The sequence below is a fragment of the Rhamphochromis longiceps genome, linkage group LG16 (assembly GCF_057381845.1).
Source record: "Rhamphochromis longiceps isolate RC_006_pf linkage group LG16, R_longiceps_female_GT1.1, whole genome shotgun sequence".
Taxonomy (NCBI): Eukaryota; Metazoa; Chordata; class Actinopteri; order Cichliformes; family Cichlidae; genus Rhamphochromis; species Rhamphochromis longiceps.
In genome coordinates this window covers 18,385,960-18,512,992 of record NC_140572.1, presented here as the reverse complement: position 1 = coordinate 18,512,992, position 127,033 = coordinate 18,385,960, and the positions used below count along the sequence as shown (strand labels likewise).

The window sequence follows — 127,033 nt, the reverse complement described above, 5'->3', positions numbered from 1 at the left end:
TTTTTCATAGATTTAACTAAAGAAATGGAAAGAAATTATGTGTTTTGCTTAGTTTTCTGTTATGTTTAGACAAAATTGGCTTATTCTTGATTCCAGTCACTTTTTTATTCTTAAAAATTACTAGAATGCTCCTTGAAGGAGGGTGGCTCCAGACTTTTTTACAGTACTAGTTACTCTAAAAAGTAGATGAGATTATGCCAATTCACCAACAAAACAGAAAGTACTCCAGCCTGACAGAAAATTGCATTCAACACTAATGTATCATCACTCAGCATGTGTATATCTGATCCCTAAATTATTCATTCATTGTTAACCTTCGCATATAAAAATTAAGTTGATATGTTTTCTTACACATATATTTTCACTCACGTCACAGTTTTCTGATTTTAATTGATATTTGCATTTTATTGCTCTTTCAGGCATATTTATGTGGTTTTAAACCTGCAGTCAATGAATCTAAAGCATTTAATCAGGCATGTGTCTGGCATGTGCAGCCAGTGTTTAATAAATTCAGATTTAATACATGTAAAGTGGTGCTACACGAGAGCCTGGAAATTGATTTGTTTTGAATGAGCTGTTTTCCATAGTGCTGAAAGAATTTTTTCACTTTCACTTGAGAATCACACTTCACCTCCAGACAGACAGACAGATAAAGTCATTATTTGTATTATAATAATAATACATTGTATCACTGGATCATCATTATAAGAAGATAAAAAGTACAAAGTAGCACAACGTAGAAATACCCTCTTATATTAAGTATTGTATTTGAGTAAATGCACTTTATATCATCATGTAAGCAGTGTCACTTATTATAATGTAAATTTCTATTGTCACCACAGAATTTGATCTTTGAGTGCTCATTGAGTCTGATAATGCATGTGTACCTTGGATGAAGCCTGTGTTTTTCTTATCAGAGCTTATTAAATATACAGAGCTGAGTAAACACTGACAACATTCAGTATAAAAATACACACAGTGGTGCTCATATGAGGCATGTGTTGGACTAATATAAACAGTTTCAGGGTTTGTGTGTCTTTCTGCTCCTTTTCCTTTGTGTAAAGTTATTTTGTGTTGTGTAGAATGATTTTGCTTGTTTGTGGATGTGTTTTGTCTCTATTTTTTTGTCATTCTCACTGTGAGTATTTCTTTACGTTAGAACAAAATGAAAGAAAAAAAAAGTGCAGACAAAACCATAACTGGATAACATTTGGTAATGTAATATAACAGTGTAAATGTTTTGTATACACTGGAGACTCACAAAGACAAAGGTACTTCATGTCCTCAGCAGGTACTGATAAAGAAGGAATTGAAAAATTAGCATGTAGTGAGCTTCAGAGTGAAGCCAGGAACATTTTTAAAGCTCTTTATTCATGAAGCTTTGTTTTTCACTGAATTTCAAGCACACTTGAATGAGCTGAGCTCAGCACTTGAGTCCACCTCAGGCACGCTTGTCTTCTGTTTTTACCATGAAGTCTGCAGTGGTGTACATCCTCAAAAGGAAAAGTAAACATCATTCAAAGAGCTCAAATGCTTCTACAACATGGCTCATCTGTGAACTTTACACTCTGGCTGCATGCCATAAATGATAAATGGAATGGAACTGACCTGCTTCTCCCTCACTCACTTTACACAGTATCCAAGCTTCCTTTTATACAGTGAGGGAAAACAGACTTAAAACTCCCATCATGGATCTTAACTTTAACATAAAGAATGCCTCCATCTAGGGTGTAAACTATAGTATAATGTAATACAATAAAGTATTGTATTGTATAAGGATACCATGAAGCAATCTGGCCATTCTCCTCTGACCTCTGACATCAACAGGGTATTTTCTCATCGAGAACTGCTGTTCACCAATATTTTATATCTCTGATAAACCTTAGAGATTGTGCAGGAAAATCCCAGTAGATCAACAGTTTCTGAAATACGTCCCGCATTCTGATACTTAGTTTGAACTTCGGCAGGTTGTCTTGACCTACATACCTAAATGCGCTGAGCGGCTGATTAGATATTTGCAACAGGTATAACTAAAAAAGTGGACAGGAAGTATATAACCACCATAATATGTAAACTGGGCCAATAGTTATAGCAAGTCACATATCCTAGTATTTTTTTTTTCTTTTCTCCTTTTCCTCTCTCTTACATTCATTTCTTAGGTGCTGGGTGATTTAGATATTATCACCATCATATATTCTCAATTATCCCCCACTCCAATTATTAGTAATATCAGAGGATAATCCACAGCTCAGTCAATAATGAATCAGTGATCATTACTGCATATGTAAACTTCTTTTTATGATGCTTTATATATTATATTATATGAAGTAGCATCCTAATGATTAGGATGATCAGCTGAGGTGAGTATAATTCAATTCAATTCAATTCAGTTTTATTTATACAGCACCAAATCACAACAACAGTCGCCTCAAGGTGCTTTATATTGTAAGGTAGGTACCCTACAATAATACGTACAGAGAAACACCCAAAAATCATATGACTTCCCATGAGCAAGCATTTTGGCAACAGTGGGAAGGAAAAACTCCCTTTTAACAGGAAGAAACCTCTGGCAGAACCAGGCTCAGGGAGGGGTGGGGCCATCTGCTGCGACCGGTTGGGGTTAGAGAAGGAAGGCGGGATAAAGGACATGCTGTGGAAGAGAGGCAGAGATTAATAAGTATGATTCGATGCAGAGATTGCAAACTGGAAGCCGGTTCCACAGAAGAGGGGCCTGAAAACTGAAGGCTGGCCCTCCCATTCTACTTTTAAATACTCCAGGAACAACAAGTAAGCCTGCAGTGCAAGAGTGAAGTGCTCTAATGGGGTCATATGGTACTATAAGGTCATTAAGATAGGATGGGGCCTGTGTGTGAGGAGCAGGATTTTGAATTCAATTCTGGATTTAACAGGAAGCCAATGAAGGGAAGCCAATATAGGAGAAATATGCTCTCTCTTTCTAGTCCCTGTCAGTACTCTTGCTGCAGCATTTTGGATAAACTGAAGGCTTTTTTGAGAGATTTTAGGACATTGTGATAATAATGAATTACAGTAGTGCAGCCTAGAAGTAATAAATGCATGAACTAGTTTTTCAGCATCACTCTCAGACAGGATATTTCTCATTTTAGAGATGTTGCGCAAATGGAAAAAAGCAGTCCTACATATTTGTTTAATATGTGCATTGAATGTCCTGGTCAAAAATGACTCCAAGGTCACTCACAGTGTTACTGGATGCCAAGGTAATGCCATCCAAAGTAAGAATCAGGTTAGATACCATGTTTCTAAGATTTTCAGGGCCGAGTACAATAACCTTAGCTTTATCTGAATTAAGGAGCAAAAAGTTAGCGGCCATCCAGGTCTTTATGTCTTTAAGACATTCCTAGCAGTGAAAATGTACAGTATGCTATGCCTTCTGACGATACTGCCTAAGGGAAGCATGTATAATGTAAGTAGAATTGGTCCTAGCACTGAACCCTGTGGAACTCCATAATTAACCTCAGTGTGTGAAGAGGAGTCTGTTAGATAGATATGATACAAACAACTGCAGAGCAGTACCTGTAATACTTACAGCGTGCTCTAATCGTTCTAATAGTATATTATGGTCAACAGTATTGAAAGCTGCACTGAGGTCTAGCAGGACAGAGATGAGTCCACTGTCAGAGGCCATAAGAAGATCATTTGTAACCTTCACTAAAGCTGTTTCTGTGCTGTGATGGGCTCTGAAACTTGACTGAAACTCTTCAAATAAGCCATTCCTCTGCAGATGATCTATGAGATCTTTGACAGCTACTCTTTCAAGAATTTTTGATATGAAACAAATGAAGATTGACCACTGGGTCAAGACATGGCCTTTTAAGCAACGGTTTAACTACAGCCAGCTTGAAAGCCCTTGGTATGTAGCTGATTATTAGAGATAGCTTGAAGCATTAATTAATGGCAGGACTTCTTTGAGCAGTCTTGTAGGAATGGTGTCTAAAAGACATGTTGATAGTTTGGAGGAAGTAATTACTGAAATTAACTCAGAAAGATCATTTGGAGAAAAAGACTCTAAATGAATGTCAGTGGTGCTGACAGTAGCTGCAGATAATATTACATCTGTGAGATGATTATGGGTAATTTTTTCTCTAATGGTTAAAATTTTATTTGTGAAGAAGTTAATGAAGTCATTACTAGTTAACATTAAAGAGTTGGCTCAACAGTGCTCTGACTTTTTGTCAGCCTGGCTACAGTGCTGAAGAGAAACCTAGGGTTGTTCTTATTTTCTTCAATTAATGATGAATAGTAAGATTTTTCTAGCTTTACGGAGTTCTTTCTTATAAAGCAGCAAACTGATTCTCTAGGCTAAAGGATGATTTTCTATATTTGCTCTAAATTTGCCCATTTCCTCTCCAGCTCTTCCTCTCCAGTTGTCTATGAGTTATCTGCTTTAAGCTATGTGTTTGAGAGTTATACCAGGGAGTCAAGTAGGGGAGACCGGGGATAGTTGTAACATTTTTGACATTTCTGTCTGTAAATTGAAGCTCTTTTAAGGTAGTGGATTCAAAATGTAATGCAAAGTATTTACATGTCTCTGCTATTAAATAGTGCAGCTATTTTCTCTGCAGCACAATTACCCATTGCCTGGTATGGCCTCAAACACAAAGAGTGAAATGTTACAATTAACCCAGTCTGGGTTAGTTGTAACAAATCCTGGGGTAAAATGTAACACAATGAAATAAGGGTACTAACAAAACATTAACATGTAATCTTTGTTTATTCAACACATGAATGCACTTAGAGCCATTTATGTAGCTATGTGTGTGTGTGACAGAATGCAGAAATCTAGCTTTTGAACATATTCCAACCCCCCAAAAAAGACAAATTATGGATGTTGCATCTTCAAAAAATAAAAATACAATAATTGAGCCTTACACCGGAGTATCGTTGCACTGGTTTACTGAACCTTTCTTTCAGGGCATGTACAGAACATGAGCATCCATTTTCTACTGCCTCCTACAGGACACACACTTCTTCCACTTCCTTACACATTAATGTAACACAGAACTAATACTGCCTCTCCTGGCATTACCATTGTAACAACACACTCATTCTGTTTCTTTCAGAAGAATAACAGGAACTTAGGATGTAGGTATCTATGAATAATAACTATTATGTATACTCATATATTTATATAACCACTTATTTCTTGCGATACCACAATGGAAATTTCTGCAACTGAATATTTCATTCATTTTGGTTGGTCTTCCTTGAGTTTGGCCTCATTGGCTCAGTGGGCATTATAACCTACAACTCTTGCACCAATTTTGAACATAACAATGAAGCTGAAAAAATGTAGTTGTTCACCAGCATCGCAATTCCATTACTTTTTATCATACCTTGGTGTGGTTTGCAAAGTGCTTCAGAAAGATGAGGAAATCTGTTTCTTGCACCCATCCTGACTTATTTCCACTACCAGTATTTCCTACTGGTCCATCTCTGACACAGTGGTCTGCATAATGTATGTGTGGTGTGGGAACGCAAACAGTGGAGGAATTGTGTTGCCAATGGCATTACCCGCATATACAAAAGCGACCAGTGAACCTCTCTCTGCTGATGTCGTTGCCCCAACTTGTTTAATATAAGTTAAAGTAATAGTGTGGTAAGTTGTAACATCTGCATTATTGTTACAACTAACCCAGACTGTTGCTGTTACAACTGACCCAGACTCCTATAGTCATGAACTAGCTAACATTACAGCCAACGGCTAAAACATTAGCACTAAAGACCTACACAGAATATATCCCCATAGACATACAAATAACATAATTTAAGTTTGATGAGTTTAACTGCAAAGCAGATAATGCTATTAGAAATTGAAATAAAGTAGAAAAACTTACTTTTTGGCATACAAATTACTTTTTTTCATGTTAAATTGTCTGTGTTTGACAAAATGTGCTGATTTTTCACATGTGATAGCAGAACTGAATTGGGCATGCACAGGATGAGTCACATCATTTGAAACTTAGCCCTGATTGGAGAAATTGGAAGTGTTACAACTGACCCACGTTACAACTATCCCCGGTCTCCCCTACTTCTGATTGAGGGACTATTTTTCACCTGAGCTATAGTATCCAGTGTCATAGAACGTATATTAAGCTTATCTCGGTATCGTCCTATTTCTTTCTTTCTCTTTCCTTGTTGCGGCACCTGCCAAAGGGGGCGGGGCCACTGATGTCACCTGGAGCAGTGTGGAGGAACGGGCCAGCGGGGAGGGGGGATGATTCGCCTCTTTACTGGAAGGTTGTCGGTTGTTACGTTGTAACTACGGTACTCGCCTCTCATCGCAAGCGAGCCGCACAGCCGAGCGGGCTGACGTTGTAGCTTAACTGAAGTCTCGTTAGTATGTGCAGCGGCGCGTGCGAGGCGGTTTCCTACAAACATTCCGGATTTTTGTGGATTTTCAGTCAGTAAAAGAAGTCGAGCTTCCGCGGGAGGATACAGAGCAGCAAGATGCGAAATATGATCCTGATGGCGCTTCTGCTGGTTCGCCTGCCAACAGGTGAGGCTTTAAAGGTTTCTCCAGCAAACGCACTTTCTTCCTCATACATGTCGCTCTAAATGGAGATGTGTGTCGACTAAAGCAAAAAAGTCGAAACTAGCAGTAATTTTTAAAAGTTAATTATTGGCAGGTGTAAACAGGACAAGGCCGACCTGTGGTCACGTGACCGCTCCACTACTTTTCCGTGGGGGGTTTGTTTAAGTTGCTGTAAACAAAAGAGGGCCAAAGCGACGTTTATGTTAACCCCTCTCTTTTGAGTTTTTATTGATTTTTAAAGGAAAGGAACTTTCAGCTAACAGTTTATTAATAATAATAATTTACTAACAGCGGTCATCTATAATTGAGGACTTATTTGGATTAATGAGTCAAAAATAACAGATACAGACCATTTTAAACTTTTAAAATCCGATTATTCTAACCTTAAACCACTGGTTCGCCTTTTTCTGTAGTGCCAAGATGTTCATATGGGCTAATAGACTGTGTTCAACAGGATCTATGAAGGGATTTTATCAATAGAATTTAAAAATTACCTGTTTGGCAAGAGTGCTTATGGCTGAAATTATATACCACACAGGGACCTGGAAAAACTTATCCATGCTTTTGTGACCTCCAGGTTAGATTATTGTAATTCTCTCTACTGTGGTCTCCAAGCCTTCTCTCTTCGAAGGCTGCAACTCGTTCAGAATGCTGCGGCTCGCCTTCTTACTGGCACTAGAAAATTTGACCCTATTACTCCGGCTCTTGTTGATCTAAACTGGTTACCAATCAAATATCGCATTGAGTTTAAAATCTTGCTACTCACTTTTAAAATCCTGAATAACATTGCGCCCAGCTACCTCACTGACCTCCTCAATTTGTACACTCCTTGTCGTGCATTAAGATCATCAGGTCAATTACTCCTGGCCCAACCTAAGTTTAGACTGAACACCAGAGGCGATCGTGCCTTTGCTTCAGCTGCACCCAACCTTTGGAATAGCCTCCCTGCTTCTATTCGAGCCTTAGACTCTATCCAGTCCTTTAAATCAAGATTAAAAGCATATCTATTTGACTTGGCTTTCCCGACCAGTTAATACCCTTTTAAATCTTTTAATTTTTAAACTTTTAAATCTTTTATTAGATTTTATTAAATGTATTATTTTTATTAATTTTACTGCTGTTTTTGTCTTCGTAGCATATTTTGTATTTATCTAACTCTCCTGGTCTGTTAGTGCCTCTATCCTGTCTGTGCTTGTGCCCGATTTGTACCCTGTTTTTGACTTATGTTGACTCTCCATATTACTGTGAAGCACTTTGGTGTGCCTTCGGGTTTTTAAATGTGCTATATAAATAAAATTGTATTGTATTGTAATTGTATAAAATAGCTTGATATCGTTCATGAAACAGGTTCCCATGATCACAGGTGTGGCTCAGTGTAATACTGTGCAATCTTTACACTGAATGTATCACATTATGTCAGCACACAGTAAAAATAATCTTTGTCAGATAAGTAGCACTGCAGCTGACTTAATTATCACGTATCATCTTTTTAACATGCTTTCCACTTGTATCACAGACTGGTTAATATACCCATCATGACTTCCTGTAACTGTCCAAAATGACAGTTAATCTAAACATGTTTTGTTTGATTTTTTTTTTAATGACACAAAGGGGAGCAGGAAATAATTGCAAATATTCTGTGGAGAACAGAACATGTGGAGAACACTCCACCGCTAGTGAAACTGTTTTTAAACTGTTGGTCAATGAAAACAAGTAATTTGAAGATGCCTTGTTTATTGGAACTGTAGTATTTTGTGCCATAGATTGTTAACGCAGCTATGATTTAAAGGAAAAAAGTACCAAATACTTTTAAGAGCTCAATGATCACAAACACTTTTCAGCTCAAACTTAATAAAAGAAGCAACTTCAACTATAAGTAGAAATATGAACATAGTCTCTGCTCCTAAGTATCTTCCTACTGGGTTTTGCTCATTTACACGTTAGCCTGACATGTGGGAACCAGAAAATCTACAACCTGTAATTCAGTATCATGTATTCAGTATTCATTATTTGCATAGTGTGTTGGCCAGAAGGGCCGATAGCGCGATATGGCAGCCTGGCTTCTGTCAGTCTGCCCCAGGGCAGCTGTGGCTACAACTGTAGCCTCCACCAGTGTGTGAATGTGAGAGTGAATGAATAGTGGAATTGTACAGCGCTTTGAGGTTCTCGAAAAGCGCTATATAAATGCAATCCATTATTATTATTATTATTATTATTATTATTATTATTATTATTATTATTATTATAGTGAGGAGATAAATTCATATTCATATTATTATTATTAGAAAGTGTCTTCTTCAGTTTAAAAATGGCTCTGTGATGAGAAGATATTAAGTTTTGGATTGAACAATCTCTAAAAAGAAGACTCGCAATATTAACTGCAGAAATGGTTTAAAGACATTTTTCACATAGTTCCTAACATTTAGTGCATCAACAAATTTTAGTTTATAACAAAGATAATGTTATCTTCCCCACCAGAGAGGTGTCACCTCTCTGGTGGGGAAGGAGCCTGAGTTAGTGCGTGAGGTTGAGAGGTACCGGCTAGATATAGTCGGGCTCACCTCTACACATGGCTTGGGCTCTGGAACCAGTCTCCTGGAGAGGGGCTGGACTCTGTCTCAGTCTGGAGTTGCCCCTGGTGAGAGGCGGCGGGCTGGGGTGGGTATCCTAATATCCCCTTGCTGCCGGTACGTTGGGGTTTTTCCCGGTGGATGAGAGGGTTTGTTCCCTGCGCCTTAGGGTCGGGGAACGGGTCCTGACTGTCATCTGCGCTTATGCGCCGAGTGGCAGTTCAGAGTACCCAGCCTTCTTAGAGTCCCTGGGGGGGGTGCTGGAGGGTGCTCCACCTGGAGACTCTGTTGTCCTGCTGGGAGACTTCAATGCTCACGTGGGTAACGACAGCGAGACCTGGAGGGGCGTGATTGGGAGGAACGGCCTCCCTGATCTGAACCCGAGCGGTGCCATGGCGGTTTGGCCATAACGAACACCCTGTTCAGCAGATCTGCGACCATATGTTCTGGACACTCGGGTAAAGAGAGGGGCTGAGCTGTCAACTGATCACCACCTGGTGGTGAGTTGGATCAGGTGGCGGGGGAGGACGCTGGACAGACCTGGTGCACCTAAACGCGTAGTGAGGGTGTGCTGGGAACGTCTAGCAGAGGCCCCAGTCCGCGAGATCTTCAACGCACACCTCCGGCAGAGCTTCAACAGCATTCCGAGGGAGACTGGGGACATTGAGTCCGAATGGACCATGTTCAGCGTCTCCATTGCCGAAGCTGCTGCATTGAGCTGCGGCCGCAAGGTGGTTGGTGCCTGCCGTGGTGGTAATCCCCGAACCAAAGGGTGGACACCAGAGGTGAAGGGAGCCACCAGGCTGAAGAAGGAGTCCTATTGGGCTTGGTTAGCCTGTGGGACTCCGGAGGCAGCCGACAGGTATCGACAGGCCAAGCGGAATGCGGCTCGGGCAGTGGCTGAAGCAAAAACTCGGGTGAGTTCGGAGAGGCGATGGAAAAAGACTTTCGGACTGCCTCGAAGAGATTCTGGCAAACCGTCAGACGTCTCAGGAGGGGAAAGCGGTGCTCTACATGCACTGTGTATAGTGCTGGCAGAGCGCTGCTGACGTCGACTGAGAAAATTGTCAGGCGGTGGAAGGAATACTTCGAGGACCTCCTTAATCCCACTAACACGTCTTCCGAGGAGGAAGCAGAGTCTGGGGATGAGGGGAATGACCCGCCAATTTCCGGGGGCGAGGTCACTGAGGCAGTTAAACAACTCCTTGGTGGCAGAGCCCCTGGTGTTGATGAGGTCCGCCCCGAGTTCCTGAAGGCTCTGGACGTTGTAGGGCTGTCCTGGTTGACACGCCTCTGCAATGTTGCGTGGAGATCAGGGGCAGTACCTGTGGACTGGCAGACCGGGGTGGTGGTCCCCATCTTTAAGAAAGGGGACCGGAGGGTGTGTTCCAACTACAGGGGGATCACACTCCTCAGCCTCCCTGGGAAAGTCTATGCCAGGGTGCTGGAAAGGAGAGTTCGTCCGTTAGTCGAACCTCGGATACAGGAGGAACAATGCGGTTTTCGTCCTGGTCGCGGAACACTGGACCAGCTCTTTATCCTCTCGAGGATACTTGAGGGTGCATGGGAGTTTGCCCAACCAGTCTACATGTGTTTTGTGGACTTGGAGAAGGCATTCGACCGTGTCCCTCGGGGTGTCCTGTGGGAGGTGTTGCGGGAATATGGGGTGTCTGGCCCATTGCTACGGGCCATTCGATCCTTATACAACCGTTGCAAGAGCTTGGTTCGCATTGCCGGCAATAAGTCGGACTCGTTCCTGGTGGGTGATGGGCTCCGCCAGGGCTGCCCTTTGTCTCCGGTTCTGTTCATAATTTTTATGGACAGGATTTCTAGGCGCAGCCAAGTGGCGGAGGGCTTTCGCTTTGGTGGCCTCAGAATCTCATCTCTGATTTTTGCAGATGATGTGGTTCTGTTGGCTTCATCGGGTGAGGGCCTCCAGCTCGCACTGGAACGGTTCGCAGCCGAGTGTGAAGCAGCGGGAATGAGGATCAGCACCTCCAAATCTGAGGCCATGGTTCTCAGCCGGAAAAGGGTGGAGTGCCCACTCCGGGTCGGGGATGAGTTCCTGCCCCAAGTGGAGGAGTTCAAGTATCTCGGGGTCTTGTTCGCGAGTGATGGGAGAAGGGAGCCGGAGATGGACAGACGGATTGGGGCTGCAGCTGCAGTAATGCGGACGCTGCACCGGTCCGTCGTGGTGAAGAGGGAGCTGAGTGTAAAAGCGAAGCTCTCAATTTACCGGTCGATCTACGTCCCTACCCTCACCTATGGCCACGAGCTGTGGGTAGTGACCGAAAGAACGAGATCGCGGATACAAGCGGCAGAAATGAGCTTCCTCCGAAGGGTGGCTGGCCTCTCCCTTAGAGATAGGGTGAGAAGTTCGGCCATCCGGGAGGGGCTCAGAGTAGAGCAGCTGCTGCTCCACATCGAAAGGAGCCAGCTGAGGTGGTTCGGGCATCTGACAAGGATGCCCCCTGGGAGCCTCCTGGGTGAGGTGTTCCAGGCATGTCCCACCGGGAGGAGGCCTCGGGGCAGACCCAGGACACGCTGGAGAGATTATATCTCTCGGCTGGCCTGGGAACGCCTTGGTATTCCCCCGGATAAGCTGGAGGAGGTGGCTGGGGAGAGGGAGGTCTGGGCCTCTTTGCTTAGGCTGCTGCCCCCGCGACCCGGCCCCGGACAAAGCGGATGAAGATGGATGGATGGATGGACGGAACAAAGATAATAAACTGTGGAAAATAACTGATTGGGGACTTGTATTTTGAGATATAAATCTACTGAGTAAAGCTGGCATCGTTCAAGGATAACTGAGGAGAAAGTTTTTACCTTTAACTTTAACTGATACATTTGTCCATCAGCAGATGTTTTTTGTCATCAGCTTGTTTTCCAAAACTTGCCATTATAGATCGTGACTGAAGGCTGTTATTACTTGTAATAATAGAGTACAATCTGCGCACAGTTAAGCATTTCAAGCGTAAACTGTTAACCAGTTTGGTCAGATTCTTTTCAATCCATCACTCAGCAGCCATCGCACGAGGTCTTTTTTTTGGCTGATGGAATATCAATTCCAATTGTGTGTGTGTCAAATCAGTTGTTGCTGTTTAAGTTTTTAAAGTCCAATCTCACCATTCTCCCTTCCTGTGTCAGAGCTGCTGTCCGTTACAGTGAATGTTCCAGAGACGGAGAGGAGGACGATGCTGTTTGCCTCTGTGATTCTGCGCTGTGACTACTCAACCTCAGCGAACCAGCAGGACGTCCTGGTCTCCTGGAAGTTCAAATCCTTCTGTAAAGACCCCGTACTGGATTACTACTCCACAGGTGAGGCTACAGGTGGAAGAAGAGGATGGTACGTTGTTGATACACGTACTTTAAAATGAGCAGATATTAACAGATTAGACTCTTTCTGTGCTTTGTTGGTGTGTTCATAGTTTGTAGTTTCATTTTGTCAGCATCCACGCCTGAAGCACTTTCCAGCTTTGTAATGGCCACAGCGTTTGTTTTATTAGAATCACCTTCAATCTTCAGTTAAAATACTTTTATAATTTTGTGTTGACAAAAACTGCAACGTGACTTGCTGGTGAAGGCGTATACCAGCGAGGCAGTAATTTCTGCTTTTACAGTTCTAGTCTTCAGCCCGACTGGATGAATGACTCCTGTGGATCACCTTGTTTAATATTTAACTGAAACTTTGACCCCTTTTTCTTTCCTTTTGTTGCTCAAATCTTTGCCGCACAGGATTCAGGATATGAGCTCCCTTTTCTGGTCTCAGAATCCTGTGTTTCTATTATTGTAGACCAAAGGATTCAAATATGCAAGTCTTTTATAAATTACCAAAAATGTATTCAATATTGACTTAGATCCTGATACAAACCAGTCTTAACAGCAAAGTAAATCAGTTGTAGCTATCTGTGCACAAAAAGGTAAGTCAATATTTCAAAATGTTATCAAACAGTATGTTTTCCTTATTTTCATATATATATATATATATATATATATATATATATATATATATATATATATATATATATATATATATATATATATATATACATATATATATATATATATAACATTTTCAATAATTAAAAACTAATCTGAGACAAGCCCGCTCTGCAAGTTAACTGACACTGAAATGAATTAAAAGCGAGTGAGTAATCAAAATGAAATAAAAATAAAAACTAATTAGAAAATATAAAAATGTAATAATTTTGATAAATAATATGTTTCTAATATTATTGTTTTCATCTTCCATTCAAAATTAGCTGCTCTGCTCCCGGTACCCATCAGTGGGGTTAGTCAGATGCTGCCACTTTCACGTCAGCAAGCAGGGGAAACGATGGGTTTACTTAGCGAGCTGATAACCAGATTCACTGAATGCTTATCCAGATTGCCAGTGTTAGTTTAAGTGACTCCAGATAACAGAAAGATAACTTAGGTATGTTGATCTTGCTTTGTAGTATAGGGCCCTGGTTGTGAGAGCCTTGAGCCCCGGGTGAGAGGTGGGGAGCACCCTGAACACGACACAAGTTATTCAAAAAGTTACTAATTAAAATTTAATTCAGCTGGACAACATTTCAAATAAGTCAACAGTAATTTTCAAAAATATTTTGACAAACAGAAAGATGCACAGTGGATCCAAACATTGCATATCTGAGTTTTAACTTTGGGCTAAGTATTACTACGGTTGTTAGTAAAGGACCCAAATGCAAAACCTAAGAAAACAAAAAACAACCTTTTTAGGTTCATGGTTAAATTCAAAGTACAAAATCCACAGCGAGATAACAAATGACATCCAAAGTTTCCAGGGAACAACCCCAGGGATACAGTGACAGCACAATAAAAGAAAAAGTGTAATCAGGATTATTTATACACAGAGGACTGATGGGGGATGGGACACAGATGAGAAGTGAGATGTGAAAACTAATCAACAAAAGGTGAAAGCAACCAGGGTATCAGGGGAGGACAGACAGGGAACAAAACTAATCTTCAAGTAAAACAGGAGTTAACCTCCAGCATGTGCTTAAGAAGCACAAAACAAGAAAACATAAAGAGACCAAGAAAATACAAATACAAATAGAGGGGAAACCATTATGAATATCAAAGAATACAAAAACAAAAAACCCACAACTCGACACCGCTGAAAATCCCAGGGTCCATACCAGAGATCATGACAAGCGTGCAGTGGTTCCATTGTGTTTGCCCTGTTTCAGTGTGGTGTGCATATAGACACACCCGATCCTTGCATTCCTTTTCACACCAACACATACAGAATTACAGACATGTCTAATTTCAGCCTGCAAGGCTCTGCATTATGCATATTTTCATAAAAATTTAAATAAAAATTGTATTTTTTTTTATTTTACACAGGTTTGAGGCATCAGCTGTGTGTTTTTAATCTTTGTGTGTACTGTTTAATTTTCCTTCATATTTTTAATTCCTATCAGACTGTTTTTCAGTGGTTTAAGCAGCATATGTACTTATATTCCTATTTAAATAATTTCCTTTTTTTCCTAAAGCCTATCAGGCATCTCTGCAGCTCGGTCAGGACCCCTCCAATGACTGCCCGGACCGCCAGCGCACCGTTCGTACTGTCATCCAGAAACGGGGCATCAATGAGCCCATCCTGGGTGCGGAATACAGGAACCGCAGAATTACAATTCGAAACAGTATGTTTGATTACATCATAACTATAATGCTGCAGTACAGTCTAAATGTATTTCAATTTCTTTCACATTTCAGACTAATGTGATGTTTTCTGACAACAGCTGCTGATCTGGTCATCACTGAGGTGATGTGGTGGGATAACGGTGTGTATTTTTGCACCATTGATGCTCCCGGTGACACAACAGGGGACTCGGATCGTGAAGTCAAGCTCATCGTTTTCCGTAAGTCCCCTCAGTCGCTTCAAGTCGAGTTATTTGAGGTAGTAAAATGTAAAATATACTGCTATATCAGTAATGTTGTCAGTAATTATGTTTTACTGTCACTTGCTCCAGACTGGCTGACGGTCCTGTTAATCATCATCGGTGGTCTCCTGCTCATCATGCTCTTTTGCATATGCTGCTGTCAGTGCTGCCCGCAGAATTGTTGCTGCTACGTCCGCTGCCCTTGTTGCCCTCGGACATGCTGCTGTCCAGAAAAAGGTAGAAGAAATGCTTTTTTTGATTGTACATTTTTAGCTGTAGCTCTACATGTGGAAGATTCACTTCACTAAATCATGAGAAAGAAACTTCTGTTGCCAGAAAAGTATTCAAACATGTAACTATGTGGCAAAGTAGAAATACTGCAGCTGAATAGGCTTCAGCTGGAAATCTACGTCATAGCTCATCAAGTACACTGCCGTTCCAATTGTAGAACGATCGCGCTGCGTTCTCGGGAAGTCCGGACTCCTGTGTGAACTTCCGAAGTCCAGACTAGCGAAAAGGCGAGTACAGACTTGCGTACTTGAGTATTTAGAAACGGCCTAACAGTCTGCAGTCTATGGACTAACCTCAGCCAACGCCAGCTAACAGTGTTAGCTTGGTGGCGAGTAGCCTTCATTAATAGTGATAAAAATCACACAACAATAGTACACCGAAGATACTGAAGTTTCACCCATCCCATTCTTGTTATGATGTGGTGTCCAAGTAAGAAATGCTGGCTCTGGGTCCATGTAACTGACGCCACCAACATTAACAGGACGCTTACATTAGAGCCTGTTATTGTGTGTTTTGTTTGGATTTCCAGCAATCAGAATCAGAGAAAATGTATTAATCCTGAATGGAAACTGAGAAAAAAAAGTCCGCAGGTTGCACTCAAACCCAGGCCGGCCTCTCTCAGCTATACGACATATGATTACATGCTCATCCAACTGAGCTAAACCTGCACCCAACTGTTTTTAATCACCTAAATTGGAGAAGGCATAGAGTGGGCATAGGCTAACATATGAAACAAGAAATGACCGCCGTGTATTCTATTTATTTCCACAAAGTAACTGTATTCTGATTACCACCTATTTAAACGGAAACTGTAACGGAATACAGTTACTCATATTTTTTATTTTAAATACGTAACGCTGGTACATGTATTCCGTTACTCCCCAACACTGTATATGAAACACTGGGATACGACTACATGGTAAATAACACATAGCCACTTAAAAGTATAAATGTGGGCAATGACGTCGGCGACTTACGTAGATCTCTGCAATGGCTCCCTGCAGAAGTCTAAATCAGGCATTAGTTAAAAGTTTAATGTTTCACAAGTTTTTAATAAACATGTATTTGTACCATCGGAGGAAACCACAGTGCATGGAGAGAACCCATACGCCGTATCTCATTATTACTGCATAAACCATTTTGCAATTTTAAACTGATTAATTATTTTTAAGTAAGCCTGTAGTCTAAGATAAAGAGAGTTATTATGAGTAGATATAGATCAAACAAATTTAAAATCCATAGAGAAAAATTTCTAAACGTTTGACGAGGACATGAATTGTAAATGGTATGCAGCACTGTTCTTTTGAAGGTCGCCGCAGCTGCCAGATGTGTCATTGTGTTTCATATAATCCTGTGTGTGTGCGCAGCCCTGTGTGCTCTCGAAAATATGTGAAATATGCACTCTGCAAACACATTGTAATTATGTGCCCTTCTCACGGCATGCTACAAAAGAGGAAATACATTAGTAAAGAAATGTAAGCTGAAATTCCCCTCAGTTTGTTTTAAGACAGAATATTTACTGAGATGGTCCAGTGTACTTTAAAAACAAGCAGTATTATTATTACCCTCTGCTGTAAATCAGTATCTGCTGGTTAAGTACCTATATCAGTCTTTTTGAACTGCTTGCTCCATGTGCTTTGACTTCAGCTGTGATGGAGCACAAGATGCTGAAAGAAGCTCGGAAAGCTATGTTACCCTGGATGAATGGTCAGCCCATTTATGCTCCCATCAGCTCCAATGCTTCCTCCCAGGGCGTTCCCATTCTGTATTCAGGTGAGTGAGGGAAAGCACAATAAGACTTGTCCTTAATCCTTTATTTGCAATGACGTAAAATAAACCCCCAAACAATGTGGAATTCTGAATATGGGCATCAGAGCTTTTATTCACTTCAGCTGGTGAAGGTAGCAGACCTGCAATAGAAACCTTTGAAGCAGGCTTGTATTGCAGTCATGCCCTTATTATTATTTATTTATTTTACCTCTGGTTGTAATGTGGTTTGTTTCCACCACGTGAACTCTTTTTTTGCAAGAAGCCTCAATTTTTGGAATCTGCTTATGCTGCCCTGTCTGTATCTGTGTTACTCTAACAGCGTTAAAACCATAGACTGTACATAAAAGACGATTCAAAGCTCCCTCATTGGTTTGTGCACTCTTGCTTTTTCACACCTGTTTGTATTTTTTTAAATCTGGTTTTGATATTAGTCAGAAACGGAGGGCACTGCATGTTCGTACAACATGCATCGTGATAATTTAGCACTGACCTGAAACATATTCTGCTTCATCTTCTCTTTTACTTTAAAGCTGATGATAAATCACAAAATAAACTTCATGTTGTATTCAGGAAGTGTTGAAACAAGTGATTGAGCACGTAAACAGAAAAATGTTTACTAAGGCAATAAAGCAAGAATAGTTATTCGGTAAAATTATATACAGTCTGATTTCTCTTTGCAGTCAGAGGAGTTGCCCCCTGCTGGCCAATAGAAAGAATACTGGTTTAAGAATCTTCTGTACTGGCTTTGTCTTTTTTATACAGTCTGTGTTTAATACTGGTTCAACACTTCATGTGAGCATTTCAGTGGTCACAATGCCTTTCATTGTAAAACGTTTACATGCAACACATATGCACCGGCCCTACAAGCACTGACAGCAGCCCATTCGTTCATTTTCATTACTGACACTGGATTGCTCAATCAAATCTCTTAATGTAATTGGGCCCACCCCTGCCTTCCCTGTGCACTCATGCACCTTGCAGAACAGACATCTCACGGCATGAGAATAGTTTCTTTCCCCAGGCTGTTGGACTATATGCTACAATAACAACCTTATTTAGTCAGCCTATAACAACATTGCACACCAGATTCAGTTAAAGCACTTAATCGTAGGCTTACTTATTTCTTATTTTCTAGTTGTACTCTGTATATCTGTATCTCTAGGTAGTTAGTATATATTCCTTTTCTGTGTTTTTGTAATATATATATATACATATACTGCAAATACCATATGTTCTATTTCTGTACCACTGTTTTTTCATCATGACACTGCGACAAATTCCTTGTTTGTGTACAAATTTGGCAATACTCCTCTAAACAATACTCCTCCCTTCAAATGTCCAGAGAATAACTTGAGTTCATGTAGGTTCAACAGTTGTTGTTTATCTTCTTAATCGCTGTCAGTTTGGTTTCAGATTCATACTCAGACTACCCAAACAAGCACAACTTTGCCATGGCTCCCATGCAGCTGTCACCCATGGGCCTACAGCAGCAGCCGCCACCTCCTCCTTTACACTATGGCAACAGCAGTGTGCGTGGCAGCATTCATGGTAACAACCAGGTGTTGGAATACTTCGAGAATCAAGTGAGAGGGCTTGATGTCATTGCACCAGGGATGGCTCCTCATGCTGTCCAGAATGTGCCTCCATTACAGGCTCAGCATGCTCCTCCACAAGTTTCCTACACACCAGGGCCTCCGAGTGTGTTGTCAGCACTGGATGAGATGGGGACGAGAGGGATGGAGAGAAGAGTGATCACCCTGCCTCCTATTATCCAGCGTGTACCCAGCTTTTCTTCACGCAGGGGCCCTGGTGGTGGAGATGGAGCTAGGGGGGCTCTCAGGATATCCAGCCAGTCCAGTGGGAGTACAAACCGCTCAGCAGGTGGTCTCCACCGCAACAGTCGTGGATCAAGAGACAGATACAGAAGTGCGTCTCCTCCCAGGCGGGGAATCCTGCGTGATTACATTGATGATTCGGATAGGGACAACAGGCGGGGAAGAGCATCTCACAGGAGTTCAAGGAATGAGAGAGGGAGTTCGTCCAGGCACCGTGCCCGAAGTCGCGATGACCTCATGGATGAGCTACAAAGCAGAGCTCCTCGTAGGCAGAGGAGCTACTCACCTCCCCTGCACCGCAACGGGTCCTGGAGCTCAGATGAAGAGGACAGTATGAGAAGAAAAGGAGGAAAAGGGAAGGACTGGTCAGAGTTGCCTCCCAGCTACCACTCCATCGACATTCAGCCTCCACGCAGTAACAACCAGAAGAACTACGACCGCCTTTCTGTAAGATCCACACACAGCTAGTGACACACTCTGACCCAGTGGTGTGTTGTTTTATTCTTCTTTTATCTTGCATGGCTTTTAATATCCCAGCCACACCTTTAGGTTGGCAGTATCAGTCAGTGCACCACTGTGATCCTACAACGACTCCAGAGTTATTGTATTTTAACTGAAATATGTTTAGAATCCTGACCGAGGACACAGAAAATGGATACATTTCATACACTGAAATGATTCAGTGTATGAAATGGTTTGAAGAGGTTTTATGCAAAACTATGAGAAAACTATAAAAGCGGGCAATTTCACAGAACTGCATTTAGGGGTTTTTAATTAATTGCAAATTAAGCAAAAGACTGATTTGTAAAGATTACAAATATACCTGAAGGTGTGGATGAAGTGCCATTCATTTAGTCTTAACTACTTTCATTTTTTATTTTCTTCTAATGTCTTGGTGCTTTTCTCTACCTGTGTGCGTAACCTCATCTTAAATTCTAATTTCACCTTTTTCACTTTTCTCTCGTAGGATCGAAGCTCCCATAGCAACACCACTGTAGTCATCTGAAACATTTCAGTCTTTTGATCTTTTCTTGAAAACGGTAAAAATGAAGATAAAGAAGTTGGTGCCTGTTTGGTCACCTGGAAGGAACAAAGATGTTGTTGATTCATTTAGTAGTGTAAATATACTGTATGAGTATAATTGTACCCTGTGGGTGATGGTGTATACTGCAGGTGATGTGCAGCTGCATGAAATCATATTATTGATTGTTATTAATATGATTGTATGTGATTCTTGTCCTAGTTCTCTTGAATTGTCTTACGTGTGGTGATGGATTTTTTGGGTTAAGTACATTTGTCGTTGTAAAAAGGTGCCTGTGCTGAAAAAGATCCAGGACTCGCAGAAGAGATCCCTACTTTCTAGTTTTACTTCCTGGTTAAGCATAAGTTTAATAAAGATACAGTGGTTATTTGTTTTTATTTTTGTTTTGCTGTCAAGTTTGTTTTTTTACAGTAATTTCTTTTTTGCCTTCCACTATTTAAAAATTGTTCATATATATATATATATATATATATATATATATATATATATATATATATATATATATATATATATATATATATATATATACATATACATATATATTTTTTAATCCATTGTACGTGGATAAAGCAGTAACGGTAGCAATGGAAACTACATTTGCGGGAAGATGGACTGTTTTTTATATCTGGATGCACCCACACCAAAATATAATTGTGACTGGATTTTTTTTAATAGAGATGTAGCTTTATTGTAAAGTATGTGTTTTTAATAAAATCTTTACAATACTGCCTGCATGACGTGGATTTTATTTCATTAGTCCTGTTGTAGTAGCCCATTACCTCAGGGATGAGTGGATTACGTGGACATTTGGAATACTAAAGTCACATATCAGTTTGCATTATGAACTAGTATAGTTTGCAGTGGCAATGTTTTAGTCACATTAGTCATTACAACAGCACAATCGAACTGCCTGAGAAAAGAGAGTAAAATATTAAACCATGTAGGAGGAAAGTAATTCAAGTTTTTAGTACATCTGATGAATGGCCGGATATAGCACCTATTTACAGTGACTGAGCACTGCAACCCTCATTCACCCAATCACACACAGATTCCTACAAGCAGGTTTTTCCTAACCCTTGTCTAACATTTGCACTCGCACTCTGATGGATGCATCGGGGGCAATTCGGGGTTCAGTATTTTCCCAGAGGATACTTCAGCATGCAGATAGGAGGAGCCAGGGATCAAACCACAAACCTTCAGATTTTTAGATGGCCCACTTTACCACCACAGTCTCCGCAAAGCTGAAGAAATGCCAGGTGCTTTGGATCTACAAAGGTGGCTAATGTTCAGTTTTTGAATTGTTAAAAGGGAAAAAAAGGAATATGAATGTATTCATCAAGAATTAAACAGTAATAAATAGAGATGTACCGATTCGATATTAAGTATCGGTATTGGTCAGATAAACTAAATTACTGGATCGGATATCGGAGAGAAATAAAAAATGTAATCCGATCCATTAAATATCAAAAAAGCACCTCACAAAACTTGCGACATGGCGCAACTCGGCTCATAACCGTAGCACGTCGGAGCAGTGTGCTCATGTGATAGAGCGGCTGTGTGTATTTGTAGCCTCGCTACCAAACCAGCATTTCATCTCTGAGGAAGTTATCCCAGAGAGAAGTAAAGCAAGTGTGTAAGTTCATCTCTGAATGTTTGTAAAGCATTCCAGCGTTAAGCTTAACAACCGATATATGGAGCGACTGGCTCTCTCTCCCCCTCCCTCTCCTGCTGCTACTTCAATCGTGAAACTGATCAATGATCAGCTGATCGGCTTTTCTGTCGCGAGTCCGTGTCTCTTGTTTGTTTATTGCCCACTTCGCGCCAGAAAGAGGAAACCAGCGGCTGAACAACAGCAGCACGTTTAAGCTTGATAAGCTGTTGTTAGAATTTATTTAATATTACTTTCTACACCAGGATCTTTTTCTACGTAGCTGACGGCTGGTAAGTCTGCAGGGGCGGATCTAGCAAAGTTTAGCCAAGGGGGGCCGATAGGGCATTTACAGGGAAAGGGGGGGGGGGGGGGCACAAAGACATACTCTTCTTTCTTATTCTCATTTAAAATGTCTAGTTTTTAATAATTAATTATCTGAATCTTACACCCAAAGTTTTAATATGATGTAAAATGTATAGAAGTCCATTACTGTATATAGTAACTATTAAGCCTAATATACACTAGTAAGCTATAGTACTTTTTCCTTTGGGAAGGTACCATCTGTGCAGTCTGCAATTCTGTTGAAGAAAGATGTTGAATCTATTTAATTATTCTTGAAAAATAATGGCTTTCTGTGCATTTTTTTCCACACTGCATCAAATTAATGTTGATTACGTCGATTAAGCATCATGAGGTGGAGGGTGGTTCCCTATTTTTTATTTTTTTTTAGTGGGAGTTTGCAACCCTATTAATTAGGTTGCTTATTCTTTAAAATACCAGAATAGGGAGGATGGAGTAGGTTTAAGTTTATTAGATTGATCAGTATTGCTGAACTATGAAATATTTTGGGTGCAGTGTATTTTTTGCATACAGGTATAACAGAATAGCTTTAGTGTTTGTTTGTTTTTTTAAAACTTGAATCTGAACTTATACAAAATGCAGCAAGATATTAAAAAAACAGTTTTAATTAAAAAACACACTATATCAGATTCATATCGGTATCGGACAATATTCAAATTTATGATATCGGTATCGGACATAAAAAGGTGGTATCGTGCCATCTCTAGTAATAAACAAACATGGCACCGTCTCTCTAATTCAAAGATATTGATTTTGTCAAACTATAGCTAGGAGTGATATTACTCTTTATACACATGGCTGAGACAATGACTGTGTAAAAGAAGGTTTCCTGGATGTGTCATTTGTCATAATTTTATTAACCCACAGGACCCCAAATCCACATTATAATCAACAGCTACATTCACCCTGGGAAAAAACGAGTGAGGGAGCCAAACTGGCTCTGGATGTCCCGGTTACTTCACAGTAAATAAGACACAAACACTCTTTAACTCACAATAGAAGTGAAGACCAATGACGTTACATCAGGTTTTATTTAACCTTGTCTTTGTTTAATCTTTGCTAAAGAACATGTGCTCTTTTGCTGGTGACTTCACTTGGTGTTAAAGACAGAAGCTGTACTCTAATATTAAAACAAGTAACTATATTCAGCATTTAGAGTGGACCTATAGGAGGTCTGAATCCAAGTAATGCAAAGAGAAAAGAATCATTTAAAGTTCATTCCTTCAAACGTGGAAGTCTGACTTCATGTTCTGAAGTTCTTACTTTTTTTTACTCTTTCAATCTGCTCTTCTGCTAACAAGTGACAGTGAACTGTTGTTACATCAGTTAATGTCCTATAATTATCTGGAGTCTAATGAATGCACAGGTGAGTTGTGTTGTTGTTGTGGGTGGCTGGCATGGTGCAGAACTGAATAGCAGACTGACGTGAGTGAGTCAGTTGTATTGTGAGTGCCTGGGCTGCAGGATGGTTAAGGTTGTGATTACCTTGGCAGTGAGTTTTATAATTATGATGATATTCAGGTGCCACACAGAGGACACATGACTGATGACTGGGAACAGAACTTTTGCAAAACTTACCTGGAAGAACACGCAACCTGACTGGGTTTGTGTGACGCAAAGAAAACTGTTTTGTGCCAGCAAACATAGCTGAGTCCTGTAGAAAAAGAAATGGCTTCTCCAGAGGCGTTATGTGGCAGCCAGATAACAGAGCCATGTGGGGATGAAAATCAAATCCAGGTAGAGCGGATTCTTTTTTTCCACTATAGATTCTCCATTAAAGCTGAAAATACCGGCATGATTGTCTGACAACCAGGTGCACAAGATTTTGGAGTAGAGTATTTATAACCTATAGCTAACAATACTTGTTGGCTTCTTTTTCATCTCCCACTTTAACTACAAGATTGTATCAGCATCAGTCGGGTTTGTTATTCCCTCCCTAATAATAATTTCCTTTAAATTGTTTAACCTTAAATTCAGAAAATGTATTGTCGTGACAGAGTTATACTTAAGGCCAGTCTGTGTGCTAAATATTTCAGAATGTAAAGCTCATTAAAAAAAAAAGTGTTACTCTGCGTTTCCCCAGACAACACTAATTTCACAGCTGAGCTGCTGTCTCCTGGGAGCCCAGTGCATTATGGGTTACATCCCAGTGTAAAAACTGTGACATCAGATAACCTTTTTCATACTCTGCAGTCTCCTGATGTCAAAGAGAAGTCCTGTACTTGTTCTTATTATTTGACGCTGCAATTATTACAAAATATATGGCTGTAAAAAGGATTGAAAGTATAAACTGCCTAATTGAAAAAAAATTCAAAAGTTGTTTTATACATTAAAACTTATGAACTCACAAATCTAGCCTCATTTATCTAGCAGACATTAGGAAGCCTAAATGTTCACACTGAGAATCTCTGATGCACAAACAAGGCTGACAGCGACGTCACCCACATAGTCCCAGGAGATGACTCACCTGTGTGGGTGTAGCATGGGCTAACATGAATTATTAACAATGGTACGGGGTTATTATAAGTCATGTTAACAGTGTAAGGCCATGAGAGGTCCTGAAAATGTCAGCTTTAATTGACTTTTTATTTTTTATTACTTTTAAATCACACCCATCTTTTTTAAAGTGTGAAAATAAGGTACCTGTTGATTTCAGACTTTTTAATAAAAAATACCATTTTTGAATCCATGTTTGCTGTAATGCTGTAGAGCTTAGTACAAGGTCTCAGATCTGGCCTGCAGGTGGGGCTGTGGACTAAGTTAGTGAAGAAGTAAACGTCCAGGAAACACCGGCAGACAAGAGGTTAATCTAACAGGTAGCTCGGGACATTTTTCAGCGTTGACTGTCGCTCTCCACATACTGTGTGTTATAAGAAGTTTATTTTTAGCAGTTTGATGGACAATTTCAGGAGATATTCAGGTGATACCAAGTGAATGACTATACTGCGATGTAATTTGACCATTTCGTTTTACTTGAAGTTTAAGTCATTCAATGACAACAACAAACTCGTCCTTACAAATTTATTATTTAACATAAACTTTTAAGAGCTGTGAAATGCTCAATCACATGAAATATTCGTCCTTAACTGAATAACAGCGATCATGATGAACTTTCAGAAGATATTCTGCTTCCCTCACTCTCAATTAAATAGGAGGATTAGGGCCACCGGGAAAAAAAAGTGGGCAAAAGTCAGAATTCTGACCTTAATGTGAGAATTCTGACTTTTTACTCAAAATTCTTTTACCTCAAAATTGTTACTTTACGGTCAGAATTCTGACGTTTTCCTCAGAATTCTGGAAAAGAAGAAAAAAAGACGTGCCCACTTTCTTTTTTCCAGTAGCCCTAATCCTCTTCCGTAATTAAACATTAACACTTAAATCCAAATTAAAACGGCATCAAACAACCGGCTGTCTGACAGAAGCGGTTTTAGTCTTTATGATGGGCTCTTCATCGACTCGTGTCCTTCTTAGTCCATGGTCTTATCACTCCAGGCCATTGACTTCCTCTTGGCCAATTCCATCCAGGACGGCTGACCGCTGTCAGACATGGATTGCAGCACTGAGGGCAGTGTGGGTGATGATGACGGTGATGAAGAAGACGCTGCATTTTTCCGTGACCATCTGTCCTCACGCGACCTTTCTGCAACGTTGGTGGGGCTTAACTCTAAAAAACGAAACGCAGAAAAAATCTAGGTCAAATGGGTTCATTAAGAATATTAAAAAGGTGTTTGTACAGCAATGATTTATTATCACTCTGAGCAAACACACCTGCAAGGTTTACTGCTTGTCTTTCATCTGTATCTTTGATCACAGGTGCGTTTTTTGCCAAGGTAGGGGATTCACCTGATCCCTGCATGTCTGTATGCGTTTTCCTCAATTCCACCTAAGAACACACATTCAGGACAATCTTGTCAGTTCAAAAAATCCCTATTATCTGTTCATGGCCTGCATTTCAACCACCGTGAAAAAGTGCCATAAAAAGTCCAGAAACAATCATAAATTTAACCTGCTAATAAACCCAGTCAAAATCATCAGTTCCATTGCAATAAAACAATATGTTGGTAGCCACCAGGACACCAAATGAATGACGGACACATGCTAGGCTACTGTTATAGTTGCCAAATAGAGACTTAGAGATTTTTTAAACATTTATATTTTCAAATGGGCATTGATCTGACTGCCACAGACAGCAAGGGGAGGTCAGGCAGCACTGTGAGGATGGCAAATGATATGAAAGATAGTTATAAAGAAGTACCACAAACCCCCTTGGGTCCAGGTGGTGTGGTCCACTCTCCCCGTCTCTCTAAAAAAGCAGCCTTCTCGCTTACAGAACCAGACCAAAATGCTCTTCGGCTTGTGAGTGGCGGAGCCTCTTTTTGCTCACTGGCTTCTCTCTCCCCTCTTCCTGAGGCAAAAGCTGAAGCAGAACCAACAGCTGACGAGGCTGCGGGAGCTGAAGTCTGCGCTGAAGGTGTGGGCTTGAGCTGCTGGGCAGACTGGAGACCTCGATTGCTCCAGGAGGATTGCTGCTGGCCTGAGGAAAGGTAAGACTGCGCAAGAGACTGTGTGGCGCTGCCTTGTGCAAACTGAAACGAGGTGTCTGTTTGTGAAGGGGAGCGCAAAGGAGAATGGGTTGTCCACGGATTGGTGGTTACCACTGAATGTGAGGCAGACTTAGTTGTGTTCATCTGGTCTTCACTGGTGTGTTTTGACATTTGTGGATCTCTGGAGGCATTGGACAGCACAGGAGATGCCTTCTGTTGCAGAAATCCTGGTGATGTTTTGACAGTCTGTGCTTGGCTTCTGCTTTGATTCGTTTCTGCCGATGGCTGCTTTGCAGCTTGCACAGTCTGTGTCCGTACTTGTGTAAAAGTCTCTGTTGGATTTGTGGGCTGCGCTTGTGCCTGCGGTCGTGCTGAAGATTGCATGTTTGCCTGTAAATTTCCTGCAAAATCTCTGGGGAATCTACTAATGAAAAGCTGTTGAAGGCTCTTGGTTTTTTCCATGGCCAGAGCCATCCAGGACACCTCAGATGAGGTCGCCTGCGGGGCAGGTTGAGGCTCCCGGGGTGTAGCTTCTGCTTCTTTTAGGTTTGCAGGCGTCGTCTGAACGTCGGACGTTTCGCTGGCAAATGGAGCATTATGTTTGACTGGAGGAGAGAAGCCAGATGGGGTTTGATCTAAGGGAGACACACAAATCTGTTAGATACGCTCGGCAGCACTGTTACCGTTAAAGTTTGCCCGGGTGGTATCTTAATGAGTACAAAGTTCCCCTGTGATCAGTAAAAATCTTATCTTCCTAGAGTGATTATTTACCATGTTAAACAGCAACAACGGTGCACATCTGTGTAATATTAACTCTGTAATCAAAGAGATAATGGCTGTGAGACGCTGCTTCACTATCAGTGTAAATTTAAAGCAGATCTCCAAATTAAACATCAGCTTCTATAATCAGCGTGATTCCAGTGTGATATTTTGACATTATGTCAGCGTTATGCTATATTATTACATATTTATTTCAATCTAGTCTTCATTTTATTTTATTTTATTTTATTTTTACTTTACACATTTTGCCTAAATTCTTTAGCTTTTTCCTTTTAGTTCTAATTTACTTAGCTGGATTTTTCTGAATTTGCAAGACATTTTTAAAAACTATTTTAAGTACTTTCAAACTTTCTACATGACAATGTTAGGAGCTCTGAAAGACTCACCAGCTGGTCTGACCTCTCCAGAGGAGGATGGCATCCAAGACGCATTTTCTTGCAACTTTTTTTCACTTATTTCTTGGCATTTTTGGTCACCTTGGTCCTCACCCAGTGCTGACTTTGAATGCCTGTTAGAAGATGTATCAAGCCGAAATCGAAGTGAATGAGATGTGGAGCGCAGTTTGACACCGAAAGCTGTTTTTCCTTGTTCCTCCTGGGGCTCCTTTGCTTCCACCGCCTCTTCCACCTCTTCCTGGCTGCTCTCGATCTCCTCCGCCTCAGCAGCGCCTGTGTCTGCAGGTGCATCTTTATATGCTGTCACTGATTCCACCTTTTTGAAGCTGTCACTCCTGTCCCAGGGAACAGCTGAGGTTTTAGGTGGTGCGCCTTCTTGACGAAACCTTCCTAAAGCAAAAGGATGCTCTCTTGGCTCTTTAACTTCCTCCTTTTCCCTGTTTTTCTCCTCCATTTCCCTACTGATCCTGTTCCTGGCTTCAGCTTGTTCCAAAACTCCCAAAAAACTGCCCGATCGGGGTCTTTCTCCATCTCTGTTTTTCGATGCAGTGACAGAAAAGTGGAAAGAGCCAGATCCTTGGGCATATCGTTTAATTCCTCTTGTGGGTTCGCTATCACCTTGAACCTCCTGGCTAGCAGAGGAACACCTGAATGCCATTCCTGAGGCATTATCATCATGAGGCATTAGTTGCTTCTCCAAATCCCCTTGTCTTTGTTCCTTCAGTCCTGACTCTATGAAGGACGAGTGTGGACGTTCACCAGATGCTGAACCCACACGTCTGCGAGGTTTAACTCGAGGTACTTGGGAGGCTACAGTCTCAGGAAGAACGTAGTCCTGTTTGGAGAAACTTTGACTTGTTGGTTTGGGTACCGCCTCTGATGTGACCGGTGCCATTTCTGCACATTTTGAAGGAAGACGCTGATGTACAATGGGAACAGCAACTTTTTCTTCTTCTTTTGTTTCCACTGTTACTTCTTCTTGAGCACCAAGATGGTGTTTTAGTTCTTTGACAGGCTCGGGTCGGTCAATGTTGTTCATGGTGTCTAAATGAGACTGAGAGACAGTCTGAAGATAAATAAAAAAAGAGCGAGAGATATGAAGGGCAGGAAAGTGAAGTGGCGGTGCACTATTTGCTTATACAAAGAGCATACAAGAGAGAGAAATAACTACAGCAACTTACCGCGGCAGCTTTCATCTTAGTGCTGGCCCTCTGGTTTCTGGGTTTGATAGACATTCGGTGGCGTGCGGCAGAAGTGTCTAATCGGGAAGCGAACTGAGCCGGTGTTCTAAAATCCGACGGGACCTCAGCAGCAGAAGGAGAAACAGAGGGGACGGAAAGAGGAAAAGCATGGGATGGAGACGAGGGAAGAGATTTGATAGGTGCAGGTTTGGGGATGGGTGAGAGAGTGCGAGATGTTGGCTGAGATATCGCCTGCAAAGAAAAAAAGGCCAACAAAATCGCTGTACAATCCTGCAAACAATGGGCTAAGAGAAAGAACTACAAAATACAGTGTTTTGGATTATTATGTCAATGTATCACACATGGTTGTGTTAGGATGCCTGGGTCGTTGACCCAGGGGTTTTGAGTTTATTATATTATTTATACTTTCTAGTCTTTGGTTTCTTTGAGTTCTGTCTTATAGTTTATGTCTCTGTCTTCTCTAGCTGCTCTGTCTCCCCTGTCAGCTGTATCCCCTTGTCTAGTTCGCGTCTCTGTGTGTCCTTAGTGGCTATATCCCCATGTCCAGTCAGTGTCTGTGTCTGCCCTGGTCCCACGTCTCTGTTCCCTCTGTTGCAGTGCGTGCGAGTCTGTGTCTTTGTTCAGTCTGTGTTATGTGTTTCCTGTTTTACTTTGAAAGTCCATGTCTGATGTTAATGTGTCTGGTTTTGCTTCCCCTTGTCTCGTTAGGCCTGATTTGCCCCAGCTGTGTTTCCCTCCTGTTACCCATTCCCTGATTGCGCCCTCTGTGTATTTAAGCCCTGTGTTTCTCTGTGTCCGTGTCGCGATCTACCGTTTTCCTAGCTGTGTGTTCTGTCATTCCTCCAGTTTAAGTTTGTTTTGAGTTTTTTAGTTATGTTATATTTTTGAGTACCTAATTAAAGCCTTTTTGAGTTCACGACTGTCTCCGGAGTCTGCACCTTGGGTCCTATTCCTGTCTGCACACAGCCTCACCTAACAGGTTGTTGATAACCTCTATTACCTATCTGATATTCTATATGGAGTGGAGCCAAAGAGGGGCCAGGCTGGCAGGGACACAGTTTAACAGTGCACCTTACATAAGAACCCTCTGGCTCCATCACTGATTCGACTTTTGGAAACAGCATTTCAGATGACAGATTCCTCTCTTGAAGTTTCTGTCCAGTCAATCCTGAGGATTTACGGTGCATTAATCTGTGTCTTAAAATAGTCCCCAACATATGCACCACTTTCTCCTGCTTAAATAAAACGTTTTACAGCGACCAGCTGTTTTAGGGATTGCTATATACTGTTTTCTTAAATGATGCTATATAGGTATTTATAACCCCACTTTTTTCAGTTATAACTATAATAGGAAAAAATGGGGGTACAGCGCTGGCCTTTTTTTATGGGATATGCTGAGAATAAAAACATATGATCAGAACACTTTATGCTTGCTTGTTAAATTTAAACAAATGCAAATCCTGCTTTTGAATCCACGCATCATCTAATCAGCAGGATTATGCACCTTTGTAAGGGTTTCCTGAGATGTATTGTCTTCTCCTGAATCATGAGGAGGACTGTGAGGAAGTGACTCCTGGCTGCTCAGATCTGGTGGACGTCTCATTCGCAGGACCATAGGAGGTGGGCCCAAATGCATTTTCTGCTGCTGAAGCGTCATCTGTGATGACAGAGCGCATCACGAGGATTTTAATAGAGTCACTGTTACCATAAGTTTAAACAACAGGCCTAAAATAAAGAAGTGCCGTACCTGGAGAGCTTTGATTTTGCTGTGAACGTTCTCCTGAGATAAGACCCTGGTGGGTTCAGGCTCTGTCATGACCAGGTCATCCAGAAAGATGCTGTCGTGGGACAGTGCCCGCGATCCCATGATGGCCTGTGCGCATCTAAGTGGAGCCAGAAGAAGGACGAGTCAAAGTAAGGACAAGTAAGTGAACCTGAAAGAGAATTTTTCGAAAGGCGTCGTGTCACGTAAACACTCACACCAAATCTTCTTCTGATCCGAGATCTTTTCCTGCAGTGATGTCACTGGCTGACTGGCTGAGTTTGGTATTTCCTTCTCCGCCTGCTCTCTTACTTTTCCCAAAGAGACGAGTTTTCAGATCCTTGATCTTGGATCTTTTACGTCCTAACAGAGATTGAGACCGAGACAGATCCAGGTCACAGCATTTCACGCGCACGTGAACAAGGAGAACTCACGTGCTCTCACACACTCTCTATTTTCTGTTTTCGAGACGTTCTATCAATGAGCATCTCTTTCATATTTCACTTCATGACGATGTGTTAGCACTCTCAGGTTAAACTACGAGACAGATCACCTCACCTGCGACGTCCTCTGCGCTTTCTTCTGCGTCTCCCGAGAAAGACTCCATCGGTCTGATCCCTAAAAGAAAAAAAAAGTGTAGAGCAGATGACAGTTAAGTGTTCAGTGGAAAACACTTCGCTTGTTGTCTTTGCAGGAGTAAACATGGACTCGAGGTTCAAAGGTTTATTACTGTTCATTATCAGTTGGGAGGGCTGGGTGAGGACAGTCTGTTGTCAAGATGAACAACGTCTTAATCGATGTTACATGTGGCATTGCCAAGAAAAAACACCCCAGGTACTGCAGAGTAGCAAGAACGTGGATTTGAAGCATGGCATCGCACTGTACAGCACATATGATGAACAAAGCAAAAGCTAAAATCTTCCTTCACTGCTTTACCATCTTACTGAGTTGGCGTGCTACTCTATGCTAAAGTCAGTTCCAATTTTTTTCATGAAGACCGGCCTGACATTAGTATATCCCACCTTTTGCAGGGTGCTGGTGTATCTAAGGAACTGTTGTCAACAGAGCATGAGGCTGTATAACTGCCTGATAAGACAAGATGTGCCAGGTTATGGACAAACAAGCAAAGTCCACACTGCACCTCTCATGTCACCGATTACACCCTTTTCACTCGATCCTCAAAACAGTTGCGATCAGTTTAAGCAAATCGATTTAAACAGTATGTAAACCTCAGACTTGATTTCCTCTCCGCAGTGAAGTGCTCCCTGCGGTTTCACCGTTCACTGAGCTGAACTATAGCTCCCAGAGAAACAGAGGATAATCCGGTGGATTATTGACATTGCAGAGAGATTCTTGTAAGATTTCACAACGCCGTAATGATCCACAACGCTGCAACATTTCTCCACCAGGTGACATTCCCTGGGGGAAAACACACACGCACTCCAGATGGGGAAGGAGGAAGAAAAAAAAAGAAAACAACGGCTGAACTTACCAAAAATCTAAAACCAAGCACCTCAACTTGTCCCTCCTGATCGTCCTCCTCTCTTCACGGAGCGGTCTTGTATCAGCTGTGTCCCTGCCTTAATGATTAAACCTCAGACATACCACATCTGCAGACGGAGGGAGATACCGAGGGAAGGGAGTGAGGGAGGTGGGAAAAAAAACAGGCTGGGAGAAAAGAAAGAAAGGGAGAGAGAGAGAGAGAGAGAAGGTCACTTCCTGACAGGGTGAGCAAATGCACAAGAGAAAAGAGGACAGATGAGAATGTGTGTGTGTGAGAGAGAGAGAGTGAGAGAAAGAGAGCGAGAGAGATACTCTATTACATTAGTGGCACACTGTGGCCCTCTGTGCTAAGCTCCTTATAAAACGTTAACCTGATTTTAGACCCAGAAATGAGAGTAGAGGGTAAAAAAATAAAAAATAAAGCTCCAGCTGGAAAGAGGACATGAATATAGGAATTATGGCTCATAGAGCTGTTTACATATTGCACAGGCTCGCTCACGCCCTTCCGATGATCAAAGAGCGGAGGCTATGGGTGTGCTGTGAGCGTTCAGAAATGAAATAAATAAATAAAAACAAACAGGAATCAGCCACCTCCCAGCACGTCACATCATTTTCACCCAAGACTGTTTGGCCACAGTCCTGAAGGTGCGGTCTTTGAAATGTTCGCCTGGGACCTTTGCTCCTCTATAACTCCCGCACACATTTTTCACGATTTGTGAGACGACGCCTTGTTTCGCAGCAACGAGATGACACATTGTTCCTGCGAGTCCTACTTCCTGCGCGTTCACACAGGACAGTACTGGGAGATGGGAGAGCTAATCTAGGCCACTGGGCTACAATCGGCGAGAGGGAGGGCCTGCAGGAATTGGCATGCGAACGCTTGCATCTGCATCCATGTGTCTGGAAGCTTGGCTGAGCAGCATCTCCAATGAGTCTCCTTACAGATAAATCCTCGTCTCTCCCACCAGAACCCACATCCAGCTGGGTAACATCTGGATTACATCCAACGGGACACATGCACCGTGATAAGAGCCCACAGTGACATAACAGTCTGGGATGTGGTTTTATTTAATTCCCTCATTCATAGATTTATTGTCCATAATCTACACATAAAGGAGAATACACACACAGGCTTATTTTTATCTTATAATAGGGATGTAATGTGATTATGGCTAATATCTGCTATCATAGGGAGGCTGTTTGTAGATAATAAAGCATCATACACGTTTATTGCACTTTCTGCTTTTGTCATCACAGCATTTGTCCCCCTGACAGAAAGAAAGCAAAGGTACTGATTTTTAGCAGTATATGGCAGTCTCTGATTCATGTGGTGTTGCGATGGATTATAATTTCTTCCTCTCACAGGCCAGATGAGGGCTGTGCATATCGAGATTAAGGCCGATAGATAATCCGATCACAGCGCTGTTTGAAGTCACGAGGGTTACCATTCATTCTAGCAAATGTGAAAAAAATGTGAGGGAATTTTCTTTGGGGTTTTTCATTTTTTCACTTTTATAGACGACTTTTTTTTGGCAAGATGTTTCCATTGATTCACCCAAGAACAATTGGCCGATATCTGAAACCACTGAACAAGCTTTCCCCTGCAGCTTATCTGTATTTAGTTTGGGATTCTGGATTCAGATAAGAGTTTGATGGTAATCGTTAACTAGACATCAGTGTCTTACATGCATGAAATGTTGCACCAATACAGAGCCAGCAGAAACAGAAGAAGCTATGGCTACAATATAGCTTTGGGACATAAAAATCAGTCAAAGATATTAAACATGTACATCTCCGGTAATTGTAAGTGTTAATAACCTTATCCAGAATTCAATAATTGTGGAAATATGTAGGTTTTTAAGGAATCATGAGTTCAGTGCTCCATGACTGCTCAATCTGCTGATCAGTGTAATATGTATGAAAGCTATGAAGCAGGTGGTGAATGTGCCTTAAGCTTAGACTTTGTTGTAATAAGAGTCAGAATGGGATTTGCAATGTTTGTGAACTTGTTACAGATGTAAAGACCTATGTCTGAATCAAATACAGTGTGTATAAGTGAATGAGTGGTTTTTGATGGATATAATCTGACTGTGTGGAGACTATGACAAGGTCTGATCTGCACTGACCTGCATCTGCTCTTTTTTTTTTTTTAAGTCAGATTTTTATTGTTGGCAAATGTTTAGTTGAATCAGAGGACTCAGTCTTGTCTATCAACGCTTCATCAGACAAGCTACGATAAAATTTGACCAATCAGGAGTTGGCAGTTCATCTTGTAATCAGAAGGTTGCCGGTTCGAGCCCTGGCTCCGACAGTCTCGGTCATTGTGTCCTTGGGCAAGACACTTCTACCCGTTGCCTACTGGTGGTGGTCAGAGGGCCCGGTAGCGCCAGTGTCCGGCAGCCTCGCCTCTGTCAGTGCGCCCCAGGGCAGCTGTGGCTACAATGTAGCTTACCATCACCAGTGTGTGGATGACTGAATGTAGTGTAAAGCGCTTTGGGGTCCTTAGGGACTAAGTAAAGTGCTAAACAAATACAGGCCATTTACCATTTTTTAGTCAGTTTTCCAAGTTCACAAAATCTTTTCAGTTAGTTTAATTTTTTTCCAAGTCTAGTTTTTGTTTTTTAGTTCAATAAAATGTTTTAATTCTAGGTTTTAGAGTAATCCTCCACCCTAACCCTATAATAACCTGGAAAACAACCAGCTGATTACCATAAACACTTTCTGTAAGTGCACCTTTCTGTGTAACTCTACCCACTCTCGTCCTCTTGGTCACTGTTTTCATTTTATCTGTGTCTTGGACTTTTTTATTCTGTAGAAAACAAGAAAGCATCTCACAATCTTTCAGCACACTTTGGTCAGTTTTAATATTTATTCTGCATTTATGTATTATAAATAGTTTAAAAACTGTTACATTTTATTCATTTTTCAGTACAAAACGATATTCAGGGCCATGTTTGGTTTCTTTAATCTACTAATAGAATCAGGACGGTACATTTCCAGTCAACTGAAAAGGGCCTAATGTTTCATTACCTAGAGGTCCAATTACCCATCATAAGCAATTCATTTAAAAAGGGCCTAAAGTTGGCAATCCTGTAACACATTTTACTATTAATGCGTTTTAAATATGTTTTGGTTTTGTATTTTTAAATTTAAATTCGATTTAAACAAAAATACATTTTTAATTGTGTAAAGTAATCTAGAAAAAATGTTTTGAAATAATTAATTTCCCCCCAAAAAGGTCTCTGTAGAATTACAATCTGTGGAAGTAAAAAAAAAAAAAAGATAAAAATATCCATATTTTTCATAAATATCATAGAAAACGGAAAAAAAATCATAGAAAACTGAAGAACTGAAAACTGAACTTAAAAATTCACCAATAGCAGCGGCAGTACAGTTAGCAGAAATTTAAGACGTTCCAGTGCAGCAGAAATCAAACAGTAACCCATCTTGTTATAAAAGTCAGTCCCCAGACACCCGCAAGCTAAAGCAAATCCTACAATACTGTAGATCTGCTTGTGTTTGGAAGGCAGGTAAGTAAATTAAACGGCTTGGCAAAAAAATAATCATTTTAGCTTTGTGAGTCTCATAGAGTTTTTGTGTGTTTGGTGTGGAAAATGTCTACGGTGGTCTCCTGGCACTGCCTGAGGTCATAGTCACAGTATCCAACAGAGAATCGGCCCTGCGAGACAAACGACAGAAAGATCTCGTTCACTTTAGCCACTCCATACTTACAGATGAATACTAATAAGTATATAATGCGTAGTCTCACTTTAGGTCTCTTGAAGTAATCCAACCCTCTTCCAATTTTTATGATCCAACCATTATCGAACCTAAAAATAAAATCAGGTTTAATTTACTGGGATAAAAGAGACCGTATTTTGAGCAATGGAGTGTTAATGTAGAAGTGAACATCAGATGTCACAAGGATGAACTTCCTCATGCTGCACGTATGTGGCTGCTGTAAATGAGGAAAATCTGCAGGTGTACCTGATCTCCCGGTCATGGATAGTGGAGGAGTACTGCAGGTCTAGAGTCACTCCGTGAGCGCTGAGACTCTCTTTCAACTCGGCCAGAGCGCCGCTCTGCTGGCCACTATCAGCCTGCGGGACGGGAAATGACAGTATAAACTAAACAGAGAAGACAGCAGTGGCTGCTCAGCTTTGACTATAAAATGCAGCTCTATTGTGTGAGTAACTCACTTCATCCTGCGACGTGAGGAGGTGGATCTTGTTCACCTTGCAGGGGGCTTTTAGCAGCATCTCACAGAACCGAAGGAAGTTGTACAACTGTTTGTGAGAGGAAAGGCGAGGGCTTTGTTTGGCATATTATATAAGGTTGGTACAGTTTAGGGCTGATTTTTAAATCATAAACATAAAATTACAATTATTTATTATAAAGTCCTAGTCAAACTAATAAGGAGAAAGCTGCTTGCTTGCAGCTTGCAACACATGATCAGAGAAAAAAAAGATTTTCAGTATATGCGTTCAGGCTTTTATCAAACACATCATCCACATCATAACTGAATGTGTTCCTCCTTTTCCCATACACGACCTCTACAAAAAGTTTAATTAAAGTCAGCTTAGCAGTCTTTTCATAACCTACCAGACAGATTTTTATAACATTTGTTTGTTTAACTTCAACTAATCTGTGATAGTTCTATTAATCAATAAATCTTTCAGCCATCTAAATGTTGAAGGCTTTCTGGCCACAGAGAAACCCTGGCGCAGACCAGGACATGTTAAAGAGATTATGTCCCCCCTGTCGGCTGCTCCTGCTACCCAAGGCGGAAAATGTATACGTGTATTGCAGACTTAGTCCTCTAGTATCATTCTATTGGTATCAAATTAATGGATAAACTCATTAAAGATAAGCTCCAACCTCTGAACAAAGCCTGATAAAAGACTGATGACAGAGTGGAATGAATAAAAACCCCAGTTAATGAGGACAAAACTCTTACTTGGTGGGTGTGCCGTATGTACGGGTCCTCCACCCAGACTTCAGTGAGAGCGCTGCTGATGTATGGCTTGAACAGAACCTCATAGCTGTAACCAGTAGCATCCTCTGATATTCTTATCTGCTCGTGGTACTTCCCATCTATCAGGGAAGATAAGAGAAACACAAATTTTGAAAACCCCCTTCTTTAGCTGTGGCTCTTGCCATATATTTTCCCCCTAAATCTAAAAACTTAACCAGCACAGTCCTACACTGGAATAGGATCCTGCCTATAAGAGATACTAGACATAATTAGATTTATACATAAATGTAAGGGATATAACAAAACAATAAACAAGATTTTGGTTGTTGAGAAGATCGCACAGTCAATATTCAGCTAGAGCTGGATTACAGGGCAAAGTGGGCTTCAGCAACCCAAATCAACAGGGTCAGTAAGATTGTGCAAATTATTAATTTGGTCATATGCAACACTGAAGCACCTTGTTCACCTGATTTGAGTTCTTGCTTGTGTCAAAATTACCACAAAGTTCTACTTCTTGCTCCCTTTCGGGGTCGCTACATCTACCTCTGCCCCTTGGAGCTCCACTGTTACACCTGTCTCCCTCTCATTTACACACAGGTGCTACAGGTCTAACAGTCAAAACCACTGCAAACAAGAGGCTCAGTCGATCAGGGTAATTCATCTTTGCCCGGCCCACTTTGCCCTTTTTTGCTCCATTACTGGCAAATTACCTTCCTTCATCTGATTCACATGAACTTTGATTTGCTCTGCTCTGTCCATGTAGCCCTTTATCTTCTCTCTGTAGTGTCCTCTCTTTGAGTCATCTTTTACAGCTGCTCACAGGACAAAGAGAACATTAAAAAAAAGACGTTCAGCGTAATTCAGGGCAATGTTTAAAATATGTAATTATTAATATTTATTTATTTTTAAAGGAGGACCTTTTAACGCGTCCATAAGCAGCTGGATGCCTTCCTGGTAGCAGATGAGAGACTCCTGGAAACGTTCGCTCTGGTCCAGCTCCACCGCTCGCTTCAAGACAGACACGGCGGACGCCTCCATTCCCGACAGGTGGTTTTGTGTCATTGTTCTGTCTTTCAACTGTCTTTTAAGACCTATATAACTCTAAATAAACCTCACGTTTCACCAGTGACAGGAAAGAAGCTGAGAGAAGTAGCTCTACCCACGAGTGCCCCATAAAAATAACTCCCGGAGAAACGTAATGACCTTGGTTAGAAAATTGATGGTTATGTATTTTTTTTTTATAAAAACACACAGTTAAAGTATTTTCAGTTTTTATTAAGTCCAAATTTATTCAAACAACATATTTATCACACTAGAAAAATTAGGGTAGGAACAATGTGCAAATTGCGGTGCTCTCGAAGAGGCGGTGCTCTTTTAATGTAACTCCCCGACGTTTCCGGTTAAGACGGCGGAGAGAGAGGGCTTGACAGCAGCGTGACTCTCCTGTTTCACTGCTGTTTTCAGTGCCGAATTAATGTTTAAATGTGCGAACTTGGTAAATTTGGTATGATTATAGGTCAGTTTTTCATAGCGGTTAGTTAGGCTCGAGTTCCGTGTTATTTAGCGGTTAGCAAGGCTGTAACCTTGTCTCGTAGCCCCTGTTAGCTAAAGAGCAGCAGAAGGAACACAACATGTCAGCTGTCTGTCGCAGTTTGAGCTTTTTATCAGTAAAGGTGGGTACATCACTGCACGTTTTTAATGTTTCAGACTTGAACTGTCTACAAAGTGTTTCGTACATCTTGAAGTTGACATACGGGCTCATTTAGTTTAACGCTGCTTGAGGAAAAATCCAGCTAAACCTGAAACCCAAATCAGGGATGGGACTTGGAGAATAGTTACTGGATTTTTCTAGGTTTACTGGATTTATTTATTTTGTTTGCTAGATGACTGCAGTGCTGAATTTTAGGACGCGAAACTTTCAAATATAATGACCAATGTCCTGGATACATATACAACGTGCTCAGTTATGTAAAAAAAGAAAAGAAAATGAGGCCATTGTAACTAACTCAGCATTAATGAAACTCACTTGTTGTGTGAAGCCACTGGGCTTCTCTGCACCACTATCCAGTCAGCTGTGATGTGCACTAGGCTACATTTGCTGCAGAAAGTGCTCCAAGTATTAAAGTTAGAACTTTAATACTAATATTGTCATCTAAGATTCAGTTCAGGTTTATTTTATATATAGCACCAGTTCACATCAAAAATCGCTTCAATATGCTTTAATTCAATTCAATTCAATTTTATTTATATAGCGCCAAATCAAAACAAAAGTCGCCTCAAGGCGCTTTATGCCGTAAGGTAAAGACTCTAGAGTTCAACTAGCCCCCATGAACAAGCACTTTGTGATGGTGGGAAGGAAAAACTCCCTTTTAACAGGAAGAAACCTCTGACAGAACCACCTCATGGAGGGGCAGGCATATGCTGTGACTGGAGAGGGTGATAAGAGGAAATAGAAGAGAGAGGGGGAAAAAGCAAAGAGGTAGGAAAAAGCAGACTAAGGGAGAGAGGGAAGGCAAAAATGTATGTATGCAATAATGACTTGGTGCAGTGGTGTGTAAACAGAAGGGGAGTGAAAAGAGACAAGTGGAAGTGCTCAGGTGTATCAGATGTATGTAAGGAGGAAGAATTTTATATCCAATTCTAGATTTAACAGGGATCCAGAGATGAAAAGCTAATATGGGAGGAATGTGCTCCAACTTCCCTTTTGCTATTAGCTGTTTGGAGTAACACAAATCCAACAACCTGACCAGAGTCAGGCAAAGCATAAATCAGTAAACGGATAACTACACATGACAAATGTTAGGGAAATCTGTTCATATTTTGTGGATCTGAAAGATAAAAACAAAATATCTGCTGATGTGTCAGAATATCAGATTTTTAAATCATTAAAAAAACAAAAACAAAAACTTTTGTTCCCTAAAGAAAAGAATATCTACCACCAGTAACAGCAATCTATCTCTGAGACTTAACTCTACAGAACTTTTTAGATTTTCTACATATGTAAGTAAACACATTTTCCTTGATACTGGGCTTTGCTTTTTACCTTCTCTCTGTTTGCATATGTTACAGACCCTGACAGAAGCTCCAGTTTTGTCACCTTGTGCATGGTATGTGTCAGCAAGAAGCAAATTCTCCAAATCCAGAATCCCACCAGAGGTAAGAATAAATTTAGAATCTATAATGTTGTACATTTGTAAAGTAATTAGCAACACTCAAAGTATGTAACGTCTTGTGGCCCTACCCATGTGTGTGTCAAAATATAATTCTTTTACATTAATATTTATTTGGATTAAGTAAGTTTGGGTATAATTCCAGCAGGTCCAGTAGACACAATGGTTTAGGTGGATTATTAGCTACTCAGCATTTTTTTTTTTTTTTTTTTTTTTTTTTTTTTTTTTTAAAGTGTTGCTTTAGGCCCGTCATTACAGATGAATCCTGCCATGGAATAATGATAATCCTTTATTCTGTATTTTCTTAACAGATTTTTGCTGAGCGATCGAAAGAGCACGAGAAATATGGTGGCGATCCAGACCAGCCGCACAAGCTGCACATAGTGACGCGGGTCAAAAGTGCGCTGCGAAGGCCATACTGGGAGAAAGAGATAATAAAACACCTCGGGCTTCAAAAGGTAAAATTTCTGTCATGGTACAGGACCCCAAACTGGGTTCCCTTTTTGTAAAGGCTACAGATCGTTTTTGTTTTACTTTTGGATTAACTTAATGTAACCGGATCATGTTCAATGTTTTTTTTTTTTTGTTTTGTTTTTTTTTGCACATACAACAAAACACTGCTGTCAGCTTTAGTTCAGGAATTTCCATGTAATTCTTTGCGTCTTTCAGCATCTTTCAACAGTGACTTGTACCCTGAAGGAGCTCTGATCAGGATAAATGATCTGTACAGAGTGTGTCACCTCATGCAGACGCTCACAGCCTTTATCTTTTGGAATAATTTTCTCTGCCTTTGTCTCGCACTTAGGCTCACGTCCCTGTAATTCATAAAAATACTCCTGCAGTCAACAGCCAACTGAAGTTTGTCAAGCACCTTGTAAGGTAGGATTAATTAACCAAAAGTAGTAACACATCACTCTTAAAGTACTATTAAAAAAAGGTTAGTTTTTTTTCAAATTGAGGTTGCCTGAGATGCCTACATATCTATACTGTTATATCTCCTTTGCCATCTCTTTCTGATACCTTCAGGATACAGCCACTAAAGACTCCCTATGGGCTCCCTGCTGAGCATGACATGGCCGATGCATACATCAACAGCAAAGGAGAACTTATTGTACACCACCTCCTCCAACCTGTAGACAACAAGGCAATCGAATCTTAGCTCCACTGTTGCGTGTGTGAATGTCCTGGAAAATGTCCTGTTGTCATTCTCTCTGCAGTGAGAGAAAGCTGTGGCACCAACCAGACTTCTTGATTGCTGTTTCCTGTGTTTTGATGCTGAGCTGCAGATGAATATGATTAAATGTTCTCATCAACCTGTCTCTCAAATGATTGAGCAAAGTGCCATCCTGATGAAGCAGGAATACTGACATTAACGTCGCATCTGAAAAATTCAACTCTGTGCAAACCCACTGTTCTAAGTTTGAGTTAATTCAGGAATTACTCAAACTTTTCCAGAAAACTTGATTTATTTTTATTTTTTCTACATATCAACAGTTTAGCAATTTGAATACCAGCATATTAATTTTACAGACAGCTAGTAATTTGGTAAAAAGTGTAATTTGGGTTCTGAGATAATTCAACAACAGTTAGTGGTTCAGATTGTTAAAATTAAAAATGACTTCCTAAATCCCAAAGACAAGTTTTTTGCTCACCACCTCAATTGTATCAGACTGCCAAACAGTTATTTATAGAAATCGAGGGCCCCCTTTTGTGTTGCGGTTTTTAGTTTTGTAGTAATGCTCAACGTGCTCAGCATAGCACCAGCCAGTCTCATCAGCTACAAATAATCCACGCCCATAAAATGTTTTTAGATGGTTATAGTTTTCAGTTTAAAGACAAAAACAGCAAATGGGAACTCCACCTATTTTGTTTTCTAAGAACAAAGGCTCACATAAAAACATTGCCAGTAATTATACTGGCCACTTCATTAGGTACATATGGTACACTGTTTGCTAATCCAAATATTTAATCAGCCAATCACATGGCAGCAACTGCATGCATTTAGACATGGTCATTACAGCCTGCTGCAGTATCAGAATGCCTCAAGGTGATTGAGTGTGCCATGATTGTTTATGCCAGACAGTGTAGTCTTGAGTATTTCAGAAACTGCTTATATTCTGGGATTTTCCAACACAACCTTCTCCAAGGTTGTGTACCAACAGAGCATCATTTAAACACTACAACCTACCCAAGTGTTGTTGATCACAGTCCACAAATCTTCTGATGCTTCCATCTGTGTAATCTTGTGAATATAGACCAAAATCTCTGAGGAATATTTCAAGCACCATGTTCAACCTATGCTATGAAGAATTTAGATTGTTCTGAAGACAAAAGTATCCAGTGAGTTTAAGGATGTATTATTTTCATCCATAAAGGCAACATACAACTCTTGCAAATACGCTGCCTCTAACCCTGAAGAAGTAACACAAAAAATACACAAGCAGTTTTTTTCCCCATCTTTTTCTTGTTTTTATTAAGTCTGCATTAGTTAGGTCAAACTCATGCTACCATGAAATGTCATGTAAAAATTTATTTTGCTCTTCAAAGATGATCTTGGCACTCACATGCACCCATGAACTTGGTTCCAACACGAGACGTACAAAGGTTACAGGAAAGTGCGTGAGACAGCTGTCTACAATAAATGATTACACCTGTAAATCAAGAAAAACAAAATACAGCTAACAGCTAGTGGTTGCTCAGTGTGCTTCCCTTGTTCATGAACCATACATTTTATTACTCAGATATTCCAATATAAATCATGGTGGATAAGTCCTTAAATAAGGCTGAAACAAACATGCTTTTTAAATAAAATGAATCAGTGGATTGCGTTAATTAAAAAAATAGAAATTACTAAGAGGGAAAAAAGGAAGTGGGCTGTCTGCTGGAGTTTTAGTAATGAGGTAGCCCTGAGAGAGTAAACCCGAACACTGTCAAACCTCTTCAGTCATCTTCAGAATCAGAGTCGTAACCTCGCCCTCTGATGGTTTTCTTCTCCACTTTTGTGAACTTTGTTCCTGATCTCTGTGTCGCTGTTGGGGGCTCCCTCAGGTTGCCACTAGAAACAGGAAAAAGGGATCATGTTAGATAAAACGTTTTCATTCACAACACATAAGGTGCTCGAGTGAGTCTACTGCACATCTCACCTGTAGTTAATAACGTCCGCACAGCCAAGTCTCCATTCGAGCATCTCTGTGGTGAACTCGTCCGTGTTTCCCAGGTCAGTGAATCCGACCACATAGTCCTTTGTTTTTCCATCAATAAGCAAAGCCAGAGTCGGAATAACTTTGATGCGCAGCCTCTCTGTCAGAAATGGGGCTTTCTCTGCATTCAGTTTGATGAATTTGGTCTCAACGTGCTTCTTTGCCAAGATGGCCAAGTGTTTGTCGAGGATCTTACATCTAAGGACAGAGCGACAAGTTCAGATGTCTGACATCAACAGATTAATATCTTGGCGACTGAGTAAAAAAAAACTGACGCAAAACAAGGCACAATGTTGATTGTTAAAGGTCAAATTCCCACACTTCACACGTAGGAAATGTCATTTTGTCTGAAAAGATGATTTTAATAAATAAATTCATTAATTTGCAGAACATATTAATTTTCTATAAACTACCTCTGATTCTTTGTTTTGTTTTTTGGACTACATTACATTTCTAATTCATGGTCCTGTTGCATCATTTAGTGACTTACCTGAAGGTTGAATTTCTGTAGAAATGGCACACGACATTCTTGCTGTCTTTCACTTCACTGAAAAAGTCTTTCTCACTGGATATGTCTCTGTACTCCCCATGACCTTTAGACAACCACTCCTGAAAAGCAAAACAAAAGATTACAAATACAAGAAAAGCTATTATAGTGGAGTACAATGAAAACACTCTTTAAAGGGTTTGAATAATAGACCCAAATGCTGTGTAGCCTAACTTCAGAGCAAGGCAGTCTATAAACATGACACCAGGTCTTTTATTGTGATCCTTCAAAGAACTGAGTGACTTCAGTACAAATTGTAGTGTCGAAAGTTTCATTTTTTAGACTAGGTTCTGCTGATGGTGCGGATAAGAAGTGAATCTTCTCAGTGATTCAAATTATTTTATCTGCTTTAAGAAATTAACACAGCAAAATGTTACAGTGATTATAAATTGTCCCACACACCTGCTTCTGTTTTTGGGCCTTTTTTAGTGCCTCTAATCGCCTTTCCTTCAGCCTCTCCAAATCATCTTCATCCATTTCATTCAGCTTGGCCAACTGGGCATCCACCTGCTCCTCCACCAGCTTGGCTGACTGCTCCAAAACTTTTGCTATGATTTCCATTGATTGGTTAGCCATGGCTGCCTGACTCTGTTTGAAAATGGGCAGATAAACAATGGTGAGACATGACACCAGACAGCAGGACAATAACAACATCACAGTGCCTAATATCGATATCAGCTGATACAAGCTTTCTGCAAATGTCAGTGGCTGATGTGTATCCGTCATGTGACATCCACACTGCACTGGCTACAAGTTCAAAGGTAGCGTGATGGAGCGCATGACGACTAGGAAATAGTTAACTTATTCATACGACTTATTTATAAGCTTTCTTTTGCGCAAAGACGCAAAATAAAGAGAAAGGAATCTCGACATCGCCTTTGTTCCCAAATTTTATAATGGGGAAAACCCTGTTTTACCCCTACACTGTGAGCTGGTGTGATCAAGTATGTACAACAATGTAACGTTAGCAACGTTGCTTACACAGAAACTGGTCCGAGAGCTCCTCTTTTAGCTAGCTAACGCCGCAGACAAAGCCAGTAACGGCAGGGGGCACACCTTGTTTCTGCCCGGTGGTGCCTACAGTTAGCTGGTACAGGCACAGACCGTAACTGGGTACCTCTTACGTATCTACAGCTAACTTATACAAACTAAGAAACGTAGCTACACGTACTTCTACACGCCAGCAGTTCAACAAAAATCTCCCTATAAACTCTCAGTCTGCGTTTGCTTGCTATCTTAACTAGCTAGCATTAGCCCCGCCATTGTTAACAAACGTTACAGCAACAGTTTTGGAAACAGTTGTATTGATCCTTTTTTTTTTTAATGAACGTCAACTGTGCATTTTGTCGAAAATATAAAGTATAACCAAGCTGCTATTAAATTATTACCTAGTAAAGTGACAGATGCTCGTCAACACCTCAGCCCGCGCACGAAACGTTTCTCTGCGGATACAACGTCACAGCGGGCCCGTCTGACGTCGTAGGAAGTACATCCGGGCAACTCGTGAAATACTACGGGTTAATTTTTATTTATTAATTTATTTTGTGTGTGTGTGTGTGTGTGTGTGTGTTATATTTTTTCACGTTGTACTGCTGCTTTTGTTTATAGCGACCCAAAAGCTCAGTTGTCATCTGATGTATTAAAGAAAAAATATATTGTTTGCAGTAAATCCCGTGCTGAAGAATATTTGTAGTTTATATGCAAAACCAAAACATCATGAATGAAGTCGAAATTTCGAGGTAAGACTTGAAATAGCATTTTAAGAGGGGCGGGGGGGGAATCGAAATTCTATTTTGAGAATCAAGTCGAAATGTGAAGATTAAAGCTGTTGCCATGGCTTATACCCGCTACAGCTCCAAAAGCAACCTCCTTTGTCCTATATATTCATTGATGATATCATCAATTCTTCATATAATCCCCCATCTTCAAGCCATCTGTCACTCCTAGAGTTTTTAATGATCTTCTTTTAACTGTAGATTCTGGATATTCTGTGGTCTTAGTTTTACTTGACTTGTCTGCTGCTTTTGACACGGTTAATCACAACATTCTTCTATCAAGATTGGAACATGTTGTTGGTCTCAAAGGTACGGTTTTATCTTGGTTTAAATCCTATCTCTCAGAGAGGTCGTTCTCTGTTGCTATGGGGCAACACTCCTCGGCTTCTGCCCCTATTTATTGTGGTGTGCCTCAAGGGTCCGTGCTCGGTCCTGCTCTTTTCTCTTTGTACATGTTGGGATTAATTTTTAGAAAACATAACATCTCCTTTCACTGTTATGCCGATGATATCCAGATTTATTTACCTTTGAAATCCGATGTGACTGCTTCTTTGCAACCTCTGTTCAACTGTTTGCATGAAGTAAAAATTTGGTTATCACATAATTTTCTTACATTGAACGAGAATAAGACCGAAATCATAGTCTTTGGTAGTCACACTCCGCTAGACCAGTTAGCTGACGCCCTAGGCCCTCTCGCTAGCCATCTTTCGTCCACTGTAAGAAACCTCGGAGTGTTCCTGGATGGCTCTTTTAAACTCGAGAAACAGGTGTCCACTGTGGTAAAAAACAGCTTTTACCAGTTGCGTCAGATTTCCAAAGCAAAGCCGTTCCTTCCTTTAAAAGATCTTGAAAAGCTTATCCACGCATTTATTACATCCAGATTGGACTACTGTAACTCCCTCTACTCGGGCCTCCAACACTCCTCTCTTTGCCGGTGTTGTGCCAAAGTAGTTACCCCCGTGGGGAAACAATTTTTGACGGGGGTAACTACTTTGGCACAACACCGGCTCCAGTTAATTCAAAATGCAGCTGCGCGTCTTTTAACAGGTACGAGAATTCATGAACACATAACTCCAATTTTAGCCAAATTACATTGGCTCCCTGTTAAATATCGTATAGATTTTAAAATTCTTTTGTTCACTTTTAATATTTTGAATAATTTAGCGCCCAGTTATCTTTCTGATTTACTCCATTCATACAATCCCAACAGGGCACTTAGATCATCCAACCATAGGCTCCTAGCACAACCTAGGACTCGAATGAAGTCGAGAGGCGACCGGGCCTTTGCATCCGTGGCACCCAGACTCTGGAATAACCTCCCCGTTCATATTCGCACTGCCGAGTCTATCCAGTCTTTTAAATTACGTCTTAAAACTTATTTTTTTACTTTGGCTTTTGATTCTGTCTAGTTGGCTGTTTTAGCTTGTTGCGTTGTTACCTATTGTTTGTTGTCCTCTTCTATTGTTTGTTTTAACTGTCTCATGTTTTTATTGACTGTGAAGCACTATGGTCAACACTGTTGTTTTTAATATGTGCTATATAAATAAATTTTGATTTGATTTGACTCCTGCTGCACACCTCACCACTGTCTCACTGTCCTGCACCACCTTCACATACTTCTTTACCACTTACTCTTTAGTGAGGTACCACAGTTCCTCTCCTGCCATCCTATCATATGCCTTCTCTAGACCCCCCCCCCAAAAAAAATGGTGTGGCTTGTCAACTTTATCCCATTTAAACAATACAAAATAAGTTATTAAATTCAATGTTTTTTGGCATCAAAATAATATACATCTCTAACAGACATGTCTAGCATATTTATATGCTCATCACTGTCAGACCTGGGAATAACACAACAGACACACTGAAGATAATTTTCATAACCATATTTTATCAGCTGAAAGTCCTTTTGAAGGCCAGTTTATAGAAAGGCAAAGACAAATAAATGAATACAGAATTTACAGTTTATTACCAAGGTTTAGAAAACTTACAAACAAGTTTCACAGCTTCAGGTCTTCAGGCACGAGCCAGATTAGACAAGACAGGCCAATTTATTATTATTATTTTTATTTTAACTTCTGGCCATTCCCCTCGGGAAACACGTGAGAGGTGAAGAGAGGCAACGTCTTGAAAGTGAATCACACATTCTAAATTACATTCATTTCAACAAGTTTCAAAAGATGACCGATTGATTTGGTTTGCATATCAGAATTATCTTTTAAAACACGCATTTTAACTGCAAGCAAATTATCCTCCATGGTGCGATCACAAGTCAAGCAGCTGCATCTGCTGTTAAAGTCAAACCTCACACAAATACTGCGACACAGCTGCAAGCTGTACAAAGTGTCTCGAGGGTGTGAATCAGACACTGTGGGTGACAGAGTTAAAAATCAGATCGCCTCTTCCTATGCACATTCAGCATAAACACTAAATGCTTTATTTAATGTTACGTGGTCTTGAAGGGACATCTCATTGTTATGTGAGAAAAAATAGAAATGCATAGGCTACTCATTGATTGCCATGACCCCTGTCGACATCCTCCTATATCAGAGTGCTACTGAGAATCAACAGTTAACCTCACCTCAAGTGCTTTGGCCAGCTTCTGACTTCCATGTTGGAACATTTAGAAACATTTAAAGAGTTACAATTTAGAGACAGTTACTAAGAATCCACTACCGGTAAACAATACAAGAGGTAATTTTTCTACATACATGTTTTTTTTCTTTTAAAACTTTAGACAAAGATCTTTAAAACATTATTTACACAGTATAATAACAGCGTTTGGCACTTCTTTTTTTGGAAAGAAACGAGAAACAAGAGAAAAAAAAAAAAGAAAAAGCAACACTGCTGCACGCAGCAGTAGATGCTTCACAGATAAGTGCTAGTGGCAAAGAGCACCGATAAAACAATGATGGGGAAAACCCCCCCAAAAAATTCTCCAATCATTTCTGAAAATGTCTTATGTATAAAGAATGCTACAAGGTAAGCGGTTTGTAAAACTGCTGAAATATACTTTTTGTTTTAACATGATCACGTATCCAAGCGAGGAAAATTTAACATACCAGATTCTAACGCTCAAGACGGGGAAAAACCCAAAATGAAAACAAAAAATACATTTCGAAATCAGGCCTGGATGGAACGGATGTTATTGTTTGTCTCAGAGTCCAGCTACGACTCAGAGATCTAACAGCAGCCTTCGTTGGTATCGAGCCAGAAAGCCGTCTCCAGATCTGACTCTCTGTGACTCTCTAACCCAAAATGACCCTGAACTGTCTCTGGAAACAGATCTCTGGAGCAGATCTACAGCACCAATGCTCAGGTCACCACAGGAGTATGCGATCTAATACCAGCTGAAAGTTTTGCAGTGCTACAAAAAACAGATACCCTTAATGCTTTTTTTGCCCTTAATAAAATCTTGCATATGAAAATGAGTCGTAGGAAAATAAGAGTGAATGAAAGTGAGTTTCCAAAAAGCTGCTACTATCATCATTGTTCTGTGATAAAAACAACCGCTTTGTCCAAAATACTTCAAAATACTGTCATGGCTCTTTCTCATAAAAGTGTAGCCATTATTTGTATCTTTCATAAGTCAGAATTTAGACATCATGATTTGTATTGTGAAATTAACAAATCAAAAAAGTGTTGTTTACAACGATCGCATGTAGCGAGGGAGAGCACCCCGTCTTTCTTCATGCTATCTTCAGAGTGCTGCCGTAAGTCTGCTGCAAAACCACCTGCACGTTGTCTAAGATGAAGTCAAAAGCCATACTCCAAACAGACTCCACTGACTGCTGCATGAGCCTGCAGGGAAAAACAAAAACAAAAAAACGAAGCTCAAGCGTAACAAGCAAGTGAAACCTTGAAAACAAAGAAAGAGGAAGACAGTTAAATTGAGGAATCTTAACTCCACAGAACTAACCTTTTCATGTATTTCATAGTCAAATCCAACTTCTCCAAATCTTTGTCCTCAATTAAGTCAGTGCAATATTTCACCACCTGCAAGATGTCCTCCTCCATGGGTTCTAAAAAAATAAACAAAAAATAAATAGATAAAGATGCACTTTTGGAAACCCATAAAAATCAACAACAACAACAGCACCACAGGAAACGCCATCATAACACATCTGTGTACCTGTTATGGTGGTAACCCATTCCCGTAGTAGTGTTTTAATGTCTGTCAAGTCACAGGCTCCTGCCAGTGCTGGAGGAGGACGAGCAGCCAATTTAACCACAGCTGGTGGGATCTCTGGTTTCGAAACTGATGTTGAGGGACCATTTTCAGTCTGGGAATGAAAAGAAGTTGCAATTTTTAAAGATAAGTCAACTAAATCACATGTTTTCACGTGTTGGCAGCATCATATGCATAGAGCAGAGGACAAACTTGCCTTTCGATTGTTTATTGGTTCCTGTGATTTTCCAGTAGGTGGCAGGCTTTTGGCTGGGCTGTTTGTTGTTGGACGCTTCTTGAGTGGAGAAGCTCCTTTTTTAAGAGGACTGACTGCGTTTTTTCTCTTGTAGCGAAGCTTTACACGACCACTGCCGATTCCGGCCCCAGACTGTTTTAGCTGCAGCAGTGGATTCTTCTGCTCCACTGCAGAGAAACCAGAAGGGCAAAAAAACAAAAAACAAACAAGAAACAAAATAAAATCAAATAATATAATCAGGGTTAAAAAAATAAAAAGTAAAAACAACCAATCAAAAGGAAAAGCACTCCTTCAGGAAATTCATCTGCTGACTTACACATTTTCACCTGAGGGTGGATACCGGTTGCGCGGCTGTAGGCAGCCTTCAGCTCCTCCTGTAATTCTTTGGGAAGGGCAGCAAACACATCTGGATCGACCTGCAGTCAGACAGATGGGAAGCTCACTTACTACCAACAATGAAACCAGCTTTTGTTTTCTTTAACTTGTGGGACCATCTGCTTCAGTCACAACTCATGTGTTCATGGCACATTTCCAGTAGAGAAAAGCGCTTTGTGCTGTTTAAAGGCTCCAATAAGCAAAATTGCTACAAGCCAGCAAGGCACTACATGTTTCTGTGGAATGGAGTACAACAGAAACTACAGTTTCCAATTTTTCCTGATTTTCTCTCTACTTTAGACTGTAAAATTAAACCACCGGCAAACCATCACCAAAAAAAAAAAAAAAATCTATAGCATACACACCTGTGAGAAGTTGGGCAGTTCCAGTACAATTCCTGGACTTTCTGGCTGGTTTGGAATCTGCAGGACCAACGTTCCTACAGGTGGATAATTCAGTGCAGGTACGGTTGCAAGGGGAGGACGAGGGGGAGAGGCTGGATGAGAAATGAGAGGGGAAAGCTGCAGAACAGGGGAATGGCAGTTATTTGGCCTCCCATCTCTCCTGGTCCACGACTGCTCCACTTGTTCTCTCAGCTCTGCAGGCAGGGCCTCCAACACAGAACGATCCACCTTGGACAAAATTAGGAGACAGTTAGAGGCATGTTACCGTTTAGGTTTTGTTTTACCAGTCAGACATTTCACTCCAGTCCTGACCTGTGAAGGGGAGGGGACTTCGATACTGAAGTTGAGACGTGTCCGAGAATGCTTTGGAGTTTGTCTGCACGCTGGTTGTTCCTTGCTTGTTCCGGGTACTGGCTCAGCAGGTGACAAAGGATATGGCGCGGAGTTTGCTGTTGGGACTGTTGTAGAGGAAGTAGTCTTCTCCTGAAGCGCGTCTGCAGCATCTGTAATAATATTACAAGACGTAAGTGATTTTTACAGACAGCAATGAAGACAAGCGGAACCAAAAAACACCGAACGCACCTCGGTTATTAGATCTGGCACTCGATGCCTGGCCTAACAGCATCTCTTTGATGGAGCGTCCTCGCAGGCCTCGGCAGTCCTGTGTTGCAGACTGATGTCCCTCAAGAAGCTGAACCTGAATGCCAACTCCTCTCAAGTCTTGCACCTCTACCTTCATGGCATGGAACAGCTTGATGACTGCAGCAGCGATTAGCTGACCACTGTCAGTGGACTGAGCGAGCATCACGGTCCTGATGAAAAGGGAGACAGATAAAGATAAGCTTACAAAGAAACAGTGGTAAGGATAAACAACAGAGGAGAAAATATGAAGATTTAGTTGTAACACACAAGGACAGAATAACGATCTCTTTCTTACTTGGCTAAATGATCACATATGCCATGGCCACCGTATTTAGCAGGTTCAAGTGGCGCTCCAATTTTGCGAACCATGACTTTCAGAGTGACTCTTCGACCCCGCAGACCTGCTTCTTGTAAACGTTTTTGCACTTCCATGGACAAATTAGTGAGGAAACACTCCGTCTCATCAACCTGGTAAATGATACATAAGAGGATTAGAAGGGAAAAAAAAAAAAAAAAAAAAAAGCTGGCATGTTGAAGTAGAACACATGACACAGAAGGGAGGACAAATAGCAGGTCTAACCCGAGTAAAGCGGATGTTGTAGTTCATCTCAGCAGAGACAGATTTCCTTTCCTTTTCATAGCGGACTGGCCGGTCGTCTAGACCCCTACAGAAGCGGAACAGAGTCTGTCCAGTACGGGGTCCAAACTTCTTTTGCAGCTTAGACAGAGAAACTTGTTGGAGGTCACCACAGGACCGCACACCCATGAGGGCCAGCTTTCTCCCCATAACAGGCCCAACACCTTGAAAAAGTAGCATCACCATCATTTGACTGAATATTTTACCACACAGAATTGATATCAGTGGATTGTCCAGAAGGTGGTGCTGCACACCTACCAGGCAAGCTTGTCACCGGGAGGTCCCTGATAAAATCGTCCACTTCTTCAGACTTTAGGAAATACTGGCCGTCAGGTTTGGCCTTACGAGTCGCCAGCCGAGCCAAAAGGATGTTGGACCCTGAAGAGACCAGATTAGTCAGACTTTGTAAAATGCAGCGGCCGCCTTGATCTATTTTACAGTACGAACTAGGCAAACAAATTACCCATGCCCACTGAAGCACAGCATCCCGTTTTCTCCTTGATGTCTGCTCTGACCGCTTTGGCTAGATCTTCAGGGCTGGCGCCCACTTCAGCTAGCAGTGCAGAGCCATCTATCAACACTTCATCGCAGCTGAGGGCCTCGATGTCATGGGTATAACTGAAAAGAGTAAAATCATGAATAAGTTATGCATATTAAGAATTAAGGGAGAACATAATTAGTGTGAGTAAAAGATAGCGCTGTTTTTCTACCTGGCCAGAGTCTCATACATATTGAGGGCCACCTCTTTATAGGCCTCAAAATCATATGGGACAGACTGCAGTGCGGGGCACAGCTGTTTTGCTTTCCCAAAAAACATGCCGTTTCTTACGCCCGCTTGCCTGTGGAAGAAAGAATATATGTTCATATTCTTATTGTTACGAAACTAAGGCAGACCTGATCTGTTTTTATAGGTTACCTGGCCTCATAACTGCAGGATGCAATCTCTGCCATTGAGAGAGCAACAGCATCCTGCTCTACTCCATTGGTACGAGAGTCAGGGCTTTCTTGTGAAGGAGTTGTGTGTATCTCATCCTCTGCGCTCTCTGAAAGGTGAACAGAGAGGGGACGCTTAGTTACAGAAGGGCTGGACATGTAAAAGCCTGTGAAAGCCACTGTTATGACAATCTCACCAGCTTGTGGATGTGTGTATTTTTTCTGGTAGTATTCCATCTCCAGCTGAGGGTTAGCTCCTGGTCTCACAGGCCCTCTGCCCTGTCCACGATTACTGGTCACAGCTACAGGCTTACCTGGAAGAACCAATTTTAAACACGAGCAGCGAGTGTGTTACATCCATATTTTTTTTTTTAAATTTACTGATAGCACATTTAAACAGACAAAAACGTGGCTTGCCTTTAAGATCTGGTCGATTTCGAATCCCCACAGACACAAAGAAACAGTCCATGTCCACATGGAGGATACAAGATTTAACACTGACTTGGGCTGATGAACCTGACACACAACAAATACATACAAATATTGTCAATGGGCAGTTTTTCAGATTTAAATAAAATATTAATGCACAATTGTGGTGCATGTATGCAGTGCCTCAATGATGTCGACGGCCTACCAATTAATGGTATTCACTGCTATACTCAATATATACCAGGTTTTCTAGCATACAAGCATATAAGTCATACAACTGCAAAAAAAAATGGTAATTGTAGAATTATAAATCATGATATACTGCTAAGCTTTTTTTTCCCCTTTATAGGGGATCTAGACCTTGACTGACATACAACCAAGGTCCCCAGCTGGAGCAGGCAAGGGCACATCTTTTATCCCTGGTCCAAAGTCTTTAGGCAACATAAAGAAAAGAAGCCCTCAGAAATGTACAGAAAACAAACACAGCAACCCTACCTTTCCTACCTTTAGTGTCTATAGATCGCTGGGCCGCAGATTTCCTCAAACGCTCTTTCCCAGGAAGGCTGGCGCCCCCTGCTCCTTTTCGTTTGCTGTGCAGTTCATTGACGTACTCAGAAAAGCCACTCCTCCACGTGGAGATCTGGTGCAAACGTGAGTGAGAGTAGAACTCGGAGATCAAACTGCCCGTATGTTCTAGCAGCTGTGCTGAAGACTTGGATGATGATGACGATGACTCGTCCATGGGAGGTTCAGATTTGAATGTTACATTATTTGTGCTGAGGGAGGCAGAGTCAGATGTAAAGGCGTTGTGGTGACTTCCGTTTAGTCGAACTGGAGAATGTGAAAGAGAGCGAGATGCAGGAGAAAGAGTCTTTTCAGAAATCATATCGACCTGAAGGGGTGCTTGAAGCTGCTTTGGGAAGAGGTGGCTTTCAGTGGCTTTTATAGCCTCTTGATAGGTTGGTGGTGGAGGCTTAAGTCTTTTCTCATTGGCTCTTTGTGAGCTGGATTGCTGCACGAGGACAAGGGACTGGTCAGATTGCTTTGGAGGGCTTTGGGGAAACTCGTAGGGGTCAGGCTTGGCCTGGAACTGTACAGAAGGACTTTGAGGTTTATCTGGTGAACTCCTAACCCTGCATTTGGACAGGCTGTTGATCAAAAATGGTTGATTTGTAACAGGGGACAGGTCCTCTGAATTTAAGGCACCATTAACAATGTGAGTGTGTCCATTGGTCAAGGGGGCATCCTTCACATCTGAGGCCCCAGCGAGATGAGGTTCTTCTTTGCTACACTCTTGGATTTCATTCATTTTCGAATGGCTCACATCCACTGAGGTCTGCAAGTTTCTATTTCTGTGATAAAAAGGACATGAAGAGTTTTTAATCAATGACATTTAAAAAAAACTTCAAGCTCTTTAAAGATTTCTGTTCAAAACCTTAAAATGTAAAGTTAGTTTAAAAAAAAAAAATCTACAGAACTTACTGAGCTATTACCTAAAGTGGACCTATTTTTCACATTTTCAGATCCTTATTTGTGTTACTTGAGTCTACCAGAGTTGCTTGATTCTCAATTCAAATGAAACCTCATTTATCTTACACGATCTGAAATTAGTTGTGCTAACACATCTCCCTTTAAGCCAACTTCATTCTGAAAAAGACTATCTGAACATCGAATGTGTGCACAACAGGAGCCTTGTGTCAAACATATTATAAAGGATAGGCCACCTCTATGACATCAGAGTGGTCTGAAAGGAGAACAAATGTCTGAAATATAGTGTTTCGATGCTAAATAATGAATAAGGAAAAATGCACAAGAGGTCCACTTTAAGTGTAACTACTTACTTTACATACTCACGTTTTTAATTCTGCTTCCTGTGGGGAAGCAGACTGCGGAGACTTGTGTGGGTGCTTTGTGGAGTTTGGATTAAGCAGCAGGTGTGTGTGCAAAGGGCTTCTGTGGCTGGGATCTGTAATGAGGTGGCCGGATGCAGAGTGACTCGGTTCGGGGTTAACAAAGCGAGCTGGAGAGCTGTGCTGAATGGACTCAGGTTGAGGTCGGGATTGGTTGGGGATGTGGACGGGGATGGGGGTGCTCTGAGCGCTGCATAAAGACTTCTTATGATTGAGAACAGGGGGTTTAATTTTGCAATGCGGCAGATTTAGTTTTAGATGGGTACTTGATTGAAGCACCCCATGGCTCGGTCCAGGAATCTCTGAGGTCTGACGAAGAGTCATGCCAGGGAAGAGCGGGCCTTTGTGTTTGCCATACAGCTGGTACTGTAGATATGGCAGGAGGTGCCCAGCTTTGATACTGTTTTAAACAAATGACAAGATAAACAAGGTTTTCAGCTAATACTGTACAACAAAATATGAAATATAAACATTATCATCTTGCAATGAACAGACCTGTCAGTGATCCACTCTGGCCTGATGACCTTCTCCCCTTTGAGCTCCTGAATTTTGCTGTTAGGCAAGTTAGTGGCGATGATGTGGGTGGTTTTGGAGCGTGAATAGTAGACATGAAACTGACCCCCATGCAGCATCATCAGTCTGCGTAGTTCATCTGCACTGGGATCTGCTCCCAAAAATATGAAAGTGTGGCAAAAATGACAATGTCAACTTACTAAAAGGCAAAAAACACCTTAGACAGCATCTTGATGCGCATCATGACAGCTGTCAGCTCATCAGGATACATCACTGTCATATTTCCCAGTGCCTCAAAAACCAGCAATTTTAACACAGCCATAGTCACTGTGTGGATAAAAACTCCCAAGCTACTGCACTTTGGCATCTTTTGCCTGTGAGATGAGTCTCCAGTGTGCTGCAGATGTCATCAGGTGATGAGCCTGATGTTTATTTCAGTTTTTCCAAGTTATTTTTTCCCTTGATCATTTTTCATATGATGATTTTGAGCTACGAAGCTTTTATGAAAGCAAAATACAATACTACATCAAGCATACACTAACCTGTGATTTGATCACAGTGGAAAAACAGTACCTTGAGTTATAAAATCAAGACAGTCAAAAACTGATTTATGAAACTATAAATCAAACCAAAAAAAACTAATAAATCAGTGTGAGAAAAATGCCAAAGAAGTCTGTACGTACTTTTTTAATTTCTGAAAGAAAACAGCATTCAGGAGACTGTTTTCATCAGTTAATCCTCTGAGAGAGAAATCTGAGAGAATTTATGGTCTTCATGCTGGAGCAGCTGAAGAAATGAGGCAAACCAAATTTATAATCTGCATAAATATTTACAAAGCATTACCTGTGTATCCGTTGACATAAATAGCCACTCCGGTGAAGATGCTGGAGCACGCTCCTTCTTTTTGCTTTTCTCTGGGGGCGTCAAGTCTAAACTGCTCGTCCAGCTTAGAAACTTTGGCGGCCATGTAGCCGCCCTGCATGCAGTAATTAGAGCAGTTATAGAAACAAAAAGACAAACAGGAAACAATTAACAAACCAGATTTTTATGGTTTGCACATGACCAGCAAAAATATGAAGATTTTAAAATATTTTATGTGATATCTATATACAGTCATAATATTGCACACAATATCTAAACATACACACACACATATATACACACACATACACTGGAGGTTTTCTCACTCAGTTATTCTGCACAGATACTGATATTATGATATATTGCTGTCTACTTGAGTTTTCATTATTGCCTTGCCTGTATATTGGACTGCTATATGGAGAGGTCACTCTTCTTATAAAGCATAAATGTGAATGCCAGTCTTAACCAATTAGACAACTAGTGATCTAAATCCAGCTCTTAGCTGTTATAATGAGTGTGTGGGAGGGCGATGGGGTGTTCCTAGTGTCCCCATTAATGCTGGAAGGCACACAATGCACAAACCATGTAATACCTTTTAACTGACTATCCTTACACACAGCTCCATTCCATACCGAGCTGAGTTAAATAAGACTCACCCTTTCGCCCCAACCATTGTCATCGCTGGCATTGGCTCTTTTCCTCATCCAACCATCTCGACTCATACTGAGTATCTGAAAGCAGAAGAGAGACAATTCCTAAGTACAAAGACAGAACAACTCAGAGATGCACAATCACTGAGTTGTGTTGGGAAGCGTATCTGTAACCGGAAGGTCGCCGGTTCGATCCCCGGGCTCTCTGTCCTGGTCGTTGTGTCCTTGGGCAAGACACTTTACCCTACCGCCTACTGGTGTTGGCCAGAGGGGCCGATGGCGCGATATGGCAGCCTCGCTTCTGTCAGTCTGCCCCAGGGCAGCTGTGGCTACAACCGTAGCTTGCCTCCACCAGTGTGTGAATGTGAGAGTGAATGAATAGTGGTATTGTAAAGCGCTTTGGGTGCCTTGAAAAGCGCTATATAAATCCAATATATTATTATTATTATTATTAATCATAAATGCACACAATAAAACTGCTGACTTAATTTCACAGGTTATGGTTAAATCCAGGAGGACAAGAAAATTACCTTTGCGATGCATAACAGCTTTTTATCCAATCTGAAATGAACCTAAATGTCATAAATGCTGCTCAGATGGTGTGGCAGTTATTTTAAACACCAGGTGACAGTAAAGTCAGTCCTTCCTGAGTGATGTCTCTTGTTTACAAAACTTCCCCATGTGCAAACCAAATGGCAGGAACAATGCAACCAGTGTTGATGACTGATATTAACAACAGTTAAACCAATCAATGTTAAATTGATTGATTGATTGATTGATTGATTGATTGATTGGTAATTTATTTCAACATGTGAACAATATACAAGTACATTTAGAAAAGAAATGAGAGAAAAAAAATATACTATACAAATTACAAAAAAACATTCTGATTAATTTACATGTTGAAAGGGAGTGGGAAGAAGTATACACTTATTTAATCCCACCCCTGTCCCATAAATTATCAGTGAATATTTAGTCAGCTTCCTTACTGATATAATTTGTAATAAAAATAGTGAACAGATTTCTGATATACTATATACTATAATATCACATCATGAATTTTTTGTTTGTTTGTTTTTAAATAGAGACATTCACTTAATTTAAATATTTTCCTTTTCTTTATAGATCGAGAAGATCATATTTTTATAACTCTTTTTGAACAGTTTTATGTTTGGACATTGCTTTAATTCCATATTCAGTTTGTTCCATAGTTTCACTCCTTGAACAGAAACACAAAAGCCTTTTCTTGTAGTACGTACCTTCATTGTTTTGAAGTTACAAAAACCCCTTAAATTATAACTTCCTTCTTTCAAAAAAAAACATACTCTGAATATTACCTGGCAGTTCTTTATTTTTTGCTTTGAATAGAATTTGTGCTGTTTGGAATTTCACTATATCGTCAATTTTCAATATTTCAGACTGCAAAAATAGTGAGTTTGTATGTTCCCTATAACCTGCATTGTGGATGATTCGAATTGCTTTCTTTTGAAGAGTAAATGAGCTTAGATGCCATGGTACTGGCCGCACACTTTAAGGGAAAGCCGTCCGTGCCAAAGGACATGCCCGGGCAGATTCTCTGCGGTTGACAGGTAGGTCACAGCATAGCCCCATGTGCCACTTTGTCACTTCTTCCATGTACGAGCTAGGTGGACGGCTAGCATTAGCCTAGCAACTCTAAGCGGTTTTAGCTGGTTAATAATGCATGTCGCTACGCCACTAAATGGTATTATAAATCAAGGATCAGGAACAGTTTGAGTGTTTTGCAGACTCTTGCTAACAATACTGATAGAATTAGCAACCCAGCGTTAAACAGCGCTATAACACTATGCAACTTTAGTGTGGCGATAACCACGGCTGTAAACAAACCAACCTTCCTGAGTGATTGCTCGCAAAGAGAAGTGCTTTACCTTGTATCCTGTCAGACTTGGTTGTTAGCCACAGACTTCTCTCTGCAGATACTGCTCAGCTGAAACGTTGTGTGCCCACTGATTGGGTTAAACGAGGTAAGACCAAAGCAAAGCGAGATGAAAATCCTCTGACAGTCAGATCGAGTCCTCCGCCTCCCCGATTCTGTTATTCCGAGGACTCCTTTTGGTGAACCGAGGTCCCCTTTATTGTGTCATGCTGCCACGCCATGTCTCTTGAACATTTTCACTCACCCTCCCAGTCCCTTCGCTCTCCATTTCAACCGCCTGAATCCCTTTGCTTTCTTTTCTCTCTCTCAGCAAGCACCAATGAGCAAGGCAAAAGTAGTTCCGGTAGCAAAACTTTCAAAATAAAGGTTGTCGACTAGGCTGTTATGGTTTTCTGGAACAAGGGTGTGCAGAGCTGCCATGAGGTGTGATAAATAGAGTCAAGATGGGGGTCGGATTACATTAGAGATCAGCTCTGAGCCCTTTCTTGTTTGTAATGATAACGACGGACAGGTCAAGCAGGAGTCTCCGTTTCCAGATGACATCATCTGTAGTGAGCCTGGACAAGTGGAGGTATGCTCTGCAGATGGAAAGTCAGTACAAACAAAACAGAATGCATGTCTGTGAATGAAAAGGAAACTGCTTTGTGGAAACACTAACAGTGAAGCTGCAAGAAGCAGGTGAAGTGAAGGTAGATGAGGTTAAATACCTGAGATCAACCATCCAAAGCAATGTACAGTGTACAAGGGAGGTAAAGAAAGGAGTGCAGGCGGTTTGGAATGGACAGAGAGAAGTGTCAAGAATAATTTTGAGATAAAGATAGCAACAAGAGTGAAAGGGAAGTTTTATGAGATGCTATGGTATATAGTTTGGAGATGGTGACACGAAAAAGACACGAGCTGAATACGCTAGATTTTCACTGGGACTGACCAGGATGGACACGACTAGAAAGGAGTACACCATAAGGACAGCTCAGGTTGAGCGATTTGGAGACAAATGCAAAGCAAAGCTGGCATGGCTTGGACATGTGCAGGGGAGGCACAGTGGATATACTGGACAAAGGATCTTGGACATGGAGCTGCCAGGCAGGAGGAGATGAGGAAGACAACAGACAAAGTTCTTGGAGAACATGGAGAGTGTTGTTGTGACAGAGGAGGATGTTAGGGACAGGGTGAGATGGAGGCAGATGATCCACTGTGGCAACCCCTATATTGAGCAGCCAAAAGTGGTAGAACAAAAATAGACCACTATGGTAACATTTTGTGTAAGGGAGCAAAATTCTGTGGAATTTAATTGACCTATACCTCCAGTGTAATTTCTTATGGTGTGTATGATTACTCACATATATACTGCACTGCAGACATGAGCTTATTTTACAATATCCAGACTGTTAACACAGTAGTTTTATGTTATATTTTAAACTTGTGGAAAACGCACACTCATAAGCTAAGATAACCGTTCAGCATATTCAAACATGTGGACAGCATTTGATTTTCTATAGTTTTTAAAAATGTATTTCTGTATGTATGATATGTAGTGTAGAAAAAATACCAAATTATAATTAGTGCGCTTTCCTTAAAATCAAACACATTTCTATATATCTGTTGATTTAAACTGAAAAATTTGCCTAGCATAAACCGCTATTTTCAAAAACAAAATACGCCCAACTTCCGATCGTCGTGTACCCTTTCAGGTAGCTTGACGCATCATCCCCGGCTTCTTGTTTTCAGCACTGTATACAGTATTTGCTTGAAGCTGCGATGCTGCCACTACGCGGACAGTCACGTACATGCCACCTGGATTGTCTATAACAGTACAGAAAGCTCTGTGCAGTTTTTAACCCACTGGCGGTGCTAGTTTACTCACTCGGGAGCCGAAAAACGAGTCGCCGTTGTGAAGCCGCTATTTTGTCGCGGCGACAGTCGGTTATTTCAGAGTGACGCTGCTCATTTGAACTCAGGAGGGTTTGTGTGCAAGGTGTCCGCTTTTCTGCGACACAACAGCGGTTGGCGGAGCAGTCTAGGGACACATACACGTTTTTTTTTTTTTCCCCGTGGTGTGCGTATACTGTCTGGCCCCCAGCACGGTTGTCCTCAGATGGCCGTTCATCTCATAGGCAACTGACGGCCGTGACGCAGAGGCACGTGCAGCACGAACGAGGACGTGAACACTCATCCGCGCGAACCTGCTATCTATTTTTTAATGTAGTCTTGCATAGTATTAAAAACAGCGCTAGCAAAAGCAAAGACGGGGTGGAGTTTCCTCCATCGCTAGCAAAATAAGTGAGTTGGACGCTGAGGAGCATAAAAAAACTAGTCTGGGCCCTGTCTCCTTTGCAGTACCTTGTTTGATTTGGACACTTAATCAAAGCTTTCTCATCTTTGATCGGTTTGTTTAAAATATAGACTGCAACAAAGGAGCCTGCGTGTTAAAGGAAGTGTAAATAAAGTGGGTCATATTTTTCAGGGGGATAAACAAGTAGTCTGCTACTGATTGTGTTTGGAGACCTCGTATTTCACTGAAAGCAAGGATGCTACTGACCCAAGCCTGTCCCAAAAAGCACTCACCCCTCCCATCCCCACACCCCTTATTGGTTGTTCTCTGTTGCTATGGTACCAGACATCGGATGCTGAAGCTTCATGTGCGACATCTGTGTTGGTGCAGCAGGAAGTGGTGGAGTGGAGTGATGGAGAGTGTAACTTGGTGACTAATGAGGCTGACTTTCACTCAGTGTGAGTGTTTGTGTTCGACTCATGTTTTGGGGAACATAAATCTGTTTACAGTCACATTGTGCGGACCTTCTTCTCTTGTGTGTAAATCAACTATGACTGTGTGTGCGTGCATGAGTGTAATGGAAAAAAAGCCCAGAAAAGATCCTCCTCCAAATCATCAAAGGAACTAAGTTTCCTAATGAGAAACATTCATAAGAAAGTGTGTTCATCTGAGCAGTCCTTATTCACAAGTAAGGTCAAAAATATGCAAAGTAGCTTTCTATAAACGTACACCTGCACTTATTTAAAGGTTCATTAAGTACACTGAAACACATGCAACACATGTTGCCTCTGATTAGCCACCTACATTTTTTCTCTCAAGTAATCTCAACATTGGGGTAGAGCAGGCAGTCTATTAATCAGAAGGTCAGTAGTTCAATTCCCAGCTACTCCAGTCTGCATGTTGAAGTATTCTTGGGGATGATATTTAAATCTAGTGCATCCACTGGAGTGTGCAAATGTTAGACAGGGCGTGCTTAGGTGTAGAAAAAAGCACTTGTAAGAATTTGTGTGTTATTGGGAGAATGAGGCTTCTAGTAAAATGCATTTTGAGTGCTCAGAGTAGAAAAGCACTATATACAGCCATCATCCAGTGGTTTCTGATGGGTTTCACATGCTGATTATTAGAAGAAATATTCCTCATTGAGGGAAAAGATTATCATCCTGTATGTATTTCCATGTAACCCTTAACCAGACCCAATTTGTAAACCGACAGAGGGACGTCTTCAGTACAAAGTTTCTTTATGTAACTCCACACTCAAAAATAAAAAGGGACAAACATTTTATTCTCTTGCAAGTCTTCCTCTTTTTTTTCTAAAAACAAACCATCCATCAAATATTGCACAGTAAAAACAATGAAAAAAAGTACATCATTACAACCCTCATTAGCAAAAGATGCAAACAAGTTCTCTAGTTGTAGGTCTTTTTTTTTTTTTAAGGATATTCTCCTGCTTTGGCCCCTTGAGAAAAAGTCCGCTAGATTAATGATTACTTCCAAAGTATGAAAAAGGCTTTCCGGGTGAATTTGAACATACATGTGAATCCTCCAAGGTCCGAGGGACATTTGGCAAATGGTTAAGAGGCTCATTTAATGTGCACACAGTAAGGAAGCGTATGCACCAAAACATACTGTGGGGGTTATTAGGCTCTGTGGGAGTTCATCCATCTCAGTGCTCTCCAGAGTTTTACCTCCTCTACCGTCAATGAGATCCAGTGGGCAGGTTATAGTGAATCCTTTCTAAGTTAGTTGAGTTTGGCACTAATGCGTATCCACTGAAGGGCCTGCCTGGTGTACTGGACAGCGTGAGCGATGCTACTGTGAAGAGTCAATGGCCCAGACAAAGTATTCAAGTAGTTGAAGAACTCTGATGAGGAAGAAAAAAAAGATATTGGTCTTAAAACATCTGAAAACCAAAATGCATTTGACATATTTTCATGGTAATCTCTCCCCTTTTTATTTCCCATTTAAATCACCACTACCTTTATTCTCCTTTGCAAGGTTGTCTGCCACCTCCCAGTACTCATAGCTGTACAGCACACTGTTGGTAATGTTTAGGTGAGTTGCTGCCATCTGGTGGATACGGTGGGGAATGCTTATGAGGGAGGCAGAGCTGCTGCCCTCGTGGGAAACCCGTGCGAGGTGTTTGGTATTAGGCGAGAGTGAAGAGGGGGGTCCTCCTGTACCCCTAAGAGTGAAAACACACATACACAACAGAGTGATGGGCAATCAGCGGTGGTTTCAGTGGACTAAATGGGCTGAAGAAAAGGCCGATCATTCAAAGTTATCATCCACCTACTTCCCAGAGTCACTCCAACCGGGTGGGGTAGTAGGCACTTTAGGAGAGCTCTGTAACAACATGCAAACAAGGCTTATTGACGTGTCATCCACACATAAAAGTTGACTTGTTTTCAAGTAAATGACTTGTTTTTAGATGTACCTTAAAGTAATCCAGCAGCACTTTGGAGTATTTCAGTGCGTGATCCTTCTTCAAGCGAAACATCTGCCAGTAAAGGAGGGCCAGGCATCGGAAACTGTGGGTAAGAGTCGGACATGGCGCAAAATTATCCTCAAAATGCACGTCCTTCAGTATGATGATAGATGTGGCTTAAACAGATGAGATGAAGAAATATGTACCACAGAACCGCCAGCTGTTTGTCTTCCTGTCTCGCCCCGGGGCCAGAGTGGCTCTTCAGCTTCATTGCGTACCTTAAGAAACAGGCTTTTTAACACCAGAGCCACAATTTGTGTTTATGCACATATCCAAATCCAAATGACTTGTGACCGCTTTAGCATTGAAATGTCATTCACCTAATGAGCTCCACTGTTTCCGAATACATGGTATAAGGAGACTTTGCTTCGAGCGGCCCTTCCTCCATTGCCTTCCCACATTCCATGAACGAGAGAGCAGCATCAACATAGTTCACAGCCTTCCCTAGCTTGTCGACCTGGAAAGAAATAATCAAAAGAGGCAAAATATTATTTTATTTGTTAATTTTTTTTGGGCAGCCCAGTGATACATGTTTAGCACTGTCACAGAAAAAAAGTTCTGGGTTTGAATCCAGTAGCTTGCTTCCTCCCACAGTTGGAGAGGCAAAAGAAGCCAAAATGTTAGGTTATTTAGTGATTCTAAACTGGCTGTACGTATGGCTGGCACCCCAATCGCCCTGATATAAACCAATTTATACCAGAAGATGGTGTCAGTGTAATCTTTATTGTAAGGGTATGCTTCAAAGTGCTGTAAATGTTTCATTTCAGATGGTTCTTGCAATTCCTGGATTGGCCACTTAAAAAAAAAAAGTCAATCCACAAAGACCCCAATGTTAAAATGTCTAACTTGATAGGCATATTTACACTATAGCACTTAAAGCCTGGCACAAAAAAAGTTTTGGTCTCTAATTTGTTTGGGATGATCAGCTGCTCCTGAGGTTTCTAAACGAGAAAAAGAAGAAACTGAGAGTCTGTGTTCATTCGATTCCCAGGAAAAGGCAGCAGCATGGAGAATTTCAGGAGGTGAAGCTGTATCGCGGCCGCTGTCGTGCATATTTCAGGATGTCAGTGGGGCAGTTTGAGCTCATGTTGGCAGAGTTGGGAACACATCTTAGGAGGGAGAGAAATCATTTTAGAGAGCCGACTGACCCAGAGCAGTGTCTGTGTCTGAGGTAAAATTGGATTATTTCACTATTTGTATATTCAGTATTGGTGCACGTTTATTGCTGAATGCAGTGGTCTGATTGGTCGGAAAAATCTGAAAACTCAAGCTCAGTTTGAAAAAACAAATGAATCCATCACGCAGTCGTTGTGAACGCCTGCATTAAGAGTAGTTGTTTTTTAATTTTTACTTCTATTATCCGACAAATAACAAGTAATAATGTGAGCTACAAAGTGTCGAATAGTTTTGCGCTGTTTCACTGAGTGAAATTTTGGATTGTGTATTTTATTTATATGTAACACTGATTTTGCAGTGCACCCACAAAGTTTTTGGGTGCTGCATCCAAACCAAGCCTGTTAACATTAGCTGATAAATTAGCATTCCCTACTCTCATCCAAGTATGGTCACTTTGTTAACAAGGGTCTTCCATGTTCATAATCCAGATGGGTGATGTCACAGTAGCTATGCCCATCTTTTAAATGCAGTCTGTGATTTCGGAGACACTGTAAGCGAGGAGCTACATCACAGTCCAGAAATGCACAAAGAAGGATTATTTTGAACTGTGAATCATGCAAAGCTACACAGAGACAAAGAACTGCATGCTTAATGAACACAGATTTTAAAAAATAAATAAATAAGCTCCAAACTTCTTCCACGTTATCTGCAATAACTATAATTTCAATATTAACAATTTATATTCAAGCAAAGATCAAAGACTCACCATGGCATCAGCACGGTGCTTCATCCTTTTGGCTTCATGTAAGTAGTACTCAGCATGGTGAGGACTAGAAAAAAAAAGACAAACACACAATAACGTTGATTACAGACTGTAAAGAGTATTTTATGAGATCATGCAGAGCATTCTGGGTGATATAAGGGAAAATGTAATGGTCTCAAAATGAAAGTACTGAATGTTGGTGATGTTTTTCAATTAAAAAGTGTATTAGCAAAGCAAATTAAATGTATTTTGAATATTCAGCACTTACACTTGGGTAAATCAAATGACCTTATCTACTGTGAAACATGGGGTTTTGTGTTTATCGCAAAGGTTTCCTAATTTTAAAGTATAGTTCAAAATTTTAAAAGACATGAACAAAATGTAATCACGTGACCCCTGACAACTTCATTATGATCTAATTACACATTGTCTGAAATGCAATCTGGGTTAATTATAGTGATTTTTGTGGAATCTTTTTACATAATCCTGTTTACATATCATCATTAAGATTACATAGACTGTCAGTCTGTGTTTTTATATGACAGAAAGGCAGTGTGGGCTGTGCAGGAATGGACTGTGTGGACTACGCGGGATCGCTCACGTTTCGTGGTTTGGCACAGTCCCCCTTTGTGCTGCAGTGCTCCAGGACTCAGGTGGTGGCTGGGGCTGCTTCGACACTTTCACACACTCCACTTCCATCTTGGGCTGAGTGCACGAAAGGAGACGAGGATGAGCAAAAATGGTTGGAATAAGTGGAGTTGGCATTATTTAGAGTAGCTGTTTATGCTACCTTTATCGCAGAATCTCTGTTCTTGTCTTTGTTCTTGTGGGTGTGATGCTGTTCTGCAGCTTTTGTTTTGGAGTTAGACTTGGGGATCTCGGGGCTCTGGGGCCGGGGAGACAAGGGAGACAGCGGAGACAGCGGCCTCTTACTGTCCAAATCGTCCTCCACACACCTGATTGATACAAATGCCACATAATATGGGATTAAATTGCATCGGTGCAACTGGGTGTGCATGCCACGTGGCTGTATGTGCAAACTGAAGTGTGTCGTCATAGTTTTTCTTACCCACTGTCCACGGTATCAGTCGTTACGGTCTCAGCTGTGAAAGATGACGACTCTGTGTGGCCTGAGGTTTTGTCTGCATAACTCCTCTTGTTTTCTCTGTGTGACACACCATTCTCCAGCTGGTCACACACAAACACACATGTACATCATGAGACCATACAAAAGTATTCAAATGACATTTTTCCTGCAGAACACAATGATTTATTCCATTTCTGTGGACATGCACGTCACATTTGGCAAAGAATGAAAGGAAACACTGTCTACCTTGCGCTTTCTTGTGCTGTCTTTAGTCTGTGTCTCAGGGACGTGCAGGTGTTTCATAGTCTCAATTTGCTTGTCCTTGGCTGATAAGGATGAGGAGGAAGAGGAGTTTTTTTTAGGAGTGGATTGAGTAGCAGTGTCTGGGACCCTCTTGAGAAGACAGAGGTCTATGTGCACCACCAGATTTCGGAGCCCTCGCTGGGAGTGGGGTGCAGCCTTGTTCCCTCGTCCAAAGGGGACGAGGGTGTAGAGTTTTTGCTTCCCCGCACTTTGCTGGTCCTCACTCGGGTTACCTGAGCTCGGTTGTCTCTGCTGCACCACCTTAGGCCTGCTGGCGTCAGGCCTTCCTGGGCCCTGTTGCCCTGGCTTGGCGAGTTTCCTCTGAGAGGTGGAGTCTGCTGGGACTTTGGTAATCGGAGCTTGAAATTCAGATTCAGAATCTGAACTCGATGAGGACGAAGAAGAGGATGAGGAGGATGTTCTCTGAGGAGTTGGGGACCGTGAAGATGAAGGAGGCGACGGGTCTGGCTGGAACTGTCTCTCCTCCTCACTTCTTCCCCGCTTTTTTGTCCCCCCTTGCTGATGTGAGTGGTTGGTAGGGACTTTATGTTTGGCCTCCCATTTATGTCGCTGTTGTTGCGCCTCCCTCTTCCTCCGACTTTCCTCTCTTGCCGTCTCCTCTCTCCTCCTGTCCTGTTCCGTCACTCCTTCCTCCTCTTCCCCCTCCTCTTCTTCAGCCGAACTCTGGATCCAGGACCGTCTCAATAGCTGCTCCTCCGCCAGCCTCCTGTCTTCCTTTTGCTCCCGTTTCCCTTGCTGTTTTTCCTTTTGTCTATCTTCCTTTCTCTCGTGTTTTCTCCCCTCTCCTGTGGTCAGATGATCTCTTCTGCGTTCCACCTCCTGTTTCTTAGTTTGAGGTTTTTTCGGTGTTGTTTTCGCGTGATTAACATTTACAGTGGTGGGGGCAGTGGCCTCCCAAGACTTGGACCTGTGTTTTTTGAGGCCAGGGATGGACTGAGAGTTTGGCCCACAACCAGGATTACTAGCAGCTCTGGAGGTAGATTGAGAATTATGAAGAGGATTGATTTCACGAGCAGTAGGGACTAAATGCTTTGCTCTTGTGGGGCTATGTTGAGAATTTGGTTGAAATGGAGGTCGGGGCTTGTGACTGGACCTGCTTCCCTGGATTTGCGCAAGCTGTGATGTGTTTCTAGTTTGGGACACATCAGCCAGCTGTTTAGAGCTTGGATAAAAGTTAGGCTTGGGTCTAGATGTGTGGCTTTGATTCTGACTAGAGGTTAAAATGACAGAAGCCTTTGATTTAGTCTGACTTTGGCCTTGGTCCTGTGGTGGTCGAGTCTTGGGTCTGTGTTTGTGAGATGGCTGAAGATGAGTATTACTCGTGGACTTGATATTTGTATTAGTGTCAGACACCGGGGCGATCCATGGCCTAATTTTTATCCTGTGGGAATTGGTTGATTGACTGGGTTGAGGTTGATTCTGACTCTGAAACTCAGGGTAGTGACAAACCCTGGAAGGAGCAGGTATACTGGGACTCGGGCTTCTTGGAGGATCTCTAGCTATAGGGCTAGGACTACGGCTGTCTCTTAGTGTCCCACATGGACTGGGGCAAATACTTAGAACTGGACTTGGAATTGGGCTGTGCCTTGGACTAGGGCTGGGACTTTGACAAGTGCTGGTAAATGGGCTCGGACTTGGACAGTAGCTGTAACCAGGGCTTGGAAGGGGGCTGTTGTTGTTGCTGTAACTGAACTGTGGGCTGGGAATAGGGCTTTGGCTAGGGCTGTATTCCTGATTGCTGTCAAATGACCTTGCTGGGGATGGGGCTCGGTGGGTGTGGGGAGAGTGCAGGCGTCCTGGAATAGTCTGGGAGGGATTTTGCTCAGTGCTGGCACATTTTTTCCGCGACTTCTTCAGCCATTTATCTAACTGCCACTGGGCAGCAGGGGGGTGATCAGGCTTAAGAAAACACAGAAAAAGAGAGAGATAAAAAGACAAATTAATCATAAAATATTGATGACAGTCGGGGATTGTGAGGATTTCAACATACAGAAATAGGCTGGAACAACATAATAAAAATGCTATTATGCAGCTATATCCACTGTAGATCTGAATTATTATTACTGACATAGCCATATGCACACAGCATTTTATCACTGCCACTGGCTGAATTAATTATAATTCTATTTTATGTACTTTTTTCAACTACTTCCAACATAAAAAGGCAATGCTGGCTAAAGAGGTCCTTAAAAGTTGTCATCAACCTATTCTTATTTACATCAACCTGATCTGAATGTGTCTAGAAAGCAGACACAAAAGGATATAAAAAGTGAGTGAACAATTCAATCATAAAAAAATAATTTTATAGAACAGAGTGTGGAATGATTTCAGTAGTTTGAGGAAAGAAACAGCTCGATGCTAAAGCAGTGGAGACTTGCCAGATTGCAGGGGCTTCTAATAAAGCAAGAGGTTAGGACTTAATTATGCAGTAAATTTTTTGCAGGCTACACGTGCAATCGAAAGGTCAAACATTAAATCATGAAATACTACTAAAAAAACCCCCAAGATATTACACTACTACTATAAGTAGGAGAGTAATTAAACCTCCTGACCTATTTTGCATCATTATGGGCTAATTTTGTGATAATCCAGGGCGAACAGACGATTCCGGATCACTTAATCTTACATTCAACCATCGTAAGGAATGATACAAGCCTCACCCAAATGTGTTTATATCACACTATCTGCACATTCTAATAGAAACATGTAAAACTGTAATACTTTCACAGCACATGAGAAAATACCTCACCGGCTCAGCTGTTGTGAAACTATTTAAAGTCCAAATGACAAATCTGGATTATGACTCATAAATAAATTCCAACATTAGAACCTTTCAACAGCATACTTTCCAACGCATGCTCAGTGGACTCGGACTGAGGTTACAGTAGCTCAACCCCTCATCCACTTATACCAAATGACTCACTTAATGTTTGCTCAACAACTGGCTTGCTAACCATAAGAATGAGAAGGAAAGTAGGAGCTTTTTACTCACGTAAAAAAACAACAACAACAAAGAGTTTACTCACAGCTGGAGCGCAAACGTCTCTCTCTCTTACGTGCTCACTTCTTTTCTGTCTTCGCTGACCAGGAGCTAAATTAAACCTCCACTCCTCAAGCCAAACAGTGACCCCTCTGCCCTCCTACCCTCATCCCTCGCTCCCTTTCCAGAGAAGACACTGCATCTCTTGTGCCCTCTTGACTGCCTCCCCTCCTACTTTTCTGTCCCTCCCTTTTTTTTCTCACTACCTGGAACTCTGGATTTGCTGCTTCCACAACTCCAACCCCCCATCTGTTCCTTGGGAGACACTCAAATACTTGACGTAAATGAAAAACACATGGTTTACACCCCCCCTCCCTCCCCACAAACACACTCCCTTCCTCTATATAGGGGCCCAATGTTGTGCATGTTCAGTAATACAGTCTATGCTATGTCATACAGGGCCTTGCATTCATAGAAGAGAAGCTGGTTTCCCCTTCATTTCCCACACAACACACATCTACAATGCCCCCCACCTCCAACAGCCCATACCCTGGCCTACACCCTATCTGTATTTATTTGAGATAATAACAAACAAGCAGTCCACATTATTTTTACTGTAATATCTATTTTTTGAAAAAGGTCTAGTTGTAACTGTCAACCCGAATTCAGGTTTTGATGACTTCCACATCCCGAGGGCTTCTCTCTTTAAGAGTCACACTTTTAAAATGACACCTACGCACTAGTTCTCCGAGCTACCTCTGCCCCTCAACCCCCAAGTCCTCTTCCTCTCCCACTTGCATGCATTCCTCATTGCTCTGTCCCTCTCCACACCTGCTGTCAACTGCCTTAAAGCCCACAACTCCCTGCAGAGAAATCACCCTCAGGCTCATAAACAGAGAAGGAGAGAAACAAGTGAGACATGGGCAGAGAAGACGGAGAACGCAGACGGGGAGGCTGTGGCTTCAGCATTTGGTACCTCCTTGTTGTTGCACAGTGGCTGGATGTTGGCAGGCGACTCGGGATCAGGGTGAACTTCTGGACTCTGGCTTGGGCTCCGGGAATGAAAGCTACTGCTGCCTGACTCATTGGTGGAGTCTGAGCCTGAGGAGTCTGAGCTGGAATGTCTCACCCGCCTGCCATGTGTGTGCGCTCGCTGTGCTGACAGGCTGTCAGTCAACACACACACAAACATCAGAGAGGGGTCAGAGGGGGTACGCAGGCATATATACTGTTGTTATTCACAATATTTAACTCATATTTACAGGTATACAGAAGAAAAAGGAAAAGGAAGTGAAGGATTTGTAAGCAGGTACCTGTGTCTGTCCCAGGAAGCTGACTCATGAATCACCTGTGGGACACAAAACAAACACAGTAATTTGTTATTATACACATTAGAAAAAGTGTCATTCAAGAGGAGAAGCCAGGCACTTTTTCTTTCCCTTTGGCTTTCTCTGTCCTCACACACTCTCCCGCATAGTCTCTCTGTCTCCTCAAGGATTCTCAATATCTTCTAATCATGTCCGTCTCAGGCCAAGACTACTGACAAAGAAATGATCAACAATATGGGAAGATGAGTGTTACCTACCATGGGAGTTTCCTCATCATCACTGCTCAGCTTCAAGTCATCGGCGAGCATGCTGTAAACCAACAAATACACAGTCACAAAGCCAAGAACCAACTGAAACCTAATCTCTCCTGCCAGACAACCACCTTTCACAGCCCATACTTGATTCGATCTGATACATTTTTTTTTAATCAGTCTATCAGAATGATGCATTTCAAATTTTCAGCACTTCCAAACGTTTGTGTTCTTCTTTATTGAAATGATAAGTTTGAACACAGCCCACAGATCTTCAGACATATATTCATTAGTGGAAACTACATGAGGGTGCAACCAGGACATGATTTAAATCCACTCACTTATCTGGATGGTTATCTGCAGTGTTCTCAAATGGGCTCAATTTGACATTATAAGGTAAACACTTCAACGGTGTTTAAAGTCTGACATTTGCATTTCCATGAACAGCTCTGTCTATTAATGTCTTCAAAAATTAAGAGCTGCAGTGCAGTGAAAAAGAGTGTGAAAGTCTTCAGCCACCCCTCATTATTTTTCATCTGAAAATTCTACACTCAGGACCCCATATAGACAAAATGAAACGTTTGTGTAAAATTCTGGCAAATTTATTAAAAAAAACAAAACAAAAGTATAACATGTATCAAATACATGTTGCCATGACACTCATAATTGAGCTCAGGTGGATCCTGCTTCCCTTGATCATCTGTCAGATGTTTCTCCAACTTGTATTGGAGTAAATTCAGCTGACTGGACATAATTTGGAAAGACACACGGCAGTCTATATAAGATGCCATCGCTGACTGTACCTCTCAGAGTATAAACCAAGCCAAGAAGTCTAAGAATTGTCTGCAGACCTGTAGAATTGTATCAAGGATCAGACCTGGGGAATGATACTGAAAAATTTCTGCAGCTTTAAAAGGCCCCAGTGAGCACAGAGGCCTCCATCATCCGTAACTGGAAGAAGTTTGGAACCAGCAGGAATCTTCAAGATCTAGCCACCCTGCCAATCTGAGCGATTGGGGTAGAAAGGTCTTAATAAGAGATGTAACCAAGAACCTGATGGTCACATTGACAGAGCTCCAGCATTGCTCTGTGGAGAGAGGAGAAGCTTCCACCAGCCAGCCCTGTGATGTAGAGTGGCCAGATGAAGACACTCCTCAGTAAAATCACATGACAGCTCAACTGGAGTTTGCCAAAGGACACCATAAAAAGCAAAATTCTCTGGTCTGAGCAAAAACAAAAAATTGGTGTGGCTTTTTGGTGTGAATGCCATCATCACCTGAAAATATCATCCCTAAAGTGGTGGCAGCATCATGCTATGGGGATGTTTTCAGAAGGAGGACTGAATCCGGACACTAATCAGGGTATAGAGACATTCTTGATGATAACCTGCTCCTGAGCCCTTTGGACCTGGGGCAATGGTTAATTTTCCAACAAGACAACGAACCTAAGCACACAGCCAAGATAACAAAGGACTGACTTTGAGACCACTAGCCTAGTGTTTTTTGCAAAACCAAACAAAATATTCCTCTGAAAATGGTCAGGTACAAGGACTAAATAAAAAAATCAACCAAAGTCCAAAGAAAAACATTGCAAGACTTTCAAAATGACAAGAAAGTCTGGCTCCTTGGAAATAAAATATAAAGAGTTGAGTGGTGGTTTAAGTCTTTTGTACAGTACTTTAAGTTTCTTTTGATTTCAAAATTAAATTTCAATGCAGTTATTTTTCTCCCCAAAACAAATAAAACTCAGTTTCAAAACCACATAAATTAAGCACCTTTGGCTCTTAAACTATACAAAGATAACTAAGTCAGATTAACCAATCACTGCTAAACCCTTTACTCAATATTGTCTTCAGTAAAGATGACTGGTTATGTATTGGTTATATTATGTAACTGCACAAGCTTTATTTACATTGCAGAAACATGTTCAAATGTTTAAAAAGAACTTTCTATAAATATTTTAGTAAAGTCACCCCCCCCCCCCCCCCCCTCAAAAAAAAAAAAAAAAATTCTGTCTTACATAACAAAGGTTGTGAAATTGTATAGTTGGCTTACACCACTCAACATGTGTTTCACGTTAAAAGGAGGATGTAAAAAGTTAACAAACAGCAGCACATCGGTCTCCACTGACAGCTTTCAGGAATGTTCAGTAACCTTTAACCCGACTTGTAGCCTGGAACACCGTTAGCTGATTGACCTGAGATGTCTACATCTCTCGCCCCTCTTTCGCTATCACTCGTGTTTTTCCTCGCAGCTACTGACACGATGAGGTTGATGAATACAGTTTACAGAAGTTCTCGTGACACGCACGAGTATTTGTGATGTGTTTCATCACTCTGTGTGTGTGTGTGTATGTGTGCGCGCTACAGAAGCAGCTCAAGCTTGAGGAACATCAGAGGATCGTGTTTCCTTAGGCCACACTTACGATTTGTGGGGGGCCACATGAGGGTGACGGGCCATTCGCAGCGGAACATCCCCTCGGTCTGACAGAGAGAAAGAAACCAGATTACAACACTAATAACAGGGAGCTGCTTGTAAATGATGACAAATGTCAGATATTCAAATTTGACAGAAAAATCGGCAAAAACATACTTTGCCTTTGTTGTGTAATTGGCTGTTTGGTATCCTTTGGAAAGACAGACAACAAAACAACTGTAAGTAAATCTCACTTTTAACAGTTAAAAATGTGTCGTCCCTATAGATAAACATTGACTCATAATATGCAGGAAAATCACCAGAAGTGATTGAGGTTTGGTTTTTTTTCACACATTTGTTTTTCCTTGTCAACCACAGACACGCTGATTCAGAAACAGCGAGCGTAATCTCAGTCCTTCAACCTCAAACACAGATGAGAACCAGGAGGTGAAAGTCTGAGCAGTTGAACAAAATTTTAAAACCTGCAGATCTTCCCAGGAATTTACATCCCAACAGCTTCACCTCCAGGTCAGATCGTGCAAACCTCTAGAAAAATAGTAACAAACCAAAGAGCAATATCTACAGGCCTTAGTTAACATGTTAAATGTTAAAGTTTGTGACACTACAAGTAGAACCGGAGAAAGCCTCTTCTCTCTAAAAACAACATGTTACATCTGGAAAAAACCACAAGACGTCTGTAACACAGTGCTTTGGACAGAGGAGATCTAAGTATTTGGATGTTTGGACATAACACAGAGTGCCACGTTTGGAGAAAACCAAACAGCAAATCAGCACAAATATCTCATATCAACTGTCAGCACGGTGGTGGATGGGTGACGATTTGGGCTGGTTTTGCAGCCCCACAACATGGACATCTTGCTGTAACTGAGTCAACTATGAACTCTGTATATCACATTATTCTAGAGTCAAATAGGAGGCCATCTGTCCAACAGCTGAAGTCTGAGTAAAACTGGGTCATGCAACAGGACAAAGATCCCAAGCACAGCAGCAAATCTACAACAGAATAGAATCAAGGTTCAAACGTCAACCGGATCGAAATGCTGTGGTGGGACCTTAAGAGAGCTACACATAAATGAATGCCTAAACCTTGATGAACTAAACCAATGTTGTCAAGAAGAGTTGACCAAAATCCTTTCACAGCGATGTGAGAGACTGATAATCATACAGAAAACCATTACTTCACAAAGAAAACCCCAAACATGATGTATAAATGAAGTAATAAAGCTGAACTTCAGACGTTAAAGATAAACACAAAGTCACAGACATACCTTAGAGTTGTACAGGATTCGTTGTGCTGGGTCACGCCTCAAGGAGTCCCCAAAGTCCCTCCAGGACTGGGTCATGTCCTGTTTAGCAGAAATGCAGAGTTGGGGTCAAAGGCCAATGGTGAAATGCCACTGTGATGGATGAATCTTCCTGAATACTAAATCAGCAGAACTTTCTTCATTTCTCTACAGTCCTGAGCACCATGTTTAACAGCTGACTCTAATTATGAACACTGTTCCTCCCCACCAGGGGGAGCGTGTCTGGCTGTGAATATGGGTTAGCGTCCCTGTCTACTGTAAGTTGAGAGATGTGAATTGCACGCTTGAAACATCTGTGATCAGTGTGCAGTGAATTAAAACCCCCGGCTCACCAGAGCTGTCGGTGTACAAAAACAGGTGCATGTAACAGCGGCTCACTAGCTTTGAATGTGAACAAAACGGAACATTTTGGGCTCAAAGTGTGATCTAATAAAATTAGAAATAGACATGATTTTGCAGTTTTCAGGAGGACTGCACCATAGAGCTGTTGCATTTTTCATTCTGCATTTTCAAAGGTATTCAATACGTGAGTCCGAACACACACAAAAAGCTCATCACAACATTTGTTGTGGAAGGAAGCCCTGGGGAGAAGAGCATGAAAGACATCTGGAAGCGAACCGCAACGAGTGCTCATCAGTGCTGAGTGCGCCGGTACAATCACCAATTGTAGAACATGCAATAAAAGTGAAAACGTAGCTTTGCTGGATTGATCTGTTTTAAATATCTCCTCAAAGATCTTAGAAGGAAGTAAGTAAAAGAATCATCGACCCACCCGTCACGGACTGCTACAGGAAACACTGCTTTACTTACAAAGTGCAGGGTCTTCGGTTCACTCCTGTGGCATGCAGTGTTTCAGCTATTACCACAGATTAAATGTGCTCCCACAGTGTGTGTGTGTGTGTGTGTGTGTGGGGGGGGGGGGGGGGGGTTGTGCTATTCAGGTTACTAACTGTTCACCTGATAACTCATTTATACAGAAAGAGAGATCAGCATTCGCTTTTGATTTCCTGTACACTGAGACAGTTGTACTAGTTTTAGACACAACTTCATATTCGAGGAACTTGTGATGGACATTTTCTAAACTTCTCAGACTTTAAGATTACATGCATTACATTTTAAAAAATAAATCTTGGTCGACCACAGTTGAAGCAGTTTTAATGGGGATGTCTCATAAAATCTGTATATTTCTTGGTTAGTATAACAGATGTCAGGCCTGTCAGTCTGATGAGTACCTGTGCATTATGTTGTTTGTTCTAATAATAGCTTCCATGCAGACATTAGATGCATGACACATTATAGTATATTTCAAATGATTAACTGTGTTACTACTTACAGATTAGACTGTGATGGTGTGTGCGCGTTTGCGTGTGTGTGTGTGTGTGTGTTGCAGCTCGCCCTGAGGTGACATGTGAAAGTCTGTGGTAAATACACACTATTATACACCTGGACTATTACGAGAATGTGCGCCATTTCTTATTTGTTCTCTCTGCACAGCACTTGAGAGGAAACCAGGCACACGCAGGAGGCAGTGCATCCACAGAACACCGCCTTTGCTCCAGCTCTGATCATAATCTCTTCTGATTAGATTGCCCGCAGTCAGACTAACCAGAGCTCATAGATGCTAACAAAACGTCTTGATTTTGTACCATTCATCCCCCATTTTAGCTCATGTGATTCCTCAGATGTGTCCCAATGTGGAAGCATGGCAGCTCTGGCTCTAATATATACGTGCATGCAGCAATCGTTGGGTAAAGAACAAAAGCAGAGGGTTACTTGGCTGCTGAAGCGGTGAGCATGCTCTGGAAAAGGTCATGCTTTATCAGATCTGATGTCAGAAGATCTGCGTGAGTGTGTTTTTGTGTGTGTGCGGCAGAGAGTTGGTGGAGCTGATCTTAAAGGATTCAGCTAACATTTTGGTTAATTTGCTGCACTTACTCTGTTTAAGAGTTCAGGTAAGTAAATTATCAGCACTCTTATTATCTGTGCGTTTAATAAAACCCACATCCAGTTAGCTTAGCTTGGCATAAAATCAGGAATTCGGGGTAAACAGTCTAGTCTGGCTCTTTCCAAAGAAGAAAAAACAAAAGATAGAGAGAAGACAAAAAATAATAATGTATACACACACACACACACACACACACACACACACACACACACACACACACACACACACACACACACACACACACACACACATATATATATGTACATTAAATTACTTTTTTTTTCTCTCCCTCTTCTCCTCCTCCCTCTTCCCACCCTCAGCATTAAGCCTTGGAGGGTGTGTGTTTCCTCTCTCCGCTCATCCTTTCACTTCATTATCTCTTCTCCTTTAGTCACCAAGGACACAGCACCAGCCCTCACTCCCTTTTCTCCATTAAAAACAACAGTATCTCCCAGGTGGAGTATTATGTGTTGCTATCTTCCTCCCACCTTTCCCCAACAGGTCCTCTGTAACTCTATTCTTCTTCTTTGCCCTGCTCTTCAGTCTACACTAGTGACTGTCCACAGGGTAGCAACTTAGACCAGTGGGCCGCTTGGCACACACTCAGATCTGGTTAATTATGGTCAGAATGATTAGGTGGTATCAGTCAACAGTAAACATTTAGTAACTTTAAATAAAAGAAAAATCTGTGTATGTTTTTGTAATTAAAATGCTTCTTGTTTTTGCACTACGAGGAGTTTCTGTTTAATTTATCATATAACTTCCTAATTGTTAAAGGTGAGAGGTGTGGAAAACAATTGTAACTGTAGAAAAAAGGTGCACAAGAGAAGAGTTACAGCTACTGGGTGGTGATAAGGCAACCAGATGAACTGATACACAAGCACAAACTTCTGGTATCAACCTCGAGGTGCAATAATAACCACAATCTACTACACACTAGTGTCGACCAGATAGCATCTGATACTGGATTATTAACCATGTTATCACATGTGTTCTATTAAAATATATCAATAATAATCATCAATGCTACTGTATCCTGAGATCCCAAAGTCAAAGACAAAATGACATCTAAATGTTAGTGTAGATTGTGGAAAAAAGCTGGATATCTTCCACTGTTTCCTGACATTTATGACAGAAGTGTTCAGCAAATGCAGATGAACTGATAATGCATATATATGCATATATGCACAGGCTGCAGCCCACAAATGAGCTGCTGCTGGCATTTTCTCCTCTTAAGCATTAATGTAATTGTAATCAGCCTTCTGAGTCTAAAGACAGACTGAAATGACTCTGCAAAAACATGCAATCAAATGAAAGAGCTGTAAGAAGTGCAAGACACATCTCAAATATGAGGTGGCAAATTTAATAAGGCAGTTGTAATACGTGCTAATGCTTTAAAAACAAACCAACTGAAATCAAACTTGAGCTATTTCTTACCTCAAATATATCTTTGGCACAGCTGTTGTGTTGGCTTCCTCTTTCCTGAGGAAAAAGAAGGACAGATGTTTGGTAATTGAGGAGAACGTGACTAAGGGTTAGGACTGACAGATATTCCCTGACAGAGGGATTTTTTTTAAACACTTCAAAGCAGAAGATGCAGGTTTAGTTACCAATTAGACAATGAATAAAGAGCTATTGTTGACTGTGCACACAAATCATATTTGAGCATCTTAGTTTCAGTTAAGTGAGGCGTGGGTGTATTCATTTAAATTTCAAATACTGCACACTTAGGCGCGCTGATTAGCAAACATGGCGATGCACATGCAGTCAGCGCACACACAGTAAATACACGGGCTAGTTCATTTCTCGCTCTGGGCGTTGATCACGGGTTTTACGTTTCAGCTTCCATCACAAGGATGCAAACAGGCTTAAAAAAATGAAAAAAGAAAAAAAAAATCACCTTCTGCATTCTGCTTCCCGCCTTTTTGCTGCAGCTGCATTCATACCTTAGCGTAGCACTTTACTGTAAACCTGAGAGTCTCTCACATGCACAGTAACTGTGAGAGTTGGGATGACTCTGAAGCTTCTTGATGACTCATATCTTAGAAATCACAGCTGCAGATAATCAGCCGGATGCTGATTCTTTTGCAAGCAACTTTCTGTTTCCATCCACATTAGGCAACCCCACCGTCTCTAACTCTCACACACATACATTTATCCTTTTAAACACTTGAGCTCACAATTTAAATTCACACTCACTTGTATGAAAAACCCAGAACCACGCAGCTCAAGCATTAAGACGAAGAATAAATGCTTCACGCTACTTTCACTTCCCCATCTGTGTAACCGTGTGTGTCGTGGGAGTGGGTTTCGTCTTGACTGTGAGTTTTGGTTTTCTTCGTTTGTTTTTTCGTGTCTGCCACAGATGACAGTGCTGCACCAAGTATCAGCAGAAATACTGAGTTCAGATGTTTCGAATCAACCCCGACCTGCAGAACAATGATCTGACTCTATTTCACAATTTGCTTTTAGACAATTACACATTTAACTTTTCCTTTGCACTTTATAATTCATTTCAGTGCATGTGTGTAGCGCAGCAAAAGCATTCATGTGTGTGTGTGTGTGTCTCTGCTCGCATGCATGACTCACTATGGTGTCTGAGTGGCTGAAGTGTAAGCCTGCAGAAGGAAAATAGTGTGTGTGTGAAGAGCTGTCTCATTGCTACACCCACAAGACAGTTATGAGGCCTTAGGTCTAAATGAAAAACAAACACAGAAGGATAGTATTTTAGTACCTGTGGCGGTGCACAGGAAAAAGTCTGCCCTGCTTCATCAGCTAACACTTACAGTCACACAGTGCTACTTTACGTGTGCAATGTGTTTAACAAGTTCATGCCTACTAACATCACAGGCTCCAGCTCTGGTGCAATACCCAGATGAGTAAACCCCCTCTGGACCAAACAAACCACAACCCGTCACAATACCTGCAGCAAACAGCATGCAAGCCTACAAGGCTGCAAACCACCTGTTACATTCTTAAAGTATCTTCAATTACTGAAGCTATGCTCAATTTCAAGGTATTTTTAGCCTTTTTCTATCTGAGCTTTAAACGGAAATTTTACAGATGCTATATATATATATATATTTTTAAAGGAGTACAAAAAGCACGATTCTGCACACAGTGATAAATATTAACTACACAGTTGATGTAGATGAACCTGTTATTATTCACATAATATTTTCGAACTACTTCAGGAACAAATCTGTGACATTTTAAATGCGAGGACGAAGCGCAGCATTTACATCCATGACATTTATAAAATAAGCACAGTGACATAAAGCTGTCTACTCCTGTTTTCTAAGTAGGACCTAGTCCCTGCTCTTTGCCCTCTCACCTGAGAATATGCGCATCGGAGCAGAAAGCAGACAATGGAAAGTTTCCCTTTGCCAGCGAGGACAGTAGGCATGGTTCCTGGATAGTCAGTGCTCTCCTCCGGCGTCCATACCAGTGAGGACTGGTGTTAGCAGATCCGATCCTTCCCTCACTACCATCACCACCATCATCACGCTGGCATCGGTCCCGGCTCGTAGGTCCACCGTACAGCAGCAGCAGCGGCAGCGGAGTCTCACCGGAGAGGCAGACCGAGGGCGAGGTAGGCGGTCCGGCGACGTCACGGATGACACGCGTAGCTCACACCAGAGAGATCACGACTCAGTGGACCTGTGGATGTGCGAAAAGTTTGAAGTGCGTAAACGGGAGATCATAGCCGTCAGCTGTCGAGTGCACCACTGACGACACACTCGATGATGTAGAATTAGAAAACGTTTTGGGACATCCAGTCTAGGGTGAAGGTATGAGTAGCCTTATTTATCATTTCAGTTACTTGGGGCATTGCAGCGAGCACAAAATAATAGCATGACATGATACGGGAAGTTGATAACAGCTAAAGAGTAAGAACTTGGTTTCTGCATACACGCTTTATCAGGCACACCATGCTAGTATCAGGTTGGACCCTCTTTTACGGTCAGAAATGCCTTAATTCTTCATGGCATAGATTCAGTAAGGCTCTCAAAACAGAACCTTGTTGAGATTTTTGTCCATACTGACAGATTAGCATCACACAGTCATCATAATGTGAATCTACTGCTCTACTACATCCCCCGGGTGCTCTACTGGACTGAAATTTGATGACATTTGAGAACTCATTGTCATGTTCAAGAATCCAGGTTCAAGATGATCTGAGCTTTGTGAGACTGTGCTTTATTCTGCTGGAAGTAGTTATTGGAAGATAGGTGTGTTGTGGTCATAAAGGGATGGACATTATCAGCAACAATACACAGGTAGGTTATGGCGCTAAGGTGCCTGAAGTCTGTCAAAAAATACATTACCTCCCCAACATTATATCTCAATATCTTTGAAACATTGATTTGAAAAAATAAAATAAAATAAAATAAAATAAAATAAAATAAAATAAATGTGCCACACCATTGGTGTGTTGCATCAGAAACCAGGACTCATAAGATCAAGTAATGTTGTTCCAGTCTTCGATTATCCAATTTCTGGCGATCCTGTGAGAACCGTAGCCTCAGTTTTCTGTTCTCAGCTGACAGGAGTGGCACCTGGTGTGGTCTTCTGCTGCTGTAGTGTAAATGCTTCAAAGTTCAATGTGTTGTGTGTTTCAATGTGTTTTAGAGATGCTCCTATGCATACCTTGGTTGTAATGAGTTTAAATCAATTTGATTTATATAGGCAAGGCAAGGCAAGTTTATTTGTATAGCACAATTCAACAACAAGGTGATTCAAAGTGCTTTACAGAGACATTAGAAACAAAAACAAATAAAAAGCATGATTTAAAATTGATTTAGCACCAAATTACAACAACAGTTGCCTCAAGGCACTTTATATTTTAAGGTGAAAACCTTAGAGTAATAGAGAGAAAACCACAAGAATGAAACAACCCCCTTTGAGCAAGCACTTGGTGACAGTGGGAAGGAAAAACGCCCTTTTAACAGGAAGAAGCCTCCAGCTGAATCAGGCTCAGGGAAGGGCAGACATCTGCAGAGACCGGTTGGGGATCAGGGTAGCGAGACAAGATTTGAAGACAGTTGATTTAAGCTTTGCAACACTCCATCCTGTTGGAAGCAGCCATCAGAAGACAGGCACACTGTGATCATAAGGGGATGGACATATTCAGCAACAATAATCAGTGACTCAGCTTCACTGTCCTGCATTTAGCTGACAGAGCTAGCACCTGGTGTGGTCTTCTGCTCCTGTAGCCCATCTGCTTCAGGGTGCAATATTTTATGTGCTCTTCTGCATTCACAGGTTGCAATGAGTGGTTATTTAAGTTATCCGTTACTTTCCTATCAGCTTTAAACAGTCTCATAGATTCACACATATTATAGCTCATAGAAAATCAGCACACATATAGTTGTCTATGCAAGCATGTTCGACAAAGTAAACATGCATCACTTTTATATATTAGTAGTAAAGTTTGGCAAAAAGGGAGCCAAATCAAGCACATTGTGTACATTGTTTCACACGCCTCTTATGGCCATAAAGGGACATTCATGTTGCACCTGATTTACGCTCCTGTGTCTTGTTTTGATTTTACTCTTGCTATAAGATCAGGTAAACATGATTATTAGTTTTGCAGCAGGCAGTTCTACATGCAAAGCTTTACCTCACATGGAAAAAAAATCTTTGGCTGAAAGCATGTTGTGAGGAAAATTGAATTTGTCATGTCCTGCTGTAGGCTTCAACCCCTCCACAGAAAATGTACTGTATGTCTGATCATCTCTCTTTCTGACATTTTGGCACTGTGTGTTTGTCTAGCCCATCCATTATTCTGCTTAATGCATTCTGGCCTGTGAAGTAACTCTGGCTCTTGGATGGACTTTGCCTTGTCACAATAAAATATGAGCTGTCTCTCTAGCTCAGATGGCTTTCGGGGGATGCCGGAAGAAGAATGAGATATGGACACAAAAAGGCTGATACGTTAGAGTTCTGACTTCATTGATTTAAAGAAGCACAGGTGACACCATGATCATTCAAACCAGCTATTTCCCTGTAACAGCAGCATATTCTTTATAAAGAGGGACAGGGGGAACATTTTAACTGATTAAATGTGGAGTTTGGTTTGGGCTGCACACACTTCAGAGAACACAGTGTTCCTGGTTTTGTTTATGGCAGCTGTCAAAGACCGAACACGGGAGCAGTCACAGATAACTCTGCGACTCTGTCACACGCTTCAGTTTTGCTTGTTTATGAGCCCACATGAAGAAACTCATTTGATCTGCCAAATGCTGAAGACATCAAAAACTTCGTGCACATGAGAAGACTGCGCTTGTTTGTGAGTTCATGTGTGCTGTTCTTTTGTTTAGATTTGACATGAGATGGACTTGACTTTACAGACTGATTGTGAGCCTTTGACTTTAGCTCGTTCAATGGGACTTGCTCTCTGTATGGTTTCTTTGATTTCAGATAGTATAGTAGTACAGGTGGCATGTGTTTGTGTGAGCATACTCATTTTTATTTACATGGTATGCTCCGTTCATTTCTTGTGCACTGATATACTTATAATGAACTCTGTACTTCCTTACTATCATGTGTAATGGATGAGCTTTTAAGAAGTTTTTGAGACTTCTACATCATGAGTATGATCCCCCCAAACCCCCCTCCCCAAACAAACAAACAAGCAAAATAAATAAATACTTTGTAAAATGCATATTTAAGTGATAAGTTACAAAAAAAAGTTAAATGTAGCAAATACGATAACTAATATGCTTCCAGGCTACTTTTCCAGTAGCCTTGAAACATGTACATAGAAAGAATAGTTTAGCTGACCTGAGAAGGTTTGAACACTGGACTTCCTTTAAAGTGATGGATAGGCTGTGAGGCACAAATCCAAAGCAATGCATAAATACATAAAATGAATAAGTCATCATCAAAATGAAAACTGCATTTCAAGCTTCTAGAAAAGTGTATGGATAAACCAATGAAATATCTCCTCAGTAGCCAAAAAAGTGAGTGAATTGCTAAGATGCTAATAATAACTCAACAGCTGAGTGTAATTAGTGGGAGTAAATGTTCCTATCTATAAATAAATATCTAATAAATAAGCAAACAAATAAATAAACAAACAGTTCGTTTCCAAGTTTATTTGTAATAATTTCCATTTTTCAAATAATGTGAGCAAAATTCTGTATAAAGTGAGTCCAAATGAACCCAGTGGTTTTAGCAATGAGCTATTTAAGTCCATCTGAGAAGTCTGTGGGAGTACCTCTCTGAGAATCTGACTGGTTTATTCTAATATTACATAAACTATTCCTGGTTCCTTCTGCATGCACACAAAGGCAAAGCGAATGAAAGTACAGAATCTGCCTGTGGAACAGAGTGGAAACTGTACAGATGAACTGGGAATGGAGGGATATGAAATGCCTGGAGCTAGTCTCCACAGCCACACAGTGGCACCCTTGGTTACAGGCCCATGGTGACAGGACCTCAAAGGTACAGCGGTATCCCTCAACGGCTGCCTGTTTAGAACACAGCTTGCCTCAAGAGTCACCCTTCCTGACAACACATGTGTGCGCGCACATGCAGGCATGCATGTACACATTTTCACCCACACACACTCCTTTTCTGCAAAATAAGGGAGATGGAGAAGGTGTGAGGAGAACAGAAGCGGGGTGAGCTACACTGTTAGTGCATTTTTGTACAGTGCTCATATTTCTCTAAAATACAATATCTAATTGATTTAACAGTCCAGCCTCCCTTTCCCCCTCCTTTGTAGTTAATAAATGATCTACTGCTGCTTTATAACAATAAAAACTTCACTGGAGTAAAGACTCTGAAACATCCCTCCGACTGTTAGAAACTGTGGCAGGAATCACAGAATATATAGAAAACGATCATGACACATTGCTTATGGTAATGATGATATAATGATACAGTCATTAAAAGATAGTTGATACATTTTAACACTGTCATGCTTAAATATCTGTACAGCTATAAAAGAACCCCAAAACACCCCAAATAGGCAAAAAAGAAGGAATTATGTATTTATTCACTGTAATGCATCAGTGAATAAATACACAACTCCTTACTTACTCTAACTTGTCAGAGTAAGTAAAGAGTTACTCTGTGTCCCACAGTTTCAACTGTTTTCTTTGGTCCTCACTGTTAACATCCCTCCACTTCATAAACTTGACAAATGCCACCGCCAGGAGTCATAAAGTCTGCGCTCTGATCAGTCAGACTGGCGAGGGAGTCCATTTAGAGTGCCTACATGTATTATTAAAAATAATGGATACCCATGTATCAGTAATGCATTGCAGATGGAAGCGATAGGCTATATTGCCATATCAATATTTTGGCCCACGCTTACTTAGAAGTGTTGACAGTTATTAATAAAGTTTTGATGAAAATAACTTTTTTTTCCAGATGTTGCGCAATTTTTTAAAAAAAATCTATTTTTAAAAAAATTTATTTTAAAAAAGTCTAATTAAGAAGCACTTGTACCCATGCTGCCTCAAATTTATACACTGAAGACAAAGCAGGAGTTGTATTCATATTTTTGTGGGTTATTATTAATTGGCTGCTTGCTTACCTTGTTCACGCCGTGTTAGTGTAGCATGCAGCATATAAGCCACCAAGAGGTGTCTCGTAACTTAAGCCAGAAGGCATTCATGCGACGCTGAGAAGATTAGAACAGATCAGTGAATAGAGGGCGCCGCCTCGTGGCCAAAGTGGAAACTTATGCACTCCTCTGCTACAGTGCAGGGTGCAGTGGAAATATGAGAGCTCCCCTAAACGTTTTCCCTGTTGCCTTTGCAGGACAAAAGAAGTGAGAGAGCTAAATAATATTCTCTTGTTCAATAGCACCTTATTTACACATTATTTAATCACATTTCAATGTTCTTCCTGGTCAGTTTGATGCCATATTTGGCTCATTTTCTTCAACCCCCCTCACGGCCAGTTTAATGGCTAACCTAATATTAACATGGTTGCATGACAATGTTTCGGTCTGAGTTCTTTGTAGTTTCAATGTTTTTTAAGATCAGGTGGTTTTCCTTCATCTAATGAGTCTAATTATATGTTTTGAATGTGTGGACGGTTTAGGCAAGTCTTTAAAATGAGACACATAAGTCAGCGTTTATTTAGATTCTCAGTAAAAACGGGATCATCTGGTGGATTATATTTGTTGACAAATCACTCAGTGTGTGCATTTCTCTAAAGGCGTAGAATGAATAGCTGCCTGAGGGCATCTACTGAATCTATCACCTGTTGAGGCAGATGACAAACTCTTTTCGGTAGCTCTTCCATTAAACTCTTCTCAAAGCTTCAAAAGTGCAGGAAAAATAACTGGAATGTCCCCACCAACCTCTCTTTGGGAGATATTTTAGGACTATGTGAGGAGCTGGTGAGGAGGCAGAGCCTTAATGACACCTGTAACCCAAACCACGTTCTGTAAATACAAAGAGTATGAGCTGAAGCCCTCAGGGTAAAATTCACAGTGTGCTGTTTACACTGAACCAAACTGTAAACAGAACAGGGCTATTTTTTTCTTTACCGGCAACACTGTTTAAAAGTAGAAGATTGATGTGTGTGTGTGTGTGTGTGTGTGTGTGTGTGTGTGTGTGTGTGTGTGTGTGTGTGTGAAGCTAGCGTTTTACAGTGAATATAAAAGTTATGTAAAAAAAAACATTTTTTTAAGTAGAACGAGTTTTTATTTATTAATTTATTTGGTTGTTTTTTTTATGTTACCTCCAATATATATTATCCTGACCCCATAATTGAGGGCTACACCATAATAGTCCATGCAGCAGCTTGGCAGCATGTCTTTATGGATACATAGATCAGTGTTATGAAGGAGCTTCGGTGAAAATATATTTTATGTTACCTTTCTTCAGAGCTTGTCTTTTAAAGGACATCAGTAAGCCGATTTGTCTGCTCAGCTGCTTCCCATTTTTTTTCCAACTGAGGCCTGTCCAAAAAAAAAAACCCTCCAAAAAACACACAGCTTACAGCAGATAACAACGGATAGCCTGTGGCGTGGTTATAATAAAAACGGATGAAAGGGCAGGATATGCAAAGCCACGCAGTAAAAGCCTATTCATGACACGATAAAAGTGCCCCAACAACTGGTTGGACAGGCTTGTCCCTCTCCTGTGATGTCATCCAATAGACAAGCGGCTGGCGGCTGCGATGCGCACGTATGCAGTCCACTGCCTCGACGCATTACAACGAACCGCACTTGACAGCTTTCCAGGTTAGAGGGGGGGAAACAGACTTGCTGAATTTCCACAAGCCAGCCGTCATCCGCATCCACCCGAGGTACAGTTCCCCCCCCCCTTTCTTCCCACAGCACACCCTACACACACACTCTCTCTCATATCATGCATCATATGGTTGGATTAATGCTGTTCCTGTTCTAACGCACAGATGACAGCGTAACCAGGGCGCTGAGCTGCTGAGATACCAAAACACAGCCGCTTTGTTGAATCGGATCTGCTGTGACTGGACATGAATTCGGCGGAACAGACGGTTACATGGTTGATTACGCTCGGGGTGCTGGAATCGCCAAAGAAGACCATCTCAGATCCCGAGGCATTTCTGCAGACCTCCCTGAAGGATGGGGTGGTCTTGTGTAGACTCCTGGAGCGGCTCAGCCCGGGGTCCACGGAGAAGGTAGGGAAATAGCCGACACTCACTCCCCGCTCTCCTCCGCATCCCCAACCGCCCGCCCGCGTCGGCGTGTCTCCGCGTTGCCCAGCACAGGGAAACCGACGCGGTTTGTTGTCTGGCCTCTCTTTCTGCCCACTGATCCATGAGGAAATTTCTTTTGTAGGTCACGGCAGCCCGTGTTATTGTCTGCGATGGAAGTACTATGGTTGCGCGTATGTCAGCGTGTAAAAAGAGGAGAAAAAGGGAGGGGGAAAATACAGGTCGATGTCTGTACCACCCAATAATAATCTGCTCTCAATAACGTAACACTACAGCAAAATGAAGACTGATCATTCTTTGGGAGCTGTTAGATGCTTTAGAGGCTTTCAAATAAAGGCCTCGACATATGCTTTTAATGCAGCTCTAACCACTCAGCAGATCTTTGCTATCGTTGAAAGAACCCGTTTTATTTTCTCTTTAATCCCGGCGGATGCGGCTTGTATGTCAGTGTATTTTGATAGTGCACGCCGATTGATCCGCCGGGGATGAGGGGCTTTCTGTACACAGACCATTGCTATAAGAGTGGGCCGCCATTGACTGCAAAAGGCGCATAGACAGCGATAGACCCTCTCCCTTTTTAAAGAAACAGCGCAGTGTTTGTGTCTGTCAGCTTACCAGCAGCGTCTGCTGGTTTCAGCAACAACCTGAAGGAGGCCATTTGTTTTCCTCAAAAGAGGATGTGCTGCCGGAGGCTATACCTGCACCCTCACAACAACAAATTTGCCTGCCGATGCCCAAACGGGTTTTTCCATTTTCCTCCCTTAAAATGACAAATATCACTCTGGGGTGGAGGTTATGTTTGATCATCAAGCATGCAGGAGAACATCTGAGGGTGGCTAAAAGACAGCCTCCCCCTTTTCTTTTCTTTTCTTTTTTTTATTTATAGGCTACCTATCCTTATATGGTGATGGGTGGAATCCTGTGTGGGCAAATAATGTCTCAATAATGTTAAATCTACTTCTGTCACAATAATAATGTTCTTTATTTTCATTTAAGTTTTTTTTTTTGTGTGTGTAAAGGCTTGCAGTGATAAAGTAATCACTTATGTGGCCACAGGTATGCCAGCATATGAATAATGTGCAAGCACCACATAGAGTAATGAGCTTTATTCATATTAATAGAAGGAAAACAAAAAACAAAACCAGATAAAAATATGTATTTTCTCTCTCTCGGGCTAATTCTTAACTGCTTTCAGATCCAATGAGTCGAAACTGTAAATGAATAGAAATATTATTATTATTATTATCATTATTGTTATTACGTTTTTTTTAACCAAAACATGCACCAACCAAATAATGACATATTAGCCAAGTGTGATGAAGGAATTTTTAATACAGTGTGTCTGCTAAATTATTATGATTAATATACACTATCCAAGGAACAATTTTTATTTGAAAAACAACTAAAACTATGAAATGAAGATACTTTATCTATCTACCTATCTGTCTTGACATGTTTACATTTTTTTAATAAGTAGGGTGTCTCTCTGTGACCACAAATTCAGGCTGACCAATCACTATCATTCTGGGCTGCACTGTACAGTATGGCCATGCCAAAATCGGAAGATGTGTGGCACAGCTGGACCATATGTCAGTCGTGATAGCTACCTAAAAAGCCGAAGATGTGAACAGGAGATAGCCCTTTCCATGTGTTGCAGCCCGTGCTAACATTTTACGAGGCCCAAGAGAAAAACAAGATACATTTTGCTCATTAACAGTTCAAGTCACACTAGCTGCACAGAACAAAGGCATGGGGGGCACCATAGTGGATTTAAACTTAATTTAAATTCATGCAGTGACTCCCCATTGATACACCTGTTTCCTTATTTTATGCTTGTGACCAGGTGTGTCTGCATTGCTCTGCCATCACAAGTGAAATTTCCATTTGGTGCTAATAAATCTTGAAGCGTGGCCAAGAGAGAAAAGTTACTACACTCACAGGCCGTTTATAGGAACCCCTTGCTAGAGTCATATTGGCCTCCCGTTCACCTTCAGAACTGGCTTAATTCTTCTTGGTACAGATTCATCAAGGTGCTGGAAACATTCCTCAGAGATTTTTGTCCATATTGACATGAACTCAAGACATATTTGCAACAGATCCGTGCATATGTTGTGACCCTACCATCTGAACGTCACAACAAACGCCGAGCCTCATCAGACCAAACGTTCTATATTTAGTGAGCTCATGTGAACTGGCACCTGAAGTGGTTTTCTGCTCCTGTGGCCCATTTACCTGAAGGTACACTGTCTGGTGCATTCAGAGATGCTGTTCTGCATACCTTGGTTGTAACAAGCAGTTATTTGTGTTACTGTTGTCTTCCCAACAGTTTGAAGCAGTCTGTGCATTCTCCTCTGACCTCTGGCACCAACATGATATTTTCTCCCAGAGAACTGCCACTCACTGGATATTTTCTCTGTTTTTCTGTCCTTTCTCTGTAAACGTTAGAGATGGTTGTGTGGGAAAATCCCAGTAGATCAACAGTTTGTGAAATACTCCGAATAGACCAGCTCCTCTGGCACCAGCTAGTGTTCCCCATTTAAAGTTGCTTAGATCATCTTTCTTTCCCATTCTCATATACAGATTAAACTTCGGCAGGTCCTCCTGACTATGTTTACACCCTTAAGGCACTAAATTGCTGCCATGTGATTGGCTAATTAAATATTTGCAAAACAACCAGTGGACTTAATAAAGTGGCCAGATGTGCCACTAGATACACGCTAGATACAGCTGCAGCCTATTACAGTATGTTTCACAGAGGGATTTCCCTCCTTAGTCTACTGTGTTTTTACAGCACATATCAGGGCTTTATACTAGTACCAACCATCAAGCATTAACTGCCCCCACAAAACAGCTGATTTGAAAAAAAAAGTCACCTCAGAAAATTACAGTTTCCAACATAAACAAGCGTCCTGTGAAGAAGCATATTACAAAACTAATGAGAAGTGTTTGATGTTGTGAGTTTTTTCCTGTGGAACCTTCACTCATATACCAGATCCTTGAACTGGTACTCACCTTGAATACTCTGTCATTTTACATTTTTACATATATTGATAAACTTAGCAGAAAGGTAAAATATAAAGTTTGGTCAATGATTTATTTGTTGTAACAATGCTCCTTAGCAATAAGTCTTACACCTCTGGAAGGCCTGTTTATTTCCCCTTAAATGGTGCGAAATTTATAAGAAAAATGCTTTTGTGAGTTGAGAGGCAGAGTTGAGTATGTAGCATATTTTGCTACTGACTCTTGTTTTGAGCTTCTGGCATTGCAGGTACTGACAATCAGGTGCCTGATTGTCAGTACCTGTGAGCATGGACCCTGCTACAGCGGTCAGTTGCCGTCTCCTCCAAGCATACCACAATTGACTGATCTTGATAGGGCCTGTGCCAAAGGGCAACTTCAAGCTAATGTTTCACCAAACCAAGGTGCAGCATTATTTGGAGTGAATCTTACTACCATTTCCAAACTGACTTCCATATAACAGAGGATGTCAGAGACAGGCTACCAAATGGGTATCCCAAGAAGATGACACCACATGAAGACCGTTTTCTCAACCTGTCAGCACCTAGGAACCACAGGCAGTCTTCTACAGATTTGAAGTCTAGGTTTGCAGGACAATATGGCCGACGACTCGCTATCTAGACAATTTCTGGTCTCATAGAGCTGCTGGGAAGCCTGCCTTTCACTGTCAGGCTCATTTGCGCTTTTGTTTGCAACATGTGCACTGGAACCTGGATGCCGAAGAACGTTATGTTCAGCGATGTGTTCATATTCTGCTTTCAGCATTTGGATTATTGGCTCAAAATGTGGAGAAGATATGGAGAACGCTATGCTGATTGATGCACCAATAGGGTAACAGCTTTTGGTGTATGCAGTGTGATTGTGAAGGCGGGCATCTCCCTCACTGGAAAAACAAGGTTTCCTTTGAAATTGCCTCCAGGTCACTGGAGAGAGCTTGAGATGAGATTCTGCAACCAGTAGCAATCCCACATCCCCACAGTCTGAGGCCAAACTCTATCCTCCAAGATGACATTGCTCACTCCCACAGAGTGATGTATATCAGACACTACTTCAAGAATTTGCGAGTGGAGAGGATGGAATAGCCCCTGTGGGATCAGCCTGGATGTGCTGCTCCTGCCAGAGTGACCAACACAACCACACTGGCTGACTTGTGACAAATGCTGGTCGAAGGCTGGGACGCCATTCCACAGCAGTTCTTCCACATGCTACTGGAGCTCCTGTTTGTTAAATGAATAAATTGTTAAACTGCCAACACGTGTTGTTTTTATTAGACTTCAATCATCCAGACCAATAAACAACACCAAACAAGATCCAATAGCAGAATAAGCTGTTTGGCACTGGCAGAGGGGATCTGGCGAGGGCAACAACACACTCAACTCTGCTGCTCAAACCGCAAATACATTTTCCCCACAATTATGGCAACATTTAAGCAAAATAAACAAGCAAATGTCCTTAATTTTTGTGCTAAGTTCATTCATATTTCTCTGCAAGTCAAATAAAAAGAAACGGCAGTACAGGAATGCTGCAGATATGTTTGACCAAGAACGACTGCTAAGCTTGATTTCATCTATAAAATGTACTAATCAGTAGGCTAAAATAGAATTTATTTTATTAATTCTATGTATTTTTTTGTTAGTAGATTGAACTTTATCATCATGAAGATGATCATGTTTTGAATATTTTACTGATTCAACATAATTTTGCAGTCCTTTGGATAAAATCATATTTTTGCTTACCGACACCGCCCACTATTTTTGCCTTATTTTATTCTTCTTCTTTACGAATTTAAATGGGACAGGAATAAAAACCAGTGCACTCACATGCTAAAGCAACATCAGAAGTTGGTGGGGTGGGGAAGACGGGGAAGGGGGGCATCCCTATTTGTCTACGTCATTTCCCTCGACCCAGCGCTGCACTCTCTTCCACTTCCCCGCTGAGAGGGGGGGTTGTGTTCAGCCTCCCGGAGTGTCAGGCCCGGTCAGTGCTCACACACGGGAGACAGTAGAATGCGCGTCGTAGAAGAAGAAGGAGAAGAAGATAGATTTTTAAGGCAATGAAAGCCGCACGCAACCGCAGTGAGAGAGGCGAGCGTGAACTGGAAGTTTAACTCCTGACCAGCGTTTCCGTTTTTTCAGGTTTACCAAGAACCGAAGAACGACGGCGAGTGCCTGAGCAACATAAAAGAGTTTCTGAAGGGCTGCACGGCTTTCCGCGTCGAGGTGAGTACCCTCTCGGATTTATTTTAGGTGTGCGTAGAGGGGATTGCAATCACTTAACCACGTAGAGAAGCTGTATGAAACGTAGAGTTTGCATGTTCAGGAGGAGACAATGGACAATGCGTCCATGGAGTGGAGGGACGGAGCCCCTGACAGAGAGGGAGGAGGAGTGAATTAGCAAGCGAGAACAATCACCCATCGCTCGGCTGAGAGCTTTGTTTTTTGTTTTTTTGTTTACCGTAAGGTGGATGCATGTGCAGTATTTTAGCCACTTCGGTGGGCTCTGATTGATACTGTGGAAATATCCACGTTCCTCACGCGCAGTCTCAGGAACGTGTTGTGTTTACGCTGTCTGATTAATCCAGATAGCTTTGTCCTCGGGCTCATGCGTGGCTTTACCCTCACCACCATTTCACACTGGCCACCCTATAAACATGTCTCTGAGAACAAGTCACTGAGGCTGGGGATGGTTATGTAAGCCAGTCTTGTCCCAACATGGTTATTAACGCGTTATAATAATAACAATAATAAGGTGTAAAGTCTTAACATGTCCCCGGATTAAGCACCTCACTCCTGGGCCCGTGTAGAAATATCTGGATAATTTTGTATAATTTCCAACCCCACTCTTCTGCAAATTAAGGACAGAGTGCTGTTTATGGCTGAGTATCAGCTGGGGCATAGAGGGGTCATTGAACCGTCCCACTCTGACAATGCAAGTCAGTGTTCCTCAGCATTGCTTCTCCCTGGTGAGTCTTCCAGCTACAGAACAAGAGGAGGAGCTGGGGGAAAAGCACTGTCAATTTGAGTGTGTGAAACATGCCATTTTAGTAGTAACAGACGAATGAAATGCAAGTAAAGCAAGCTGAGTGCATGCATGGCTTTATTGGTAAAGACCTTTGCTTTGGCTGACTGCAGGGACAGGTCCTGACAGCAGTGCTGAGCAAGGATCTGTGTTTCTTTCTCGTATAGTCCTCATCCTATCTCCTCTTTTGTGTCAGGCTGTTACTTTACCTGAGGATGAACCACTCACAAATACCACTTTTTTCTTTCTTTTTTTTAAAGGATGTTCAATCCTCGTGTGCACATGTGTGATCAGCTGTTTGCAAACTGTTTTTGAGTGAACTGTAGAGAGCAGGATTACAGTAATTTGGGACATGGGAGTCCTACTGCTCACCAGCTGCAGGGCAAAGATGGATGTTATCCAGAGCACTGCTGGCTCGGACCCCGGGTAACTGGTCCGATGGCAGATTAGAGCAGTGGGCGCTTGCATGTTAAAGCCGGGGGGGGGGGGGGGGGGGGGGAGGCACTGTGCTTTTGCAGTTCTGGCCGACCTCTTTTAAATAGAGTTAAGCTGGACACTTGGCTGAGTGGGGACATCCCAGATTTGCTGCGGTCCCATGTGTGGTTGAAATATCTCACCAGGAACGATGTCGTTTCGATCTGATTTTTAATAATTCTGTTTAGATGCTTGCGACCACGTCTGATATTTGGACGCCTGCTGTTACTTATCCATCAACATTAATGCCTTTGACCACAGGAAGAGGAATCATCGGAGTTCCCATAACCCCTGTGGTCCCTCAGAAAGAGCAAACTTATCCCATCTAGCTACCCCGATAAAACTTAAAGTTCCATATTCCTACAGAAGTGATGATATCCCAAATAGAATCTGGAAAAGGCAAAGCGTTTAGGATTTAGCGTTTTATGTATCTGTGCCATCAAACTGCAATCTTGGTACCAGCTTTTTGAGTGCTTGCCACAGAGATGAGCTCAAGATGCAGCTTTCCTGGAGTCCAGCATGGTTTATTTAAGGTTTCCAGAATATCAGTGTGCTTCGGCTTCAGCTTTGTTCTGTTTAATGTCACTTGGTTGAAAGCTGAAGAGACAAATGTTTTTTATTTTAATTCGTCTTGTTCTTGTGCCACATTAAAGAAAATCAATAGGTTTTTGTCTTTTTAAGCAAGAAATTGTAAAGCAAACGCTGAAAATTAGACTTGTTAGCCTGGTCTTTATTTTCAGTGGATTTCTGTGTTGTGTCAGCTGTCTGAGGGTCTAAGCAGAACCTTGGCAATACGGCCCTTTAATGATGCTATAGAGGAGGAAATACAGTTAGTACAGCTCTCATTACCCCTCTGGCCCCACTGGAATAGTAACACTATGCCAACCCAGAGACTAATAACAAATCCACCTGTCTACACCAAGTGGCAACCCCCTGGGCTGAAAAATGAAACCGGTGAAGTGGCAAAAATTCCTCAAATGACCACTGAAGGGTGTTGAAAAAAGAAAGTTATAGACTCCCATGTTGAGACACCCATTTATAGCAGAAATAAACATGTTTAAGACCAGCTACAAAAAACGTTTTATGTCCCTATAACTGATGTCTTAAAAGCTTGCATTAATAGGGGTGTTACAGCTGCTACCTGTCTGCTATGATTTGCCAAAACCAATTCATATCAGTGAACTGAACTTAATTGTATTTGTGTTGTTGGTGGCATTAGGAGTAAATGCTACCATTTTATAATAGTTACTCAGCACCAGGTATCTCTCAAACAGTCTATGGTTGCTAGTGTTGGCCACAGACTGAATATAAGTGATGGACACAGTGTTTGGGTCTGAAACATGAAGACAAAGCGCGAGGGCTTTAAACCTGGATCCTCTGCAGTGGCCGACTGGGTGACTCTGGTTAGTTCTACAGTTAAACAACCCTTAGATCCATTGATCTGCGATCTCTGCAAACACTTTCCTGATGACATCATGGGTTCGATTGCTAATCTTACTTCTTAGGACAAACGTGATGATGATTTCGTAAACTGTTGTTCCCATTAGAGTCAGAATTGATCATGCAGTCTTACTCAGACTGGGCAGGGATAGCTCAGTAGGTAGAGTGGTGGCCCCATGATCGGAAGGTCGGGGGTTCGACTCCACTGAACGGCTACCCTGAGGTACCCCTGAGCAAGGTACCCCTGAGCAAGGTACCGTCCCTACACACTGCTCCCCGGGCGTTGCACTGGTGGCTGCCCACTGCTTCACTGGGTGAATGGGTTAAATGCAGAGGAACTATTTCCCTATGGGGACTAACACGCACACTTTACACTTTTTTTTTTTTACTTTTACTCAGACAGCTCCACTCCTCGTTTGTGATGTCTGGTTTCAAAACACCAATTGGGTAACACTCTCCAGTCAAGGCATCAAAATGGGTGAAGTTACAGTGGCTTTGCTCATCTTTTATATACAGTCTGTAGGCTACGCTGATCTGATAAGTTGATTTCGGTTTTATTGTTAAAAATTATCTAACAGTTTTAAGGCACTAAAAGCGAGTGAGATCTTTAAAAAAGGCATGTATCGTGCTATTTAAAGCCTTCAATTTGCTGTAAGCACCATGAATCTGCAAGGCTAAAGTAGCTAATAAGATTTTAAAAACTCTTGTTGGTCTGTAAGCTTGACTTTTTTGTCAGGGGCCTTTTGTCCTGAGTACAGTCTTCATGAACTCAAACACATGATCAGCTGGATTGAGATCAGCTGACTGACTTGGCCAGTGAAGAGTTGTTTGTTGCTGTTTTGCCAAACAGGAAACTGCTTAGCTGCCTTGCCTGTAAGTTTACAGCATCTCTAACGCTGTCCGCCTAATATGAGCGCTTTTGTTTCAGAGTTTTGTTTCGGTGTTGATTTGTTTTCAGTATAATCTACTCGACTCATCCTTCAGTCTCATATTACCCGTAGTATATATGGACCAGGTTGTTCTATCATCCTGTGCAGATAACTGCTCATTTCCTCAGCTGTGACGGTGTGAGAGCAAGTGTATCACTGCTGTAGCGTGCTGAGTCACAGAAGGGTGTTGGACCATTGTTTCAGCCTGCGGGGATCATTACCTGGCTATGATGCTGAGGCTCAGCAGACAAGTCGGAGCTCGTCACGTTAGTCATGTTAATGATCGCCGTGCAAAAATCTTTAATATACATAACTCGTCATGTTTCACCGTGAAGCAAAAGCTGTTGTTTAAACTGAAGAAGAAATCTTAAGGGTCTAAAACTGAATCTTAAGATGTTAGAGAAGTGGCAGCGAGTCTTGTAGCTTTTAATCACAAGCACACAAACACCTACATACTCTATGTTCCACACCACTCACTCAAACAGTCATCCACATTTTCCCTGAGGACATGTCTACAATCAGAGCAGAAGATGAAAGAGACTTGTATCTCACAGTCGCTCATCCTCTGTGCTACCGAAGCGAGAGTAACTAATCACTTGGAGGCACTGCACAGGAAGAGATAGCCTAAGTTAGGGCTGGGCGATATGACCCAAAATTCATATCTCGATATTTTTTAGCTGGATGGCGATATAAGATATATATCTCGATATATTTTTTTAAAGCCATAAAGAAAGAACAAAAAGAGAGTTCTTAGTCAAAGCTGTGTCCCAGATGTCACACAGGCACTTTTATTAACATAGAGCAGATGTACATAAAATTTACTCAAAAATAAATTATGAGCATTTATTAAATAATAATGCTCCATAAATAAAAGAAAACAATGTTGTTTTTGTGCATAACAAAAAGCTCACAATTGTGCAGTCAAAATGTAAACTAAAAGATGCTGAGCACAATAACAAAGACAGATTTCACAGCTGCTCTGTTCCCAACTTGTACTGCGTGACTGACAGCCTGGAGTTTGAAATCCGCTTCGCAACCACGTCTCTTAACAGGTGCCATTTATGGTCCTTATACACAGTAGGGTAATATTACGTTGAAGCACAGTACGTATCACTCCGCGAGGCTCAGCCGTAATGCTCCGACAATCCATCAAGCGGTGCAGCTCCGTAGCTTACCAAAGTCGTACTAAAACATTTTTGACAGATTGCTGAGCGCCGTGTTCCACATAAAATCGGTTCGCGGCCATCAAGCACAACCAGAATTCATACATAAGGCGCGCTGTCAACTTTTGAGAAAATGAAAGGATTTTAGTCCGTGCAGCCCCTCTGGGCTGCATGGCGTTAGCGTGGTTAGCTCGTTAGCATGGTTAGCTAGCTAACACGTTGACGCCGTCCAGCCCCACGCACGGGGCGATGCGCAGTAACTCGTTAACGGAGATTTGCCGTGTCCATCTTGTCGCTTCCTGTAGGTGAAGCGATGGGGGAGGAGGGGGAGTTGTGTTCAGTGAAGGAGAGGCGAGGCCGAGTAACGTTGCGTAAAGACGAAAGTGGACGAAAGAGAGGCAAACTTGTGGCTCCACAAGTATAATTATAACGTAACATAGACTATATCGATATAAAGGATATTGTCACATCTTATATCTCGTATAAAAATATATCGATATTTTTTAAAAACTCGATATATCGCCCAGCTCTAGCCTAAGCCATCAACAGAGATACAGTCACTGCCATTCATACTAGAGAGGCCAGTGTCAGGGTGGTGGTGGGACAGACAGTGCTTTTTGTTGTTGTTGTCACGAAATTCCATGAAAAGAGCCAAATAAGGGATACTTATCACATCAGTCTTCTGATTCTTCTGCTCACGTTCATTCTGTTTCATTTACATCTGTATTTCCTTGAAATTACCAGATTGAATAAAGGATGTATTACAAAAGAGGTCAAAGACGTATTCAGTTCATGTCATTTTCCAAAACGATTAGATGCTCTAGTTTTTTAGTAAACGTCACTCACACAGTAGACTTCACACTAGCCTGAGGAATTCTGATTGAAAATGTTGTAAACAACATTATGTTCCCTGCGTATGTATATTAAATGCAAGGTCTGCAGTTTCTGTCACTTAAGGCGTTTTCACAAATGTACTGCAGCCCACACATTAAGGAGTTGATGTACGAAAACGCACTGATCAAAATGAAAGGATGTGACACTGCAGCGGTTAGCATCATATCCTCACAGAGACGGTTGTGGGTTCAAATCCCCCAGCTGACTGAAGCCTTGCTCGGTGGAGTTTGCGTTTTCTCTCAGCCTACCTGAGTTCTCTCTGGGTACTCAGGCTTCCTCCCGAAGGTTAAAGACAAGCAAAGTAGGTTAACTGGTGATTCTAAATAGGCCATAGATGTGAATGTCAATGGCTGTCTGTCTCTATGTGTTCGCCCTGTGACGAACTAGCAGCCTCTCCTGGCTCTTAGCCACTGAGCTGGGAGAGCTTCCAGCCCACCCGTGACCCTGAAGGGAAACAACAGTTAAGAATAATGATGGCTGGAATGGATGAAAATGAAAAAAATAATTCTATATAAAGAAAATTATTATTATCTTTTTGTTATTTTTGCTAACAATAATAAAAATACACATATTAGCTATTTGGCGATGTTGGTGTCTGCTTTTATAACAGCTGATAAGATAATAATTACACCTCATACACTCCCCTTCTGGTTGTCTGTCTATGTATGATCCCCTGGCACTACAGCTTGTTTGTTCTCGTTTTTCTGTCCCACCCAGCTTCCCTTTTTCAATTCATTGACTTCTCATTACGGTTAGTAGATGGGGATCTGCTCAGGAGCCACCACCAGTCCCCAAATTGCGGCTTCAATTCATGCTTACGCCATCTGCCATTATCTACTAGGAATGCTGTCCAACCTAATTGAGGATGTGGTCCCAGCTAGTGAAATGACAATCTAAAAAAAAGTAAAGAGATGTGAGAAACACCCTTCAGCTATGTAATGAGTGCTGTCGTTGCATAGTTTATCCACCAGAGGGCACTCTGCTAAAACGAGCCGAGTTAGGCAGAACTGTTTTAACAGTAGAACAAGTTTATTGTTTATACAGCATTGATATATCATCTTACTAAGGACTCATAACTAGTCATGTTAGGGAAATATGCTTTATCTCTTTTAAGATAAAAAAGTTTTAACTCGCCAAATAATGGCCTCTGTGTTACTCTGTATCCTGTATGGTTTGGCTTCTAATAATGAAAAATCATCAATATTTGAGTTTTATCCTCTCTGTGTTTTGCAATAGTGTTTGTTATGTACATTATTCAGCTGACTGTTACTGACTGATTGCTCGGTGTTGTCATCGCTGCGGCCGACTGTCAGGCTCATGTTCTTTTGTCTCTCACCCGTAGCCATTCGAGGCCAGTGACCTGCTGCTGGGACTGAACTTCTCCAAAGTGCTCAGCAGTTTGGTTACTCTGAATAAAGTGACTGCAGGTCAGTTAAAAATGTGCAGTGTGTGTGTGTGAGAGTGTCATTATGGACGTGGGAGTAGTCATGAGGCTGATTTATATTTCCCCGCTCTTGCGCAGATATCGGTGTGGGCAGCGATTCGGTGTGCGCCCGACACTCTTCAGCCCACCGCATCAAGTCGTTCGAGTCGCTGTCCTCTCAGGCTTCACTGGCCCGATCCTCCAAGCTGCTGCAGAACCAGTTTCGCAGCCTGGTAAGGTCAACACGTGCTTCTGACCCGTATTGACGCAGATTTGGTGGATATGTGTCAAAGGCATATGTTATTTATCATTACAGCTCTAACACTCTAGAGAACATAAATAAAACACTTAACATTGAACTTCTGATGTGTCACAAACAGTCTGTTCTTATTCTTTTTTTCTGCTCACTGGTTTCTGGTCCAGACACATGACTCCAGTATTACATGCTGCCATTTTGAAAAGTGCTTTTATAGTGCCTGAGCAGAGTTTGCTGCAGGCAAATGACTCAGGGGTAGATGGAGGCAGCAGCAAATTTGCATGTCATCCTCATACACGGAAAGAGGCGTACAGTTACACCTAAGCCATTTTAAAGCATAAAGGGAACATAGTCCTGGAAGAAAAATCTAGTCTAAAAAGTATTTGATGATGATAATGATGATGATGAATAGAGAAGTTTTTGGGGATTTGATCTAGGGCTGTGCAATATGACCAAAATCTCATATCCCGATATAAGACATCTATTGTCCGATAGCGATATAAATCACAAAAATTTAACATTTTCTGTAAATTCTGTGAATCTCAGGCAGCTCGACTTGCGTGAAGTGTTTCCAGCTGCGCGTCATGTACCTGGAGTCGAATGTTTTAACAGATGCATGAAACTATACATTTTTAGACATAAGTTGTAACGGCCGCCGTTTTCTTTGTGAGTATTTATTACACGGCGTGCTGCGGGGAAAAACCTGTTCTAACGTTTGAGTCTAAGGTTTATTTTTTAGCACCTGGCGGCTTTTTTTTGCTTCTCATCCGTAAAGACTCTGCATCCTCTTTCACGTGATTCAGTTTATTTTGAAAAGTCTCAACAGGATCTTGAGCTTTATGGTGAAAGGTTTGTGTGGAACATAAACAAGCGGACACGAGATGGTTTTAACATCGTTGTTGCTAACGACGATGCATAAAAACAGGTGCTTGTCCGTCTGTAGCGTGGTTATATTAAATATAAGAGAAAGAGAGAACTTTAAGAAATTAATATAGCCACTACAGTGACCATCAAAACCATGAAAAAATATTGCCGTAAACAGTTTATTTTGCGACACCACGAAACAAACGGTACTGTAAAATGAAACGATAGACGTTTTTATATCGTCATCCGAAATATATCGTTATATCGAACAGCCCTAATTTGATCAGTGCCAGGAGAGTAGCCTTTATAATGAAGTTCATCATCCGAGGTATGGCAAATCACAGAAGCTTTCTTTTTTTAGACACTTGTTCAGCAAGTGTCTAAATTTTATGTCAGAAATTTCTAAGAAGTAGGAAACTTAATGAACAGAAATTATCACCAGAACTGTAGAAGTTTCAGGTTTCTACTGCAGGAACTGTCTCTTACTGAAATCCATCATTTTGCACCAGTTCAGGTCAGCCTGTCTGTCACAACATATTAATAGCAATAATCAGTTTATCACATTTTAGTTAAATCAGAGCAAAGACTTCAATAGTTATAGATGGTAAGATTTGCTGTATAGTAGTGGTTACAAATGCTATTTCCATTTCCGTTGGCTTCTCCTCCTCCTTGCTGACGCTCCCGCCTCTTTCACCAGGACATGTCAGAGAACAGCGGACAGCAGCTGCTGGTCAAGGCACGTTTCAACTTCCAGCAGACCAACGAGGATGAGCTCACCTTTGCTAAGGGCGATTTCATCAGCGTGACTCGTCAGGAGGAGGGCGGCTGGTGGGAAGGGATGCTTAATGGCAAGACTGGCTGGTTTCCTAGCAACTATGTGCGTGAGGTCAAGGGCTCCGGTAAGTACCTCGGCTAACCTGATGAGTGATTAACAGGGTCTGATTAAGAATTTATGGGAGACGCAGAACTTCCTGATGTGCTTTTAATAACTAACTGGTTGAATTTCTGAAACAAATTTCACATTTAGAGACACTCATGCTATTTCCAAAATTGGACTCACTAGACCAAGATATTAATACCTTAGTGTAGTGATTCATCACACTGTGTTTGTTGCAACATAAAAAATTGGCAGTTGCATCCTTCAGTCCACGTATTTCTAAATAAATCTCCTGCCCCTGCATACCTTTGTGGAAAATAGTATACTAAAGAGAAATCTCTGTCACGCTAACCATTTGCACGGCTTCACAGCTGCCTTTGTCACCATCTTTCCACCCGATGCCGTGACAGTAATGTAGTGCCACATCTGCTGCAGTCTTTTGTTTTTCCCGCTTGTGTCGAGATGCCAGTGACACAGCGCTGCCACTGTGAAGATGTTTTCGAGTAACACAAGATGTGCTTTCTCTGCATGAAGGGTTCATTTTAACAAGCTAAAACTGTGGTTCGGAAACTTGAGGCCAAGAGAAGTGCACCGTGTCTCGTATTTCGAATATTTTAACCTTGGTGGGAGTTTAAATGACTCTGCTTGCACTGTGACCCAAAACATGGCGGTTAATTGGCTTGGGTTGTTTTCTTTATTTACGTAAGGAATAAATAAATGTATGCCCAATGGTTTCTGTATAAACAATTTATATTTTTAGTGGTATCCAGATGGCCTGGTCAGAGTATTTCAAAAACTGCTGATCTACTGGGATTTTCCCACACAACCATCTCTTGGGTTTACAGAGAATGGTTTGTAAAAGAAAATGTCCAGTCAGCGACAGTTCTTTCGGAGAAAATGTCTTGTTGATGCCACACTTTAGAGGAGCATCTTTCAAGCTGATACCAAGGCAACAATAACTCAAATAACCACATGTTACAACCGAGGATAACGGTAACATTTCACAACATATCAAACATTATAGCAAATGGGCTACAGCAGCAGAAGACCACATTGGGTGCCACTATTGTCAGCTACGAACAGGAAACTGAGGCTACAATTCACACATGCTGAAAACTGCAACATAAGATTAGAGAAATGTTGCGTGGTCAGATGAGTCTCGATTTCTGCTGCTAAATTCAGATGATGAGGACAAAAAAAAGCATGAAACCATAGATCCATCCTGCCTTGTATCAATGTTTCAGGCTGCTGATGGTGTAGCGATGGGGGCAATTTTTCCTAGGCACGGTTAGTTGAGTGTAATTTAATTTAAACACTACAGGCTAACCGACTATTGTTGCTGACAGTATGCATCCTGGCAGCACGGTGGCACGGTGGTTAGCACTGTTACTGCACAGCAAGAAGGTCCTGAGTTCAATTCCACCATCAGGCCGGGATCTTTCTGTGTGGAGTTTGCATGTTCTCCCCGTGTTTGCGTGGGTTCTCTCCGGGTACTCCGGCTTCCTCCCACCGTCCAAAGACATGCAGTTTGTGGGGATAGGTTAATTGGATAATCCAAATTGCCACTAGGTGTGAATGTGAGTGTGAATGGTTGTCTGTCCCTGTGTGTTGGCCCTGCGACAGACTGGCGACCTGTCCAGGGTGTACCCTGCCTTTCGCCCTATGACAGCTGGGATAGGCTCCAGCGCCCCCCGCGACCCTGAAAAGGATAAGCGAATGGATGGAATGGATGGAAGTATGCATCCATCCTTGTATGATTATGATGTGCACATCTCCTCGTGGCTGCTTTTCAGCAGGATAACGTGCCATATGGCGAGGCTCAAATCAGCTTAAACTGGTTTCTTAAATATAACGGTGAGTTCACTGTACTCAAAGGCTACAGTTAGAATCTACAGCAACTGTGATGATTCCAGCACTTTGAATCTGAGCCACGAAGAATTAAGGCACTTCTGAATGGATAAGGGGGTCCAACCTAGTGCTGTGACGGTGTACTTAATAAAGTGTGCAGTGATTTATAAACTGTGGGTAGACAAACTGGCTTGTTGATGTGGTTTGTGTAATATTGAATTCAAAATAGCTTGAGGGTCAGTGTATACTTGCATCAATCACATCATTTGTTTCCCTTCTGATCGCAGACAAACAAGTGTCCCCCAAGTCTGGCACCCTTAAGAGCCCACCTAAAGGCTTTGACACATCTGCAATCAGCAAGACGTACTATAATTTGGTAAGCAAGCAACTTAACAGTTTTTTTTTTTGCTTTCTCCTGTTAGTATTATTTTCCTCCATGCACCTCTGTGGTTACTATCTTTGGCTTTTCTTGTTTCACGTCTTCCTGTTTTTGTGTGGGTCTTTGCTTTTTTTCCTTCTGTTAATGACCTTCACTGAAAGAAGCTGTCCTCTCAGTTATTTTGCCTTACATGATGGGCAAAATTGTTTTATCACACTGCATCTTTATCACATAGTAGCTACTCTGTGTATGGTTATCTGTATATGTGGGTCTTTTGGCTGATTATGTACAACCGACTGCATTAAATGAATATTTAAAAAAAAATACTGATTTTATTAAAAAAAAAAACTGCCCCTTATTGGAGTTATAAATATTTTGCATTGTAATCCATTTTTAAATGTAATGCTGGAGGTCAGCACTGAACCCAAAGCTATGTTTTTATTCATTTATTTATTGTTGAAGATCAAATTATGTATGCATCTTCTGTTCTTGAGTTATTAATTACCTTGACAGAAATTGTGAAAATAATTGATACACTGTGTATTTACATCCACATTTTAATCTTGTATGTTGGTGTGCACTAGAAAGCAATCAAATAAATATTTAACAGAATGAGTGTTATAGCCGTTCTGAATGACTATAACAAGTCTGTTATTATAGATAATAATTTAATTTCTCTCCTTTATTTTTAGGTGTTACAGAACATTTTAGAAACAGAGACTGAATATTCCAAGGACCTTCAGAGTCTCCTGATGAACTACCTGCGACCTCTTCAGAATATTGAAAAGTATGACTCACTTAGACATAATGCGACATAACATGCAGTTCTTTTGAAATGTATAAAATTCACGTGAATTGTTTGTTTTTGTTTTTTTGCATAATCTAAAGGACTAAGTGGGCAGAAGTCCTTGGCTTACTTGTACGTGTTACTGAATAATTTTTTTTTACCAATCTCCGTACTTCATCACTTTTTCTTCCAGACTGAGCAGCTCAGATGTGGCTCTGATTCTGGGAAACCTGGAAGAGATCAGCACCTTCCAGCAGATGCTCGTCCAATCACTGGAGGAGTGCACCAAGTTAGTCCCTCCCAGCACACACAGCCCCACTGCAGCAGCATCTTCACTGTTTCTCAAGACACAGAAGGACATCTAGTGTTGGGCTGCATGTACTACAGGGATATTGGGCTAGACTGTACTTAGACTATGGAAATTTACGGAATTACACTGCATATGTGCATATTGCCTCTTCTTAGTGTGGGAGAGTTAATATAGGTGTATTTTGACCTTCTGCGATCCTATTTTTTATTTTTGTTTTTTATCTGTTTAGGCTTCCAGAAAGCCAACAAAGGGTGGGCAGCTTCTTCCTCAAGCACATGCCACAGATGAAGGCTCTCTATGTTGGTTACTGCTCGAACCATCCCTCTGCAGTTAATGTACTCACCCAATACAGGTATGCTCATATCAGCTGTATTTAGTATCATTAAACAGTGACGTCGGCCTTTCCCACACGTGGCACAGCAGGTCGTACAAATGACCGTGTTAACAAATCTTGTTGACGTTAAATTTGGTCTTAGCTTCCTCTTGTTTAGGCTTGTCACTGTCATCATCACTGTCCAGTCGATATTCCATTGTTACACACACTGCTGTTGAGGTGTTTTTTTTTTTAATTTAATGTATTTGCAGTAGTAAATTACAGACGGGACATCGTAAGAGGCTTAAGGTGGGGCACACTGAACCATTAAGTTTGTGAGATGGCTTAATTTCACCTGATGCATGTCAGCTAGTTATTAAAACAAGTGACCAGAAGATAGCCATTAGCAAAGTAAGTAGATCCAAGAACAACAAGAATGACCACACAGGTAACAGTTTAATGCTCCATCAGTGTTTGGACAGATTGTGCTTTAACAGAAGAGGAAGTGCAGTATTCTCTTTCACTCATGTGTCTGACGCATTAGCACAAACTCTATCTGGAGGTGATAGGCTGAATGTAAATTTTGCTCAGCAGTCTTAGTAACATGAAATTTAAAGGAGCTGCGAGGACCTCTAGAGGACAGAAAATTGAGAGAGATTATCTCGAGTGAGCTGTAGAAGCTCACCTGAGTCGCATCTGAAATATGAAGTTTGTCAGCCTTGTAGATACTTATTTAATTATCCGTCATTCTAAACGTGTCCATAGGCTTTCTAACGTTACTGCCTGGATGGATTGTAACAAATGCTGTCCATATGGAGGTGCTGAAAAGGCAGTGTGTTATTTATCATTTTACCCCTCAGCCTGAGAGCCTGATGGATGTAATGTCGTTACATGAACACAATAACTCGAATGAGGCGATATAGGATATCAAATTGATATCATAGGTGCGTCTATTAAAAAACCCTTGAACAAATTTGAAACTCAGTGACTTCGACCTCAAAGTGTAGGTAAGAGGTCAGGTTTTCTAAAAACAAATCTTGTGAATGTGATAACTCACTAAGGATTTTCAAATTTATACCATATGAGACAAATGGGTAGCAATTTAAAAAACAAAATACGGACTTTATAAAGTGGGCAGCACTGTTGCCTCACTGCAAGAAGGTTCTGAGTTTGACTCCACCATCTGGTCGGGGCTTTCAGGGTATAGCTTGCATGTTCTCCCTGTGTCCGTGTCTGGGAGGGGTTCTCTCTGGGTGGGTTCTCGTAGTCATTCAGGTAGTGGGGTTAGGTTAATTGATGAATCTTATTTTGCCTGTGAGTGCAAGTGATTGTCTGTATATGGTCTCTCTGTGTTAGCCCTGTGTCAGCTTGGCAACCTGTCCAGGGTGTACAGGTAGCTATGAGAGGTGGGTTTTTTAAAACTGGGTTTTCAATTTTTTTTATAAAAATGTGTTTTTAGCCTTTTGAAAGTGGAGGACTGTGTATAAAAAAAGCTAAAAGCAATTCACATATTGACACATTGTTTTATGTTTGATGAAGTCCTCTGTGGTAGTGAACAGAGGCAATATTACCAAAAAAGTATCTTTGTTCAACAAATTATGGCTCTAAGTGAACATCTCACGTTGGGCTTTAAGTCACAGTGAGAGGAATAGTCAAGATTTTCTGACATTCTTACAGAGCATTGATGAATTCATTTCAATTTAATTTTATTTATACAGCGCCAAATCACAACAACAGTCGCCTCAAGGCGCTTTATATTGTAAGGTAGACTCTACAATAATACACACAGAGAAAAACCCAACAATCATATGACCCCCTATGAGCAAGCACTTTGGCGACAGTGGGAAGGAAAAACTCCCTTTTAACAGGAAGAAACCAGAACCAGACTCAGGGAGGGGCGGCCATCTGCTGTGACCGGTTGGGGTGAGAGAAGGAAGACGGAATAAAAGACAAGCTGTGGAAGTAAGCCAGAGATTAATAGTCAGTCAGATTAGTCAGATTTTTAAAAAAACAATGTGCAGATTGATTGAAATAATAGGTCTAGCTGCCTCCATAAGCCTCCTTATGAAGGTAACAGGAGTGAGCAGCACAATCAGAATGCCAATTAGGATGGTTTGACCTTCAGTGGTTCTTAAAACTATTAAATAACTAACAAAGCCAACTTATGTGTTGCGTGCAGACCCTGTGATGATGCTGTTTGTGGTGTAGCTTAAATGTTTTGTTTGTCTTTGGTTCTCTTGCAGTGATGTATTGGGAGATTTTATGGAAGGGCGCGGTGCTGTCAGTCCCGGGATCCTCACCCTGACCACAGGCCTCAGTAAACCCTTTATGAGGCTGGACAAATACCCCACACTACTTAAAGAGCTCGAGAGACACATGGAGGTGTGTGTGTCACTGGATAGCCATTTTTCTTCAGCTCCTGTGTTTAGCTTTTTTTGTTAAATGTACAACGTGCCTGCCCTTTTTAGGAGAATCACCCAGACAGACCAGACATCCAGAAGTGCATGTCGTCTTTCAAAAGTCTGTCGGTAAGCTGAACTCTCTTCCTCTCCAGACAGACACAACACGTAACCAGACTTTCTATGAAATGAAGTGGTTTAAGAAAAGATTTTGAAACAGCCGTCTGTCTCTTTCACGCCAGGCTCAGTGCCAGGAGGTGCGGAAACGAAAGGAGCTGGAGCTGCAGATTCTTACAGAATCCATCCGGCTGTGGGAGGGGGATGACATCAAAACCTTAGGCTCTGTGATCTACATGAGCCAGGTCTTGGTCCAGAGTCAGCTGTCAGAGGTATTTATTTGGCTCCTTCATCTATACTTCGCTCTGCTATAAACTGCTGCAATATTCGCTTCCTGTAAATATAATATTAAAGTGCATAAATTGTAGTCTTTTGTACACATAGTACAAATAGTTAGTTCAATGCAAAGAGTCAAAATAATTACTGTTAAAGTTCAAGTTAGTGGTAAAGAAATGTGTCCCAAAACTCGCAAAATTTAAATTAAAGCTAAAAACAGTTACTGTTTATACCTGCCTAACCTTTGCTGCTGCAGCCATTTGTTCATCTGTAGACTTTGAAGTGGGCTATACAAGCTAAAGGCATCCTATTTGTACAAAGAAATGCTTACTCATACTCTCTACACTTTCTGCTTTAGGAGAAAAATGAGCGTTACCTCATGCTCTTCCCCCACATCCTCCTCATGCTGTCTGCCAGCCCCAGGATGAGTGGCTTCATATTCCAGGTCAGTAGTCTCATTTATTTATATATATATAAAATAAATTTAAAAAAAATTATTTGTTTTATTTTTTCTTGCATGTCATGTGTATGATGTGGTTATTTCACTCTCCAGGGAAAACTGCCCCTGGCAGGCATGACAGTAACCAAACTAGAAGATTGCGAAGCCCATAGAAATGCTTTCGAGCTCAATGGTAAGGGCACGTTTTACAAGCAAGATGTTGACTCATTCCTGTGGATTTTTATTAACACTTTAAACAATACTGTCCCTGTTCCTGCAGGCACAATGTTTGACCGTCTCCTGGTGATATGCACCAACCAGCAGGACCTGCAGGACTGGGTGGAACACCTGACCAGACAAATCAAACACACTGCAGCCACAGCGCCCAGCCACAAACCACTCACTGTTCCCTGCCACACGGTCAGAACTCAGTGATTAACATACCCACATGTAGATCATTTTCTTTCTATTCATTGAAACCCAGAATATATTGATTTCTCACTGACTGTGACCCTTTAATTACAGTGCATTCTACATATAATCACCTCAAATGATGATGCAAACCCACGTGAAGTGGCTGATTACTTTTACTGGAATTGACCACAATACACAATTGCATTTACTGAAATTAACTTTAAAAATGCATAATATTTAGCATTTATCCTTAGAAAGAACAAATTGATATAATTCTATTTTTGGTGTACCCCTGTGCATGTTGGTGACACCACTGTGAAATGAGTTAAATGCCATACATAGGGCTGTGTCACAGATGTATGTAGTGGAGTTTTAGCATGTCCAACCAGGAGTAGATCTCTGGACACTCAATATGGAAGCGTGATATACCATATCTGGTTCAAATATGAATATGAAGCTGCCAAACAGGAGGGAAAGAACTTTCTACACACTTTCTGCAGAGAAGCTTTGTGGATGTAGTAAAGGAGAGGACATGCAGAGGGTTGTTGTGACAGAAGAGGATGCTAGGGATAAGGTGAGGTGAATGCAGGTGATGAACTGTGGTGACCCCTCACAAAATAAGACGCTGCAAACATTTAGTTTTCTTGAAGGAGGCATTTTGTGTCTTAAGTTTGTGCCCACAATCAACCGAACATTTATTCGTGACATTTTTCAGTCCGCAGTGCTCAGTCCAGTATGAATTACACATTTCCTGCTCAGTTGTTTGGTGTCATGATTATTTAATTGTGACCGCAGTAACCATGTTTATGCCCACCCCTCTTTAGTTAATTTCTCCAGGTTCCTAAGGTTTGAGGGGTTCCTTCCCATGACCTGTAACTCTGTCAACAAACTCTCAGTAGTGTTCAGGCCGAAGCTCTGGGTGTGTCACTCCAAATCCATTTTTTTGTCATTTCTTGAATAATTTGGCTCTGTGTTTTGAATCGTTATCTTATTGGAAGGTTCATTGCTGCTCAAGTCCAAGTTTTTCGGTAGCCTGGCTTATGCTTTCATTGAGAATCTAGATATAATAGTCCTATTTCATGACTCCACCAACTTTTACAAGGTTTCCAGGCCCATTTGCTGAAAAACAAAGACCAGTGCATTATACTCACACCTCAGCGTTTGACTGCTGGGAATGTATTTTTGGGTTGAACGCTTCACCTTTCTTTCACCACTCCTCTGCTCCCGAAGAGCAGTGTCTGTTTTGAAATCGGTTTTCTGTAGGTTCGCCTTGGTTGCGACATGTGGGTTACTGTTGGCCTCACGTAACACTTTTCTTGTGAGAAGGGGCATCATCTTGGGTTTACTATTTCTTTGGACCTTGACTGTGTGGAATTGTACCTATTACTGATCTTTTTAGGCTGTGGCTGCAGGCATCTGCAATAGCTTGGTCATGGCCTTTGTAGCCCACGCCATCCTTTTGAACTCTCACAATGTGTGACCTGAGGTCCTTCACTTATTCATCTGCTTCTGACCGTGACCTGATTGTTCTTTTTTAATCAACTCCCCTCAATTTATAACCCCTAGAAATTTTCTGAAAATCAACATGGCTTGCATTTATTGCCTCACATTATAGAAACATCTGGAACGCCCTGGGTGTCCTGCACTGTAAACAATTGTCTTGATAGATACTGAGGCATGTGAAGATAATTTGGAACAGGGGTAAAAATTAAACATTAGTATTTTTATTGCTTTTTGTTGTGACGCTTGTTTGCTATTCTCATGTATGAAACAGCAAAAACACCTTTTTGTAAGCGCCAAACAAATGAAGAGTAAATCCGTACAGTTATTGTTCTTCTTTGCAAGCTACATATTCATTGTATAATTCACTCACTTTGTTGCTTCTCGTCCCCCTCAGCTCCCATCTCACCCTCTCACCCCATCCCGACATGGTGAGAACAGGGCCTTGACAGTGGCTCCTACCTACCACACCCTGCCTCACCCATCCTCCCATGGGACACCTCACAACACCATGGTGTGGGGCCCACTGGAACCACCAAATACCCCCAAACCATGGAGCCTGAGCTGCCTGCGACCTGCACCCCCACTACGGCCCTCTGCCGCCCTCTGTTACAAGGAGGTAAACCTGATTTACGTTGCTTATGTTAAAACTATATAATCCTAATGCTAAGAAACTGTATGTGCTAGTGAAATGAATAATGATCCTTTTTTAAAAATTAATATAGCCTGTTTATAAAGTATTCTACCGTTTGCCCTTCATGTGCAGGATCTTAGTAAAAGTCCTAAGAGTGTGAAGAAACTTCTTCCCAAGCGCAAACCCGAGCGGAAACAGTCTGAAGAGGAATTTGCCTTGAGGAAGAGTATGTGTAAAGTCTTTTATTTTCATATGCTTAGTCTTTTTTGCCTCCATAAAAAGTAATAGTATGACATTTAAGAAATGGCTGAATTGCTGCCTGACTCTACGGAAAACTGCATATTGTTGTGTATACCTCCTTTTCCTTATAGATTAAACAGTGCTGCTAAACTAATAGCTTGTTCTCTCCCTACATTTTACTCACTAGACGGCTAAGAAAGCGGTATCAGTCTTCCTATTTCTTTCATAGTGAGAGAACAAAGACATTAGCATGTGAATTAAATGTGCTTTTTCCTGGCACCGTCTCTTTCTCAGGCACAGCTGCTCTGGAAGAAGACGCCCAAATCCTGAAAGTTATCGAGGCATACTGCACCAGCGCCAAAACCAGGCAGACTCTTAACTCTAGTAAGAAAAAAACAAACTCTTACCCGTCCAGATATACAAACGAAAGAAGAGAGGTTCATACTGGATCTTGCTCTCTTTGTAGCAGCTGCATCTGTATTCTGTACTCAGTGACTTTCTTTAACTTTATTCTGTACTGACCCCTCTAACAGTATCTCTTCTTCTTCCTGTTTCTCCTCCATTCCTTTACTTTTGGCATTATTTTCCTTGAGTTTATCCTTTCCTCATCTTTTATTTGATGCTTTTCTATAATTTTATCCATCGTCTCATCCTGCATCTTCCATTGGTTTTATGATTTGCCATTTGTTGCGTGTTTGCGTATGCTTCCTCCTTCCTCCCTCCCTCCCTGTGCCGTCACTCGTCTTTCCTCGACCACCATTTCCTCCTCCTGCATTCGCAACATTACTCTCAACCCCGCCCACTCCACCCAGCCTGGCAGGGCACCGACCTGATGCACAACCACGTGCTGGCCGACGTGGACCAGTCCTGCGTGGATTCGCCGGGCCGCCGTAGCAGCGTGTCCCGGCCAGAACTGACCTCTGACCTTTCAGAGGACTCAGACTATGACTCCATCTGGACCACGCACAGTTACAGAATGGGCTCAGTGCCACGCAAGAGCTGCATCTCTCACCAGAACTGAAGACCGTACAGTACTGCCAAGCTGTGCTGTGAAGTGAAGTACAGCCTGCTTACCTCTTTTCTCTTCAATGTGTTTGAAAAAAAAAGATTTTTTTAATTTATCTATTTATTTTCTATTATGATTTTTCAATTTTTTTGTTAATTTATTTGTTTTATTTATTTTTCGACAGTTTGTTTGAAGATGTTTCAGGCATCTCCCTGTTGCCTTTGCCATTTCCCCTTTTATGTGCCTCCTCTCTTTCTGTAGTTGTCATGCAGTAGTTGTTTGATAATTTATTGTTAATTTATCTTGAATGTGACCACTCCCCTGGTTTGAACATAAATGGGGTAAGCTCTCAGGAGAGAGTACAGGGATTTCAGAGTGGAATATGTGGGAGGGAGACCCAGGGGTGGGAGAAGTGGGGACTGAGCTTTTCCTGTCTGATATTCAGATGTATTTCAGGAACGACTGTATTCTATTTACCATGTACTACTCCTCTCCAGTATGTGTTTCTAGAGTATGTATGCTGAAACATAGCACAGATGCTACACAGGTACAGGCACATATCCCCCTGCTGTCTGAAAATATAACGGAATGCAAATGCAATATCCAAATTATCGACGTTTAATAGAATTTTCAGAACATGAAGTTATACCCGTGTTGCAAACCCGTGACAGCATGAAATTTAACATTCCAGATAGCTTTTGTGTGTTCAGTCCAAACTGAATATTCAGTGGTTTAATTAAATATTCAGCGCCTAATAGTTTGTCAAATTCAGTCCAATTTTTTTGTCCTTTGTCCATAGCTGCTACAGAAAGAGAAGATTATCACTTCACTCTCTGAGTAAGGTGTTACTAATTTGATTAAAGTCGTTCTACCAAGACTGATAAATAATAAGGTTCTGACCGTCTAAATGACCAAAAAACTCAATTTCAGACTTGCCTATAGTAGTATGCAGATGTACAGATAGTTTTAGTACGTCTCTTGTGACCATTGCAAATATAATTCTAGCTCTTTGGTATCAGGTGGGGGGGACAGACTATCTGCAGGACTACATACCACCGCTGGCATTAAGTAATTGGACATAATTTGTTTTCCTTTGATTTTTTTTTTTAAGCGAAGAAGTGACTTTTATTACTATTCCTTTTGATAGTTTACTCCTAGTGTAGTCTCTAAGGCATGATCCTCAGTCTGATCTTAAAGTGGATCCATTATGCTTTTCCCAGTTTTCTCTTAAATATACAGTTTCAACTTTGAAATACAAGTCAAAATCTCAGCCTTCAGGATTCAGTGCTCTAAAAGCTTAGTTTGACATTCATTTGTTCTTTTTTCGGGATACATAACAACACGTCGAGATGTATGACGATAAAGAGAGGGGTCTTCTTGATACATCTTCTGTTTGTAAAGACAGCCAATAAGGAGAAATTTGGTGGCTTAAAAGGGAGAGGAGCTAAAATAACTTGGATTAAAGTCAAGACCACACAAAGGACCAGTATAAGCTAAATAAGGATTATTATGAGCAATAATCATGCAAAGACACTCTAGTAGAGTCAAGGAATAAGAATAGGATTTTAATTGATCCCCTTTAATGTCTAGTTATGTTTCTGTCCGTATCACAGGGTTGCATTTATATAATGGTTTAATACTCAAGTTAATGAATTATTTAAATAAAAGGTTTCATATAAAACAAGCAAAGGGTGTCAGTCTGTGAGCTACAAGCTAAAACGGTTACAATCCTATAGTAGAAATTGAACGCCTTCGTTTGATGGGGGATATGTGTCCCATACGTTAAAGAAACAACTTACCATTTGGGGAAATGCACTCACTACATTTCTTGCCAAGTTCTGTGTGAAGAGTGATAACACCCACGTTCAGTATGACTCTGAAGCTTAGCATAAAGAACGAGAAGAGCTAGTCTGCCTCTGTCTAACGGTAATAAATCCAACAGCTAGGACCTTTTTAAATGTCACCGTTTTAATAAACAAAATTGAGCAGGTTAATTTTAGCCAACTAACTGGTGCTTGTTGACTGACAGCCCCCCCTTTTTTTTAAGTTGTGCTAGGTTTTTATGCTAGTTTTGGCTAAACATGTTGCAGCTCCAGCTCTAACCCTGCAAGCATGAATTGATATCAGTTTTCTCATCTCACTCATTCATGGGAAGAAGCATTTACTTGCGTCCAACTTTGAGTCATGAAGTCGCGTTATGTTCCAGGAGAACAGCTTGTCAGCCATGTTTACTAGCTTTCAACGTCAACTAGCTTGACAGGCTTCTCAGACAGGAGAGGATGGTTATAAAATCACAGATGAAACTAATAACTCTGGGTGTAGCTCTTGTTGTATGCTCTGACAATTTCAACCACACAAAGATGTTCAATGCCATTTGAAAACATCACCCCTTTTCTTTCTTTTTTCCTTTCTTTTTCTTTTTTTGTTGTTGCAACAAACTAGCACCTATGCTGTGGCCTCATTACCGAGACTTGCCTTCGTGTTGTCCGGCTTGTGAGGCTTCCCATACTATCTAGCGTTAATGACTATTTTTATGAAGAAGTATTTTTCCAGTCTTGGATATTAAAAGTACAGGCTGACATCCTCTTACAGTAAGCAATGTAAGTGACATAGAATATATTGGTCCATGTTACAGTTTGAACTGCTCTTTTTTTTCTTCTTCTTCTTGTATTTATTATTTGGTATAAATGCTCCTTTTTAAAAAATTTATTTATATTTTATTCTGTATGCCGATGTTTACAAAATGATCCCTGGAAGAATCGTTTGTTTTCTTTTTGAAATTTTCTCGGTCTGTATCAACGTTTACACAGAATTTATGACATGAAGTGTTTGAGTTCTTTTGCACAATCATGTAACAGGCCAGTGGGTGGGTTGAGGGATAGAATCTGTTAAAATTCTGTACTTTTTGTCGTCTGCCTAGAGTGTGTATGATATAATCCTAAAGGTAGACTTAAGTATTCAGTGTTACTGTAAAGTAAATGCTCATTTGTGGTGTAAATGCTCACCCTCTGTGTTTTGATAGCATTGAGGGGTTTAAAAAGAAAAACAAGCAAGAGAGAGAGAGATCATGATTATACAGGAACATTTCTATGTGAACTACTTGTTCAGCTCAGAATACTGTCAGAGTGGACTTGAAATCTAAAGAGCACATAATGACCCTTTCTGTAAATACTAGTCATCTTGGAGCAAGGAAAAAAACCCATTCAATCTTCTATGAGTATTTGAGCTAAGAATATCACTGTCCTTATATCATGTGCTATATTTTGTGACAGGTGTATTCTGTGGTTTAAGAAACTAAGTCGAACTGTGGGACAGGCAGGGTGACGAGACTAACTGTCTTTAGCCAACATTGTCCTCTGTGTGCTCAAATGTTGTATTCAGTTCACACATGTAGCCATGTCTTATCTGCAAACAGCGCCTTCAGTGTATTTGTTCTACACTGCTGAAGTGTTCAAGTCCCAAACGCTGTATTATGAGTTTTGAATAAATCTGTCATTTGGTAGACGTTGGCATTCATGTGACTTTGTTTTTGCAGAACAAGTATGTGGTTTCATTTGGGAGAGATGGTGAAGTCTTTGCTAGTTTCAAATTACCAAGGTGTATGACGAATGGTCACATGACTCTGTTTTTGTGTCTCCCATTTGCTTTCACTATCCTCTGTGTCTTCTGTCTGAAAACTGGTCTGTGCATGACTAACACACAACTACAACCAGCTGTGCGTGTTTGTGTCTCTTGGATGCTGTGTGTCATTCCAATAAAATTCGGATTTTGGTCTTAAAAAAGGAAAAGTCATTTACCAAAGATGACTGCACTGGCTTACTGCGTTCGGAAGTATCATCTGTTGAAGAGCTGTTCTGTGTTGAAACAGGGCCACAAAGGGAAACAGGGCTCCATGTGATCATCCCCGGTGAGGAGAAAGTACTTTTGGAGGATCCCAGTCGCAATGGACAAAGTACTTTGGAAGAAAAGTAAGATGATGGATGACTCTCTTTTCCATGCTTCTATCCTGGTTTATGCCTAATGTCTTTAAATCCTGTAATACTCAGCTTAGTCCTTGCTGTATTCTGTATGCGGTGCTTATAGAGCTGTGGAAAAAGTATTTGCCCCCTTCCTGTTTTTTTTTTTATTATTATTTATTTTATCTTTTTGCATATTTGACACACCTACCTGTTTCAGATAATCAAATTTTACCTACCTGACCCTGTGTGGAAAAGGCTAATAACTGCTAGTGCTACGCGCGGGCAGCAAGAACTGCTTTCAAGCAAGGGATTTAGGCCCAGTCTTCTTTGAAGAATGGTTTTGATTCAGACAGATTGGAGGGTTTGTTTATTAAAGCATGAACAGCCTGTTTAAGGTCATGCCAAAGCATTTCAATCAGGTTTAAGGCTGGACTTTTGGTCAGCAGCGGTTTTCTCCTTAGAGACATCCAAGGGAGAGCTCCTTATTGTTGAATCATGAACTCTGACCTGAACAGAAACGAGGGAGACCTGCAGTTCTTTAGATGTTGTTCTGGGTTGTTTTGTGACTTCCTGGATGAGTCGTTGATGCACTTGTGGAGTACTTTTGGTAGGCTGGCTCCCTCTGGGAAGGTTGCCCCAGTGTTCCAAGTTTTCTCCATTGGTAGATAATGGCTCTCACCGTGGTTCACTGGAGTCCCAAAAATGGCTTTGTAGCAATTTCAACACTGATAGATGTCAATGACTTTGTTTCTCATCTGTTTTTCTTTAAATAATGGTGTGAAGTGTTGCTTTTAGACCACTTTTTCTGACAAGTTCTATTTTAAGTGATTTCTTGATTCACAGTTGATTCATACTAATATAGAAAACTGTTGTTGGAACCCTGCGTCATTACTGCGAGCTAGCTGAAGGCTCTCCTCACCATTTGAGGTCTGTGTTGAAATGACAGTTGTGTTACAGTTTTTTTTTATATAACCGTAGTCTAGTGAGGAGTAAAATAAGTTGTATAAGGGTATGTGTCAGTAGGGGTGGGCGGTATAAACAGTATACCGTAGAAACTATGAATTTGGCCAAAGGTAGAGATTTTGACTATACCGCTCTGCCGCAATAGCGCATGTTGATGGTGTCATCAAGCTGCGCCTGTTTTGGTCGAAAGCATCGCACCGTCTGCAAGCAATATTGTCTGCAAGCAATATCGTCTGCAAGCAATATCGTCTGCAAATTGGGCGACAGTAATAGTGAAGAGACGAAGCACGTTTTGGAATATGAGGAAAGCGAAAAACTGCGCTTCCTCCACTTCCGTACCATTGATTGATTCATGCTGAATTCTCTCGCAGCTGCTCTATTCCCATGTTGTTGCAGTATATTAATGACTAACCTCGTATTGTGGATGGATTATCTCAGTTGTTGTCCTGACTAGGGATGGGTATCGTTTAGGTTTTATCCGATACCGGTGCCAAACCGGTACTTTTGAAATGGTGCCGGTGCTTAACCCTTTAAAACCGGTCGGAGCGGGCACGCTCCATTTTGCGCAACTATTTTTAAATTCCTGTAGAACTGCAACCACGTAAGCTAGTGCAATAATTTTTTTTGCATATGAAACCGGAGGAGTTGTACTTACATCTTATGCCATCAGCTTGTCCTAGGTCATGGTTTCCTTCCACATATAGCTTTGCAAAAACTGCATAAAAAACGCTTGCAGCAACAAAAACATAATATCCCAGAAACACGCTTTGCCGATCCGATCAGCTGTTCGTAACACTTCCTACGTTGGAATAGACGTCAGCGCGAACTATCGCATGTCCGCCATTACCTGCCCGAAACCGGAAGTAACGTCATTTTTGCGGAAATGTAGTTTTTTACCATCAGGGCCTCATAAGCATATACTGGTGTTTTTAAAACTGTTTCGTTTCTGGGATTCTTAGAACTCAAATTGCACTGCTGGAAATAGTTTATTTTGATGCATATGCTGCTTTTTTGCAAATTTGCACTATAATATTTATTTTCATTTTTCCTGCAGTATATAAAAATTGGTGTATTATAAAAATAAAACTATGAAGACACTCAAAATAAATTTCCTGTGGTGGGAAACTATTTTGTGCAACTTTTTTGTATTTACAGTTTTGATAAGCCCCTTAAATTTTTCTAATTAGAAATATATGTTAAAGAAACAAAAACAATTTTCAATTTTTTTTGTAGTTTATTGCACTTTTTTTGCAATTTATGTAATTGCTATCCACTTAATGCATACCTATTATTAAAATTTGGGCTATAATGGTTGTATTGATGTATAGCAACTTGAAATGTTCCCAAAAATGGCATTACAGCATGTAAAAATATAATATAAGCTCTGGTTCTATTCTAGGTCTTAAAGGGTTAAACGGTGCTTGAACCGGTGCTTAAAGAATGGAAAACACAAACTTTGTCCAAAAACCTCTTGTGTTTTTATTTTTAGCAGTTTCTTTTTTCTGCAAAATGATAACCAAGTTAGCCTTTTCTGTTGATACACCATACCTCCTTTGGTTGGAACCGGTGCTTAAACAATGGAAAACACAAACATTGTCCTAAAACCTCTCATGTTTAGCTGTTTTTATTTTATTTTATAAAAAGATAATAATGTTAGCCTTTTCTGCAGCTATGGGGTATATATGATATCACTCTATCAAACAAGAAGACAGACAACATGTAACTATGATGGTGTTTGCTAGTTCACCTTACGTGCATTAATTTAATAACGTTAAGTTACTCAACCAGAGAAGAACGGCTGCTGCTGCCATAATCAACCGTCATCATTTCTGCTACACTGGCAGGGCTAGGGGCCAGGACTCTACTCTTCGTCTGTGAAGGTTCTCAGTCATCCAGGTCATTGTAGTCAAAGGAGCTTGCAAAGAAAAGCGTCTGGACTTCTTTAAGTTAATTGAAGACGTTTCACCTCTCATCCGAGAAGCTTCTTCAGTTCTAAGGTCAAATGGTGGAGAGTCCCAGATATAAACCTAGTGGGATATGTCTGTGAAGGTTCTCAGTCATCCAGGTCATCGTAGTCAAAGGAGCTTGCAAAGAAAAGCGTCTGGACTTGCAAAGAAAAGCGTCTGGATGAGAGGTGAAACGTCTTCAAGTAACTTAAAGAAGTCCAGACGCTTTTCTTTGCAAGCTCCCTAAACCTAGTGGGAGTATCCCCCCACAGAGGGACAAAAGGACCCCCTAATGATCCTCTAATCATTGGTGTCGTAAACCACCGCCTCTGTTCAAAGATGGTCGCTCACAGTGGACATAGATGGCACTGTGAGCGACCATCTTTGAACAGAGGCGGTGGTTTACGACACCAACTCTCTGCCATCTATAATCCAGCTTTGAGTTCCCTCCCCAGATGCCTTAACGCCCACTCACATCCTGGGCCATCTGACCTCAGGAATTCGCATGATAAGGTGGGGCCAGGTTTCACAATGAAGTCACCCGAAACTCTGGCTGATTGGGACCCACACCCAGTTTCACACCTTGGCTCAGGCGATTAGAGGATCATCAGGGGGTCCTTTTGTCCCTCTGTGGGGGGATACTCCCACTAGGTTTATATCTGGGACTCCCCACCATTTGACCTTAGAACTGAAGAAGCTTCTCGGATGAGAGGTGAAACGTCTTCAATTAACTTAAAGAAGTCCAGACGCTTTTCTTTGCAAGCTCCTTTGACGACTCTACAGGCACCACACCAGCAGTAGATGTGCTCAGTGTGAGGTCTTGCAGCAAGCTATTAAATACTGTGCATTTCTCGGCTTTTAAAAAAACGCTATGCATTGCCAGGTGTTTCATCAGATTCGAGGTGTTACCTCCTTTGCACAGTATTACCGTAAAGCACTTGTTGCAGGCTGCTGAGTTTGCATCTTTTGCTGTGAAGTACAGCCAAACTTTTGACCGCTTTGCCTTGGGCATTTTTAATCTGTAGCTCTGCTCTAAAAGAACGTACGTACCTGGGCCCACCTACTATCCTTGGAAAGGTAAAATTATTGGCTAGAATCCAAAGTGTATGACATCTCAAGAAAAAAAAGCACCGAAATGTGCGCTGCTTTTCGGTCTGGTTGCTACCGTTTATGTCAGAACCTATCGGTATCCATCCCTAGTCCTGACTGAAATTTGGTCCGTTTACAGCATTATGCCATGCGATTGCATTTGTCCCTAGCCATCAGACCCTCACGTTAACTTTTATTGAGTGGAAAAAAGCTAGCGTTCATCCTCCAGCTTCACTGTTTATGTTATGCTCGCTAGCAATCATATAGCACTTCATTAAATACCAGCTAGTCCAACTTCAGTAACCCTACAAACGTCACTGCTGTTTAGTTTTCTGTCTTCGTTAATGTTGGAAGTGATAGCAGAGCCATATGTTTGTTTGTTTTTTCCAGAAACCTCCCTGTCAGAACTCTGCTATATCATGTTTAGGTGGAAACTAGCGAGCTAACTTCCTGCTAATTCATAGCTCTGCTCGGTTTTCATGGATGCCTGAATGTTAAACTTAATTGTTACACCTGGTAAAGCAGCAACGCTGATCATTTTATTAAAGATAAAAGAATTTAGACAGTTTTTAATGCTCAGTGATGCCGCAGTGTTCGTTTGACTTTGGGACCTGAAGCGGACAGAGTTTTGGACCCAGATTACTCCGCGAGGCTCCTGACTATGGTAGCCGTTAGGGGTGGGTTTTTATAATCGATTCATCGATTAAAATCGATTCTGGCTTGGATAACGTAAAATCGATTCATTAAAATCCTGAATCGATTTTTTTAATATAAATTTATTTTGCCCGAAATGCCAGAATCTCTGGTGACATCTCACAAAATTTCAAGAACCACCAAACAGTAAATGAGAGCAGGTACACGGATTCTGCACATAGACTTAAACACACAGCGCGACCCGCGGATCAGAATCAGTGAGATGTCGCCTTTCTCACGGTCGGGGCTGAAAGCCGACAGCTCGCTGATTCTGATCTGTCGGTGGGTCCGCGCTTTGTGTTCACGCCCTTTATGAGCCGATTCTAAAGCTGTTAGTTTGATCTCTCTCCAAACAATATTGACCGAACCAGCAGCAGAAGAAGATCCAAACGCTTCACATAAACATCGTCATGAATTCACTCTGACTTTTACTGTTTTGCTTCCACCGCGATGCACAGCTCTCTCTCTCTCTCTCTCTCTCTCTCTCTCTCTCTCTCTGTACTTCAAGAACAGTTTCCCTTTCTTCATTATTCGCTTGCTTGTTACACAAGTCTACTGTTGTTTACAGCGCTGTCAGCCGCTGTTTTTTTCCCTTTTACATTCTTCCGAAAAGAAAACCTCATTTCTGCTGTTCAATACTGAATAAATTTAAACTTTTTAAAATTATTCAAAATGCAAAACGCTTAACCATGTCTCTAATAAAACCGCTGTAACTTCAGAGGTAATGTTCATATGTTGATTAATGGTTTTCTTTCGTTTTTGATGTACTGCAGAATATTTTTATAAAATCCCAGGCCAGGAAAATCACCTTCATGTTTTTCTGTGTTTTATCTTCAGCTACTTTGACACAAAAGCATCTGCTGTGACGCTCACACCTTTGATAAAGTCTTGCGAGTGTCAGCTTCCTTTTTATTGATACAAAAATATGTAAATGTACTGATCTGAATTATAATATTTCTGACTGTCAAAATTTCCCAGATTTAAATCGAATCGAATCGAATTAAATCGAATTAAATCGAATTAAATCGAATTAAATCGAATCGTGGATCGAATCGATTCGGGACCTTGTGAATCGGAATTGAATCGATTCTAGAAATCAGTGACGATACCCAGCCCTAGTAGCCGTAATTAGTGATGTGCAAATCATGAACGAATCGTTCAATACTTGAGAATCACTTTACTGACTCGTGAATCATGATTCACAAGCCCAACTGTCTCATTCACTGACTCATCCCTGTTGCTGTTAGCAAACTAATTTCACTAGCAGAAATTTATCTACCTCATAATTACAATTATGGGGGAAGAAACAACAGCCAGTTTCTTAACTGAACTGCTCTGCTCTGAACTGGGAAAAAAAGCCCTGAGTAGAAAGCTCACATCAAGACAATAGCTCCTCAGTTCACAGTAGCATCGCTCTGCTAACATGCCAACAGCACATTTGAGTTACTCACCCCGACCCTTCCTGTGCGGAATCATAGCGTAAGCGAATCACTCACTCACCCCCTCTTTTCCTGTGCTGAATCGTAGCATGAACGAATCACTCACCCCCTCCCTTGCTGTGCTGAATTGTAGCATAAAGGAATCATTCACTCACCCCCTCCCTCCTGGCTCACAGCTTCTTCTTCTTCTTCTTGGTTGGAAACCAATGTTAAGGCACATTACCGCCCTCTGGCTTGCAGCTCAGTGGACATTTAGATGAGAAAATATATATTTGACACATTTGAGCAAAATACTAATAAAATAAAATAACAATAAATAAAATGAATTTTCCCTTTAGAAATCGTAATTTTTTTGCTCTTTTTTGCTCTATAAAAATAGTTGTTTTTCTTTTTTAATCACTCATCTTAGTCGTAGGATATACATGAAAAGAGAAACAAAGTAAGTTTGAGTGAAAATGTAAATTTTTTGCACTCTCTGGGCAACTGACTTAGTGACTCAAATGACTCAAAAAACCCGATTCATTTTGGTGAGTGACTCATTCAAACTCGATTCAGTAAAAATCATCGAATTTACCATCACTAGCCGTAATGCTCTGACAATCACACCAAGCGGTGCGGCTTCATAGCTTACCAAAGTCGTACTAAAACATTTTGACAGATTTTTGAGCGCCGTGTTCCACATAAAATCGGTTCGAGGTCATTAAGCACAACCAGAATTCATACATAAGGCACACTGGATTATAAGGCGCACTGTCAATTTTTGAGAAAATTAAAGGATTTTAAGTGCGCCTTTATAGTGCTAAAATACGGAAGAAAAGAATATATCGTGATATATACTGTGATATGGATTTTACGCCATATCGCCCAGCCCTTGTAGGAAAAATAAACTGTTGGTGTTGTTTTGTCTTTTTTTTTGACTGTTTGTTAGCAGTTTTAGAGATATCATTTTCAAATTTTGTGTGATGGTAGATAACAACAACAGCTTGAGTTGATTTAATTTGGGTGAAAATTTTGTCAAGGTCAGACAAAATGTGAAAATCAGTAATGCTTCATCTTAAAACTACAATACAATTGTCTATGACTCATTGTTAGCACCATTGTTTTTTTGCTTTGTTTTTTTTTCAAGTACTTCGCCCTACCACCTCACAATGATGCCTTAGCAGGCCTTCCACATCTAAAAAAAAAATAAAAAAAAATCACAAAACATCAAAGTCTCTTGCACTTTGGGGGAAGTTGCGCTCTCTAAGTGCGTTTGTTGTAAATATTTTTATTAATTTCTATAATTATTTTTAAAATTTTATTTATTTATTTTTAAATAGGAGCCTGGTGGACGTGGTATATGCCCTGAGGGATGAGGTTCAAGAGCTGAAACAGGTGATGTTGGATGTTTGTTGGGTAACTCATGATACTGTGTTTATAAAATTATAGATGTCAAAACTGGATAATTTTAAAGGCTGAGTGACTAAATGTCATCTTCAGATTTGTTTTAAAATGTATTTCATGATTGTTTTCCAACACAGGATAACAAGAAGATGAAGAGGTCACTGGAGGAAGAGCAGCGAGCACGGAAGGATCTAGAAAAAGTTGTTAGAAACGTTCTGAAGAGCATTAATGACCCAGCGTGGGATGAGACAAACCTGTGAGGCTCAAGTTAACACCCATGTGAAGCTTGTAGAAAGAAAGAACTTGTACAGTACCTGTGGACTTGATTGCACTGTTTGAAAGACATGAATTAAGCTCAGTTGCGTGAAGGTAAATGTCCATCTTAAGGCAAGTAAATGTGGGCTTGTTTGAGATGGATCCACCAGTGCACTTTAAGTGCCATTCAGCTTAATAGACAGGCCTTATTGAGATGACTTGTTAAACTTCCTCGACCATCTGTCCCAAAATAACATTCCTTGATCACTAAGCAAGCATGACTGTACTGAACCATCCAGCATCAATGTCTGTGGCTGTGTTCACGAAGCTGGAGGATAACTGGAGAGAGTTCCTCTCCGTCTGTTTACAATCATTTAACGGCACAACTATCCACTGTACAGAATGGTACTTTAATGGTGTTAATGGTCCAAAGGCTTTGACAAGTCTTAACTTGAACAAAGCCATTTCATAACCTCTTTATTTAATTTTTTATGAAATGATTTTTTTGCAGGGTATCCTCCTCAGACTCAGGCTAAGCCTGATGTTTTTAACCTTTAGCAAAGCTTGTGCCAGGAAACTCCTTTATGTCTGTTTTTAATCCATTTTTTTCTTTTGTTTTTGTTTGACAACTTTACTTTTTCATTTTTCCTAAGGGAACTGTACAGATATTAATGTTGTACTGTATATTGTAAATACTGCTAAAAGATGAGCCTTTGCCCGTTGGGATAAATAAATGTGTTTTTTGAGGTATGCTTTTGAATGCCGCTACTAAATCTGCACCATCCCCATTTAGTATTATGGAAGGAATATATACACACACGCGCTCGCACTTGTGTGCCCGCTGGGATTAATACATGTCTGTCAGGAAACCTAATAAGAATACCAATATTTAAATTCAAAATTTTACTATTAAACTTTTAGTTTTTATTTAACTTGCCTGAAAGCTTTAGGTGACATAGAAAACCACAAAATCAGCTTATACGCCTTTGTGTGACTACTTCATTATTTCTTTTCAGCACCTATGCACAGAGGCTGTGGATAGGTGCTGGTTTGAAGCCTTTTTGGGAATCTCGCCATATTTCAACAGGTTTGAGAACCAATAATTACATGATGCTACGAGCAGAACTTATTTCTATCCCAAGAAAATCACAACAAGTTAAGTCAAAAAATGACTCTCACCAAAGAGTATACCTGTCTAAAAACTTTTTCCAGTGGTAGATGAAGTAATTTATATATAAATAATTTTTCAAAAGTCCACAGACTTAACAAGTTATTATTTTAAGCTCTACTTTGGTTAAATGTTGTTTAGTTTCTGATAAAACATCTTCACCTGAAAATGTGAAGTAAATAATTCTAGTGTTTAAAAGAACAGTGGTTTCCACTGAAATTTAGTAGACTGAATGAAACAGTATGTTTTCTATAGTATATCGTTACTAAAATATGGGCTTGTGAGATTTAACAGTGACTGTAGCTGAGTAATATTAGATTGAAATGTATCTAATTGGCTAATAACAGGCCAAACACTAATATCATGAACACAAATATGTGCCTAAACCATTATAAACCACTATATTCTTTCCTTTTGTGCTTTAGTATATTAGGTACTAAACAATAACATGTAATTAAACAATATTACATTTTATAACAACAACCACAACCCTGTTACTGTTCTTCTTACAAGTCAGTATATAAACATTTTAATGCAGAGATTTTTATGGATTTATTACAAGCAGTTTATCAGTAGAGTGTATACAATATACTATGCTATTACTGTAACTGGTTTTGTCTCATAGG

At 41.2% G+C, this 127,033-nt stretch overlaps 8 protein-coding genes across 18 annotated transcripts; 3 read left to right on the top strand and 5 right to left on the bottom strand.

Moving 5' to 3' along the window:
- Positions 1–6,242: 6,242 nt before the first annotated feature.
- ildr1b (immunoglobulin-like domain containing receptor 1b) lies at positions 6,243–20,436 on the top strand. Of its 2 annotated transcripts, none has more exons than XM_085385068.1 (8): positions 6,243–6,535; positions 12,286–12,456; positions 14,655–14,804; positions 14,904–15,023; positions 15,135–15,281; positions 16,983–17,108; positions 18,519–19,387; positions 19,908–20,436. In XM_085385068.1, the coding sequence occupies exons 1-8, from the start codon at positions 6,487–6,489 to the stop codon at positions 19,944–19,946; spliced, it is 1,671 nt and encodes a 556-aa protein (XP_085241194.1). In that variant the 5' UTR covers positions 6,243–6,486; the 3' UTR covers positions 19,947–20,436. The 2 variants fall into 2 exon arrangements, with proteins under 2 accessions (XP_085241194.1, XP_085241195.1); XM_085385069.1 differs by having other exon boundaries at positions 18,519–19,428.
- A 4,546-nt stretch (positions 20,437–24,982) lies between these two features.
- cracdla (cracd like a) lies at positions 24,983–33,744 on the bottom strand. 3 transcript variants are annotated; one of them, XM_085385430.1, is made up of 10 exons: positions 32,169–33,744; positions 31,230–31,294; positions 30,895–31,039; positions 30,662–30,797; positions 30,419–30,571; positions 28,894–29,145; positions 27,704–28,778; positions 26,256–27,172; positions 25,762–25,876; positions 24,983–25,657 (listed from the first exon to the last, which is right to left on the bottom strand). In XM_085385430.1, exons 4-10 carry the CDS (start codon positions 30,779–30,781, stop codon positions 25,461–25,463), a joined length of 2,829 nt encoding a protein of 942 aa, XP_085241556.1. In that variant the 5' UTR covers positions 30,782–30,797; positions 30,895–31,039; positions 31,230–31,294; positions 32,169–33,744; the 3' UTR covers positions 24,983–25,460. The 3 variants fall into 3 exon arrangements, 2 of the variants coding, with proteins under 2 accessions (XP_085241556.1, XP_085241555.1); XM_085385429.1 differs by having other exon boundaries at positions 31,235–31,294; XR_014907992.1 differs by having other exon boundaries at positions 25,519–25,657; positions 26,249–27,172; positions 31,235–31,294.
- A 179-nt stretch (positions 33,745–33,923) lies between these two features.
- Positions 33,924–38,319, bottom strand: mitd1 (MIT, microtubule interacting and transport, domain containing 1). Its single transcript, XM_085384402.1, has 7 exons — positions 38,072–38,319; positions 37,865–37,966; positions 37,137–37,273; positions 36,379–36,465; positions 36,167–36,279; positions 35,949–36,009; positions 33,924–35,858 (listed from the first exon to the last, which is right to left on the bottom strand). Exons 1-7 carry the CDS (start codon positions 38,214–38,216, stop codon positions 35,763–35,765), a joined length of 741 nt encoding a protein of 246 aa, XP_085240528.1. The 5' UTR covers positions 38,217–38,319; the 3' UTR covers positions 33,924–35,762.
- Positions 38,320–38,542: 223 nt separating this feature from the next.
- mrpl30 (mitochondrial ribosomal protein L30) lies at positions 38,543–41,637 on the top strand. The gene is made up of 5 exons (XM_085384982.1): positions 38,543–38,827; positions 40,224–40,310; positions 40,636–40,782; positions 41,130–41,203; positions 41,351–41,637. The coding sequence occupies exons 1-5, from the start codon at positions 38,786–38,788 to the stop codon at positions 41,481–41,483; spliced, it is 483 nt and encodes a 160-aa protein (XP_085241108.1). The 5' UTR covers positions 38,543–38,785; the 3' UTR covers positions 41,484–41,637.
- A 1,117-nt stretch (positions 41,638–42,754) lies between these two features.
- txndc9 (thioredoxin domain containing 9) lies at positions 42,755–45,557 on the bottom strand. The gene is made up of 5 exons (XM_085384981.1): positions 45,460–45,557; positions 44,474–44,659; positions 44,015–44,133; positions 43,468–43,722; positions 42,755–43,379 (listed from the first exon to the last, which is right to left on the bottom strand). Exons 2-5 carry the CDS (start codon positions 44,645–44,647, stop codon positions 43,265–43,267), a joined length of 663 nt encoding a protein of 220 aa, XP_085241107.1. The 5' UTR covers positions 44,648–44,659; positions 45,460–45,557; the 3' UTR covers positions 42,755–43,264.
- A 2,235-nt stretch (positions 45,558–47,792) lies between these two features.
- Positions 47,793–61,637, bottom strand: rev1 (REV1 DNA directed polymerase). Of its 5 annotated transcripts, none has more exons than XM_085383757.1 (23): positions 61,404–61,637; positions 59,532–60,117; positions 57,631–57,705; positions 56,957–57,089; positions 56,096–56,264; positions 55,545–56,000; positions 54,186–55,042; positions 53,679–53,777; positions 53,459–53,575; positions 53,245–53,371; positions 53,039–53,167; positions 52,792–52,946; positions 52,587–52,706; positions 52,272–52,492; positions 51,987–52,159; positions 51,632–51,861; positions 51,362–51,552; positions 51,011–51,277; positions 50,587–50,686; positions 50,232–50,437; positions 49,979–50,129; positions 49,766–49,868; positions 47,793–49,647 (listed from the first exon to the last, which is right to left on the bottom strand). In XM_085383757.1, exons 3-23 carry the CDS (start codon positions 57,694–57,696, stop codon positions 49,536–49,538), a joined length of 4,182 nt encoding a protein of 1,393 aa, XP_085239883.1. In that variant the 5' UTR covers positions 57,697–57,705; positions 59,532–60,117; positions 61,404–61,637; the 3' UTR covers positions 47,793–49,535. The 5 variants fall into 5 exon arrangements, with proteins under 5 accessions (XP_085239883.1, XP_085239886.1, XP_085239885.1 ...); XM_085383760.1 differs by having other exon boundaries at positions 54,195–55,042; XM_085383759.1 differs by lacking the exon at positions 59,532–60,117.
- Positions 61,638–61,644: 7 nt separating this feature from the next.
- aff3 (AF4/FMR2 family, member 3) lies at positions 61,645–81,410 on the bottom strand. Its single transcript, XM_085383762.1, has 19 exons — positions 81,164–81,410; positions 79,267–79,311; positions 75,849–75,926; positions 74,737–74,770; positions 74,570–74,627; positions 72,152–72,203; positions 71,880–71,914; positions 71,543–71,732; positions 67,509–69,485; positions 67,245–67,363; positions 66,966–67,131; positions 66,777–66,880; positions 66,179–66,242; positions 64,617–64,753; positions 64,443–64,514; positions 64,246–64,339; positions 64,105–64,154; positions 63,788–63,993; positions 61,645–63,672 (listed from the first exon to the last, which is right to left on the bottom strand). Exons 1-19 carry the CDS (start codon positions 81,233–81,235, stop codon positions 63,551–63,553), a joined length of 3,675 nt encoding a protein of 1,224 aa, XP_085239888.1. The 5' UTR covers positions 81,236–81,410; the 3' UTR covers positions 61,645–63,550.
- A 6,560-nt stretch (positions 81,411–87,970) lies between these two features.
- Positions 87,971–125,989, top strand: arhgef7a (Rho guanine nucleotide exchange factor (GEF) 7a). Of its 4 annotated transcripts, XM_085383825.1 has the most exons (23): positions 87,971–88,104; positions 88,213–88,458; positions 93,648–93,731; positions 100,773–100,857; positions 100,953–101,086; positions 102,671–102,872; positions 104,986–105,074; positions 105,770–105,864; positions 106,058–106,153; positions 106,404–106,526; positions 108,731–108,869; positions 108,956–109,015; positions 109,129–109,275; positions 109,638–109,724; positions 109,833–109,911; positions 109,999–110,138; positions 112,030–112,251; positions 112,399–112,492; positions 112,801–112,890; positions 113,319–113,498; positions 117,381–117,480; positions 124,921–124,975; positions 125,122–125,989. In XM_085383825.1, exons 2-23 carry the CDS (start codon positions 88,294–88,296, stop codon positions 125,242–125,244), a joined length of 2,589 nt encoding a protein of 862 aa, XP_085239951.1. In that variant the 5' UTR covers positions 87,971–88,104; positions 88,213–88,293; the 3' UTR covers positions 125,245–125,989. The 4 variants fall into 4 exon arrangements, with proteins under 4 accessions (XP_085239951.1, XP_085239948.1, XP_085239949.1 ...); XM_085383822.1 differs by lacking the exon at positions 113,319–113,498; XM_085383823.1 differs by lacking the exons at positions 100,773–100,857; positions 100,953–101,086; positions 113,319–113,498.
- Positions 125,990–127,033: the final 1,044 nt, after the last annotated feature.

What these genes read in the sequence shown, in the direction of transcription:
- ildr1b (XM_085385068.1), top strand. Translation starts at nt 6,487, where the DNA reads ATGCGAAATATGATCCTGATGGCGCTTCTGCTGGTTCGCCTGCCAACA. An exon ending in AGTCAAGCTCATCGTTTTCC is followed by an intron (nt 15,024 to 15,134) that starts GTAAGTCCCCTC and finishes CACTTGCTCCAG; the next exon opens with ACTGGCTGACGGTCCTGTTA. An exon ending in ATGCTGCTGTCCAGAAAAAG is followed by an intron (nt 15,282 to 16,982) that starts GTAGAAGAAATG and finishes CTTTGACTTCAG; the next exon opens with CTGTGATGGAGCACAAGATG.
- cracdla (XM_085385429.1), bottom strand. Translation starts at nt 31,283, where the DNA reads ATGGAGTCTTTCTCGGGAGACGCAGAAGAAAGCGCAGAGGACGTCGCA. An exon ending in AAGCGCAGAGGACGTCGCAG is followed by an intron (nt 31,040 to 31,234) that starts GTGAGGTGATCT and finishes AATCTCTGTTAG; the next exon opens with GACGTAAAAGATCCAAGATC. An exon ending in CTAAGATGAAAGCTGCCGCG is followed by an intron (nt 28,779 to 28,893) that starts GTAAGTTGCTGT and finishes ATTTATCTTCAG; the next exon opens with ACTGTCTCTCAGTCTCATTT.
- mitd1 (XM_085384402.1), bottom strand. Translation starts at nt 38,216, where the DNA reads ATGACACAAAACCACCTGTCGGGAATGGAGGCGTCCGCCGTGTCTGTC. An exon ending in TCCTCACGTCGCAGGATGAA is followed by an intron (nt 36,280 to 36,378) that starts GTGAGTTACTCA and finishes CCCGTCCCGCAG; the next exon opens with GCTGATAGTGGCCAGCAGAG. An exon ending in ATTACTTCAAGAGACCTAAA is followed by an intron (nt 35,859 to 35,948) that starts GTGAGACTACGC and finishes TTTGTCTCGCAG; the next exon opens with GGCCGATTCTCTGTTGGATA.
- mrpl30 (XM_085384982.1), top strand. Translation starts at nt 38,786, where the DNA reads ATGTCAGCTGTCTGTCGCAGTTTGAGCTTTTTATCAGTAAAG. An exon ending in TGAGCTTTTTATCAGTAAAG is followed by an intron (nt 38,828 to 40,223) that starts GTGGGTACATCA and finishes CATATGTTACAG; the next exon opens with ACCCTGACAGAAGCTCCAGT. An exon ending in AATCCAGAATCCCACCAGAG is followed by an intron (nt 40,311 to 40,635) that starts GTAAGAATAAAT and finishes TTTTCTTAACAG; the next exon opens with ATTTTTGCTGAGCGATCGAA.
- txndc9 (XM_085384981.1), bottom strand. Translation starts at nt 44,647, where the DNA reads ATGGCTAACCAATCAATGGAAATCATAGCAAAAGTTTTGGAGCAGTCA. An exon ending in AGGCCCAAAAACAGAAGCAG is followed by an intron (nt 44,134 to 44,473) that starts GTGTGTGGGACA and finishes TTTGCTTTTCAG; the next exon opens with GAGTGGTTGTCTAAAGGTCA. An exon ending in TACAGAAATTCAACCTTCAG is followed by an intron (nt 43,723 to 44,014) that starts GTAAGTCACTAA and finishes CTCTGTCCTTAG; the next exon opens with ATGTAAGATCCTCGACAAAC.
- rev1 (XM_085383757.1), bottom strand. Translation starts at nt 57,696, where the DNA reads ATGAGTCGAGATGGTTGGATGAGGAAAAGAGCCAATGCCAGCGATGAC. An exon ending in ATGTATGAGACTCTGGCCAG is followed by an intron (nt 52,947 to 53,038) that starts GTAGAAAAACAG and finishes TACTCTTTTCAG; the next exon opens with TTATACCCATGACATCGAGG. An exon ending in CCCGGTGACAAGCTTGCCTG is followed by an intron (nt 52,493 to 52,586) that starts GTAGGTGTGCAG and finishes TACTTTTTCAAG; the next exon opens with GTGTTGGGCCTGTTATGGGG.
- aff3 (XM_085383762.1), bottom strand. Translation starts at nt 81,235, where the DNA reads ATGCCTACTGTCCTCGCTGGCAAAGGGAAACTTTCCATTGTCTGCTTT. An exon ending in GTGCCAAAGATATATTTGAG is followed by an intron (nt 75,927 to 79,266) that starts GTAAGAAATAGC and finishes TCTGCTAAACAG; the next exon opens with GACATGACCCAGTCCTGGAG. An exon ending in ACTGATACCGTGGACAGTGG is followed by an intron (nt 67,132 to 67,244) that starts GTAAGAAAAACT and finishes TGTATCAATCAG; the next exon opens with GTGTGTGGAGGACGATTTGG.
- arhgef7a (XM_085383825.1), top strand. Translation starts at nt 88,294, where the DNA reads ATGAATTCGGCGGAACAGACGGTTACATGGTTGATTACGCTCGGGGTG. An exon ending in AGAACCAGTTTCGCAGCCTG is followed by an intron (nt 101,087 to 102,670) that starts GTAAGGTCAACA and finishes CTCTTTCACCAG; the next exon opens with GACATGTCAGAGAACAGCGG. An exon ending in CAAAGTACTTTGGAAGAAAA is followed by an intron (nt 117,481 to 124,920) that starts GTAAGATGATGG and finishes ATTTTTAAATAG; the next exon opens with GAGCCTGGTGGACGTGGTAT.